The sequence below is a fragment of the Cebidichthys violaceus genome, unplaced genomic scaffold (genome assembly GCF_023349555.1).
Source record: "Cebidichthys violaceus isolate CVI_PGR_0920_01 unplaced genomic scaffold, fCebVio1.0.p SCAF_5, whole genome shotgun sequence".
In the NCBI taxonomy this organism is placed as follows: Eukaryota; Metazoa; Chordata; class Actinopteri; order Perciformes; family Stichaeidae; genus Cebidichthys; species Cebidichthys violaceus.
In genome coordinates this window covers 2,392,572-2,514,467 of record NW_027176705.1, presented here as the reverse complement: position 1 = coordinate 2,514,467, position 121,896 = coordinate 2,392,572, and the positions used below count along the sequence as shown (strand labels likewise).

General features: G+C 39.8%; 6 protein-coding genes across 8 annotated transcripts; 2 read left to right on the top strand and 4 right to left on the bottom strand.

Annotated features, from left to right (window-relative positions):
- The first annotated feature begins 633 nt into the window (after positions 1-633).
- Positions 634-3,312, top strand: LOC137887585 (uncharacterized). Its single transcript, XM_068730677.1, has one exon. It carries the CDS (start codon positions 1,415-1,417, stop codon positions 2,255-2,257), a length of 843 nt encoding a protein of 280 aa, XP_068586778.1. The 5' UTR covers positions 634-1,414; the 3' UTR covers positions 2,258-3,312.
- An 8,000-nt stretch (positions 3,313-11,312) lies between these two features.
- On the top strand, positions 11,313-17,538 carry dpep2 (dipeptidase 2). The gene is made up of 11 exons (XM_068730182.1): positions 11,313-11,370; positions 11,559-11,719; positions 11,849-11,975; positions 12,169-12,298; positions 12,638-12,788; positions 13,191-13,260; positions 13,719-13,895; positions 15,767-15,851; positions 15,955-16,030; positions 16,570-16,705; positions 16,934-17,538. Exons 2-11 carry the CDS (start codon positions 11,562-11,564, stop codon positions 17,138-17,140), a joined length of 1,317 nt encoding a protein of 438 aa, XP_068586283.1. The 5' UTR covers positions 11,313-11,370; positions 11,559-11,561; the 3' UTR covers positions 17,141-17,538.
- Positions 17,539-17,621: 83 nt separating this feature from the next.
- Positions 17,622-38,204, bottom strand: slc12a4 (solute carrier family 12 member 4). Its single transcript, XM_068730180.1, has 24 exons — positions 37,978-38,204; positions 28,596-28,693; positions 28,371-28,502; positions 27,830-27,976; positions 27,285-27,339; positions 26,861-26,991; positions 26,451-26,692; positions 25,964-26,178; positions 25,492-25,656; positions 25,058-25,156; positions 24,899-24,956; positions 24,578-24,752; positions 24,170-24,288; positions 23,873-23,971; positions 23,635-23,754; positions 23,367-23,471; positions 22,223-22,391; positions 21,443-21,638; positions 20,930-21,099; positions 20,584-20,715; positions 20,246-20,353; positions 19,799-19,986; positions 19,428-19,561; positions 17,622-19,297 (listed from the first exon to the last, which is right to left on the bottom strand). The coding sequence occupies exons 1-24, from the start codon at positions 38,111-38,113 to the stop codon at positions 19,206-19,208; spliced, it is 3,285 nt and encodes a 1,094-aa protein (XP_068586281.1). The 5' UTR covers positions 38,114-38,204; the 3' UTR covers positions 17,622-19,205.
- Positions 38,205-54,988: 16,784 nt separating this feature from the next.
- slc6a2 (solute carrier family 6 member 2) lies at positions 54,989-83,289 on the bottom strand. 3 transcript variants are annotated; one of them, XM_068730439.1, is made up of 15 exons: positions 83,214-83,289; positions 79,395-79,848; positions 77,451-77,582; positions 74,443-74,680; positions 67,330-67,468; positions 66,814-66,948; positions 65,453-65,556; positions 63,844-63,968; positions 63,514-63,626; positions 62,176-62,304; positions 61,192-61,291; positions 61,001-61,101; positions 59,602-59,769; positions 57,362-57,433; positions 54,989-57,044 (listed from the first exon to the last, which is right to left on the bottom strand). In XM_068730439.1, the coding sequence occupies exons 2-15, from the start codon at positions 79,687-79,689 to the stop codon at positions 57,021-57,023; spliced, it is 1,875 nt and encodes a 624-aa protein (XP_068586540.1). In that variant the 5' UTR covers positions 79,690-79,848; positions 83,214-83,289; the 3' UTR covers positions 54,989-57,020. The 3 variants fall into 3 exon arrangements, with proteins under 3 accessions (XP_068586540.1, XP_068586538.1, XP_068586541.1); XM_068730437.1 differs by lacking the exon at positions 83,214-83,289 and adding an exon at positions 80,240-80,310; XM_068730440.1 differs by lacking the exon at positions 83,214-83,289 and adding an exon at positions 80,132-80,179.
- Positions 83,290-86,783: 3,494 nt separating this feature from the next.
- lpcat2 (lysophosphatidylcholine acyltransferase 2) lies at positions 86,784-97,482 on the bottom strand. Its single transcript, XM_068730612.1, has 14 exons — positions 97,227-97,482; positions 96,680-96,822; positions 94,678-94,895; positions 94,172-94,284; positions 93,867-93,927; positions 93,498-93,556; positions 93,031-93,065; positions 92,777-92,831; positions 91,993-92,075; positions 91,497-91,622; positions 91,152-91,305; positions 90,162-90,260; positions 89,341-89,482; positions 86,784-89,166 (listed from the first exon to the last, which is right to left on the bottom strand). The coding sequence occupies exons 1-14, from the start codon at positions 97,335-97,337 to the stop codon at positions 88,988-88,990; spliced, it is 1,578 nt and encodes a 525-aa protein (XP_068586713.1). The 5' UTR covers positions 97,338-97,482; the 3' UTR covers positions 86,784-88,987.
- A 980-nt stretch (positions 97,483-98,462) lies between these two features.
- Positions 98,463-113,679, bottom strand: mmp2 (matrix metallopeptidase 2). Its single transcript, XM_068730493.1, has 13 exons — positions 113,362-113,679; positions 112,941-113,167; positions 111,775-111,923; positions 110,731-110,859; positions 109,777-109,950; positions 108,991-109,164; positions 107,482-107,655; positions 107,025-107,180; positions 106,738-106,864; positions 102,806-102,942; positions 102,021-102,180; positions 101,581-101,690; positions 98,463-99,621 (listed from the first exon to the last, which is right to left on the bottom strand). Exons 1-13 carry the CDS (start codon positions 113,515-113,517, stop codon positions 99,518-99,520), a joined length of 1,977 nt encoding a protein of 658 aa, XP_068586594.1. The 5' UTR covers positions 113,518-113,679; the 3' UTR covers positions 98,463-99,517.
- Positions 113,680-121,896: the final 8,217 nt, after the last annotated feature.

The window sequence follows — 121,896 nt, the reverse complement described above, 5'->3', positions numbered from 1 at the left end:
AAGTCATGCCTCTATGCTTTTTGTGATCCTTGTGTCCTTGATCACAAGGGCTCTCCGGCTTTGTAACAATATAGCAGTTCAAGCGTTAAAAGACAGGCATTCTTACCGTGCCACTTGATTGCCTCAACAATGAAGCTATTAATGCTGCATTATGTAAATGGTAATGGTCACAAACATCTAATAGGATAAAGGCAAAGTACAGTGCAATTTAATGCTGCTGACTTTCAGTGGCTCTTTGAAGGATGTTTTCAATTATAACTGAGCTAATTTAATTCATTGTTTCGTAGCTGAAAATGCATTTTTAAAGGTTGACTGAGTCTCTATTTCAGAACTCAAGTTTAATCAGTCATGTACATTGCACACTGGAACGTCCTCTAAAGAGATTGACAAAGTTGCCGGGGATCTGCGTTCTAGGTTTTAAAGGGACAAAGTAGCCCAGCCCTTCTCCTTTTCCTCAGATGGCAGGCTTCAGTTGTGGAGGGGAGGGTGTTCATCTAAAAGATGAAAAGACCTGCGCCTTTAAGAGGGCTGTCTCCCCTTTCCCTCATGCTCCCCCTCAACCACACAGACACTCCTCCTGTGAGCATTTGTGAGGCAGCTCCTGTCCCTTATGTCTCTTTGTGGGGAACAGAACAGACTTCCCAGAGCACCACTGGAGACAAGACAGAGCTCTAGGGAGGACACCCCAGGTGCAGACCTCCATGCAACCCTGGCCTCACCTACTGTGGATGCTAAGATGAGCACAGGGAGAGGAGACACAGACCTACTCAAGCTGGAGTAAAACACCAAGAGGTCCAAAACAGGAGGTGGAAGTTATCAGCTGGACAAGCCAAGAGGTCAATTTTGAGTTGAAGGAGACATTTTCAGCAGATCAAAATCAACAGCGCTGGACTGGATCGCGAAGGAAAAGGTGGAGTCTTAATTTGAGCTTTTAGATTTTCTTTCGAAAAGTTTTGTTGAAGAAGAATCAACGAAGAACTCTGTATCTTTGACAGCTATTAAGGATAAAAGTACTATATGAAATAGATACAAACGGCAGAAAGAGGAAAATTTATCTTAAATGTTTTCATTATTTTTATCCATCACCAGAGCACTTTCAAAATAGTCATTTGTGGAATTGAGATGCTCTTTAAAGAACATCTTGAATAGTCCCGACAGTGCTCTTAATTCACCAGTCAGGCATTTATCTTATTTCTCCAGCTCTTTCTGAGAGAGAGAGAGCATTAAAGACTTCATTGATAGTGCTCTTGGGGAACGGGTAATATTTCTTATGTGAAGTCTCGAAACTTTACAGCTGTTGACTGGAGGGAGAGAAAAGTGCCACGTTCATAAGAAAATGATGTTGAGCTGTGTTCCATGTGGGAAAAGTGTGCGTCTGGACTAACATTGCGGTGGAGCATTGAAGACGGAAGAAATGTTCCCAGGGTGTGGAGTGCTGAGTGGCCAGAACCAGTACCTGACCAGAGACGCTGTCAGGCCCCATCCCGGACTAGAGGTGAATAGACCGATCCAAATGGAAAATGGGGTAACCCCGGGGACCTGCCCTGTCTACCACGATCAAACTTACAGCAATGCTGGCCAGCAAGCAGTGGTTAACAATGTTTCCAGCCCGCTGAAGCCAACACCACTGCCAGTCCCTCCTCCTGCACTTAAACTAGGGCAGGAAGGGTTTAAGAAAGTCTGCCGAACTGAGGAGGATAGCCCCTGTCCCTTTCCAGGACTGGCCTCTGGGGTGCTGGAGATGCGCGTGAAGGAGGGAAGTAAGATCCGCAACTTAATGGGATTTGCCATGGCACGGATGCAGGGAGAGAAGGGCGTTAGTGGGGGAGGGGTGAGTGGTGGTGGTGGTGGGCTTAGGCAGGTGGTCTTCACAGGGTCGGGCCGCGCGGTCACAAAGACCATCACTTGTGCTGAGATCATGAAACGGAAAGTGGGCTCTCTGCACCAGCTGACCAAACTGCGGTACAAGGTGGTGAAAGAGGTGTGGGAGAGTAGTGAGGGGGGGACATCTGAGATGACGGTGCACAGGACTGTGCCCTCCATCAGCGTTCTTCTCTCCAAAGACCCACTGGATCCCCAGGAACCGGGCTATCAGCCTCCAGAGACTCTCAGCGCATTGTGGGACGAGAGAGAGGAGATCAATTCTGCCACGCAAACGGCATGCAAGAGACCTCTTGGACCTTTGCCATACAGCGGTTTCCCTCACTGTAAGAGAGTGTGTTTCGGGGAAGGAGTATCAGTCCACCCTCCTCACTGACTGGCTGAACCGGTGTCGAACAGTGGAGAGGATTGAATCAGGAGGGTTCATTTGGCGCTGCCCTCCACTCAAGCACAATGCTGAGACAATCAGAACACTCACTCAGACAGAACAGTGCTTTCTCAGAAGAACTGAGTACCAATTCCAGCCTCCAGAGGTCAGTTTGACTGGGACCTGAAAGCTTGCCTCTGTACATACAGCATTTAAGGGATGTGTTTCTGGGCACGTCCAACATGGTCTTTCACATCCACATAACTGTGATGTGTGCTATAAAATTTTTAAGCGATTCACATCCCATTTCACACAGACAAAAGAAAAGCCATGAATTGCACAGGTTCCAGATTCCTGCTTGCAGTAAACTATCTACAGCCTGTGGACAAAATCATTTATTAGCATCATGTTGCAATCATTACTATTCCTCTACTCTTTAAGTGTAGCCTCTAAAAATGCACAAGGTAGACCCAAGAGTATAAAATAAAAAAAGTTGAAAGCCATTGATGTATGACAAATGCAAAACATACCTGTTTTATTTGTCTGATTATTAACTTTCATGAACACAAAATTAAATAAATTGGGGTTTATTTCCAATGGAAATTTTGTTTCATCTTTCTTACTCACACATCATTGAATTTGCAAAGCTCTGATTGAACAGAAAATCACAGTGTGCTGATCTGTTGATAAGAATAACGGCAGTGAAATTTCTCTGTAGAAAAAGCTGATTTAATGACAAAGCTGTTGATAAGGCACAGCTCCTAAACCAACCCAGCCTGACAGAAATGCCGAGGGCAGAAATACAGGCACCGATTATCATTAAGATAACAACATAACATCACACAACACAGTGGAGAAAGGGATTAAAACTAGGCTTGACAGAGCTTCACACTACACTGTTTGTGTAAAATATGAAACCAAGGCAACAAGCTATACTCAGCTTCAGCTGATAGGCCTACCCACCCACCATATCTATTGTATTGTATTGTATAGCACAGCGTACCTCTTCCACAAGGCTATATTCAAGCTTTTCTCAAGAAAAATTGTATGCTGAACAATGTGGTCTAAAAAGAGCTATGTTTTAACAGTAACAATATGCAATTGAAGTTGCCTGACATTAATGAAATGGCTGCTGACATTTTTCATGCATTGCCTCTGTGTTTCCACACCATTTAGATATAATTTTAGTTGCAAAAATGGTACCGCTGATTGATTGCTGAAGCTTAACTGGATGCTGCAGACAACTATGGCAATCGGGTCAAAAATGAACTCCGAGCAGAATGCCCGGTGGTAGAAGGAAAAAAAAAAAAAAAAGCTGGCAGAGTATGTATTGAATTGTATGGATTAAAGATTTCTATACATAAAAACTTCTTCTATACCTTTTAAAGAGTTGTCCTCAACAAGACAAACAAAATAATCCTTTCTGGGAATTATTCAAATACTTAAGAGCTATTTCCACTTAATCAACCATGTCTTCTGGGGATAATAACTTAAGATAAGTGGAACCTTGTCTGAAGCTTTTATGTTGATCTTAATGAAAATCTGCAAACGCAGATGTCGGCCTCCTAAAGTAAATTAATCAAAGTGAATCCTAACTGGGGAGACAATTCAGTTACAGCTTAAAAAAGGAGAAAAAAGTCGAGTTCACTTCAACAGAATTAGCGTTCAAATTCATCTTTTAAAGGAATACAAATCGTAATATTTCATAATGGTCAGCCAGCATTTTAAACAGTCTATGGTGGACATAGTGATTAACCTCCCTCTCGATCCCATTAAGTGAATCAGAGCACAGCAGAGCACCCAAGGTTGAATAAGAAATGCTGCGACTGCAATACAGCACATATGTAGCAAACTGTGTCCTCGAGACTGCTGGAAGGTTATCACTTCAGGTCGCTGTTATCACAGAGTTAACAGCTTTCACCCAAGAGCCTTTGGGACAGTCAGTCTGCAATGCGGGTCAAAAAGATAATGCCGCTATAAGTAAATTTCAAATCGACCTGCATCTGTTATCAAGCATTAAGAATTCTGGGCCAAGTGTAAAATGCGGTGGGGGTAATTAGGGATAACAGCATAGCGTACCTGAGTGAGAGAACAGATAAAACATACTGACAAAAGCATTATCCCAAAGCTAAATCCGATGTGGCTGGCACGAAATAGCATGGTGGAGGAGTCAACAAAGTGCATTATAAGGATGTGGACAAGGTTATTCACAAGCTGAGGATCCATTTTGCAAATATTGTGTGTTTTCAAAGATGTTGTCAAGGTGGATTTGAAGAAGATACAGGCCTGGGCCTAAAATGCACCATTTGAGTTTGGTTTACTTTGAACTATATATATATATATTCAGTATATTTAAACTGAGCGCATCAAATGTTCCATACGGATCATTTGGGGTGGATGCGACTCTAGAGACTACTAGTGATGCCTATTTCTCCCCACCAAGTATGTATGTTGGACAATTTCAGTGAAAGAATGCCGTTATTTTTCTCGCAGTAACTGTTAGTGGAGCTCGAATGGATTGATTGAATGGATCACATTGTTTCAGAACAAATACAACATTTTTTAATGATTACATCAAAATGGTAATGCAGAGAAATATCTTAAATATATCTTAAATAGTTTAAGTTATTAAATCATTACAGCATTATGTTAAGACTGACCATTACATTGTTATCTATTATAGCGGGCACAGCAGTAACGTTCTGTTTACCAAAGCCAATAACTACATGCACTGAATGTGAATAAATTCATTTTGAAGTTAACATAATGAAAGTGTTGGCACTCTATTTTTCCTTCTCTGCCGCTGCAGCAGATGAGAGTGAGGTCTCTGGGATGGTGTGGGAGTTCGCTATCTCCCAGCCTCCAGATGGCTCCGTCTTCTCTTATCTAGAAGAATGGGTGCTGCCTCAATTTTTCAACTCGCCTTATCTGGGAATCCTTTAAATTGAATATTTACTGGGCCTATGTTTTCTGCCTGTGTTAGCCCTCTGAAGTCGACATTCCTCTTGCTTGTCGAGACAGGCCAAAAGGTTTTTCTCACTCATACACTCTCTTTGTCTGCCTTGTCAAGTAATGGGACAGTGATTGATTATGTGATTGTCAGGAGAGAATGGGAAGGTTAAGCAGTTAAGCAGAGAGCAGTGGAGACATATTAACGAATGGCCATAGAGGGAATATGTTCAACAAAAGAGAACCGTACATTACCCAAACATGACATCAGGCAGACCTCCATTTTATGTCAGGAGAAAAATAGGCTGAATTAATCACTTTCCCAACAGTCTGTTGTTTCCTACCCACTATACACTAGAGGTTAAGAGAACACTTAAGCAGCTATTGAAAACATCTTATTGCAATATGACTGGCTGTGGTCTATCTGCATAAACAAGCCGTGCCATAGCTACTCCCTGGTAAGTGTCTGGAAATGCCTTTTCAAAACCATTTTGTGAAATGCCTCCATGTTGGATTAATCAGCGCAGCTGAGGATGTAATTGCTGTGCTGAAGTCAAAGCTGTAAGAGCAGATAATGAACACTGACTACAGGGCTGCCAGAATCCAGGGCAAAAGAAATGAGAAGTTCAGGGACCAAAATGTCTATAGCATTCTTTCAAAAGTCCCGATTGAAAATGAGGGAAAACTATATTTACAGTAAGTAAAGACCATCCCCTTAAAACACAACTTAGTGGTTACTAACATGGAATTTGGATAGCTTTTGACAGATTGCAAATTGAGGTAAAATTACATTTGCTCCAAGGATTTTCCCCTGCTCTTTAAATTGTTTGTGCACAGTTGTATGTATTTAGTAACATGCATGCATCTGTTAGTTACTATATAGGTAATTTTCGAACAGTAGGGATGAGCTAAGAAAAGTGAAGAAAATCAACAAGGGTTTATTCTGACTGTTGCTGCCCTCTGGTGGGGGAATAAGTTCAAAGTCAAACATAAAAAAAGATACACCTCTTTACTCAAGGATGCCATTATTGATATATCTGACAGACATCTATTGTCCTGAGCACTAAAGGGTTTGCACAACAAAACTAAATGGTCACAGAATAAATTATATCTGTAATCATAAGTCATTATAAGACGGCATTTAATAAAAGCAAATGGGAGCTGTGGGCAGTGTTTTTCTTGTTATCGTTTAATGGCAATCTTGCCAGCCCACTAAAATGTTGCTTTTTCTCCGTCTTTAATTTCAACAAGTGTAAAGACTACATTCTACCCTTTTATTATCATTGCCTCCCCATTGCAATAATGAGAGGACTTCAGATTTAATTAGCTTAACAAATTTAAAGTATAAAGGACGTCTTCTATATTATGGAAAGCACTCATAATAATATACTCTGTAGAGCTACTTCTAAAAGGCACTGATGAGAAACAGGAGAGGCTACACTTATTATTAACCGATATTTGTGAAATAAAAGTAAGAATGGAAAGACACCCACACACACACACACACACACTGCTTTACAATGTGGGGGAAATGCAATTATGCTGTGATTAATATGGTGACTGAACTGTTCTAATATACTGGCTGTGTTCAGAGGTGAAAACCATCCAAGCATAAGGTGCAGTGCACTTGGGTTGCATATTAACATTCTTTAGTCTTCTACTCAGTACTGATAGAGTGATGAACAGCTGCTGCCTCTCGGTCTTATCTGTGTAATTGGAAAGTGCGATCAATATAATCATCGAATAGAAAGCACAGTAGTTTTCTTAAGCAGCTTACTTTTGGGACAGAAATGGGATAACACCTCTCTACATACTTCTCTCTAACTAAGTATTTTAGGTTTGGGTTTTATACAACAGTTATTAAAAATTACACAGCCTGAATAGTTTCTCAACAGAGGAATTCATAACTACAAATTCACCACGATGAGTAAGCCACATCCCCCCCCCCACCGCTATTCTGCCAAGTTGTCAGAGCTACCATGAAGCCAACACTGTTACTAACTACACTCACTTAATAATATTATCTAATCTTTGGAAAAAAAAAAAAAAAATTGATTTCAGAGAGAAGCAGATAAAAGGGTCGAAAATGTGTGTTTGAGGGATATCAAACTGATTCAGCGGCGAAAACAGTTTAAAAAGCTGAAGATAAAAGCTAAGGCCTACAGATCACAGTGTCACATGGTGATCAGGACAGAAAACCAGGAAAATAAGGAACAACTCTGTTCCTTATTTTCAAGGTATGTATTCACCGTTACGATCATTGAAAAAGCAAAAGCAGCATGTGTTTCTTCAGTTTACCTTCGGTAACTCGTGTAGGATAAAAGTGCAAATGCTAGTTAATGATATGCTAACACACATACTGCTAATGTTAGCTCCACACATTTTTACGTAGAAACATTTTAGAAAATGATATCTCCTTCCAACCTCTTCAGATGATGAGTATCACTACATCACAACGTTAAACCATAACTAGCTCAAAATCCACAAAACCAGCCTGAAAATAAATCTCAGATGATTTCATGAGTCTATTGGACAAAGCTGGTTAATTGTGAGACCTTCGTCAGAGCTGGATGAAACTACGCTATGATTGGCCGGTCTGCGTTCGAGGGTGGGACTTATCGAAGGGTCAATTGTGGGTTGTGCTCATTCAAACAAACATTACAAAGGTGGTTGTTGCAGACCCACTTGGCAGAGACTCTAGTTTGTTTTTGTGATTTACATGAAGTATCTGCTGTAACACAACAATTTCCCTTTGGGATTATTAGAGTACTCTATCTAGCTGCAGCCATCAAGACAGACAGAGAGAAAGATAGCATTAAGGATCACAGAATTCCAAACAGTGTGTACAGCATTCACAAGAATTGGCCTTCAGTGTTAATCACAAGCAGTATTTAAAAAAAAAAAAGGTGATAGCAGCAGCAACATCAAATTCTCCACAGCCCCATTTTCATTTTCAATACCATGCTCCAGACCTTTTAATCATCTCAGCATTTTGATTAAAACAGTGATAAACTTTTGACATGACTTTCTGAATCTCATTTCTAATGTCATTTTGCAGTCATCAACAATGTACTTTTTTACAAACTATTATTAAAAGTAGCACAATTATAGTTCCACAATTTATTTTACTGGTAAAATACACACAAGGCCAGTGGCATTTCCTATTTTTTTCCTCATGGTGATTCAAAGTGCTTCTCTGTTATGCTATCTCTGCACAGTTTCATTAGGGATGTTAAAGAAAGCGTCATATATAGAAAACACTTTCTTTATAAAGGTGAACTGACAGTGACCTAACCCTGACACCCATACTGTACTTTCAACCACATTATTTAAAAAAAAAAAACACCAACACTTATGACAAGAATGTGGCTTAAGCTCCCTCACCAAACAATGAAAACGTAATGAATTTGTATTTGTTAGTGCTACCATTCACATTCCACAGCTAGGTCGACAATATGACTAAATGATTTCGTTAATTTGAATTCAAACAGTGTCTGCTGGGGGTCCACTCCGCGCCGTGGGAGGATTGGTGGCGTAATATCAACACAGTTGTGATTACTCCATTGAAGCAGTAGGGCGCTCCAATCAGAGCCGAATCACTCTCCTCATTACAGACTACAAGGCCAGATCTCAGTGGGTGGACCACAGAATCAGGATTCGCATCTTCCCGCTGAAATTAATTGAAATTCATTTGTGGCACCCCAATGCTCCCCATCAACACGGACTCATTCAAATTTGCACAATCCACCCCGGATTCATTAAACACAAGAGCATTTCAAGTTTGAAAGCATGTAAAAGCAGAGGTTGTTTTGCTGTGGTCTGGACCTCTGCATTCAGGCCTGACTGAAAGCTGCAGTTGACAGTATCAGATGTATCTTTCTGGGAACGATTCTTGTTAAGGCAGAGCAATGTAATCTGACCGGGTACATGTATTGCTCCAGTGGAGTGGTGCCTGGATGTATTTACGCTTACTTAAGGCTTCTGGCAGCACAAAGTGAAAACCTACCACATATCAAAAAAAATAATAATCATTCCAGATACACCTCATGCATTTGGACTGGTGGTTCTGAATTAGACAACAGATATTTATTAAATTAGTCAAAATAGAATATCCTGCAAACAGAATGCTCCCCATCTTAGTTCCTTTACAGCAGCAAGGATGCACTATGTGGCCATTGTGATCATACTGAATCCCCCACAGACCAGGAATGGTAACTATGATGGGAATTAATGTATGAAGATGGTTGATTTTGAATGCTACAATGGCAACAAGAATCCTTTACATGAGAAAATAAAATACCACATGCCAAATTGTTGCCATCCTTGTTTCACACAACATGTGGTCCTAAACAGTTTGTTATTATGCACTCACAGAGCATGCACTATTTACACACCACAGGCAAAAGCTTTCCTCTCTCCAAAGCAAACCAAAGTACCACTCAAGCAAAAAAAACAATTATCACAAACACATTAACAGCTAATTCGATCACCATTTCCATCACTACTCTTATAAACCATTAAGACCTCCACTACCACTAAATGCTAAAGAACCAAACTTGTGCAAATACTGTGCCATCTGTGCACAACTCTTAGTTGGTGGATTTGAAGCACTGTAGCTGTTTATCAGTCTAAATGGGCGATGTATAAAACACACCTAATAGCATTAGAGGGATGTCAAAACCATCAATATTTAACAACCTTCACAGATAAATGCACTCTTACCTCGGAATGTTGTTCTCGCCCGGTTTTGTCGTGTGCTCCAAATGCCAAACTCTTGACTTGTGTCTGCTGTGGAATCCTTCTGGTTTCTGCGATCCACCATCTCTCCCAGGACCTAAGGTGGGCACCCAACATAGACACAGTCAGAAAAGAGGCCCAGCAGAATATGCACCTCCTGCACCAGCTCAGGAAGTTCAACCCGCCTCAGGAGCTGCTGGTTCAACCTTCTAACAAAACCATGACTTTATGGGTTGAAGAAGTAGGTTGTCTTGATATCAAAGTATTGTGCTATATTACCACGTGAAGTGACCCAAAGGCCAACAAACTCCCTAATGCTTTAGACAAAATACAACATTCAGAAGCCTTACACAAATCCTCAACCTCCTTATTAAACATTACAATAACCAACTGAATGTCCTCTCAACACAGCAGCATGACCGCTCACGTGTGCATTTTCTTTACCTTCATGCCTACTTGTCTGCTGTGAGATGGGTCTACTTAGGTTAGCTGTAGCAAAACAGAAAGAGTTGAATAGTCCTAACTTGTTTCCAAACGTGTAAGCTTGAGCCAATTAAGGACGATGGCAGGATATTATATAACTGCCAGCTTGTGGGTGTCAGCAAAATTGGCCAAATGCAAGATGGACTTTTTTTCCAAATAAGTTTATTAATTTACATCAATCTTTATTCCGTTAGAAGTATTTATACCTGTGTGTTTAATATCTTTCGACTTACTTGTGTCCCTTTCCGAGGCCATGCTTCCATTAGGTGTCACACCTGAGTGCCATGTTTTTGTGCATTGTTAAGCATTTTCTGTGACGACACGCGGTCTGGAAATCTGGACAGTATTTGAACGTTTGAAGAGTGAATGACGGCTCGGTGTCGTCAAACACGTGGAGTTTGTTTTTTTAACGAATAAATACCTTTACAAAATACAAACATGGTAGCTCCAAAGTAATCATCATTGCAGACGTGACGAATGTAAAAACGCTGAGCGCATGGTGGGTAAGTAGGTAACTGGACCTGTAGCCTGCTGAGAGTATTTTAATGGTAGCGATTTCATTATTTGGCCAACAGATGGCAACATTAAATCCACAGGTCTCTACGGTGCTTTCAGGTGCTCCTCGTAAATTCTACAGTCTTGTTTATCTGATATGTAACCATCGTTAACTCGTTCACCGCAATGCTTGTATAGCCTTTAAAAGTGAAGAAGGTACAATAAGAAGGAAGTAGTAGAAGTTAAAGTCCATCTGCCATTCTATTGACAGCATATGTGCCTATATGCTTAACACGTAGAATATCGGAAACTGTAAATTGTTGTTTTTTCCGCCATGTCCTGAATGCATCAGTCAGCACAACTGTCAGTGTTGTACAGGTTTGTTCTACACTTTGCTGAGGCGGAGAGCTGGAAAGTTCGCACTGTTGATGCAGTAGTTTCTATTAACGACCTAGCAAGTAAGTACATCGCGGTGTAAACTGAATTGTTTCCCGCTGTTGTGTATATATATGTATAAACTCTTATTGGAACTCACGTGCAGTGAGTTTCACTCCTGAATTAATTATATATCCAAAATAGGAAATGCTATGCATGACTTACGCACTGTAATATACAGGTCGGTCACTGATGTGTTTTCTCTTCTCAGAATATGCTTTCCAGGAAAAGTGCACACAGTGCTTCAAGCGGAATCTGGATGAAGTCCCTTGGACATCTTGTGGTTCTCTCCTCCCTGTGTTGTTTGATATCTGGATACTCTGAGAGAGACAGAGTGCATGACTTAATGTCCAAATACCCCCTTATTGATGGGTAAATCATGTGTATTGTCTCTTCTGCACATCATTTTCAATCATGGAAACGAATCAATGCATTTAAGATTGAAATGCCTCTTCGTGACTTCCATTTTCCTTACGCCCTCTCTCTCTCTCCACCGGTCAGTCATAATGACCTGCCTCTCCAGCTGAGGATACTGCACAACAATCGGCTGAGCCAAGTTGACCTTTACAACGTTAGCAAAGTGGCCACCGACATCACCCGACTCCAAGCAGGCCATGTACAGGCACAGGTATTGCAATTTAATCAATCAGTCTTTCACTCCTGACCAGTTCTATAGTGTAGGTTGTCCCAGAGAGTAGTCTTTGAATAACAGCATCTGCTATAAATGTATGTTGTGGAAAGATCAAACCAATTACAGGCACTTCAGTAACTTAGATATTCCCCTCTGGCTCTCTTGTGTCATGTACCCGTCCCTTTGTCAGATGTTTGCGGTCTATGTGATGTGTGGGGCCCAGGAGAAGGATGCTGTGAGGCTGACTCTGGAACAAATAGATGTGGTCAGACGCATGTGCACTGAGTACCAGGACTTTGAACTGGCCACATCTACCCAGGGTATAGTACACCTCAGCACGGCATCCAAGCAATTTACCCACAAAACCACTATGGAGATGAAAGAGGGAGTTGATTATCTACAATTATAAATGAGTGGGCTATTTTTGTTTCAAGTGTGAATGTACATCCATAATCCTGTGATTTGTGAATACATAATTTACAGTCCATATTTGCAAAGAGAGACATGAAAGTAATATCTTTGCGTCATTACTGAAGAATGGAATCTTACACACTCGCTAACACAAAAGAATAATTGTGTCTTGCTCTTTTCCCCTGAGGCGTTCATTTTTGGATATTGTGCGTACAGTATGTGAAATAAATGTGTGTCTGTCACTGCAGAGCTGAGGAATTCTGAGATGAGGCATAAGATTGCCTGTCTAATAAGTGTTGAGGGGGGCCACTCCATTGACAGCAGCCTGCCAGCCCTGCGGATGTTTTACCAGCTCGGGGTGCGCTCCATGGCCCTGACACATTCCTGCAACACACCGTGGTAAATAAGAGATCTATAGGATGTCACATATGATTTATATAATGCAGAAAGTCAATGATGGCTACATGACTCAACAGAGAATCAATACTAGGGATACATAGGATGATTTTGCCTGAACCAGAACTACGGCTTTACCTTTAGCTTTCGTTTGTCGTATGAGGGTTTGTTTACAGGGTTGACTGAATGGAAAGGTCGACTGTGTTTTACATTTTATTTCTTTCCTTTTATTCAAATAAACCTATATTTAGGCTCCCTTTGTAACTTGACTTTGCATGTAGGTTAAGGTCCCCTGGTCAGATGCCCTAAATGGAGCAGTATTTGGATATATTTTATGGTAGTGGGGGATTCACAAGACAACACTGTCATGATTTGTAGTTTTGAAAATATTATTTTTCAATGCAGGGCAGAATCATCCTCAAAACTTTATGATGTCTACCAAAGACAGAACAACAGCCTGACACACTTTGGGAAGGTAAGCTTATTGTTTAGTATCAGTAATATCAACGACTGTACAAAACTTGTTTCTTTTATCACATTGAACAAAGCATGTTGGCTGGATTCGGCTGGCCTTTTTTGAGGTGATGATGAAGATTCAATTTGATTTAAAGTGAGAAACCCAACATTTGATAGCTATGACAGTTAATAATGATAAATGAATGCTGACATAGAATTAAAATGTTGTGATTCTTTTTTCTTCTTAAAATTCTGTAAATAGTGACTATTGCCTTTTCAAATAACATTTTAGAGTTTTAGAATAGAAATAGCGTAGAATCATCTGTATTATATATATATAGAAGAAAACTGTATTTTTCAACCTTGAGACATTCCAGTAAAAGATTGTGTCAAAAAAAGTGGATCTTGTTATTGTTATGATTTGACTTCCTTCCTTGCCATGATACTGTAAATGCCTTTTGAATGTGTTTTCTGCAGGCCGTGGTGGAGGAGATGAACAGACTGGGAATGATAGTGGACCTTTCCCACACTTCTTGGGACACTGCCTGGGCCGCGCTGAAGCATTCTAAGGCGCCAGTTATTTTTAGCCATTCATCTTCCTTCTCCATCTGCAGCCATGACCGCAACGTACCAGACTGGCTGCTGCTTGATCTGGTGAGAAAATGAATTCGCTGCGTGATTACATTACATTACAGTCATTTAGCAGACGCTTTTATCCAAAGCGACTTACAATAAGTGCATTCAACATTGGTAATCAAAAGAACTACTAGTCACCAGAAGTCATAAGTGCATTTCCTTTTCCAAACAAGCATCTAAGAGCATGAAGCACAGCATAACTCAGAGCCAAAGTACAGTGCAGAAACAAGAAAAACAGTTAGTGCTATAAGTAATACGAATACAATAAGTGCAACAAGCTAGTATGAATACAATAAGTGCTAAGTGGAAGGCTCAGGGTAGCACTTCCTGATTAATTGCTTGTTTACTTACTTGATTGAATCAATCCAGTCACTGATTAAGTTATATTAATTATAATTCTCATTTATACCTCTGACGAAGAACATGCAATTTGTTTCCATAGTTAGATTTTTTTTGTGTAGAAACCGAATAAATACATTCTGAACGGATTTTCACAAATAAACAGTGAGTCCAGACCACTAACAGTCAGTATAATTGGTAATGGTATATTTGCAGGATCAAGAAATCAAGTTAACATCTCTCTGCTGTATTTGTACTGTTCCATTTTTACAACCATTTGCTTCCTGCCAATGTCTGCTCTCATCTCACCATACCCTGCACAACCATGTAAAGCCTGATAATGACACGCTGGGTGAGATTTAAGATCTACAGTGGCTCAAGGGCATTTTGTATATTTTAGAGTGATTGCAAGTCAGCTGACTGTTTGGTACAGTTTCCAACATAAAGCAATGCTTCACAGTGAGTGTTTTTCCTCCAACATATTTTAAGCAGTGAGAACAAGGCACTACAAGAATTTTACGAGCCTAAGCTCCACAGTGTTTATCCAACAGCTCTTTTGTTGATTTCTAGTATACTTTCAGCAGAGTGCTATGGATGAGACTCTTATCTTGATTGTTTTGAAATTGATGATCAAAGAATCAAACCTGAATGTACTGTTTGTCTATTTGAAGTTAAGTATCAACTAAATACCAGTAGTATTAATATAATGTTTGCACTCTGTACTTCTGTCTCTTTCCCCCAACCCTTCTTTGAATTTCTCTTTCAGCCACCATTAGTCCATGTCCTCATTCAGCTTCAGTTTAACCAACTCATTAACTTCTTCACTACTCCCACTCGGGTCCAGATCATTTGTTTATTATATACAGCAGGCTGTACTTTGCTTACAACTGAAGATCAATCTCCTTCACCACTAGCACTTTTTCTCATTTATCCAACACTATGAGAAATGTAGTCCCATGCCAGGATGAGTTAAGTTAATCAATTTCTCTCGGTTTCTGCTGAACAACTACCAACAATATATGTAATCACACATTTTCTAACTCTTCTTAATATTTATATTATAGGTTGTTATGTGTAATATATTACCGTAAGTGTTTTCTATACCATGGAAACGGTAAGAAACATCCATCCAAAAAACAACAGGAAATCCATTGCATTTTCTGATTTGCTTCTAAACATAAACTTGGCATGTAAAATATATGAACCTGTTGTTGCCGTAGATGAAGACTAAATATCAATAAAATGTAGTAACATGGATTTATTTCTCTTACTTTACCTCAACCCAACTCTGGCCCCCTCAGATCCCTCTTGAGCAAGCATGTTTTTCATTTTGGCAGATGTCTGTTACATACCGCAGCACAGGGTTACAGGGTGTTTGAGATAAGACGAGCATAAACCTGATGTTTACCACATCTACCACTACAACTAGTGAATGTAAATGAGACAGAAATAAAGGTTATTTGTGTCTGGAAAATGTATTTGTACATTATATCTCTGTATTTCTTCTCATTCTCTAGACTTGGCAGTGACACTTGTGTGTTGTGTTTCAGAAAAAGAAACATGGGTTGATCATGGTGAATCTCCACAGCAAATTCATATCCTGCAGCGACGAAGCAAACATCTCTCGTGTCGCTGGTGAGGCTTCCGTGTTGAGTCTTTTTTTTTTTGTTGGGAGGTGAATCTGTAGTTTGTATTTCTTATATCGCAGCTGATTTACTGTTCCACCTGGGTTTTGCAGACCATTTTGATCACATTAAGAAGGTGATTGGAGCTGAGTCGATAGGAATTGGAGGGGACTTTGAAGGTGCTACGAGGTAAGAAATATAACACAACGTATGCTAACACAACATACAGATAGCTAGAAGCACTAAGTTAAGGGACAGTAAATCTACATATCTTCCATCCCATGACTAGGATGAGTTGGGATCCTCAGATACACAACTTGCAGAGAAAACAAAATAAAACAAAGCTCATACCAGTTAGGTACACACTTGTCTCTGGCACTCTCCAGATCAATGCTGTGCTTTTGTTAGCCTGTCATGATATCAGCAATTTGGCTGTCTGAGCTGTCAGCAGGCTGAAAAATGGTAAAAATCAATAACTTTTTACTTCTAACAGGCATAAAGAGAGAGCTGGTGCAGTAGATTTGCTCCAGAATTTTTTCCCCCTGCATACAGACACAATCTAGTCCAAACAGGAATGTCACAAAACAAACTATATTTACATGTGTCAAATATTATTATTTCCTCTTCATAATTTATAATTAATGTACTTCGTCACACGAAAACCCTCAGAATGAGTGATTTATTTTACACAACAAAAATCTGTCTTGAAATGTGTTTTTCGTTGACAGCTTTCCTCAGGGGTTAGATGATGTGTCCAAGTATCCCGCCCTAATCCAGGAACTCCTGCAAAGGAACTGGACTGAGAATGAGTTGGCTGATGTCCTTCGAAATAACTTTCTGCGAGTGTTTGAGGCGGTGGAGAGGGTGAGCTATAAGATTAATATATTTTATGTCAAAGAACAACCTTCTCTGGTAAATGAAAGGTAGGTAACTAATTTAAAGGCACGCTTTCACTCCATTTCTTGGCCACAGGGGTGATTTGGATATAATGAAGGATAAAAGGCTTCATGTTTGGTGGGAAATTTCCACAGTGTGTATTATTACATTAGTGTGCATCATCTCCCTCTCTTGTCTCGCTGTATTTCCCCCCAGGTCCGTGATCAGCTGAGTTTGAGCCAGCCCAGTGAGGTCCAGATCACCTTAGAGGAGGTGCAGAACCCATGCAGGCTGGTCCTTAGACGTCCTGTCCCAAGAAGGTCCTCTCATCAGAGTCCCTTCTCCAGAGCCCCGCATGAACTAAAAGGTCTGCTAATCCTGACCATAGTTCTGCTGCTTTCCAGCCTACTTGTGATTGAATGAATATTTAGAAACTCTGTTGAGCTACACCTAACCATGCATCATTTTTACTAAAAATAAGGAGAGCTTAATGAGATTGCTGTATGAATTTGAGGGCCACCCAAGCACTCCACAGGTCAGTAAAGATAAGGAGAGAATGACTTTCTTACCATCAATACAAAAAAGCATTCAATGTGTAGCCCCATTAGGTAGGTAATTTAAAAGTCGCCTCTGTATATACAGTACATATATATTTAAATGTACAGAACATTAATCCCAAGGCACTTTACTATTCATTTTGAAATATATTTATTACACATTTAGTGTGTTGTACCTGTGCTAACATAATATCTATGAAAACCTATGACATGAAGGCGAATGACACTGATCAATAAAACTGCTGAGCTGGCACATTTAAGTTATTTTATTTTTTGTTTGTGAAGGTTTTTTTTTAATTCTTGACCAGTGAGCAGGAAATAGGACGAGGCAGCAGTTTACAAACAGATGGGTTTTCTTTTTTTATTTGATCTTACAGAATAACAAGATATCATGGAGGTTTAAAAAACAAAGAGTGTATTTTAATGTGAACTATTCTGCCCTTTGGCCAAACAGGAAAATGCTGCACATAGAAATAACTCAAACTAAATCTTTAACTTGGAACAGCACACAGCAACACTGTGAAGATTTCACTTGTTAAGATAAAGATTCATGTCTGGCCAACAAAGACGATAGGAATTTGCTTTAGTGCACTCATTTTGATGTTTCCACACAATGTGCAGGGTTTTCACAATAAAAAAATGACCTCATCGCTCTTCAAAATGAATACTAATGGATTCACTAAAACACTGCCAACATAAAGTTTTCATGTAAAAATTGGATTGTGCCAAAACCTATTTTGATTTAAGTGAAGGGAAGGCCACACTCTTGGCTACAGATCGTAGAACAGTTGTTCTCGACACAGTATAATATCCTAAAATACTTGAAAAGACACAAAACAGAGTCTGGAAGTCTCATGTAGCTGAGTTCAGAATTGCTTAAAGCTGAAATTCCTTAAGATTTCAGCCATGGTTGATTTGGCCTCAACGACGGTGCAGTGTAATACTGCAGCAAACACTGCTTGAGCAGCTACTTTGTCAGAATTACAACACAATACCAACTGGTGTATTTGTTTACAGCACAAACAAAGAAACTAATGTTGTAGGAATGTGACGTAAGCCAATTTATATCCTGTGCGGGAATGGCAGACGCCGCCACTAACCATATAGAATGGTATTTACAATTGCCATTAAGTTTAAAAATATCAAATGTCTATTGCAGAAGAAATGCAGACCATAAATAGTATCTAAAGTGGGGTTTGATTTTATTGAAATCTTAAGGACTATAACTTTAAATGAAGCCATCTTTTTTGTGTGCAGATAAGCTTTTCAGGTCTGTAGAAAAAGTACAAATGTAACGGTTCAAAAGTCATTCATATACACTTTTCTCTCATAACAAAAATATCTGTCCAAAAAAAAATCATAAATTATAACTCTTTTTAAAAACTTGCATCATGATCTCTGGCATGCCACCTTTACGGCACAACCAACGTCAACCACTGTGTTCTTTATCATCAGTAATATTTTCTTTACCTCAGTGGGGAAATGTTGAAAGAAATAAATAAATAAATAAAGATGTGCTTCCAGAATAATCAAAGAGCTGTTTCAGAATAAAAATCTGGCATACTATCAAAACTGTTCTCCCAACATGTGTACTAGTCTGCCATAGTCTGTCAAATATAGGTTTATTATCACATATAAGAGGTATTTGTGACCTATAAATAAATCTAAAGTTTTGTAAAGTATTGATTTTTGAGGGAGAAAAATGACAGATTTCATTTGTAAAGGATGGCAGAGTTGCAAACATAGAGGTGGATATGTACACTAGTGTGTGCCAATATTCTACAAGAATAGAAAAAAACTTTTGTACTGAAAAATACATACTTCACAATCAAAGTGACATCCATGCGTCTAACCAGCGGGTTCTGCCTCCTTTCTAGAGGTGGAATGTATTCTGATGAGGCAGACGCTCCTGTGTAGCAGCTAATAATTGATCATGAGTAGATGGTGATAACCTCCCGACCTCCGCCTCGGACCAGCAGCACTCTTTCCAAACCTTCAGTCAACACCTCCAGAAACTCCATATCTGGAATAAACGTTAAGTAAAAACAGCCAAACAATAGCCTACACACTTGGTACGTATGCGTACTTCAGCCCAAAATCGTCTCTACAATTATATAAGACACCTTTTCTTTGATCATATTGGTAAAGGATACAGTTTTCATCTCCATCCGTGTTTCGAGGTGGCCCTGGCATGTTGAGCAGCACTAATCGAGCATCATGGGACCTATTGACTATTACCTCGTTCAGCTTCACAGCCGTATGCATTCTCCGCACATTGGACTGATCCCTAGAATGCAGCAAGGAGGAGAAACAGAGGGAAAAAACGATTTGTGCTCATAAACGTATTTTACCTTTTACAATTTAAAGCAAGCACTCACTGTGAGAGAAACCAAAAGGGAACAATAAGGTGAAAAATGGAGAGAGAAAAAAGAAGGTAAAATGGTTTAGCATTAAATGCTACAGGTTTTATTGGTTAAATTAGAGGCGGTAAAGATGATGCTGAGGTTAACTGAATGCAACTCACGGTTTGAGGCTCATGAGTTCTCTGAAGTTCTCGGGTGCATTGTTTCTGTTCCTCCTCTCAGCCTCACACTTCTCTCTTGTCCAAGTCATCTGAACCTTCTCTGGGGGAGCCTCCACCACTTCCTCCTCCTCATCTGAGTATAGACTTCCCATACGCACCAACGAGTGTCTGTCCTTAACCAGCTGGGCCTGCAAGTGCCATTGGGAATATCATGAGGCTTTGATGTCAATATACTGTATGTAACTAAAACCTTTACTCATAGCAATAAACAGAGTTAAGTTAGAGCAGGTTAAATTCCCAAATTGTACCGGACCACCAGTAGTGAAGAATCTAAAACAACAAAACATGAAAACACAGCAGTCTCTCAATGATTTATAATATGTTATGAATTTTTTTTATTTGTAAAATATTTTAAGAATAACTATTACACCTACAAAGAAAACATACCTCTCTTTGTCTTTCTGCACTGGACAGCCTCATTTGCCTCAACATCTGGGACCGCTGCTCCATCATTAACGTTCTCTCATAGGTGTATGCTGAGATGTCACTGTCATGCTAAAGTAGCATTTGAAAAAATATGTTTTAGTGGTTAATCCAATTTAAACATACTGTATGTCTCTGTTGAACATGGACAGACTGACAATGAAATTAGAGTAAATAAGCCAAGCAATTTTCTCTGAAACAATCTTGTCTGCAGCATCTTGTCATAACAGGCATTTGGTTTTATTACTGAGTTCAATGTTCACTTTAGCTCAGATTAGTAGTAGTGTGTGAGTGATCCTCACCATCTCCACCACCTCCACCTCAGCCTCTATTCTCAGCTGGTACAGGAACATGGCCAGATCTTTCTTCATCTGGATGCTGTTGTCATCCATCTGGGCTACAGTGAAGATACGCATTTTGCATTTCCTCCAAACCTATGCAAATAGACAAATATAACTATAGTGTAATAACATGTGCTATACACAACACATGTGACTATAATTGATTTCAGAAAACACGTCAAGTCCCAAATAACATCAAACTAAACTAACAGACAAGGAAGTAAGTTTGGAAAGATTACAGTGACACCGTTTTTGAACATGTAAAGTAGCATATAGGAATGAAACTCAAAGATATCTGCTGTCTCACTTTATGAAGTTTGAGCAGGAAAGGCAGCAGCATTAGCATCCCCCCATCATGGACAATCCACCAAACGTCAATGTTGCCATCTGTGAAGCGTTCATGGTTGCTCGGGTAGAAGGACACATTTTTGGGCACCATTAGGGCCAGGTGGGCAGCTGTGGTGCAGCGAACTGTGTCTGAGTAGAGATGAAAACATGGAGGCACGGATATTAAACTGTACTGTATAAATTAATTTTGCAACAGCTTACATTCTGTACAAGCCAAACGGAAACTAACACAAAATGTATTCCAAATAGTATATTCAAATGAGCTTTTTCAAGCCCACGATTGCTCTATCTTCAAATTCATAATAGAGAGCTGATTGTTAAGTGCATTTAAGTGTGACAACTAAATACTTATGCTTGAAAACATTATGCAATTTGGGTTGGCAGTCAATTAATTGGGGTGCTATACTGCAGATGCTGATTGTCCCTTTTTAAGTGTCCTATTATATCAACAGTATTTCAGTGAGATTCTTACTGATAAAAGTCTTCCAGGCACGAGGGTCCTCGCTCTGTCTCCAGCCATACGGCCAGCCCATCACCACAGTGTTGTGCTTCATGCCCCCCAGACCACAGGACTGGATCAGGTGGACAATACCCTCCCGCACCTTAGACGCCACCACGATCTGGCAGAAACCTTTGACTCGCTCAATCTCCATCATATGCTTAATGGCCTGGTAGAAAAAAAACGGAGCTTCAGGCTATGATCACAATAAGGAGTAAGCAGATGAACCATGTTCAAACAATACTGAATGCTTAAAAGAAAAGATTTATACAGCAAAACCACCAAATAAGGTTTTACCTTCACTACCTCCCTGTATAGCTCTAATGATAATTATTGATACATAATGCATAAGTATTTTCTTAGCACTAAGTGAATCGAGAATGAGAGATTCATTTCTCCGGTTGTCACATAAAAAAGGGCATTTCTCTACCAAACACATCACTTTATGAAAAATGTTCCTGCAACAGTCCCTTATTTTATCCGAAATGGCTCATTGGCCCCATATTGTAGTGACAACAACAAGCTGTTTCCAGCCATGCCCTTTGATTAAAGTGACAAATGCTTCAAAAACAGTTGCTGAGGAAGAAACGTCACAAAAATTGAAAATTCACAATGAAGCATGTTTTCGCTTCATTGTGCTTTTCACATCACAAAAGGTGGTCATTTGTAACAATTAGTTGCGACGCAGTCAGCAACAGAGTACAATAGAGAATTGTATAGAGCATGTTCAGCACACCCCTTTCTAGTATTTACCTGCTCAGCTGCCTGCATTTCCCCATAGCTGTCCAGGAAGTTGCCCTGGATGACAGAGCCCACAATGGTCAGACCCTTCCCTGCCTTCAGCTGCGAGGCAAAGGTGAGCAGACGAGGATATTTTACGTGGAGGTCCTCATCGAGCTTCAACAGCACGAGCAGCTGAGGTCTGTAGTGGACAGATTCAAAGACAGTCAATAGGAGCCAAAGGTCCGGATCAAAGGTGTGTCTTTGCACCCCCTGTTAAAAGACTGTTATCAATGTATTTAGAAAAATTAATATTGTTTTGCTGTATATAAAGCACAGACATAAGATGATGAAAGTGTTCATCTATCAAAACAAGATTTACTGAATGATCATTGGCAGTAGGTTGATGAAATTGGAATTTTCAAGTGCCAGTGTCAAGCAGCTAGTCTGTGATTTGCATGTCAAAACACATCGACATGTATAGCTTAAAACAGGGATGTTAAGCCATTTGCTGCTGTGATCCTGTAAATTTCCCCACTGCGGGACTAATAAAGATTATCTTATCGTATCGAACTGTTAAATGACAGTATTTCCCTGTGAATAAGGTAAATGCTGGAGAGACAACATTTATAAATGTGACCTAAACATATAAAATAACTATTGTCTCTTCTCTGCCAAATTTATCTCAGTTATAACCTAGACTTTTTACCTCTGAATCACCCAGTCAGTGCTTACTGGACTACCTTCTTTACATTTTATTGACATACTGCCTCCATTCCATTCTTTGTTCCACATTCAAAACTTTCACTGTCATCGCATTTAGAATGAGTGGCAAACGAGGAAGTGCCGCATCAGAGTGGTTATACATTACATCAGAAGATGTCATGCTAACTTAATGGAAATGCCCAGCAAGCAAGCTAGAAACATTAAAAATGAAACCCTTCCTATGGCCACAACTTCCCAAAACTGTACATAAATACATGGCATTTACTCATTGTGTGTCAGTATGGATTACAGCTGCTAGTAAATCTATCATATGTTGATTCATTTGTGTGTCATTATCATCATTCTCCAGGGATATTTTTATAGAGGGTAGATGACCTATTTTTTATATTCCACTATGGATTGTGGCTTTTTGTGGATACATTCAGAGAGTTTCTTGCAGGTGTAGCTGTACCTCCAGTTCTTGGTGTGTGGGGGTCCAACCTCTAGCCTTAACAGGGAGTAACGTGCAGCACTAAGGGACAGTCCTCGTATTCCGTCTCCCCACTCCTTCTCTGCTCTGTTGTTGTTTGTGAGTGGGAGAGACAAAACACAAATATAAGGGATGACAAACAATGTAAGTGGGCTGCTGTCCGCCAGCTTCCATTACAGATATGTCAGACAGAAACACAGAGACACAACCAAAGACAAATATACAAATGCTAATTAGACAGGAGACATACCCTTGGTACTCAATGTATTTGTAGATCATCCCAGCAATTACCATGGCCACAATAGCGTAGTACCAGGAGGAGATGAACATCAGAGCCAGACACATACTCATGCCAAGGAAGGACAGAGCCCTGTGGGTGTGACACAGATGTTTTGGCATTACAAGAACAGCATTATTATTTACAAGTATGACTGTCCTGACTGGTGAAAAGGAAGTGTGCTCCCACCCCTTGTAAGAAATGTACTCACCAGTGGTAATATTTAAACCTCGGCCTCCAATTCGGTGTGCGTAAAAGAGTCTGAACTGCGCAGGCTAGGTTCACAAAGAGATAGCACATCAAGAAAAACCTGTTGAATAAACACAAGGAGAATTGCCAACATATTTGAAGTAGATAATACATCTTTAGTGGTGTAGTTGGCCTCAACCAAACTCAGAAATGATGAAATGCATGTACACAATATTTGAGTCAAATACATTTATGGGGTGTGTGTATTTTATACTTGGCACATGTCATATTGTTGCCATGTGTATGTATGTGAGCTTACATGGAAAGGATGGGAGCCACCATATCTAGTGAGGCAATAAGGATGCCCAGCTCAGCTATGAGACCAGTCAGTAGTAGGGCCCATGTAGGCTCTCCATTGGTCTTTCCATGACCAAACACCTGAAACAAAAAAATGAAAAACCCTTCATAAGAAGCAATGCAAATCACTTTCATGCATCATATTCAAATAAGCCTGCAAGTCAAATATTAGCAAATATTTCCAACTCAACATTGAATGTGATTCAGAGGTTATCCTGAATATTCAACTTATCGCATGTTTTGGAAGTAATAACAAACAGACTATGGAGTAACTGTTGTCTCTGACTGTATGTCAGTTAAGTCTTTGTTAGCCATTTCTGTCTTGCAACAACAATGAAAAGTTTATCATCAACAGTGTGTACTGTCTCACCCTGAGAAAAGGAATGATGTTGTCCTTGGCAATAGCCTGAAGAAGTCGGGGAGCCCCAGTGAGGGACTGAAGGCCCGCCCCAACAGTAGAGAAGAAGGAGCCAATGACAATAACCCACGGAGACGGCCAGGAGAGCGTCCCCACCACCAGGTTTTTTCTAACTGCATCTCCAAACCTACAAGTACATAAATACTGAATATGAAAAAGAATACGTCTTGACTTTTATGATGAAGTTATCTTTATTTTGTATTGCTTATTTTTACTTAACCAGAAGTGTTTTGATAAAAGTGCAAACATGCAGTAGGACACAGGTGAACTTACTTGTCCCTAAGGACTACTCCTTCAATACAAGACCCAAACAGGACCACAGAACTGAAATCTGAATACAAGAAGTCAAGGAGCTCAAGGTGACACAACGATGTACATTAAATCTGCAAAGATTATTAGTTTTATTCTGGGTAGTCACCAAAATAAGGATACAAACAAGTGATGTAGTAGTAATAGCTAAGATAGTTCCCACAGGGATGGACTTTTGAGCGTCACGGAGATCCCCAGACCTGTTGGAGCCTGCCATGATCCCTTCAAGGCAAAATAGACAATTGATAAAAATAGAACACATGTAAAACCTGTTTAACTATGCCCCCTGCTGGTTGGATTAGGGGAAGGTTTAAATCTTTGCTTTTTCACTGAGTGCAAGTTATTTTTGTAAAAAATGTATCTAATATAACATAGCAGGTGGCTTAAGATCCAATTTGCAATTGATGGCTTGATACTGTATCAAAAATCATGTCTACATTATAGATTTACATTTGTTTGTCACAATCATAATTTGATACATGACTTAAGATTTAGGGTAAACAAGTTTGGAAAGAATCATTTTGAACTTCCATGCAGACAATAGATGTGTTGTTTACCTGTGGCAGATGGGAAGAAGATCCCCACAAGGAGTGTGAATGAAGTAGCGATGTCGGCTGACACATACATGCCAAAGTTCTCCATGGCACCATGGGCATCCACTGACTGTAGCCCCGCTTTCTCTAAGATCTCCCCTTTTTGTTGGTAGTCGCCCCACATGTTCTCTAACAACAGAGAGCTGACATTGAAAACATTGCCAACAAATGTATTAGAAGAGACTATAATTCTAACAGGCCTGTGTGTTATTCACTGATGCAAGAAATTTCTAAATTTAGGGATATCATTTTGACAAAACATCATACATTTTCAAGATAATGATTGTTGATTCTTAAAATTCCTAAAAATGATAGCATAATGTGAAAAATGCTAATTGTTTTTACATACTTGGAACATTATGAGTTGTTAACTTTATCACATAACAAAATCTCATAGTGTGTATTTTAATCCCTCTGCAATTTACGATAAATTTACCTCTAATAATCCCACTGCTCAGTCCAGGGATGCCCGGTATCTCTGTCACATTGTTCTGAATGAAGTAGTCATCACACTGAGCGCTGCTCAAGTTCCCCAGCAGACAGAACCTTTCCCACAGCTGACTGGGTACTGTGATGTTGCCCTTTATCACAGTCTTAGCACATACATCGAAGCGATCTCTCACCAACGTCCTGTTTCCCAGCATGCAGATCCTACAGCAATTACATGGAGACAATTAAAATCATGACTATGTTAACCATCATTATTTCCACCACTAACATAATGGTGGCCAGAGTCATAACAACACAGGAAAAAACTATGATGAAACAAAATAATAATAATAATAAGAGAAAAAACAGCATTATTTCTCCATTTAGAATTAACAAAATTAGCACTCTCTCCCCAATAAGAACTAAATCAGTATTATTGTCCCCATAATTCACACTACTTTCTGTTAAGGCACATGTTTATTCTTCAGACTTACGGGAATTCTGGGGGATGAGTCATGGATTTGAATGCCCCCGCATAGATGGAGACAATTGAGATAATGACGCAGGCCAGGAAAAGAGAGGCCAGCTTGTTGACATATTTGACTCCTACAAAAACTACCACAGCCATTAGGCTGAGGCAGATAGAGCCGTAGACTCGCATATTATTCAGCATGGCACTGTCACTCCCAAGAGTGTCTGTGGCGTGAAATATGGCCGCCTGGGGGACCAGATATTTCTGAGGAGAGAATCATTTTACAACAGGACCATTACTGACATATACAGTGCAGTTAAACGTCATGTATTAGCTAACATATTTTAATAAAGAACAGCATTTTGGAAGCATATCTAGTCATACAAATGTGAGCTGGAATAAAACCTCAGAATAATATTTTAGCAAACTGACCAAGAAGATTTCGATGGCCCCCAGTATATACATGGCAGAAGCAAAGGTAGTGCCCAAATAGAAGCACAGCCCCACAGCTCCTCCAAACTCAGGGCCAAGGGAGCGGGAGATCATGAAGTATGCCCCTCCAGCTACAACAGTAAAACAAAGTGTTACACACAGAAAGCCACTGAAAAGCCCACAGTCTGTACTATATGCAGTGGGACACAACAGTACATTTCTGCTGCCCTCAAGTGGAAGAAAATGTAAAGGCAAATTTAACTTCTGCATCTATTCAGTGAGATTCAGAGCAGTCTGGATATATCATATATCAATATATCATCATTTCACAAAATCTTGTAAAAAAAAAAATAAAATATATATATATATATATATATATATATATATATAGTGAATATATAGTGTGAGGGATTTAAAGTATTACCTGGAACAACACCATTAGTTGCAATGGCACTCATTGATATGGCTGTGAGCATTGTCTGTAAAGGAAAGGAGAAAATATGGTTAAGATGGAAAAGGACACACATATGTGGGTGTTACGTTAATTAACATGGATTATCTTGAGTAACATGATTTCTAGAAAGAGACATTGCTGTTGACTTTTTTCAAATACATTGTTTTGGTGCTTTGAGCACCACAAGCCAAGTTCCACATCTCCAAAACCAGGCAACTGAGACTAAAACAATCTAGATTGATAATTAGCACGGCAGGTAAGAAAAAACATATGCAATATTTTAGATTTTCTGATGACTGGTTCCTTTAAATAATTTCTGCTGCTAATACAACTGTGTGGATTTTATTGATTGGTTTAGCAACAAAAGCTGGCTCTCATTGTTGGCAGAATCAACACAGCAAAGTAGTGTGTGTCTGTGTGCAGTACAGTACAGTACAGTTTGTGTGCGTGTGTGTGTGTGTGTGGGGGGGGGGTTACAGTACAGCAGTATGGTACGTGTCTGTGCTCATACTAACACAGGAGCAGCACATGAGGACAATCAGGAGGGACTGCATGATGCCAGCCATCCCAACAATCCACGTCAGTCGGAGGAAGAGAATGACACCAAAGATGTTCTGCAGACACGGCAAGTAGACTCCCATCAGAGTGCCCATGTTGGGAGACTGATAGAGAGAAGGAAGGAGAGAAGGAGAGGGGCATTAGAGAAAAAGAGAGAGAGAGAGAGAGAGGAGAATATTGACCATGACATTGCAGGAAACACATGTATTGATCATTTGTATTGATTTGTGTTCTTTCTTTTTTTAAAGGTCATTCCATCATGTTATCAGCTCTTTGCACGTATCCAGGTCTTACACAGCCACAGTCGCACGGCAGAGCTCGCAAAGGCATTAGCAATCAATCAACAGCTCTTAATACAGAACTAGAACTTGGATAGTGAGGCAAGGAGAGAGCCAGAGATGGAGGATAATGTTTCTAAACTTCCAAAGACTGACTGTACAAGTAATTAAAAATAAACAGCGAGGCATAGTGTTCCTCTGCTGTTCCCCGTCTCCTGACCTTGGGGGTCTTCCTACGTGACGCCTCAGTGCTCTCTGCCTCCTCATGCTCCTTGGCTCCCTGGGTGATGTTGGTGTAGCTGACCAAGCGGCTGAGCAGAGAGGAAACCTTCGGCCGGATGTCCAGCTCTTCCTGGAGGAAGAAAGTGGGGGGAAGAAGTTCAATTAATGAGTTTGGTACAAGTCTATCGTCTGACAGAAATATTGGGAAATAAAAATAACGGACCTCAAACAAAGCCAAGTTCCTGTCATAGAAGTCATTCTTCTTGTAAGCAGCATCAGCACTGTTGAGAAATGGACTGTCTTCTTTATGATTCCCATGTCCTATTAGAGAGAGGATAAATAACTTAAGGTTAACAATAAAAACAACTTGCTTTTTGGCCAAGCAACAATTTGAGCTATAGGGTCAATCAAATATTCTCCTGTCAATGAATCAGGCAAACATTGTTCTTAAAGATATATTGGAGGCATGCTGGTAACATAAACTGCAACATCAAGTCAATGTGCTTTACTGACGGAGACATGATTTATATGAAAGTTTGTAAAACCTGCAATAATTCACCACCCTGTCTTAAGACGATGCTTATTTACTGTAAAAACCAGAGGCTTCTCTAATGTAACAAGACAAGTAAATTGGTGAAATCAATGCCTACTTACATTAACAGTCATTGATGGATAAAAAATGAAATAGCCTAATTAATGTCACCAATTTGTGTTAAAAAATATAAATAGCAGCTCAATGCCATTGCCTGTGCAGTAATTAGTATAGACATATACCAATTTCAAAAATGTTCCATGGCAATTTGTTTTCAATATTCAGTCAGCTTTTAACTGTCACTATAAATTATAATTAGAACATCTTAATAATCCTCATGTAGCAGTAAACTTCAGGGATACAACTCCTGCAGTGAAGCTGCAGTGAAGGGCCAAAAGCAGCACAGACCGACAAGGAAAAGTCCAAGTGATAAACAGGCATATAATTAGATTTTACTCTCATTAACTTTTGAAGAAAAGAATCAAGCAGAGATGAGCACAGTGCCTGGGGCAATTATTGCACGCAAAGTAGCACACACACACACACACACACACACACACACACACACACGCGCATACACACACATTCACACACCTCATTACCTAGAAATGACTTAACCTTGGGTTATTAGAGCATGTAAACTTTAACGACGGCATCTCAAAGCCAAAATTAATCCTGCAACAAAAAGTCTGTCAATTTACCAAGAGTCCATGAAATAGAAACATATTCTCAACAGCGTTGAAAATACACCAGCTTTGTTGTAAGTGAGTTGGTTGAGCTTCAGTGCTGGTCTTCACTCACCTGTGTTCTGTGTCCCACTGCCTTCACTCTGGGTAAGCATAGTTATGAGCTGTGTGCAGACTGCCACAGAGTACTCTGTGCTCTGGCTTGGGGAATCGTCGATTACTATCCAGGGCACTCGGTTGCCCGGGGTGAATACTCATTCAGGGGCCTGATTTAACACATGGTGCACAGTGAGGGGGGTGAGAGGTGGGGAGTGGAAGATACGGTGGTAACTCTCTGACTAACAAGCTCAAGCACACACACATGCACGGCACATGTTTGCTCAAAGGGATATAAGAGCCTTGGGCTGGGTTGAAGGTATCCCAAAAAAAGTGCAGTATTACAGTATTTGTATTCCTAAATTGTACTGATGTTCAGTGTGGAAAAATCATGGGGTATCATCAGACCAAGCCATTATTCCAAGAATATAGCAATAACCAAAACATTAACTTGAATGTGATGTTGAGAGACAAGACATGATGTAAATTTGCTCAATTAAAGCAAGGTTTGTCTAAGGTTTTTTACAATAAACACACACAAATGACAAGGTAGGACAAAATGTAAACCATACTTGCAAAAAAAAAAAAAGAGATCATTTGAGGCATGAAAGCCAAATTCCCATGGGTCTGTCTTTACAGATCCCTAACAACACAGAAGGATGGGAGTTATGCCTGGGAAGAGATAGAAATAAAAACAATGCTAACACTGTCCTCTAGTGTCATCTCGCTGTCAGTGGTATGGTATAAAAACATAGTGTGTTTGAAGCAGCAATGAAGGGAGACTACTGTAGATGAGATAGAGGCGCAGATTGATGTTGCTTCATAGAATTACATCCGTTCAAAAGTTTCCTGGCAGGAGCTGTACTCAGTCGGTGTCGCTCCAAAGACTATATCCTAATGTTAAAACCAAAAATAGTTCAGCTTCCGGCTCATTACGTTTATCGGACCAGCAAAATAAAAGACACTTTAACAATGAGGAAACAGTGGGGGTCTCTTGTTAATAACCTCACATTAAATGTCTAATTAAAAGGATTAAAGATTAACTGGCTTGTTATGAAGGCACATAAGAGTCTTGCTGTGTGCCCAGAACAGCACAGAGGCTTTGCAGCAGCATGTACCGACAGGTCACCTGTGACCCCACCAAAACAGCTCCACCGCCAGAAGATCAAAGACTGTTACATTCACAGAAGGCTATCAGTTAAGCAAGGGCGTACATGACTTTTACTTTCCACTGACTAACTACCTAGAGACACGCTACTGTATAATTTTCCTCTTCGGTTATTGAAAGGATGGTTTCTTATCTAAGAAGTATAAAGTGTTGGTGTTGGGGTAAACTTACAACCTTGTCAGAAATAAGTAAGACACATATTTAAAAACACACACTATCATAAGCCATGATTATAAGTAATATTTGAGCTTTTGTATTGCACCAAAATTCCAAAGTAAATGTTTAGACAGACTGCCTATGTTTCAAGGAATGCTGGGTATGATTTGCTGTGTGTTTACAACTAGATCAATTCCCTGAGTAGATATTACGTTGTCAAGTGTTTTCAAAGTGCAAAGTACATGACTTGAGGCAACTCTACATCGACAACATCAATATTACATCAAAAAAGCAACTTGCAAAACTTCTTCAAGACATTTTTTAGCAAGCAGGGCATTAGTTTACTTTGTCAAGACTGCACAGTGTACTTGGGTGGGATATTTGGAGTATTCAAGAGGTTTCACTTTTAAATTTCAAAAGGACTTTTCAAAAGCCAGTAATGTTACAGGCAGAAGGAAACTTAACAGCAATGTGTGCCCTTTTTTAAAGCCGATTAGTCATGGAAAACAATATCCCTGTCCATTAGCTTCTTAGGATTTGAAAAAGCTTCTTTGCTAAACTTCCCCTTTAATAAACACTTAACACCAAGAGGCATAGAAGTAGTAAAGCTTAGCTAACTCTGCTTTGTGCAGTTAGTTGGCAATAATGTTCTCCTGATTATGTGTTTGGATGTGGAGTGTGTGTGTTTGGCTCAGTGTGTGTGTTTGTAAAATAGAGAGAGACAGTAAAGGAGACATGTGCATATCCTTTGCTCCTTTCTTCATTTAATTTGCTTCCTCTGCTTTTGTAAGCTGCATGCCATCAAAGCATAGCTAGATGTGATCATGCCACTGGATTAGGCAAACATAACACAACTGTTGCGTGGCAGCAGGTCAAATGGTTAAAGAGTGAACTTATTCCCTATTGGCCGCTATATCCTGCTCATTGTTTATGTTTCTGGGCCTGTAAAATGATCCTCCAAACACTCTGAGCCACTCTGACCCTTTTACTGTCTGAACTCTACCAGCTTTGCTTTTACCAACCAGCTGCGTGAGGCAAAATAATGAATTAGCAACCAATCATCAGACTGAACTAAAACTTTGACATTACTTTTTTAGTAGTTCTTTGTGGAAAGTAGCCCAGCTCTACCTGAATGACTTGAATGACTTTGGTGCAAGGGCAAGTCAATAGAAATTACATATTTGAGTAAGTGCAGATGTTCATGAAAATGTTTGGCTCAAACCAATGGCTACTTAATTAATGAACCGCCCAGGGGGGACGCAGACGTGGCGATCCTAAAATCATTCCAGTGCACTGATTGACAGCTCCCTTACTCTCCCACAATGCATTGTAAAATCCAATCGAAATCCAATAAAATTAAGTAAGTCACTCACAAATGTAGTTATTTACATGTTTTGGTACATAAATATAGTTGCCCTAGCCACTTTAAATTGTATAGGTCTACACCGTATATTTCAGCGTATATTGTCATGTTGGATATGAAAAATCAACATGGTTGGTAGGCATATTTTCCAAAATGCCGGGTAAAAAGTTTAAAAAAATTGATAAATAAAAAAAACTTTGATTATTTCCCTTTTGAAAAAGTTTTTTTTTCATTGTGCTTTTTTCTCCTCGAGCCCATGGCAAGAAACAAAGTAATTTGGCTTTAGCAATAGGCCAATGTTAGCTGTAGTAGCTGTGCTCCATGTGGAGCAGCATCTGAACAGAGCATTGGAATGCTAACCTGCTGAGCCGTACAGCAAAACATATCAGCTTTGATGTGTGCTAATGATGAGAAAAGGACAGCAGCTCAGCCTAATTACCTCAGGGGGTAAAGGTGGGCGGGAAGAGGCGCATCGTACAACAGACTTTCAAAAAGACACAAATTAACTAAATGGGTACGTCAATGGGTGTAGAACTAATGACTAAACAAACCCAAAGCGTGGTCTGTACGGGAGAATTGTCTATCCGCGGTGTCTTCGCAAAATGGCTTCACCTAAGGATGCTTAAGCTGCACATTTGCTGCACACACAACCCACACTCATACATGTTTGCTTTGTGTGAATGTTACATGTACAGATTATAGTCTGTAGAGTTGATGGTACGGATGAACACTCACTGCCGTGTTTATCTACACACAATCCCCCGTTAATATCATTAACGGCACACTACCGTGGAGGTAGGAAACACAATGTTTCTTTTTTGAAAGGGGCTCAGACCCGCACTGGGCCAGCCCCCTCCTCAAACGGTCTGGGGGCGACCCAGAGCTGGACTGATCAGTCTTTTAAAAAAGATAGAAAGTAAATAAATAAATGAAGGAAACAAATACAAAAATGGGAATAAGGTAAAAGAAAAGAAAAGAATAATAAGTAAAAAAAAGAAAAAAGGAAATAGAGTAAATAACTAAATAATATTTAACTCGGTTGACCCGGCCTGTCTGATCCTGCTGTCCCGTTCTGGAGCTCCCTGACGGTGCCCTGGTCATGGTTTGCTGCCAGTGGACGAGACGATACTGCCCCTGACTTTGTTTACTTTAAAAGCTTTGTTTATTTATGTATTATAACATATATATATATAGATATCTATAGATATCTATATATATATATATATATAGATATATATATATCTATATATATATAGATATATATATATCTATAAATATATAGATATATATATTCTTATTATTTTTTTATGTAATTTGCCCTCATTTATGTACTTTCTTTAGTTTTTTCTTTAATTTCAAATGGCTCAGACACACACACACACACACACACACACACACACACACACACACACACAGTTCTTCCATACACTGACTATATGATGTTTGCTGGCGTGTATCTCACTATTCTTGTCGTCCTCTTGTTGTTATGTCTATGTATTGTCTCTTGTCTTGCAATAAATAAATAAAAAAAGAAAAAAGAAAACACAATGTTTACTGTTCATTCTTAAGTAACTTCAGTAATTGATCAAGTTGTACCCTGTCATGTCCACAGAGGAGGTTGAACGTAGTAGTGAATTTACTCCTCCTATACACCAATGTATTGCAGTCTGACTGACAGCTCTTTCCTTGTAAACAAAAGAAGGGAAAGTGAACAAGAAGATACCTTCAGCAATAGCCTAATTAAGAGGTCAAGAAGTATATGCAGGTGTTATTATACATTTTCAGAAATCACACTCCATAATCAAGTATGAGTGCCTTTAAGGCACTTTCAATTATCAGGTTTTGGGAGCCACTGGTTCCATTGTAGCCAATGAAAACATAGTTTCTGTATTACAATGTCCAAAAAAGACTTTTGCAACTTTCATATTTTATTGTATTTTTACATTTATGTCTAACAATAATTCTCAGGAAGGACAGAACATCATACATTTAATGTACAGGCTTTTGGAAAGGCAATAAAGTAGCACCCTGTTGCTGCTTTGCTGGAAGTTACTTCTCCTATTGGGATTTCCTGATCAGTGATGCTAACAACCCTGTTTCTGCCTGAAGAATTTGGACAAACACACAAGCAAAGCAAATTTGAATTTTCTAGAATATGTCTGCAATCACGAGGGCAATATTTCCTTGTTTCATGCTCTTATCTTGTAAGCAGTTCCATCCAAACACTTCTAATGTATTACAATCTGAGCATGCTACAGCAGTGATAATTCCCAAGTTTCACATTCATCACATACCAGTGAAAATCCTTTATGTATGACTCTAAACTATTTATGTTTTCATGAGCAGTATAGTATGTATTTTTGCACTGATCTCTGTTCAGTGTCAAAAGGAAGGCAGTGAAGGAGAGCTTGGTAAATCCAGGAAAAACTGAATGCATTTAAATGCTAGGGGATCCTCAAGAATACCTGGAGGTACACACTGGAATAAACAACATCTGAGCTGCCCTGCTTGCCCCGGCTGTCACTTTGATGTGAATGAGCAGATAAAGCAAAGACGGCAGATAATTGGATGGCAAGACAGTTGCGTCATAGGAAATGATGTGTCACAACTAATTTAGTCAAAGCATGATCTTCTTTGTCATCTATTAGGGTATCACAGTATCACAAATAAGCAAACTTACTGTAGAGTTGTTGAGGGTTGTTAAGTGTTTGTGTGCCCGTCTGAATTTGTTCTAACTCTGTCATCAATTTTACAATGAATCAAATGATAAATTGTAGTTATATAAATTTGAATTTCATTGATGGGTCATTTATTACATCAACAGTAATATTTCCTGCACATTGGCTTTATTAGCTTTATTGGCTCTATTATAGTCCATGAAATATTATGTGTTGTCTTGCTTCACTCTGATACACATGGGATCTTCGTTTGCTGCGCCAAAGGACACTAAGGTAGTAGTTAAGAAGCCCACTTTTCCTCCTAGATGTCGGAGGCTATCAATTGTTTGGAACCATGGCATAAAGGTTGTGATGTTGCAATAAACAAATCATGCCTCAAAAATCTCATTTAAAAACTGAGAAATGCAGGCTCAGAGACAGAAGATGAACAAGAAAACAGTCTACGGGACTTGCCACATATTTCCACAAATGTCCCTTTCTTTCAATTGTTACAGTATGTTCTAAACCGAAAACTGGAAGCACTCATTGCAACAGAAAGTTTATACTTAAAGTATGAAATAGTTTGTTCCCATCTGACTTTTCCAAACTAGAAATTGAGCAAACAAGATTATAACCAGCTATTGGTTGCATAATAGGACGCCATCTTTCTTTGAGGACAAATTATGTTCCAAACAAACAACAAGCAATTATGTAGCAGTAAAAAAGTCTCAGCAAACCAACTTTCCTCCCTGAAATGTGACTACATTAGGGTAGCTTCTCTTGCTCAGGAGTACAGCACAGTTACAATGACCACAGTGTTGATCCTGTTCTGGGCTGAACAGAGCAGAGTTCATAGGCTGAAACAGACTGTGCACTGTGTCACTTCCTCCATGCTGCAGACGTCACGCTGTATAGTTGAGACATCCAACATGAACCATAGACCCAAGCCCACCACTCCCATGATGAAATCATCCATTACACGTAACCACTTTTGGATGGTTTTACAAGTGGGAACGTTTTACAAATACGTTCCCACCCACATGTTTACTGCTTGAATATGTTATAATGCTGCATGTAAAACTCAAGTTGGAAAAGTATTGAATATGTATATGCCTAAAATTAAAAAAGTATATCAAAAGTATGCCGTACATGTTCCAAACTTATTTCTACACTTGTCACTCTCTCCTAAACAAAACTTACTTTTCTTTGAATTTATGCTTAATAATAATTATGATACGATACTTAAATAACTACAGCAATGCAGTCAACTCCACATTGACTTGAGGAGCGGCTACAGTTGAGTTCCAACATGTGTTTGAAACTTAATGGTAACGTACTGCATGCCCTTTGCTCTGTCTCATAATTCATCACAGTCACACTTCCCTCTTCTTCTTCTCCTGCTTCTCACCCTTTCCAGCATAAAGTCATCCATGCAGCTATTAATGCCGGTTGTTGTTCTCAGGCATCAGGAAGCTCTCTTTGGGTGGGTAATAGAGAATTATGACAGCAGGAAAGCAAGGGAGGGAGCAACAAGCTTGTGTGAAACTCTGAGGGTTATATCAGGACATCTGCGTTCCCTCTATCATCAAAATCTAGAAGAGAGTTCTACTTAGACAGCATTCAAGCCACTACTTTTTAACACTTAAATCACTGTTTTGTACAGTATCTTATTAACTTGCATATCTGGTGTTTGAAAATTGTCATTTGGCTCTAAAGGGTAACTTCCATGCATTCCAGAAGTATACAAGCAGAGTGCTAGGTCAACATGTGCTTTGATTCCTTCTTACTGTGCTTCAAATATCAGTCTACTTGAGCCCTGTGTCTCACTGAAACATAGATCATCTCATCTGTGTGGCCAGTTTGCCTGCAAATGTATACATACGCACTCACACATTGATGAAAACACAGAAATGCATTCCATGACACACTGGTTGTTCACTCACTAGAGGCTCATTAACACTAGTGAGATGAGTCTTTAGTCGTGAACTCTGATCCTTTCTGATGTTTTTCAGTTGTAGGGAGCTCACAGTCAGCATGACAGTAAGGTACTATAAGTGGGTGGCCAGTCATTGGGTGGGTTGTGCCCAGCCCGGACTGCTGGGCGCTTGGTGAAGCGTGGGTGCTTCATTGCAAAGCCGCGCCCATGTGTCTTTTATTAAAAACTCTGTTCCCCTGATTGGTTCACTCTGTCAGCCCACACAAATGAACATTGCTCTAACATAATCCTACCCAGCAACTACAAACTCCTCGCTGCTCTCCTTGTATTCCCTCTGTCCTCCCTTTCTCTTCGGTCTGGGACTGTCCCCCCTCTCTCTTTTCATACTGATGCAGTGGAGAAACAAGTGAGTGACAGTGAGAGACAATTTGTGACGGAGAAGTGAGGAGGGAGAAATTTGCTCCTGTGTTGTGGAGCAGCCAATCCCTGTGAAAAGAAATCCCCCCTTGGCACAAAGAGGGCTCCATCTTTTGTGTAAGGAAGCACTTGAGGTCTTTTCTTGTCACGGTGGTACACCCCCCTCCCCCCCTCCCCCCACTTCACACACAGTCTCACCCCACGTTGTGTTTTCCACCACCGTTCTCACCCCCTTTCATTGTTTCCCCGTTGTTACTCATTTGTCCCTGAATTTATTTTAAAAGGCTTCCACGGGCAAAAAAAATAAATACTCCAACATGATAAAAGTAATGTTTTTTGTTTAACTCTACCCAAAGTGAGCTGTAAAAAACAGACCTGCCTGATGTAGGAAAACTGTTTTCTGGCCCTGGAGAATTGCCATGGTAACCATACAACCAGCTGTTTCAGAGAGCTCTCAGGACAAAGCACGCCTTCCCCATGTTGTCCTGGGTGCAACTCATGAAGAATCATTTTTAGGACACATTTATCAAGTTCAAAACTTCATGTAGTGTCCGAGATTAAGAGCTGAGTAAAAGTTAGTTAGGTGAGACCTACCATCAGAGCTGACAGTATCTTGATGATCAGGGCAGTCCTGTCCAGTGTCCCTGTAATCCACCCAGTTAATCCCCTCTAGACTGTCGTAGCTGGACGGAGCTTGATCCTTCACCGGTACCACTGTGAAGTGAGGCATGTTTTCATCACTATCCTCTGCGTCTCCAGCTCAGCAACTCAACATAGCAGGCTAGCTGTTAGCCAGCCTCAGCTCAACTCCCACTAATGGCAACTACATTCCACTACACTGTGCTCACTTCCTCTAGAGGCTATTATCATACTCCCCGCCCACAGGCCAGCCCCTCGTGTGTTTTTTTTTTTGTGTGAACAGAAGGCTATGGAGGTCTCACGGACCCCCCCTCACCCCTCAAGTAGGAGTGACCCGTGGGACACAACTCTGATTGAGGAGTTGGCATTTTCATCCCTGAGTCATGTAAAGTGAGAGGGTGAGAGAGTAGGGTGACCCCTTTTTTCTGGCTGTGTCATAATGACAGCTAACAGCGTGAACCTTGTCTGTTCAAGGTTCAGACAGACCGGCCTCTGTGTATACGGGCCATTCCCAAATCACACAGACAGCTACGTGGCAGTTTGGAAAATAATCAAACTAAATTGGTGAACTGGAAGCACGGAGTGGAAAAGAGAGGAAAAAAAAAACAGTTTGTCAAAAAGAGAGGAAACTAAACGATCCCAGATCCCATTCCAACAGCTTAACAGTTATTTTAACCTTTGGACAATCAGAATTTCAAACATTTTTTTTTTTTCCCCAATATTTGCTAAATCTTTCAACATGTTACAATACATGACTGTTTAGTGTAATATGTCTTCTCCAGCTGTTGGAGCTGTGAGGACAGGCTCAGCAGTGTTTATAGTGACATCACTGACAGAGGGTAAAGTTTACCCTCCTCTCTCCAAGAATAGTAGCTACTTAAACCATAAAAGCAGCACATCAAAGACTAAGTCGAGAAAGGCTGTTATTAGAGGTCCTGTTTAAGGCCGTTTTAGATCTTGCTACTGCTCCATTTGGATTGGGGAGGGTTTTTAAACTGTTCAAGTGTCTGGGGTGTTTTTCAGTTTGATTTAGAAACAGCTATCCTCCATTTAAAAAAAAATTTAAAAAAAAATACTTTGGGAAATAGTCTGTGAAAGAGTTAAAGAGCAATTCCTTCACTTGGCTGAGGTGCTGAAGGGACAATCACATGTCCCTATGTATGAAAAAAAAAAGAACTACTGCATATTGGGATCTGCACACACTATTAAATTACAAACATGCTTACGGTTGTAGACCTTTTCCAGGCATACAAGGCAAACCAAGAGAATCCAGACCTTACAGTCACAGCATGTCTTATAGGACATATGGATTACAAAAACTAAATAGAAACATAATAATATACTGAAATACATGCTTGATCATCTGTTAGAGGATGTTGGCTCATAGAGATAACTGACCAGGTTGTATGTGATGTTCTCAAAGACCAATATGCCATGTCTTTAGAGACATTGTCTTGTAGGAATTTGTTTTGCATGAGAAATGTTGGTTGTGTGGGCACACACACATACACACTGTTTAGTTTTGCATAGAAACTCTCACATTAACACATTGTATAATCTAACAGGAAATTGTGTTCTTTAGTAATGGGTACCTTTAATTGTAGTTTTTAGAGCCCTGTCCCACAATAAAACGTATTGCTATTTTCTTCTCGCTCCTCTACAACCAGACTAAGGCTTTGACGTAAAAAAAAAGATTCCATTTCCTGACTGATTTGCTGGCTTGGCAAAGTAATACACATGAGATGCCATCAACCATATAAGGTTATTTCCTAGAATGACTAACCCGTGCAGTGCTGTGTAGAAGTGAGGGTCAGTGAGCAGCAGGCAGACAGGACCTTACGCCCTCTATTCTTCCACCACAATTACTCAGCCTTCTGGGAAGACATAAGCAGGAGGGACTGGTCCCTGAAAACATGAGGCCCACAAGGGTCAGCTTGTTTACAGCAAGGGAAGAGATTGAAGGATCTGGTGAAGGTACTGAGGGGAGAAACTAAAACAGTGGGAGCTGCCCACATTTGCTCTGAGCTGGTCCTGTATCACTTCTGAGTTAAGTTTAGGCGATGCCTCTCGGTCCACAACAAATGGCTGAAGGAGCAAAGCTGTACTTTACTGAAAGAGCTAAATGACAAATGATTAGCTGAGGATAAAGATGACATGTAACTTGTTTCCCACCTGATTTAAAGGACATTCAAAAAGGGTTATCAATGTTTTCTGCTTTGCCTTTCAGGCTTGTGAATACAATAAACTACCATCGGCTACTCCTGGTCTCATGCACTTTCTTCTAATGTGTCAATGTGGCTCTTGAACAGATGTGATACCACAAGATAAGAGGATTCTGTTTTGACTTAAGATTGTGTTATCACTTGGTGCTACTAAACTGCAGTACGTGCTTCTCTGACTTGCAATTATTGCTATCACCCACTAGATGGCAGCCTTACATTGCCTCAAACATACTGCAAACGCATTTGGTATTTTCATCCTCTAGATACAAATATAAGTGATCTCCTTCCAGATGTCAGGCTTTTAACACCTAATAAATACAGCAGAGTTACATATGTTTCAACATAACCTCCCAATATTCAATTTGACAAACATCAATGGTCAATCTCACAACAGAACATGAGTGATGTAAAAGAACCTCTATAATCAAAATGTTAACGTAGATTCAACCACTTACCAGTGTTAGTACATGTATCTCTAAAGAGGAGTTGGTTTTAAGTCTTATTGTAGTCCTTACTAGCATGCTGAAAGGCTTACAATACAAAAGTTATTCTCTGTATTGTAGAGAGAGATTTATGTAATGTCATTTTCTAACTGAATTGTTAAACAATATATTTTTGAATGTCTGTGCAACCAGTTATTTCATTGACAAAGATTTTGGGAAATTGTGATGTAAAATAATCACCTTTCACCCTGTCTAGTTCCTGCAATTTCACCAGATAAAGAACAACTTTAAAGACTTTTGTCTGAAAAAGGGGATTTCTCTGTGTTTTAAATGAATGGTATTTAGGTGCATGGCTTAATCTGATTGGTTGGGAAAGTTAAGGACTCCTTGTCTTTCCACATTGATTAGGATTTTCTAATACTGCGCCCAAGGGGACTTAAGTCGATCCAATTACCTTTGGCTGATATCATTAGCTTGACGTGGCCATAGGGGTCCTTCCACTTTGTCTGTTGCACTGAAGATCTGCATCTGTGGACAATGAATGCCATTCAGCCTGGCAGCAATGGCAAAAATAGCAAAATTGTCTCGAAAGCAGCTTTACCAGTCTTTACGGTTTGACTGAGAGAAACTTTTGGTAGTTTCTGTCTTCGGGTCTGGGTCTTGTTCTTGCCACATAGTCTCTGTATTACATAAAGAGCTATCTAGTCAGCCAAAAGGGCATAACTCACCTCTCGAATGTTTCATTGACAAACGGCCTTCACACTAAGTATCACCCTTATTTTATATTGACTTGCACTTCGTTTTGTTTAATTTGCTTATCCTCAGGCATGTCTCCTATTCCCACATCTGCTGTACATCCTCTTGGTAAATTTATGGGCCTTGAACATGTTTGCTGAGGTCACTTGGGCGTATTTCATAGCAACAGCAGTTTCCAATAATGTAGATAGATTTTTCTATCCTCAAAACAGCACAGATGATTGCCTTCATTTGTTGGGAAAAGAGCAGTTGTAGAAGTAGTGTCACATACATGCTACAGCATAAAACACACCTCTCTTACCTCAAGGTATTGTTTTACCTTGTTTTTTTAAGTAGAACACTGAACGCTCCAGGTTCACTAGGTTTTCTAGGACCTTTGCTTTCATAGAACATGAAGCCTATCAAATGTTCTGCATGGTACTTTTTAGTAAATTGAAATGCACTGACATACTATGAAGGAATCTATGTCTCTCTGTATGTATGTCAATTACATGTCTCGAAAAACGTTCATCATATCTACGTTTAATATTCATAAACTTGGAATAAATAAGCGACACGCGCTCTGTGCTGCGGCGGGGGTGAGGCTTCAAGGCAGACTCTAGAATGTCTTCTGCAGCGGGCCTTTACGTGATGCTGGATAAATAACGTTAAATAGACGCTGGCTACTCGCTGAGCTCTCCTCCGCTTCCCAGGAGTCAGCGAGCACGAGCGAATAGCCTAAAGTAACAGCGCCACTCTGCGAAATTGTGTACGTTTTTGCCATACTAATTTAACGTTGCAGCTGGTAATATACCGCCATAAATCAAATCCATGCTCTATTTAACAACCGCTATGTCAGAACAAGCATGACATAAACACGTGTGCCTATTTAACGCGATCCTCCGGTCCAATATAAATATATAAGTATGCAAATGAGGTGATGTTTTGCAAAAACGCGAAAACTCAGCCGACTGTGGCTTCAAATCATCAAACAAGTAGCCTACTACTACTAATATGAGTTACAGTGTCATACCCTCACTCCAAATCTGTGTTTTCTTTGTTTCTTATCATATTCTTAGTTTCCTGTTATAATGTGTTACCCATATCTCCTGTCATTCTGGATCACTTCACTTCCTGCCTTTATGTGTTTTCCTGCCAGTTTTGATTGTTTGCTCCGCCCTGATTAGTCTCACCTGTCCCTCATTAGTCCTGCTCACCTGCTCTCACTTCCCCAATCAGTATTCACTATTTAGCATGGCACCTGTGAACTGAATTAAAAAAAAAAAAAAAAAAAAAAAATCGGTATTACTTAATCAGCTAGGTAATCCTGCTGCACGCCTCTACTCTCTGCATTTGGGACCAACCCTGTTTGAGTATTTCCTACACCGTGACAGCTAGTAGAACTGCAATACTTATCAGCAAAGGAGAGTGAATGTCTGGGGTACTTGAACTGTTCAAAATGATTGACTAAGAAGAAACTGATTGTTGGCTACTTTCTTAAGCTGGATGTGCACCACAGTGAAAACAAAGGAGTTGGAAAACCTGTGGACAGGAGACAGGTGGCCAAAACATCAATGGACTAGGCGCTGTGGGAGAACTCAAGTCCAATGGGAAATTATGTGGTTATTGAAGATTCTTCCACCATGAAGGATGGTGATCTTCTCCCAGTAAGTGACACCCTCCTTTTCTCTGTCCACTCTTTCTCTTTACTGAAATAAAATGGCCGCTGTGCCTGTCTTTGAGCAGAATTGTAGCCTGTGATATAGACTTTGTCATGGAAGACATTTTGACATGTCACTGTGTAAAGCACAGCTGTAAATAATGGCTGAATTGTGTTTTAGCTGCTTTGGTCTTAGGGTCCTATATGTGCATGCTGGCTCACTGTCACATGTCCTTGCTTACTGAGACTTTTCAGTAGCACAGAGCCATAGCTAATATTTTTCAGAACCACTGTGACATTCCTGTAATGATGGCTCAACATGTCTGCAGTGAAAAAGGCCCATTGTTGATGGGGTGGTTATACCACTTGCCTTTGCCTCTGGTGAAGCTGTGAGTGTGTTAGGGCTGCGTGTTGTGCAGCGGTCTTGTGGTTGCTTTTTGGAACCTTTCATGGTAGTTTTGGTTTTAAACTGCAGCACATTTATTAATATTTGATAAGTAAATTGAAGAAATTGAAAAATTAAAGAAATACTGTATAGTCTTAATTTTGTATCACTAGATTGGAGGGGTGTGTAAGTCATGTATTTGATACATGCATTTATGTTTCAGTGTGAGTCATAATCGGCACAAGTCATATAGCCAAATGTAGCACATTTTAGTCATATATATATATATATATATATATATATATATATATATATATATATATATATATATATATATATATATATATTCCACCATTACTGTGTACTTTAATCAACCAAATCTATTTGCAAACGATCTGCAAAAATGTGGTTTGTGTGTAGGACAGGACTGGGAAAGACCCTGCATCGGGATGAAGAGGCACTAAAACGATGAACCTTTTTTGGACAACACCCCCCTAATCCATTATCCAGGTCCCTTACCGCCCCTCCATTAATTAAAATGTAGGCTAAGTGTCACCTCAGAATATTAATGTTGATCATTCTCCATTGTTGTATCATTGAGGAGGTTGTCATTAAATGCCAAATAACAGATTTGATTCAACTGACATTTGGAATATCATTAGTTTCCCAGGGAGCAAAAAAGCCATGTGAATAGATTTATTATGAGTGTTGGATGAATGCATCTTTTGTAAGACAAAGAGGGAAAGTGTTTGAAGCTTTGTTTCACTTTTGAAGGATTTCTTTCTTTCTTTATTCATTTATTATTGTAGAGTTTGAACCTGTGACTGATTACGGGACTCTAAACATGTTTGGCCACCTCACCGCAGCAGCATGTGGTGTGTCCCATTTATAAAAAATGAAATGTCCTCTCTGTAAATGCTATATAACAAAGGCTGCTAAAACCACAATCCAGATGACTCTGAACCAAATGGTAAGACTGCAGACTAAACCTGAGGGACTGGGGATTAGGACCTGATGTGAAGGCTGAATAAAAAGTTTCGTCAAGACTTTAGACAATGTTTTGTAGCTCTTATTTAACCTGGCAAACTGACCACAGCAACAGTTTGAGAAAGTGCGCATTATTCCCTTTTCAAATGCATACATCTCCACATAACTAGAAGAATGTTGTACTCGAGTAATTCCGACTATAAAACTATATAACTTTTTTTAACGGCCATATGAATTTTTACCTCTATGCAATCCTTCTTTTTTTTATTGGCATTCTGTCATGCTTCAAGTGGCATATTGACTAAAACGGTCCATCATTATACAAAGTCTTACAATTACATTTTAGACATCTGAGATTCAAAACAATAGTGTGTATAATAATGTGTATATACTGCCATATTTACAAACTTGCATACATTGTTCAATAAATGTAATGGATTTCAAAATATTCATCTGGTCAAAGCCAAAGGTCTTTCAGCATCCGGGTCAACTTGCAGACTTTGAGCAGCAACGACTTGAAGTACTCTCATATTTTCTCCAGAAAATGAATTTTCAAATGCTATCAGATCAGTGTTCATCTGGTGGATTTCAGTACAACATTGATCAAATGTGATTAAGAGTTAACATGACTTGACAAATAAACCCAGTCTAGATAAGACACAGGGGCAACATAGTGCTTTGCCGTACCAAAGCAGCCAGTGAAAAGGGCCAAGGATATTAACCAGCAAACTCCCCCTCCCAAATCATGTGTAATTTCAACTTTATTGTAAACCATCTTGTTGAAAACCTGCTTTATATCTTCCAGGTGTTCTGTATTTCCCTCTGTATGCCACTCAATTCCTCTATAACGTATTGGACCTCAGCTCCTACAACAGATGCCCTGGCTGAGACTAAATTAGTCTGACAAGAAAACTGCTTGGATAACTTCCCACGATGTCTCTTTTCACAAACGCCTAATGCACGTCTTATCACAGACATATGGTGGCAGAGCAGGATAACTGCCGCATGTTAAATCATTTAAAATCTGTTCAGTCACAATAATAGTTAATGTGCTTATTGCCATTTTTGGAAGAGTTTATTCTACTTATTTTGGAGTTCACGTGATAAATTACATGCTTTATTAAAGTAGTGCCATTCAAAATCTGCTAAAACAACTTTCTATCTTCTGTGCGTCACACAAAAGCTTTGCTCAGTATTGCATAGCTATTTTTTTTCTCCCTCAAGGACAAACAAACACATGCAATCCTCTCAGGAAATCTACTGCTGATGGACTTGATAACATCAGGACCATACTCCATCTGTGACAGATTGCAGACTAGGAACCAGCTCAAACTGGATCACAAATGGGAGAGAAAAAGAGAGGGAGGAAGGTAAAAACAGAGAATATGAGAGTGCGGAAGAGAGTTGAAGAAAGCTGAGAGAAAACATCAGAAGGGGTAGAGATATTAATCCAGGGTTACGTGAAAATAAACATTCCCCCTTCACTCACCACAGGAGATGTTTGTTTTCCCTATCCTGCTCTGCTTTATCTTTGTAGATGGCCATTGCACATCATCGAACCACTGTACTTTTTAGCATTGCGTAACTGTAAACAAAAACGTTGGCCAACAATATGTAGTTAGAAACGCAAAACTTCTCCAGGAGCGAGAAGGTTCGACATTTTTATTTGAAATTATAGCAACTAACTGGTCTTGATCTCAGTTCCGTTTGACTGCAAAGTGAAAATATGTTAAGCTGCCTGAATTCATTGAAAATGTTAGCTGACCAACGATTTGGGTAGTCATTCATTATATGATAGAGGAACAGATAGCATATAAAGTATAGGTGTTCATTTACACCTAAATATATGGATTATACTCCACATGTAGATTCGGATGTTGGTATGTCCAATCAGCTTTAGGAAGGCAGCGATACTTTTCTAGAACCCCTATGCGAAGAGTTTAGTACCATTAATGGATAGACATTCATGAGTAAAGTTCTCCTTTTCTGAGTATTTCTAACGGACAATACCTGTGGTCCATCTGAACTAGGCCTGCTTAGACTAATTTTTATTTATCACAGAAACAAAAGTGTATTGTAAAAGAGAAGTCTGTCTAACTTCACTTTTCAAAACTCTCCCAATGTGAAGGGATGGAAAGTGTAACACAAATTTAGGAATACAGTGACTTGGGACTTCTACAGTGCTTCCGTCATCTGCTTATCTCTTTCATTCACTTCCCTTTCTTCCCACCACATCCGCTTTTCTATAAAGGAACAAACTATAATGCACTTTTCTAGTTAAGAGTCCACCACTCTACTTCATGAGAGGATCCCCCCCCCCCCCCCCCCCCAAGTTTTCCATAAAGATGAATTAAACATTTTTTGGGTGCTTTTTGCTTAAACTTAAAAACAAATACTGCCACAATATACCACTGGTTAATCAAGTGCCTATTGCCTACACTTGCACATCCAGCTGACACAGAATAACGTTAGCGTCTCATGAGAGGTGCTTTTAGCCATGCACCTGACCTACATAATTCCAATATTAAATTGTCTTCATACTCTGGTTTCTAATCCTGTTCTTTAGTTTGCGAGATGCTTGACTTTGTTTGCTAACCACTGCTGTTTGGTTCTGGGCAGGTAACCTAGATTCAGCTTGTCTAAGCGGAAGGTGGCCAACAATTGTATACAGGATAGTTTATATGGGCTCTGTGAGGGCAAAGAAATACTAAAAACTGTACAGAGTCGGAAGTTAGTTTGGAGTTTTCTATAAACAAACAAGTTATATTTACATTCAGTGGCACTCATCGTGTGTGTGTGTGTGTGTGTGTGTGTGTGTGTGTGTGTGTGTGTGTGTGTGTGTGTGTGTGTGTGTGTGTGTGTGTCTTTGTGTGTGTGTGTCTTTGTGTGTGTGTGTCTTTGTGTGTCTTTGTGTGTGTGTATTTGAGGTCTAACAAATGAAATGAATGCAATTCCTTCCTCAAAGCTGACTTTTTTTTTTTTTTTTTTTTTTTTTTTCTCCTCTTTGAACCCAGCATTGTTTACAGTTGTGATTACTAGCAACCAGTCTTCTCTCCTGCCTCTGCCAGTGCATTTCTGTATTTCTTGGAGCATTACCATAGGAATGTGTATTACCCACAAGGCAAACTAAATGTTGCTCGGATAAACAAAAAATCTGCATACCCCTAGTAAAGAGAACCTCCACATGTTATCCTATCTTTTCTTTTATAGTTGTAATAATAATCATCAACTCCCATGAAAAGATCAAAACCAACAATTCCTTTTATCTTATTGACCCAAAGTCCCATCCAGCTTCTACTTCATTCTCTAGATGCTCAATGGCTTCCTTGATGCGTAAACTTCACACATTGATTAAATTGAAATGTGCTGTTATATTGCTTGGGGTTGTATAGTGTAACCTGAATATTGGCAAAGTATAGGCTTCAGTACTCCAGGATGCCTCCAGGCACAGCGCCGCTGTGTAGGTCAATGTTTTGGCAGTTCTCAGAGTCCAATACTCAATCGCTAGTCACGCCTGTAAAATGGAGGAAAATAGACTTGAAACATAAAAAGGAGGTTGTGATTATTCACTTGAGTTAAAAGCGTGCGTGTGTGTGTGTACGCGTGTATGTCACACTTCATTACTTATTTTTAAGGAATTTCACCCATTCCACTTGGCTTCCTCACTATTTTTTTATCATCCCAAGCTGCTGCTGTAATGAACACTCCGTTCATCATTTGGTTTCGGGGTTTATTTAACTGGCCCCTCTAAAAGAACAATTGGACCTAGTCTGGCACCTTAAATATAAATGGGCCAGCACTGTCACTGATTATTTCTGGTGTAAGAGCCCTTAAAAAGACCTACCAAATGTCAACCATGTGATAGATAGATGTATACTTTATTTATCCCCAGGGGGAAATTTGTTTGTTGCAGCAGCAAACAAAGTTACACAGTAAAATAAAAATAAGTACGGAAAATGCACAATATATACAATAAAGTAACGGAGCAGAACCTATTCAATTTAAAGTAATAAACAAATGCTCAGTATATACAATAAAATGGAATTAAATTAACTAAGTAGGAAAACTAAACGGTAGTGCAGAGGGCAGGAATGTTCTCCTGTACCTGTCCTTGTGACAGCGGAGCTGGATCAGTCCGTTAGAGAAAGTGCTCCGCTGTCCCTGCAGTAGGTGGTGGAGAGGGTGGTCCTGGTTATCCAATATGGATAATAGTTTCTTCAGTGTCCTCCTCTCCACCACCTGTTCCAGATGGTCTTTGCAGCCAATGATGGAGCCGGCCTTCTTAACCAGTTTAAGTCTGTTGGTGTCTCCGGCTCCAATGCTGCTCCCCCAGCAGACTACAGCGAAGTACAGTGCACTGGCCACAACAGACTGGTAGAACATCTCCAACATCTTGCTGCACACGTTGAAGGATCGAAGTTTCCTCAAGAAAAAGAGTCGACTCATCCCCTTCTTGTACACAGCGTTGATGTTGGTCTTCCAGTTCAGTCTGTTGTCGATGGAGACACCCAGATACTTGTACTCCTCCACCATGTCCACAACCTCTCCCAGAACTCTCAGCGGTTGTGGAGCCGTCGTCTTCCTCCTGAAGTCGACCACCATCTCTCTGGTCTTGGACACCAACTCCAAATAAAGAGGTAATTATTGTTTGGCAAACAACTATACAGCCACATGCTTAAATGAATAAAAGTGTGTCCATCCCTGGTGCACAAATATTAAACATAGATGCACATACACAACTAACAGTTCCTACGTGCACAGGAAGTAATGCAGCTGCACTGCATATGAGATCCCTTATACCAAAGGAGACAAAATAAAGAATTATATTTCCACATCAATGCTTATTCATAAAAATGGAAAGTCACTCCATTTTATTTTTCAAATATGCTTCCTCTCTGCACTTTGTAAGTCCCAGTGGATCTGGTTCTGATTTTAAATATTTTTCATTTCTCTGTCGAGGCAAGGCAGATTCTGGATCCAGATCTCTTCCTGTTGATACTGATGTTTCAGAGGTGAGCATGAATGTGATTTGAATGTATTGTCAGCATAACTCAATCTTGCAGATCTGTTCTTGTTTTTAATGATTGAATGAATACATCATTCTTACAAGTGCAGACTGCGCATAGAACCCCAGACCTCTGGAAATGTCATTAAATACAGTGTTCCATAAACATTTACAAATATCTATAGTGTGATAATGAACAGACAGAATTTCTTTCCATCTGTGTATGCAGACTGGTATTTCAACATGTGACATTAATAGAGAATTTGTATCTATTTTTAAACGTCAACCTCACAGTAACCCCCTTCAGAACAGACTTTTGTGGTCTGCAATGCCAGTATCTGGCATGCATGTAAGAATGTGTGTTCTTACTCACGCTATGGGCTTTCCACAGAGAAATTTGCCAGCTTTAAGAGTAAGACTTTAATATGAAGTGACAGATTTATTCAGGTGTGGCTATAGAAAAAAGTATTGTATTTTGGTGGGAAGACTCAAATCTTAAATAAGACAACATTTTGAATGTTTAAGTTTTGTGGAGGGGGCACAGATTATGGTTAACAACTCCTACAGCATATGCCTCTCTAAAATAATATGGTTTCATCTTAAAAGGGTAGAAGCTGTGGCCACATCCAACCATATTTTATGTGGGAATTAAAATTAGACCTTTTTATTTGATTCTTTCCTTTGCCACGAAGGACAAATAATGATGGAATGAAACTACAACTGTGGAGGAAAGTGTCACATAGCCATGTGGTTATTGACAGAATGCGACTTATTGATAAATCCCTCACCTTTTAACTGTAGGACACAGAAGTGTGACGTAGAACAAAACAAGTAGTTGAATCAAAATCAGTTAATGATTCAATTTGGCATTCAGAAATGGAAAACACCTATTGGGGCATAACGTTCATCAAATCAGACACGTGCTTAAGGACCAGCAAATATTTTTGAAAGCTCAAGCATTCAAATATTATTGTTGTCACAGATAGACATCATTGTGGAAAAGATCATCGCTCACTGAGTTTTCTTCACATTTCCAAGAAAAGCAAGGAACTATTTAAGGCACTGATGTCTCACATTCTCTGTTAAACCAACTTTATATTTAGAGCAACGATTCAACAAGGATATGTGAACAAGCAGAGTGCTTATATTCCAGTACTGTATTTACAGAAGACGGATCTCATGGGGCACAATCAGATCATTGATATTAACATCTGATCCATATAAATAAGAGTATATTAAATCTGACACTGCTGCTACTATCAATAGTATAAATCAGTTTTCACTATAGTTACAGGAAGCAAAACTTCTGTAGGCTATAATCTTCACCTTGCCACAGAGGATCTTACAATTAACCTTTCCACAACATCATCTTCACAGATCTTTGTGTCAGGATTGTCTCCATGCACTGCTCCTGCCAACCACAGAGGGGTTTTACTTCTCAGTCACATGGATTATTATCTGGAAATTGGATTATGAGTATAGAGCAAGTCCTCAGTCTAAAGAGGCACATTTAAAAATGACTCTCCTTTGCCCCAATCACATTAGTGCGGCACAGAGCTGCCAATTACGAACCAGTTTGTGGTGACCAGGCTTGACTTTTATTGGCTAAACAAATTTGATAAGTTTGTGGTTTTGACCTTTTTGCTGCTTTGAAGTAGAACTGGAGGCCTTGAGAAGCAGGGCTGAGACGAGATAGAAAAAGCAGATGATTTAAAGTTAAACTTTAAAACATCAGATCTATTAGCGGCTATGGAAGTGTTCATTGTTGAACTAGGTGGGTTTAAGGGAGACGACATAATAAGATTATTTCCAGTAAGAAAATATATTGTCCCAATAATCTCTCCTGGTCACTTTATATTTATCATACCAGAAATGATGCAGTTTTTACTTTAGGTTTTGCATTTTATTAAACCTCATGTACTGTACTGCGCTTTTTGTGGTCCTGTGAAATTTGGTGTTTAGTGTCAAAGTCATCAACCACATGTCTAATATCGTCTAATTTTTACACACCTTGCAAAAAATGCTGCAACAGAGACAATGTGAATACCAATGTGAGCCCAAGTGTGTCATGTAAACCTAATAATCACACCAATAGCTGTTGGTGAATTTGTGTTCCAGAAGTATGCCGTTTCAACATTAGATAAATTCAAGATGCCTCACTATATTGTCAGTTTTACTAAACGGCTTGAATTGCAACGGTGTACTCCAGGTTGTGTCACTACTCTGTGACTAAACCTTTGAGCTTGGTGAAACGGACTTAAACATTCAGGAGACCAGTGAAACACTGCTTTTCAGCTTGGTCTTAAGTTATTCTTAACATATTTGAGTCTGTCACTGTTCCAATTTAGTTTTTGTGTTTTTTGCCTTTCTCTGACTCTCTAACAACTCTCTTGTAGAATTTTTGTATATTTTTTTTTTTTTTCCCTTGCTTTTGTTGTGGTGTTACGCCCATTCTAGGTCTCCTCTGGGCTTGCTTTTTCTGATAACATAACTAAAAAAACAAACGTTTTGTGGAACCTCTCCAGCCGTTGGCTATTACTACTCTTTAATCCATTACCATTTGTTACAGTTAACAGAGACAGCCCATCTGCTGTTACTCGGGTCAGTTCGCTGTTTTCTTTTCCTTTTTACACATATGTCATTCTTTCTGTCTTGGCTATTTACCAAGTGTTTTGTTTTTTTAGCCCAGCCTGCCCTTTGCTCCTGTATGCGTGTGCTTTGAAGGCAGCTTACAAGATGGAGTAAATGGCTTTAACAGATAAAGCTTTCAGATAAAAAGTTTCATGCATTGTGATTTACAATGTGTACATGCCAGAATAATTCAAGACCTCTGCATTTGCAGATATCTTTGCATGGAGCCTATAGAGGTGGGGTACAATCTGGATAGGTGACCAGTCACAGAGCAACTGTAATGGGCAACCATTTACACCTATTGGCAATTTAGAGTTAACCTGAGTCAGAATCCCTGGTTCAAACCCAGGACTTTCTATACACAGTGTATATGTCAAGGGATATTATTGTGAAAGGTAAGAATGGAATAAGTGGATCTGGTATGCACTTCCTTTTGTCAAGGTTTAAGGGAATGGTAAAGTTTGGTATCTTGGTTTGGACTACAAAGCCTCCATGTTGTTGTACTATATTGTTCATTTTGAATACATTCCACACAAGGTGATTGGGTGATTCCTTTTTTGTGATGCAAAATCTCCTTTTGGAGTGCTTGTTGGGTGGTGAAATGGTTTGAGTGGCATCTACAAAGAATTCCACTAGCTTAACATAGTTTTGGGTTATTGCTGGCTTTTCCCTTAAGTTTTGTGTTGGGTAGGATCCAGGTTATTTTACTGCCCTTAGTGTCTCAACTCGACACAGAGGCCAAAGCCAGATCATGTCCCCAATAACTTGATATAAATGCTCTGACTTCAGACGGCTTGAAAGCATTCATCGTCAATATGCCGTTTGTGCCAACAATATCGCTTTGAAATCCTTTTTGAGTATTGCATAAAGATAGTTTGTGTGTCCCAGTTGCCCTTACTTATGATACTAAGTGTACTTTTTGATTCTTTAGTTTTCTTTCTGGATAAGTGTAATCAAAACTCACAATTGCAAATATGTCATATTTTCGTAAATCCTCAGTGTCTTCTTTTTCAGTGTTCATAGTTGCTTATCTGCCGTTAACATTATTTTAAAATGAGTTTTATTTAACATTCTAAACATTGTGCAGAAAACAAAAATTTGCTGTGTAAAGATATAGTGTAGTAACGTCTACATGCACATACACAAACAACCCTCCTACACTCAAAGTAGGCCTAAGCAGCCAATTCCCTCCCTAATGAAACCCTTGCTGGAGTCTCAAGAGGTGGGACACTCAAAAGAGAATAGTGGAGGGTAATGAGTAAGTAAAGTATGTCGCCTTTTTTTTTCCTTCCTATTCATGGTTTAATGAAGATGTAAGGAACTTAAAGAGACGATGCAGGAACTCAGTTACTCCCTTGCCTCTCTAAAACATTTAAAGTTGACCTATCAGCACACAATTAAAGAAGCAAGGAACACATTTTTCCGATATGATCACTAAACAGGGTCACAATCCTAGAATTACTTTTTAAAACCATAAATTCTGTAATCTGGCCCCCGCCTAGCCAACCAGTTGATTCAACTGAAGTTGAGAGATGTGAGGAGTTTCTTAATTACTTTTATAATAAAATACTGGAGATTCTGGAAACTTGTTGAGCCTGATGTTGACTCCCACCCTTCTTCAACATTAACCAACTTTAGTGATATCTCTCTGCCAACCTTGGAATGCACTATTGAACTTTAAAAATCATCCACTTGCCGGTCGGACTGCATTCCCACTTGTATTTTTTTATAGCTGTATTTCAGATGGTTGGTCCAGACATTCCTTGCTGCACTTCACTGGTTACCTGTTGTTAGTTTGAGAAATGGTTCTAAGATTTTACTGCTGTGTGACCCGACCTCTGCTGTCTGGGCCACTAAGCTGTGGAATTCCCTTCCTAGAGATCTAAGGCAGGCAAATTCAGTATCCTCCTCTCAAACCTTCTCTGAAGACTCACTTTTACCGATTTGAATTGTAAAATCTGTAAGATGTAAAAATAAGCCAAACTCTTGCTCCATCTTGTTTTACGTCTTTGTTTCTGGATGTTATTTGATGTTATGGTATTATTGTGAAGCACTTTGTAACTTTGTTTTGAAAGGTGCTATATAAATAAAGTTATTATTACATGAGCAGAGAATGTAGTCGCTATCCCTCTGTGTTTTTGTTATCCAAGCTTCTTTGTTCACATACCCGAGCTGGCTGCGTGTCCTTTTTGTGCATGTTGGTGCACATGAGCATGCCCCAGTGGTAAGCTCACAGCTGCCACTCTGCACTGCTCTCATACATGGCGTCTCAACTGACAGCGTTGTTGCTGAAACGTAGCGCCCACCCTCCAGTTACCCCTTCACCCCCAACACTGTTGGCTCTGTCAGAACATTTATTTTTAAGCACAATATAGTGTGTTCACAGTGGAAAAGTGACAAAATATTAAGTATGACTACCAATATGATTTAAATTGTTGTTCATACTATATGTTGTTGGTATAAAATTTAGATTTAGGACACAGTTGGACACATTGGAATCATTGTGAAGGCTACAGTAGATTTTTAACGGTTCAGATCTACCTTATGTCAAAACAGAAATGTGTTGCAGATTATGACTAGAATAATGTACGGTATCTGCAGTATAGCTTTTAGGAAGTTGTTTCTTCAACAGTACTGGAACTGATGAGCATGGAAACCTGGCGTTTGCACAGCAAAGGATTATGAACAATAGTAGCTTAGCCAACAACGGTGCAGAGAATGGACATTGAAGGCACATATGCCAGTGGTACAGCAGGCTAACAAAGGGAGAGAGTGGAAAGGCACAGTCAGCCACTATGAGAAGCCCACGGTCAGCAGTAAAACCAGAATTAGACAAGAGGGACCAATACTTGAATGTTTCTGAAAAATGAAAATAAATCAGAGTCCATGGTCTTCAAGTGTGTGTAGATGAAATTCTTTATTATCATATTGTGAATACTTCAGACTTCTTCATAGATAGTTGTCACTCACGTTCAACAGGACATTGGTATTGGACACATTATTTTTGTAAACATAGTTCAGGAAAGCCAGGGTGGATTTGTTCCCATTCATGTAACAAAGTAGCCCAGGGTCACACTGAAGAATATTTTTTCTACATAGTTCATCTTAGCTATACATCAAACACCATTTTATTACAGTGGACAGTTACGCTTAAAATACTTTACATTCACGTTTTGTTATAAACAATTTGATGAATACAAGATTATACATAACAAAAGAATATATTTTTATATTGTCTTATATATTCCACATATGTTTGTTTTTTCTTTGTGGCTTTATTTCTTGCAGAAAGGGGTCTGTTATAATTTACGTTTAAATTTCAACTGAATTCCAATAAATATACTAGAAGTGCACTTGGAGGGCACAGACCTCGGCCAAGGGCAATCTGCGTCAAAATTGAATGAGTTCTTCCATGGCCCATGTTTCACCTTTTTCCACCAGTTTCATGAATATTGTGCCAGTAGTTTTCCGTTATCCTGCTGACAAATCAACAAACCCAACTGAAAACATAACCTCTTCAGCTAAGGTATAAAGAGAAACTGAATAAGGTAATCAAAAACATTCCTAAAGTAACATATTGGCACTTCTAAGGCGATGAAAAAGTAGAACATCACAAGATATGTTTCAAATAAATATATAAGATCAGTTATCATGCACTTAAGATAATATACAGTGCAGTGAAAGAGGCATTTGACGGTGGTCACCCCTCCATGTACTGTACACTAACGGCATACTGTATGGTTGGCAACAAAATCCCAATACACACACACACACACACACACACACACACACACACACACACACACACACACACACACACACACACACACACACACACACACACTAACTATGTCTCTATCTCTCTCTTTCGGTCTCTTTGGAGGAAAAGCCTCTTGTATTCCTCAGAAGCACTGAACAGACATACATTTGTAAAGTAAAAGCCACGCAACAATAATAAAAAACTAACAGTAATGCCATTTTTTATTTTTTTTCACCTTCAGTAAGCAGCCAGGCACTGACCAGGTTCAGCCTCAGTCTGTCTTTGAGATTAAGGCATTGTTGGGGGGTCTGGCCTTTCAAAGCATAAGAGGTGAATGAAGCCTGCCTCAGTTCTTTTAAAGCTTTGGAGTGACTCATGCATTATTCCCTTTTTTGTAACAGAATGTGACATGAATGCATTATATAAGACCTACATATAATATAATCCTTGCTAAGGAGCTTGACCTTGATGCACTGTTGACCTCCAGCTGTTTGACTTAAGTATCAAAGGACTAAGTAAAATTGAGAGATTGCCATCAACAAACTGTGGCTTGATTTGGTGGGTTCCTGAGTCAACACAGTTTATTTAATTTCTTCCTGTACGGAGTGTAATAAACATTAAGTGTCTCACTTTATAAGGCACTGACAACAGAACAGCAAGAACAGAGACTTTCTTCCAATATTAATGTATTGCTAAATAATAAGCTTAAAAAAAGGTTAAAAATGGAATTATTTTGGTTCCCCGTATAATAGTACACGGTATAATGGGATTGTTTTGGTGTTCATTTCAGTTTCTGGTTCTTCCAGGAGGTAATAGTCACTCCTCAAACTATATAAAATCACAACTACAGTTATGATTAATTAAAATAGTGTATTTAAAAAAAAAAAACACTGCCCATGGGCAAATAACAGTATGCACATGGTCCCCATGAGGTGTCCCTCCCTTATGAGCTGAAGCTGTTGAATGATTCGTAGTTATGCCTGTTATTATTTTGAAACGGAAGTGCTTAAAGCTACTGTTAACAAAGGCCTTGGGAAGTAAAAGTCCAGGGAGAGACTGCTGAACGAGGTTGGAGCCTGTTGTTCTACTTGTCTGTTTTGACCACTGGTGGCACACAGGAACTCCAAACACCAGATGTGAGGATGGACGAGGGAATTGTGGGTGATGTCATCAAATGGCCAACCAATGCTTGAGCTGTAAAACAAGAGTCTGTTTTGTAGCTTAATGTCCAATGTATTTTATTCCATTTCAACCACTTCAACTGGTTGCAATTCTGTTCTTTTACAGTAGTTGTTCTATCCTAATTTAAAAGGCCACTCTTTTAAAGGCATATGACCAAATGTCTTATCTTTGACTTTTACCATTCAAATGGTTAATTTTCTTGCATGTGCAATGCTCAGAGCAGAAGTCAATTCACAAACAACTAAATGTGTTCAATTCCATATTTATTGCAGCCATTTAGCTAGTTCGAATTAACACTGTCAACAAAAAGCACACAAAATTGCCCTTACTGTGAACTGCCGTATATTTCCCTCTGCCACCAGATGATGTTCATGTTCTGGAGTGATGCAATAGGCTATCCTCTGTAAAAAAGACAAAAACAGTTAAATTTTTCACAAAGCAAATGGCATACATAAAATACACTTGCCCTTTAATCTTTATTCTCTCTGACAGAAGAATCATGCAATGGTCACATCTGCGTATGCGTCAGTGTGCGCTTCTGTGTCTATCCACGCCTAATTTTGCATTCTGCTGCAGCAAACTCATACTATTTTGGGTGGCCAGTTATGGCTGCATGTTCAAGGTCCTCTTGTGGTTTTTGGAGACTCGCACTTTGTCAAAAAACTTTTATGGCCCATATTATACTGCCATTTACTGCCTGCTGACTCCTTACTCACTACTATTAACTCAGGGCATCAGCAAAGAGCCTTTGGGCCCCATGTGGAGGTGTAGCCCCCAGCCAATGTAGGTGACCAAATTACTTTTCACATCTGCATATCCTTATGGAGCCAAAGCATCCACGCAATGGAGTGGGAAGTTAACATCAGACATGCGTAACAGTCATTATGGATTTCATCTCTAACAAAATATGCCGCTTCTTTTTGGAACCTGGGAGGGATCCTTACCAAGAACTTCTGGGATTGTGGTTGCTATGAGGAGGAGACAGACCGAACTTGATAGGCGTTCAAAGGAGTTATAGGAAAGAACGTGCGTCTTGAGAAGAATCTTAAACCCTGAGTACCAACAGGAAATGCCATTGGGAAGGGATAATTATTACAGTAGAATGAAGCTGACACTGGTTGACTGCTGAGGGATGGAAATAGCTCTCTGGTGCTTTGATGATTGCAATCAGTTCATCTGAAAGTGTTCTCACGGTGCCAGTGTCATCAAGTTGAGAGAAGACGGTTCTCTCTTCAATCAGATTGTTTTGCTTGAAAGAACATACTGGATGTTCTTTAGTAACAATTTTGCTGTTTACCAGTACACTGTGTTTGAGATTCTGTTTGTACCATATATAGAAGTACAATTTTAAGTATTTCTTACCATATTCTCTATTCTTCAGGCAGTAACTTAAGTTGGTTTATGACAATTTAATATCTACTAAACCATATCTAGCTTACAATGTCTTTTTTTTTCCTCCTGTGTAAAACACGTTTGAATAATAATGCATTTAATTTATAGGCACCTTTCAAAACACAACAAGCAACAGCCTTGATTATCGACTGCCAGTGGTTAATTGAACATGGATAACTGATTACAGGCGTTGCTGAAGCAGGTGTTATCGGAGAAATTAACAAGCGCCGTGTCCAGCGGCGTTATCAGACCTACGGAGCCGAAGTTTGAAGTTCCAGTTTTCGCCTTTGAGGAGGATGACTGAAACAAAACGGAGGACTTTTATTCTGCACAACTATTGTGAAGTCCACACGTAAACTGTAAAGGCACAAAAGCATAAATGCTCTCCAGTACAACAGAGACTTCAGCCACCCGGCAGAGCTACGAGTGTGATAACGGATAACAACGAAACCGGGAGGAAATGAGTGAGAGATGTGTTGACATTTATTGACCCATAATCTAGTAAACTTTGTTCTGTAAGTGTTCATTTTGAAGTAAATTTGATGTGTGAGAGAGAGATAGTTACAAGGCTGCAGGCAGGTCTTGCTCGATCTAAGATAGAAAAAAAAAAAAACTTTCCACGAAATGTGTGAGTTTATAGAGGAAGATTTTAGAGGAAGATCTTTAGTATCAAGCACTACCTTTCATTTTTAAAGACTACTATAATATTCTGTTGTATTTCCTGTAACTGAGCAACCGATCTACTTCCTGTTTACACCGGCACCCTTATGCCCCGTGTATGTGAATAGTCATGTGATATCCGTTTTCAGGCTTGCTAGTATGGACGGAAATCATTTCGCAGACAATGCTGAAACACCTGTGTGGACGGAGATCGTTTTTGTTTTAAATGAAAACGTATTGGTGTGGATGTAGCCTTAGGGTACGGAAGGTGTGTGCATATTAAAAAGTTCAGAGAGATTCAAAGGAGCAGAATTGTGAAGGGCCTTAAAAGTGAGAAGCAGAATCTTAAAATGTATACAGTATTTAACAGGGGAGCCAATGAAGTTGCTGAAGAACAGAGGCAAGTCATGTGATCTCTAGAGGTAGTTCTGGTAGCTGAATTCCGGACCAATTGAAGTTTATGAAGACGAGTAAGACCAGCAAGGATAGAATTGTCAATACATGCATACATACTGACCTGTTTGAATGTTCCTTTTACACTGCAGAATTTATATATGGCATAGCAGGGGACAAACAGCATGGAGGACATGGCCACACCCCAGCCAACTACGTTAGCCCAGTTAGGGAAGACGTAGTCATCATACTTGAGGCCTGACGATGTCACTGCACTGGCTATTACGACAAACTGTGAAGAGAGAGGGAAGGGAAAATAAGAGACACACAAGGAATGTTACATTTGTTTTAGCGCAACTTAAAGTCACTTCATTAATATAATTGCAGCGCACATCCACGGATGCTAAAAGAAAAGGATTAGATGAAGTGGAATATAATTGGTAGGGTGTGGCGTTATGTGTCATTATTGTCTCACTCCCATTACTTGTCACATACCCAGGAGGTTATGTGTCAGATTTGTTGGGTTGTTTGTTAGCAGGATTACAAGAAACATACCCCAATTTTCATGAAACTAAGTGGAAGGTTGTAGCATGGGCTAAGAAAGAAGAAAAAATAATTGCATTTTGGAGCTGATTGGCTTTAGCTGACATCTGCACACAAATCAGGTTGCATTTGCGTGTGAAGTATTGACTCTTTTCACCGTCTCTACCTCCACACAGATCCACAAATGCATGCAGAGTGCTGGTGTAAAACTGGGACGTCTGGGCAGTGTGAGATGTGCACGTTTAACTGAATTTAAATGTACAATAACCTCCTTTTTATAGTGGGTTATGATGTTAGCAATAGTAAATTAGTTTGACAGGTGTTCGAAATGCTTGGTGTTTATTTGTAGATTGGACCACGCGTGTGAATACCACAAATTACCCACACATCTAGATCATGTAATATACATTTGTGACCATTTTGAGATTCATTTCACTCACTATTGGAGCCCTTGTTACTACAAACTTCCACTGTTGTCCAGGGATGGAGCCATTTGTATTAGAAGAAGCACATGACTGTCTACACCTTCCCATCTAATCTAGGGCATCTAGCGTCGGAGAATAAGTTCCCCTCAAAGAACTTGCCACGAGGCACATTGAGATTCAAACTGTCCTCATGATCTCACCTTTCCTCCGGGTACAAACAAGGAGCACCACTGCTGCACCCTGTGGTGGTGGGTGAATGTTTTTTCCTGTGTGCCACCCAAGTTATTACATTACTTTAATTCGCTTTAGCTATTGATTCTTATAGGGATATAGTTCAGATTATATTATAAATAAATGCATCACTGACATGCAAACTAACATATTTACTGTTTGTTAGAATGAATGATACCTCCATACAGCCAGTAGGCTTTTGTGAATGACATTTAATGGAAGATGTCAACCGTTAAACAACTTTTACTGTCTAGGACAGACATATCCCTGTTTAGGAAAACCAGCCAAATGCATTTACTTCAATGTTTTTTTCATTCCTCTTACCAGCAGAAAAGCTGGGCTGACAAATTTCCAGCACAGTCTCCAGTAGAGTCCGGGCTTGAAGCCCATCATTCGCTCGATATCTTCGCTGAAACGGTCCACACCTGGAATGACCATGAAAAGTTACGATTGTGAAATGAAGTTGGACTACACAATATAAATGGAGTAATTGGGGAAAAGGTAGAATTTCATACCATAAAACCATGAGACTCCAATGGCCTCGATCAACACAGCAAATAGAATAGAAGTCCCTGCTGCATACTTATCTAACAGGGTCAGCACATAGATCCCTCCCTACAGAGAGGAAGAGATTAGTTTGAGTGTGGTATATAAATCTTCACCTTTTGAAGAGAAGTGGACCCTTGTGTGCAGTCAAAGCAATGGCCTCTCAGACTTAATACTACTGTATGCTTGTTTGCCGTTTTGAGGCGACTTAAGTGCACTTTGAAGAGTTGGCGTGTCAGCATAAACAAGCCTCACATGGACGAAGAGCTGATTTTTGTGGGCATTAGAGATTTTATACAACAGACCTTTGATTTGTATCCAGAGTGGTACAATCTGTATTTGTGCCACATAACTAGCATGGGCAAGGCATCATTCACTTCACAATAATTCCGTTGATTTGATAAAGGGAAGGGCATTTGAATCACTACCCTTTCTGTCCCCAAAGTCTGTATATCTGTAATCGGTAAGTGTTTCTCCTTGGTGCTGATGCCATGTGAATGAATAAGGACTACAGAGTAACAGTACAGAGTTGTTCCTGGATACAACTTTAATTACATTCTAATTTGTCATCTGAGTGTCATGCAATAGCATTTTTTGATAATTTCTTTGAAATAGTCATGTGTTATTTTTCTGAAACTTTCCTGTGACGACAGTATATACTGAGACTTGAATACTTCCTTTCAGGCAGCAGCCACATGCAGTTCAAAGCTCCCATTTACCATATTTTGACACTATGCCATCCCTACTTGGTTATTATACCACCAAATTGAAAATATTTCAAAACAATATATGCTGTGTCCAAGACAATTTTGTAGTAACTGTTATTTGTGCAAAACAATACAAAGCTTAATTTTGTGAGAAAACAAGAAAAATTATATCAGCAGGTATTAAAAAGAAATACTTTACGCAAGTATTAGGTTTAAGTGTATGGCACTTTGAAACTTGATACTGACATTAGTAACGCTGAAGAGGGCAATCAGGAAGGTACCAAAGGCTGTGGCGAAGGTAAAGAGCTTCCTGTTTCTCTTGAGGATCTTAAAGTCATCTGACAGGCCTGTGATGACTGCCTCCATGCCACCCATCTGGTAGACACCAACGGAGAGAGACATGAGACTCAAATGTCCACCCACAGCATAGCAATAAAGTACAGGCATAAACATTGAATAGAACACAATAAAATAAACATGCCTATTACGGTATGCAATACTAACATGTTCTTAATTTGATCTACTTAATAAATGATTGAGAGGATAACTTAAGTACTTGGGGACATTTGCTGAGCGATAAGAGGGTATTAAACTGTCCTCTGTTTTAGTGCCCGAGTGACTCATTGGCCAGATATTTGTTAAACTACTGCTGGCTTTTAAAACGTCAAAGAAATATGTTTTTGTTGCGGCAGAACATTTAGTCACTTTAACGCTGACCACACTGAAACATAGTTTACTACTTTTCCTTTTACTTAAATTTTACAACATGTCGTTAAGTCATATTGGTTTCCAGTTTAACACACCACAGAGGAGCGGGACACCCAACTCACTGAACAGATGGTAGTAGACATCCAAAATACTAACGCCATTGATGTTAGCATATTGAATAACTCTTAAGTAATAGTCAACCTGGCTGGTTTTATCATTCAACAGTACTTATTTGTTAAGCATATTTTAATACTCTGTAATTATAAAGGTTGCTACCAGGGAAAGTACAAAAAAAAACATATTACACTTGACATTTATTTCGTCCACTTCAGTTAGAAGACATGCTAAAGTGTTATTTCCAGGTCATAGTTTAATAGCTAATAGTTTACTTGATATGTCCTTAAAATCAAATTTGTGCTTTGTTGTTTCTCAGAGATGAACTTGCACACTGAGTATGCAATGACTATTATGTTGCAATAAATGTCAGGTTTAATGGGCGACTCAGTGAAGAGAGTCTTCCAATATGATATGTGGCTATCATTACTATCCTATAGGGGTTTTAATGTGCACTGTGTCTGTTCTGTACATGCACAGTAAGCTCCCTTCACTGCCTTTCTTGGCACAGGGAAAACTACGACTTGGTTAAGGTAAAGAACCTTTTTCAATTTCTTCTTGTAAATTGCTGGATATAAGTTTACATACTCCTTCAACCTGTACAAAAAGGTACTGTATGTATGAATATATTTCATCACTTAAAATAAGTCTTATTGTTGTATTTATGCTTTTAGAAATGTTCTACCTACTAAGTTTTGAAACTGCAAAAAATGACTTTACTTCTGATGATTGAGTTCTATGGAGTGATCGTTTGGGACTCACCGCGCTGTCAATGCCCAGAGTCAGCAACATGATGAAGAACACGATAGCCCAAAATGTTGAGCCAGGCAGTGTAGAAATTGCCTCAGGGTAGATGATGAACACCAATCCTGCCCCTGTTCGTTCGCACGCACGCACACGCAGAAACACAAAAGTTATGGCTTTCATAAACACGATTTACAAAGTACAAATGTTAGCAGAATCAAACGGTGGATAACTAAATGTCATATCAAGTGAGAAAAAAGATTAAAACTGGTAGTGATAGTGAAGTGCCGGAGTGTTACTAATGTTTTTTTGTTTTTGTTTTTTTGTGTCTCAGACACCAGGACTTACCCTCTGTTGCCACATCTTCTATTTTTACCCCATGTTTGTAAGCCATGTACCCAAGCACAGAGAAGATGGCAAACCCTGAGAAGAAACTGGTGATGCAGTTCACAGTGCTTGTCAAGAGAGCATCCCTAGAGAAAGAAAACATAACGGCAAAAACAAGTTCAAAAGAAAGCTGGGTTTCTTTATCTGTACATCTTCAGTTTCTCAAGTCCACAACTGTCCAAGCTTGAAAGTCCACGTTACCAATCTTCTACATTTGTGTTTTCAGTTGTAGTTTGGCTTAGGAGTCGCCAATTTTATTTTTTAAACTATCTCTTGCTGGGGGACATTGAGCCAGTATCCATTAATTAGTCCTGTTTTTGACATGGTGCCACATGTTACTTGATATCTTTCACGTTTTCCATGGGTCTATCGTTGGCCAAACACTGTTTTAGAGGGAATATTCAGGTTAAAGTGAAGCTTTTGTCCTCTGCTTTTGTTGGTGATTTAATCAGTAATTATTGTGCTGTTCTGTGGCCACTAACGTGCTGTTGTCTGACAGAGTTATTTCATTTCAATGATTTATTGTGACATTTACTATGACTTATTTCAATTAGTTTTAAATTAAATTAACACATTTTTGTAAAAATAAATTGAGCTCTATTTTCTAAATACAGACAGGGCATATTGACTCCGTCAGGCCACAAGACCTGGTTTAAATTGGTTCCTTGGGTTGTTTTATTTTACAGGTAGGTGTGATGGAGGACGCACTGCTGCACACTCACTGCACTATACCTTATGCAGATTTCCTCCATCTGTGTGGGTATTCAAACAAAAGTTTGTTCAGTGCTTATTTTTCTAATGGCACCAGTTCTTCCTGGCTGCTGCCTTTCGCCTAGTTCAGATTTTCTCATGTGCTACATAATGCGAATCCCACCTGCCGGCAGTCCACACCTACCTCCTAAATAGGGCATGAAAGGGCAGGATGGCGGGAGGCCCTGTTTGGGGTTGAAGAAGGTAGAGGAAATGAGAGAGGAGAGGAGGGGTCCATAATGCTTACAACTTCCAGTAACGCAGTGATTTAGTTTGGAAGCCTTTGTGATGACACTTTGTATTACATTTCACCTGCTGGGAGATAATGTTTTTGATAAGAACCTTTTAATTTTTTAGAGAGCTGTTCTGCAGCAGCAAGATGTCAGCATTTGCAGTTTTTGTGTAGTTTCAGCAAGATATGTTTTGTCTAGAGGGTGTTGTAAATTTACAAAACTGAAACTGCTGCTCTGCCAACAGCGTGTGCCTCAAACAGCACCACTGCAAACTATTAATGTGGAAAAAGATAAGGCAAGCTCACAACCTCATGCCTGCTTCTTCTGAAGAAAAGGGGCATATGACAAACCAACAACATACAGCCTTTGGCTATTATCTGACAACCCTTCCTGGCCTGTACTTTATCTTTCCTGTTAATACCTGGCCATTGGGGTCAGCTGAACAGATTAGCATCACCTCTGCTGCTGCTGCTTCATGATCCAGTTACATGCTGGAAAAGGCCGGCTGCTTAAAGACAGCAGGATGTTGTGTTGCTGGGGGCTTGTTTTGGACTATCATAAAACACAAATAAAGTGCCAGCTCTTACCTGTAGCAGTTGTTGTCAAATTTGTTATAACTGGCAAAAGCAATGAGCACCCCAAATCCTGCTCCCAGGGAGTAGAATATCTGGGTGGCAGCGTCAATCCATACCTGTGGCAAAACATAAAGAAAGGAAGCTTGTGAATTCCTAAAAAATAGTTTAATGTAAATGCTAATATATATTTTTAGGCCATTGTTTTCCATTAGTCTGACTTTAGCTGTGTGGATTTCATTGGAAAAAACGTGGCTCTGGTTTGCAAAACACGCAAATTAAGTCTACACATAAGTGACACAAATGTTCGGCTCTTTAAAAATATGTACACTCCTTCCTATACATACATACATTAAGTATGGGTAACACCAGCTGGAATCTCAGAGTTTGAGATACTCCACCCAATTACAGTGACCCAGAAAGAAGGCTCTCGAAATCCACAGACTTTGTCGCAAGAGTTGCTTGTACAGTCTACCCTAAATGGACAGATCTGAAAGTCCCACGGGTTAACGTAAAACCGGAGGTTAAAGGATAGTACAAAAATATGAAGGTCTGTTACATAGTCTGTATAAGAAGTAGACGTAGTCATTGTGACGTCACCCATTGGTTCGTGGACTGTTTTGAAACCTCGGGTTCAGCATTTTGGCCATCACCATCTTAGTTTTGGGCCATCTTCATCTTGGCTTTTTGCAACCAGAAGTGACACAAGAGAGTGGAGCTAATTTAAAACTAAACATGGAGTATGATATTTTTAGGTGACACAAATGTTCCAATTAACTTTCATGAACTGAAAATGCACTGAAATGGTTTAAGTTGTATGACGAAAACACAAACGACTCAGCATACCCTGCTTTGTTGTTTTTTTACTCTAAATGGGACCATAATTTACGAAATGAACATCATGCTGTATTGAAGACTTAAAACTAGCAATTTAGATCATAAACTTATGTTATCAATGTTTACTGAGGTATTGAATCAAGTGAGAAGTAGGGTAATTGTACCATAGACCTTTATACAATCTGACGTCTTTTTGCAACCAGACAAGTTGCTGCTGGCTGTTACAAAGAATGCAAAGAATGCAAGTTTGGGACAATTCGGCATAGTCTTTACTTTTCCGACCCGGAGCCTGATGTGTCCCCCAGATTTCATACTGAAAGCAAGAATTGTTCCCTGTTTTTCTTTAGTAGTCCCGTGAAAACCCATTAAATTCAAACTTTGAGTGTTTTGTGTTTTTATGTTGCAAAATGAGACTGCAATCTGCATTTCACTGAGCAACCCTGTTGTACTATGACAATAAAATAACCTTGAGATTTTTCAAGGATACAAGGTACAAACACCCATGGATGGTTTGTGAGCAACAAAGTGCTGTCTCTAACCTCCAGATTGTTGAGCCGCTTGAAGTCGATGTGGAGGTAGGCCCTGATGCCGTCCATGGACCCTGGTAGAGTTATGCCTCGGATCAGTAAAACAAAAAGGACTACATAGGGCATGGTTGCTGTGATGTACACCACCTGAATGAACACAGACACAGATAAAAGGGGGACATATGTCAAGTAGTCCCTTATTTCATCATCATCATTAAGCAGAATGTGGGTGGCAGTATATATTATAAAAAGTGAAAAAATCCCACCCTCCTTCTCTTACTGTCTGACTCTAATAGTTAGAAGGTTATGTAGTATGTTGTTGGGCTATGTGCTACACTAATACAGTACCCAGTACCAGCAGTTCATACTGAGCTGCCGTCTGTGAAAGATTTGTTCCATCAGAACCACAGCTACAAATTTGTTTGTACATATTGTAGTTGGCCAGACAGTTGAAATGTATTTCTTTTTTAAAATCAAAAGAAGAAAGCAACAAGGTTTTTTTTCTTGTTGAGTGGTCTAGGCCTGTACCTTCCCTGAGGACTTGACACCTTTCCACAGGCTGAAGTAGAGGATGAAGACCACCACGAGGAGACACAAGGTCAGCTCCCAGCGAGGCAGGCCCAGGTCCTGAATACCTGTACTCTGATGGAGATGCAGCACGCCTCGTCTGCAGAAAGAGATATGGATATGATATCCAAAAGACATTTCTGCAATTCTAATATACTGTCATTGGTGAGAAATCAATAATTGCTCTGTATTATTTGTATGATTCACAGCACTATGATGAGCACTAGTAATGAACGTAACTATGTCAGCGATGCATTTTCAAGCAAAACGGCTTTCAAACACTCCTCGGCACAAATAAGATATCATTGTTCTACGGTATGGTATGCTATTTCTTTTGGCTACATCTTAAAAGTTAGTTGTTTTTGTCAAATGTGCCCACCCAGGTTCTTAGCAGCCCACACTGTAGGTGTCTGAAGATGGGAGATGAAGTATTGGACAGAGGCTGTAATCAGAGAGTTGCTGCTAGTGGCGAAGAAAATTCTTAAAATTGACTTGGTTAAGACGAGATCTGCGTAAAAATAAAAGTTTTTCACAAAGCCTCCCTGTCTCCTAAGGTGTTGGGAGTAGGGTGGAAGACTTTTAAGCAGAGGAGAAAATGGTGGAAAGACAAGAAGGTAGGAGAAATATTCTCCAAACGCTGAGTGACCGTGAGTTAGACGCTACAGATTACATTGTGCATGTTTATGGTCAATTTCATTGGAGATGCGCTCAAATCTCCAGCCGAAACAAAATTATGCTATGGATTTACTTTCCGACAAATGCCGCAGCTTGTATAGACTGGCCAATAATGGCAGAAACTGATAAAGGCGCCGTTATTTTCCAATAGATTATTTACTGTGCTAGTAAGTTAATACTTAAACGTACGCAAATAGATATAACAACTTTGAATAACATGTGAATAGGCTAAAGTAGGCCTATGTTTTTAAACATTTTGTAGACTACTTTACAAAATAGGTCTGTGGCTCAGAATTGTTTTAACAGAAATGCTCATTAAATAAAATTGTTCATAATTACATGTGAGATGGATGTATGTTTAATTTGTTTTAAGAATACAAATTCATCCAAATCTAGGCTGAACACTGTTGTATACTCATTGTTTTTCTTTAGTTTTCACGAGTAACTCATTTTATACTTTAACGTGTGTAATATTGAAAACGGCCAGTGTACTTCACCATCTCACCGCTAAGCGGGTTGTGCATTGTATTCACGCTTCCTTGTTGAGTTTCACAGAAAAAGAACGGTAAGAGAGTGTAACGCAGAGAACAGGCACCCTCATTAAAATGTTTGTTTGAACTATAAGGTGTCTGCTGCCGTTATTTGGTGCGCCCCGCCATATTACACTGACGGGAGGGCAACATGCACCACGTCTGAATAGAGATCAAATTCTATTAGGCCAATTTCACTGAATTTCTCTGAAAAGTTTCCTAACTCACTCCTCAGCAAGGACTCGAAATGTTCGGGTAAGTTAGAAGCTCTCTGAGAGTATTCTCAGAATGTTTGTGAATACGACCCAAGGTACATAGCTGGAGTTGTGTTGAGCTTAGCTTTGCATTGAACTCAAGGCGGGGGGCTAACCTTGCTCAGTCCAGAGAGAAGGTTGAAAGCTGATGAACAATGGCTGAATCCCCCTCCCCCGACACCTTTCCAAAATCTGAATTTGGGGGTCTGTATCTGACAATTTGCACAACTTTCCGAAACCAACAATCCCACACACGCACCCACTTCACAGAGCAATTGTGTGTACAACCAAGTGCAACACTATAAAAGCCTTCTAGGAGAAAAATGACCCACAAAAGTGTGTGTCATTATTCCCATATACTAACAATGAATTGCTTCTCTGCCAACGGGCTTTTCAGGCTGCCTCAGAGTGTGACTTTTCAGAACATCAATAAAGACTTTACTTTAAATACGGCCGAATTATACGGTGTACAAACTGCTTCTTTTCTGGCATATCCCTGCCTTAACTGTTGGCAGGCTTACTGTCTGCTTGAAGCTACTGGGTGTGGTACCATATGACCAGCCATTATTAGTTGTGGTCAGTAGCTTATGGTTCCCTTTTCAGAGCTCAGCCCAAACCTAGGGGGATCCGGGGGATATGGGTTTTTCCCCATTTACGGCAGCTTTATGAACTATTTTCAAGCCATTTGAGATATTAAAATGCTTAAAATCTGTACATCATTTGGGGAAAACAGTTTTGTTTTTTTTATCTTCATCATTCTGAAACCACAACACTATAAATGTTGAGGGTGGCTAATTTTCACTCCTGTCAACTAAAAAGAAGCAAACATTGGCTGCTGTTAATATGTTTAAGTTTAACAAACATACATGGGTAAGGGATTTGGTGTAAACAGCATTATTAATCTTGAAACCTATTTCTGTGATACTATGCTGGAGAAGAGTTCACAGAATGCCATTTTATAATCTGGGCTGCTGTCCAGCCAGAGAGCCTGAGGGCAGATGACACAAAGTTGAAGGTATTTAAAAACAAAAGATTGAGAACTTGAGAAAACAACAGGGAGGGTGCCGCTACAGTTTGGAAAATGTGTTCTTCGGACTGTCTGAAGGTAATTTCTTCATCATAGTCGGTCATCTGCCCATTCTAACAGAGAACATGAAAAACAAGCTGCAGCACACCAGTTATTGCATACAGTGTCCCTTACAACCATGAACGCTTTTATTTGTATCTGTAAACCATTGAAAAGCACCTTTGTTCACCTCACATTTGTCCTGAAACTTTCTTCAAAAATTAAATTAAGTCGGCATGTGTTGTTATGGTTTGATAAACAGCAGAACTGGATTTTTTGAATGACCCGAGACAAAACACCCTCAGGAACACACAAACTGAAGAATGTTCAGATGTACAATCCGAAGGGACCGAGGGATCTGTGAAACCGCTCTTCAGCATTTATTTATCTTTGGCTGATAATAAATCCAAAGCTATAAGGTCTTCGGGGACGCAGATAGCGGCGTGAAGACATCAGTTATTTGGGGAGGGAAATTTAGAGTCTATGCTCTGACGTAGAGGCCTCACGTTGGTGTTCTGTTGTAATGCCTCAAGGCCTCCTTGTTCATCTGATAGCATTGATAGTGCACTGCCAGTAAATGCTCGCTATAACATCAATCCAGGTCCCTTTGGCCCAGTTACTCTAAACACATTGACTCTTATCGTCACTCAGCAAGCTGGTTATGCTGCTATCCTAACACTCAATGTTGCCATTAGTTGGTCTCTGTATAATTTAGGCTGGCACGCCGGCATGCAGGTCGGTCTTAATGTTGGTTACAGAATGAGAAACAGGGCATTCAAAAAGTATATAAATAAAAAGGACTACAGACTTGAGTATCAAAGCGCAACTCAGCAGTTCAATCTCATTTCAATCTAATTTATTTAGTTAATATCAAATGTATTCTACTTGTTGTTTTAAAAGTAATTCTTCCAACAAATGTGTCAAATTGCATGTGAGATTGAAGTGAAAGCAATCTTCTCAAGTGTCTATGTAATTGGATCTTTTTTTGTTTAAATGAGGGCCATCTATCAAGTCTAATAATCCTTGACATGAAGTCAGATGTTGTCGCTTAAGGCTCGATCCAAATGGAAAGGATAAGGGTGTATCCTAATGAGTTGGTGTTGGCGTTGTTGTCATTTTAACAATAGTTTTTTTTTTTTTCTTTTTTTCCTATTCCTGAAAACTTGACTGAGTATGCCTGCCAACAGGGAGACTTTCACAAAAATCCCAGTGTTTATCCATCTATATGTAATACTTTATTTTGCATTGCGGGACAATCGCATCCACTTAAAACCCAGTTAGTATGTATCATGGAATTGAGTTTGCAAGCTCAGTCTTCCTCAAAGACTGGGTCGAGACTCACAGATGGGTCACGGAAGATTTAATTACGGTAGCCAATTCAATTTACAGAATTTATTTCGTAGTCTCTATCTGCAGTACACATTTGAGCTTCTGATACTTGTAGCCTACTTGTAGCCATACTTGTAAGCTGTTCGACCAATCCGACAAGCACTTCTGATGAAGCACCGTGGCCGCTTAAGAGAGCCCATCCCTACTGCTTCATGATTTGTATGCCTTTAAGCAATGAGACAGCATTGCTTAATTCTGTAGAGGTCATAGACATGATGCTGGGATTTGGGAATTACATTTCTGCAGGTTTCTTTGATCTCTGGAGGCTGCACAATGAAATTAATCACAGACAAATGCCCAGAACTCTTGTTTTCAGGTCAGTCTTTTGGCAGAAGCCATGTTTTCGGCTGTCTTCACATAGCCCCTTCCACTCCACATCCTCCGAAACAAGCCAAGTCACATGATATCACACCAGTTTGTTCTGCAATGATTTTGACTCTATTAATTTTTTAGTGTGCCATAAAGCAGCATGTTGTGAACATAAACTTGTATTGGAAAACTTGGAGGGTTAGTTGTTCCTCATATATTTGTTGATGAAGTAGCATCTTTTTAAATACTAAATACTTTGAAATACTAGTGAGTGCCTTAAGATTTTGTGATAAGGTGGTGGGGATACATTCTGGATTACTATTTAGCTGTTAGCTCATATTCTAGTTGACGGAATATGATGATCATGAGTTATAGTATTATATATTACTGTTGATGGTAGTTACAAAAGACTTGGGTTTGAATGATCATGTGTTTTGGTGTTTTCAGGTTTAAGATATGTACATTTTAAAGATATAAAATATGCAAACATGTGTAGGATCCTACTAAATCCAAGAAAAACTAGTAATAATGCATAGTTGGGTTCATTGTTTTCTAAAACAAGGCAGCTACGATCAATATTATTTATGGATCAAATGACAACATGAATGTGAAAGGTGTCAATGTAGTGACATATCCACAGAGAGCTATTACCCGACTCCCTTCAGCCTCCAGGTGGCCAAACAATTTATTAAAACCAGTTAAAGGATATCTGAGTCACCAAGTAGTCTCATCTTTCTCAAATGCAATTTTCCTGCACAATGCTATTATCTGTAGTCTCAGTAAATCAATAGAATCACATGCCCTTTGAAATGAACCTTGTGATCGTGCGCTGATCGAATGTGTGTGATCATGAATAACCTACTGTACTGAAAATATTGGGCAATCAATCAGCTATACGACCTTAGTAGTAGTGAGCCTAAACAGCTGTGGTGCAAACTAAGAACTGAAGAGTTTTCTATTTTAAATTTGTTTTGCTTTAGAATTTGAATGCAAACTATATACTCATGATAGCTGAGAACTGTAGGCTCAAGATGATTTGTGGATGTATAATCGTCTAAGAGGTGAAGCAAGAGACTGTTTACTCAGTTGGCCTCACACTCTCATGCTGTGTCTTGGCATTGCTCCTGTGGTCAAAGCTAGCCGGACACAGGAGGATTTATTGTCCCCGACGGAGCTTAAGCCCATGCAAGATCTGTCTTGAAGCATCCTATTGTTTGTCGATACATGTCTCCTGATTTTTTTTTTATTTTCTTTTTTTCCCCCCATGAGTAAAGTGTAATCGTCCACCTGGAACATATAGTCTGCCTTCTGATTTTATGCACCATGTCTGCTCTTTGAGCAATATTGGATCACTTTTTGGAAAGTATGCCGTCATTCACAAGTTTGGAGCTTTGACGCAAATGCTGACCTCTTCACGTTGAGTAAAAGTATTTACTTATTTGTTAAATTTGCGGGAGGGTTCCTGGAGGTTTTTAAAAGATATCCAGGGATCCTGATTAAATAAACCGTACAAGATAGTGCTGCCCACTAAAATGGGAGTGAAACTTTAACAAGCCGGGTTGCATGCTCAGTGTATTCTGTGCGTCACGCTTGGCACGTGTACCGTGTACTGTCCAAGTCACTTCACAGACTTCCTCTGGGGCTGCACAGTCAGTCTTTATAGAAGCTGGGGAAGAACTGGCTGTCTTTGAAGTAAAAACAGATGGAGCGTTTTCCTGCTCTTCAAAGAGTGCATTTGAACTTTTGATGTATACTCCTTTTATAGTGCAAACATTAGTAACACTTGCTATGACGCCCATGTCTATACTGCCTTACAAACATGCTTATAACGCATTACAATCTGCTCATAGCATTGTATAATTATAGTTATAAGCACTCATTAATATTAATAATGCTTAATAGCAGTAATCATAAAAACATTATAAAGCACTTTATAATGACTTATAAGGTCAAGTATTATAATACTTGATAATGGCTGGTCACTCATTTGTTTTGTACAAGATCAAAAAAGTATAATAATTCCTACTATTGAAACGCATCATAATCACTGTTATAATGTGATTTAAGAGTTCCTCTGTTGTGTTTGTGTTTAGTCATTGTTTGCTTTAAGTAAAGTGAAACAAATATCATTAAATCTATGCGCGATCGGCACAGTTATCAAGTATCACGATACCTGACCTTATAAGTCTATTTATTATGCTTTATAAGGCGTTGTGGTTATTTAATTATGACTGGATAATTGAATGACTATAACTATCACAATACAGTGCCATAAGCAGTGCCATGCTATTTAAGTATTTTTATAATGCATTATGGAAATGAACATCATAGAAAGTGTTACCCAAACATTTATGGCTGGTTGATTTAAGTTTAAGTGCCTGTAACTCCATGTGGACACCGGTGCGCTTGTTTCATGGAAATGTCCATAATGTCCGAGTGTTATACAGAAATCACTCCTAATAAACATGAAAGCACCATTTCCATGTGACACTGTTTGTTGTTGGGTGGACTGTATTCAATGTACCGTCTCAGCCAAATTATATGAGTATTAGCGTCCAAATGAAACAACCTTTCACGAATAGACAATGAAAAACAACCTGCACACAAACTGTAGATCGTCTCATGAAGACTGGCTGTATTTACATGCAGGTCAAAGCTTTGAGCAACCGTGAATGTTCCGTTATCAAAATAGTGACATCTGTCCATTTAACAGAGATTAAGATAACTGCATTTTGACATTTACCAAAATAGTAATTAATTAATTGGGTCTGATGCTTGAATAGGTCATGCCACGGCTTACATAGGTAACGATCTGATAAATGAATTACTCTGAATTTCAGAAATCACTCACTCATAGTACTCTGCTGCCGGGGTGATCTTGTACTTGGCGTAAGACGTTCCATTGCCGATGATGGATCCGTTGAGGGCTTTGGGGTAGGTGCAGTTCTGACTGTTCCAAACGTTGCCACATTTGAGCCATGGCAGCTCATTGGTCATGGAAGAGAACAGGTAGTAGAGGGACCAGGCAATGATGACATTGTAGTAGAAGCCGACATACAGGGCTATGATGATCACAGTGTAGCCCACACCTGAGGAACAGAGTTATTATTAGTAAGAACCAAATGATGGTTTACGTTTATAATGTGCAACCCAGTGCAAATTCACTTCATGCATACTCTCTTTAGAGACGACCATATTTGATATATTTTCTGCTGTTAACATAGGTTTCATACTGTGAACTGGTTCCAAATAATGCGTATAGATACATGTTGCATCACAATATTGATGAAAAGAGTGTCCATCGAATGCCTCTATTTTGGTCTTCAGTTGTTTGTCTCATTACCGAGTCAATAGTAATATTGAAGAGCGAAGCTGACATCACACATTCTTGTCTCACACCTGCCTTCACTTGGAATATTTGGAGACTGTTTCTAACCCTGCATGTGAAGTTGGAATAAAAACTTTGGATCACAAGAACCATATCTTCAGGGATCCCATACTGCCGCAATATACGCCAAAGGCTTTCACGATGAATGGAGTCAAACGCTTTTTCAAAGTCAACAAAGTTTTATATACAGTTCCCTCTGCCACTCTGTGCACTGTTCTATGATGTTATTTAACGTGAACATGTGATCATTGCAACCTCTACCCTTTCTGAAACCTGCCTGTTCTTTTTGGAGATGTTGGTCTACAGCATCTGTTATTCCTTAATAATGATGTATGCCAAGATCTTACTTGGTATTGACAGAAGTGTAATTCCACGCCAGTTGTTACAATTTCTTAGAGAACCTTTGGTACTTTGATGATGATCCCCTCTGACCAGTCATCATGTATTTTCTTATTCTTTCTTATCTCACTCTTTTCATCACTTGAAGATCTAGACTATGAAGATGATCTCGCTCTTCTTTCACATACTCATCGGCACATGCAGGAGAAAATATCAAAAGATTGGCCTGAAGATCAGCAAAAAGAAAACAGAAGTGATGACTCCATTCCAAATCCCTCACCAATTCAGGTTTACGGAGAAGATCTCCCCAAAACTGACGAGTTCACATATTTGGGCAGCACTGTCAGACACAATGGGAGCACAGATAAAGACATCAAGAATCGTCTTAATAAGGCAAGGAACGCTTTCAAAGTACTGAATAACACATGGAGGTCATAGCAGTACACCATCAAGACCAAACTCAAATTGTATCAGAGCTGTGTTTTATCCACCCTATTGTATGGTTCTGAATGCTGAAGAATGACACAAGAATATCTCAACAGACTATCAACCTTCCACACCAAGAGTTTAAGGCGAATACTTTATATTTTCTGGCCAAACATCATTTCAAATGAAGAACTATGACAAATGAGAACAAGAATGCATGGAGACCATCCTAATAAGAAGAAGATGGAGATAGATAGGACATGTGTTGAGAAAAGACCCTGCTGATATTGGACGCCAGAAGGGAAAAGAAAAAGAGGCCGACCAAGAAACACATGGAGAAGAACTGTGGAGAAGGAGATGCAGAGTCTAAACCACTCGTGGAGCACCATCCAGCGACTCGCCCAGGAAAGATGGGAGTGGAAGACTTTTGTTGCTTCACAATATTGAGAGAGCATCACAATATTGCTGATACGTCAAAACACTGAGATGTGGTGTCTGTCGATGTGATTTATATAATTAATGCTTCGACTTTGAAATCTAAGAGTTTCTCCCCCCATTAGTTGTGTTGTATACATAAAAAGTATGTAAAGTTTGCTGATACACATTTGTAATTTTTGCCTCATATCTGAGGTGTTGTTCACCTGTCAGCATATTTACAGTCCCCTTCACCATCGTATCACCACCATGACATGCACATATCTCCCTCTCAGCAGTGTACATTCGTGTCCTCACTTTATCAAACTTTTCCTTCTTGTTAATCCTGGGTTGAGTTGTTTTGTCCCCACTGGAATGTGAAATCCTTGCGCGAAAACAGACTAACCATCACCATAAATCTATCACATCATTCTCGGCAGGAAAACAAACAAACCCTCCTCTGCACTGAAGCCAACAAAAGCAGTGACTGTTGCTGGTTCAATACTGCAGACTGGAGTATTTATCTGACATCTTATAAAACATGCTGCTTCAAATAATAATTTGTGGTATAAAGACCACAATGTGAGAAGAGGTCAGGCCTTTGTGTAGCTGTGACTTTCCAGATACATGATCTTAGATTTCCTTTTCTCAATTTAATGCTAATCATGAGAGGTTAACAGCTTTTTGCAGGATTGGCTTTACAGTGAAGTCCATATCACAGGCAAATAAAGATCATATTGTTTGTGCCCAGTTGCTATAATTAAATCTATGCAAGTTTCAGTTTAAAGTTTACACAGCATAAATATGTTAGTCCGTTTTTATTTAATGTGCTCAAAGCCTTCTCTATAACAACAGTACATGATAGAACCCTTTTGATTTTTGATTGTTGGTTGTGTCTCTGATTGGTTTAATTGATTGACTTGTAATTACATTGACCCCAACTGTGTTCCTCAACAGGCCAAGGACAGTAGCCTGGTTTGCTTTGGCTTCACTCATTTAAAATTGGCATTTGAAGAAACATAGACAGGGGTATAAGGTTGGAAGCCCAAGCGGAGAAAGAAATACAGAAAGGTGAAACAGAGAAATATAGTTCCAAGTGACACTTCTGAACCTATTAAAAGGACAAGAACGAAGGGATGAAATGAAAGGGCAAGACATTGAAGAGAAGCAAAGAAGAGCATGACTGAGCTGTATGTAGCCCAGTTTAAGAGGTTAGAGAAAGGCTGAAGTAAAAAGACATGCCAGTTCACGTGTGTGTGTTTGTACTTTTGCGTGTGTGTGTTAAAGCTCACCTTTAAACATGGGGCAAATTTTCCAAACTGTAGCTGCCCCTTCCCTGTTGTACTGGCCCAAGGCAAGCTCCATGTAGAACAATGGCATCCCCGCAATGACCAAGAAAAGAATGTACGGGATCAAAAAGGCACCTGGAAAGAGAAATAATTACATATCATGCTTTACATATTCCTTTCTGTGCGACTTATATTTTAGCTGATAGTAGAAATAGGTTCAACGTGCTCAATGTGGACATAAGTGCTAGACAAAACAAACACAGCATAACATGCAAGCAGGAAGGCTCACAGCTATTTTCATGCTGGGCCTCAGTAGCACATCCACCAAACAAGGAAATGACCTCCCATAATTGAATTGTTCTTGACATTGTCCATCACAAATGACACATTATCTACAGTAATGAATACATTTTGCTGAGGGCCAATATGATTGACAGGCCAGCGGTGGAGTTGACCCTTTGGGGCACTGAGCACAACATGTTGATTTTCGCCACGTGAATGGACACGCAGGCAAACAAGCCCTCTGTTGATGAGTGTTGGGGGAGGAACGACACTGTTTAAAACAATCCTTTGTTTATCAAACTACACACACTGTACTTTCTTTTCTCTCATACAGGGCAGCTTCAGCGTTGACCAGCTTTGAAAACAGTGGAATTGGTTCCTCTTGTGTTCAGACATACTGAGTAAACCTGAGCTCAGACACTTGTTTTTGAATGTTCAATTGGACCAGGCAAATAAACCTGACAGTATATTTTAAACTAGATGAATCCTATATTTATATAATTTACAAGTAGATACTAAAACATCACTTCATGACTCATTTGGTAATACAGGTTGAATTTAGAGTTACAATGGCTTTACACATGTACACTGGGCTGTCCCGATATCACATTTTCGCTACATGATTATCATGGCCAAAAGAATTCACGATTGCAATATTATTATTTGACTTTGTTTATGTGCGTTTTGTCCCTGAATTACACTCAAAATAGAAGTGGAGGGAGAATTTGAAACCATAGCTATATACAAAATAATTTAAGAGGTGCTGGATAATTTAGACAATATCATCTATGTGTATTATGAACATTGTATCAATATTTCATTTTTGAATATGACAGTTATCATCACCCTACATATACATGTCTTTATGAAATGGGACATTTTCTTTATTATGTAAGATAAAACAGTTTCTCATGAACAATTAATGGATTTAAAGAACTGAAAGTGGCACAACATTTAAGCCATCTTAAAATCCATGCATCTTTTATCTGTAATCACTGGGGGGCTGGAGCTGATCGCAGCTAACATGGGGCAATGTTAAAATAGCAATAAAGTTAGTTTATTAAGACAGAGTTTGTAGAAAAGAAAAAGTAGAACCAAACATTGAAGATAAAGCTGTCTAAAACCACCTGTTGGTGATTCAACTACATACGCTTCTTCCCACTCTCTCTGCTCACTACAGTGCACCTTCAATTTTCAATAGTTTTAAGTGTGGTTATGTAAAAGGTATTTCCTTCATGTCAGCTACAGTAAATGCACTCTGGGACACCACACCTGGGACCATTAATACATCTGGGACCATTAACACGTTCATTAAAGGAGATTAAAGGAACTATTAGAAAAACATAGCAACAGTTACTGTAAATCTAAACTGTAATCTAAATATAATCTGACTGTAGTATTTTCTATGACAACACATTCGTATTTTTGAATGACTTGGAAATAAAAATAGGGATGCTTTGGTACCTAACCCATAAATGAAAGAACACCGATGAAGAACAAACTACTATCATTACAATGTACAGTGCACTCGCCGACCCAGTCACGCCTTATATATTATTATGTTACTACAGGAATTTAGTACCCGAACCTGAGACCATGATAACTTTGTGACCTCTTCTAAATGTGTAAGCATCTGTGATCGCTCTGTATCTAAAGTCAACTCACCTCCTCCATTTTTGTAGCACAAGTAAGGGAATCTCCAAACATTGGCCAGGTCTACTGCGAAGCCAATAACCGACAGGAGAAAGTCTATTTTCTTTCCCCAAGTTTCACGATCGTCCTCGATGCATCCGGGAGGACCTGCGAGGTGGCCAGGGGTGGGAATGATGGAGGAGCTGGTGTACTGGACGCCATTCTGGTCCTTCACCAGTATCAGTTCTACCTCCTTTTTCTCCACATTGCACTGCTTCAGCGGGGCCACCGACGAGAGCTTGTGTTCTGGCAGAACCTGGATATTCATTTTCTCTGCGGTGCTTGCGAAGCCCACGCTGACCCGGTGCTCTCACGGCCCCCTGCGGGTTCTGGCGGAGCTGATGGTCCGGGTCGGTGCTCCCGAGGACGGCAATTCCAAGCGAGTGTTCTCCGCCGAAACTGCAGCTTCTACCTCCGCGTACATGAGCTGAAGAGAAGGGAAGAAAAAAACAGAGTTTGGAGAGGTTTGGTATTTGTGCGTAAAGTTTTCCGCACAGGTTAGGACAGGGTGGGATAGGTGACATTATTCTTCCTATAATAGCAAGACCTAACAATACTACCTGTGTACAGTATTAGGATAAAACATTCTATCTGTAGGCTGATGCCCAGCAACAGCAGGTGAAAGACCCTAAAGAGCGAATTCCTCTCCACGTAACGGTGCGCGCATGAGCCTATTTTGCGCTAAACAGTCAACCCAATAAAACAATCACCTAAAAACACCCCCCGTGGGGATAACGAGAAAGATACATGCTTATTCGAATATGTCCCCGTTACTAAAGCAGTTTAAAGGTGTGCAGCTCAAAGTGTTCCCTCCGTACTTTGTGCAGCTAGGTACGCATCTCCATGACCCGATGCTGCTGCTGTCCAGACGCATCTGAGGGAAGACTGCCCATTCTGAAGGAACTATAAGACTCGCCTTCTCCTGCAGAGACCATATAAAATGCGAGCTTTTAAATCGGTTTCCTCTCTCTCTTCCACGTGATATTTTATAATTGAACACTTTCTCTCCATGTTTGATGTGGACTTGGCATATCGCTTTTTTCGTTTGAGCTCAAGTTCCCATAAACTTCTGACTCGTCGGTGCAACAATCAGTCGGGATGAGAACATAATAGGTCAATGACTTCTTACTTTTTAGTGTATAGTGTATACAAATATTTTGTTTTTAAACCTTGGTTTGAACTTTATAAGCTATGGGTTTGTGTATTTATTCGGTGGAGACTTTTTCCATGTCAAGAGCAGAATATAAAGTCAGATCATGTCTTTGCTTTTCGGATTGGCACTTGAATTCAACATTGTTCAAGAGACATAAGACCACTTTACCTTCAGCTTCACATTAGTCCTTTAAATTTCACATGCAGAAAAACTTTTCTAAATGTTTTAATTTGGACTTTATCTGTTTTTTCTCTGTACTAAACAGATTGAATTACAGTTTTCTAAGAAGCCATGAAAGCATTGTGTTCCATGTGTAATTCAATTCTACAGCAGTTTTAGCCAGGGGCAATGATTTTTATTAGATATGGTTGATCAGTTCATCCCATTAGAGTCAATTAATGTCCTCTTTGCTCCCCAGTGCTTGTTTTATAAAACCCTAATAGGGCTGGTTTTGGGCGTTTTGTTTGTGAAGATTGAATAACTGCAAGGATGGTAAAGCAAAGGACCAGGTAACATGGAAGAATAATGTGTTATTACTGTTGTTTTCTCCTGAATTAGTTCTATTCTTTTGCACTTGGTTTTGTATTGTCAGGTACCTCAAGCAAAGAATTACCAAATGTTTTGCGTTATCATGATGGGGAGTGTATTTCTGAATATGAACTAGTGTGATGCTGTACATTCAAACACTGGCTATCTTGAAATGTCAAGGCACACATAATGTGCAGTAGATTGATAGACAATGTCCCTCAGAGGTGACTTACAGATGTAAAGCAGGTGCATATTGAGAATGGACAATAACGAGCTGCACCCGTAGAGGTGTACAGGACTGCTGAAGGGAAAATTATGTCATCCTTCACCTCGATCATCCTGGATTCCACCTTCTGGCTGTGTACAATTCTTGAGACCTTCCTTCGCTTTCTTAAGGTTCAGGCTCTCCCATGGTGACCTGAAGATGGGAAGCTAATGAAACAAGACGCAGCCTCTCAGCAGTCACAGTATGACTGACTGGATTTAACCTGTGCATTTGGATATGGGTCACCACAAAGATCTCTACTTCTGTTCTCACACACACTCACATGCCATTACAACATTTCACCCATCTCCTCAGTTGTGCCTGTCTCCGCATTAAAGAGTCAGCTCTACACCATAAAAAGCACATTAACTCCATGGTACAAATAACAGTGACCAAAGATATTTCGTTTTCCAGATAGGCCTGCAAGACATTTTTACTTGCCACAGTAGGGAAAGCACAGGCGTAAATAATTAAACTGTTGATGGCTGGATTCCATTTAGCTGCTTTAATGTCAGGTTCCTGGTACTGTGCATGCTTGCTCACTGTCACTCTCACTGGGACTGTTGAATAGAACAGAGCCATCGTTAGGGTTATTAGTAACAACTGTGCTGTTCCTACTATGACAAGTCAAACATGTCTGCTGTGAACAAGGCCCATTGTGCTGTATGAGCCAGGATTCTAAAATTATCTTCATAAAAAAATGTTTCTTGTTTTTTTCGTTCCATAGACTTAAAGTAGCAGGTCATTACCACATGGTAATCAGGTCATGGTATTCACAATGAGTGGGGTTTGTTTTGTTTTGCACCCCATTAAAACTCTCTGGTTTAAATCTCTCCCGGCCTCACAAAAGGAGTGTCTTTAAGCTTCTCTCTCTCTGGGCTTTGCTAGTGTCTACAAAGTTTTGAGCACCTCAGCAATGTTAAGTCTCATTCCCTACATGCTGTATACATTCAGTTGGAAGAAAGAGCAGTGTGAGTCAGATGTCCACTCACAGAGAGTAACATCTCTGAGCAGCACGAAGCACACATCTGGGAAATGTGGTGTATATAAAAGGTGCAGGCCAGTAAAGAGTGTTCCTCAGCAGCAGCCCCATCTTGTGCTTCAGCCAACACCTACACTCCAAAATAAGTCTATGAGAATGTGGTGCCATTGTCCTCAAAAAGCTTATCACAATAACCAGTCTCCTTCATCTATATATCAAAGAGTTTTATCTTTCACAAAGTCCCACCCCTTCAATCTCCAAGCAACTAGTGAATGAAGAATATAATAGGGGGCACACACAAGTTGAGTTTGAATAGCGGGTAGTAATTAGGGGGCACAAAAAGGGAGGCTTGACAGCAGGAGGGTTGGCATTACTGCTGTTTGAACTGTGAGAGTGTTTGAAAAAAGAAAAAGAAAAGTGTGTGTGATTGATTGGCAAGTCTCACGATTCCGACTCAATGTACATCTCCCATAAGAGAGGCATATTCAAATTCCATACAGACATTTCTAATTTTCTCTTATGGAATTGTTGCATAAGACATATTGTTGTCAGAAACACTGTAACACATTACACTTACTGTCATTTGGCTCCTAGAAATAACAAGAAACATTGTGAGACGAGGAAAAAACGCATTCGATCACTGTTACGAGTGTGAGTTTGAGTTTGTTTGGAACTTATAAACACTTACACACCTTATTTGGCAAGTCTTACTGACAAGTAAAAGACAAATGCCTTTTCCACAACCTTGCTCTGACCCATCTTCGAATATTACGCAGGAAAAGTTGTTGCCCATCGTCCAAACATTTGGAAAAGAATCAAACGCAGAGATGTGAAAAACCCCAAACATTGAACAAGAAAACAAACCTGGGCTGCAGATACCGACATTGGACAGCCGATGTTTCATACGGTTCCCCAAACCTTGCCCTCACCAGGACCTTCACTGTTTCTATAAACCATCACACAGGAAATGAGGAACAATCCCTTTCCTGAGAGAATAATAGGAGAGAGAAAGTCAACAAGGTGTCATATGGTGTGATAAGGAAACGTAACAATGAGGTTTGGAGGAACTCCCCGAAGGGCTGAAGGAGACAGCTTGCCAGGCTCAAAACTGCAGGAGTCAATGTTGTGTGTGTGTGTGTGTGTGTGTGTGTGTGTGTGTGTGTGTGTGTGTGTGTGTGTGTGTGTGTGTGTGTGTGTGTGTGTGTGTGTGTGTGTGTGTGTTTTATGTGGGCTGGGCGTGTGTGTGTGTGTGTGTGTTGTGTGGGTGTGTGTTTGTAAGCTCATGACTGACATCAATAAATGTGTAGATATCCACACCAAGGCAGCGTCTATAGAAGCAAACACTCATCAGAGTTTAATGAACTCTTTGCACCGAGTAGCTGGACAGAAGCCGGCATTAGAGGACAGAGCAGTGGGACCATAATTACAAAGGTATCTCATGTTGCCAAGCATTGTTCAAATTCAGAGAAATCTATGATACTGGACATCCCAAAGTTTGAAAGTTTGCCAAAATACCCAATGTGTAATGCTGGATTAAAGAAAATGTTCTATAAAATGATGTACTAGACTTCTAGAATATTTCCATTGGAGGATTGATACTGCCATGACAAACCAGGCCTCTTGGGTTTAAATATTTCACTCAACTAAGCATTGAATATATTACTTAACAAAGGCATTGTTTCAGTCGTGTGACGAATAGGAGAGAACCGTTTGACTGTACTTGACATTTCCTCTCCTTATCTACTGTTTACAGTATTTGTTTTCACTCAGTAGTCCTAGCCAGCAACTAACCTTTATCCTGTAATGTTGATGCACACTGTGTTAAATGTTTGAAGACATACATCCTTGTTCGTCATGCAGGACAAAGGAGGGCTCACAGGACTGTATATACACAGCCAGGTATCCTGTTGTTATAAGCAGGAAGGTCTATTCTATAGGAACATAAAGCAAAAATAATTTATTCCTTTTATGTAACGCTCCTAAAATGTCTTTGCGCTAGCGTGGCCCAATTGCTTTTCACTTAAAAAAATAAATAATTGTCTCTTGAACTATTATACTGCCAATGACTCAGTCTGTTATATCATAGTCATGCAGGTAAAACTTGCATCTGAAGCAAAGTCTGTATGTTCTGTATAGTTAGAGATATGTGTTCATACTCACAGTGGACGGGAGCATTAGCTTAAGTTAATGTATTACCTTGTTACAATACATTACAGTATATACCCTCTTTTATATGAAGCCATTAACTCCATACAATAAGTGAAATACCCTAAAAAGAAATTAGGAATAAATAGCTGACTTGGTCTGAACTTGTGCAGTAGCCACTGAGACTCATTTGGCCTGAGGAAGCATGGCTACCTGGTTCAATTGAGACACACAGTACTGTCACATCTGTTAAACTGCGAGGTCTGTCTGTTCTGACCTTTCCTTCCAGCCTGGACCAGTGAGTCCCCCCCCCCCCCCTCCCCATCCGTATGAGGCCCGTGTCCAGCAACAAATAGGCTGTTCACTCACTCCGGTCCTGAGGAGACCAAATTGCATTACCAACACATATCTCTCACAATCTACTGCGACAGGATCACCCCCCCAGGCAGGGCTGAAGTAGATACAGCAATATACAACAGCCATGCAGAGGAAAGAGGGAGGCGGGGGGGGCCATAGAAGAGAGTGGGAGCTGTGGGTAGGGAAGGAGTCGCACTGTTGTCAGCGCGGCAACAATGTCACTTAATTGATTCCATGCCATCTCATCAATTTTGATTAAAATGAAATGAGCCTCTGTACGTTTGAAAAGGTTAAAACAAATTGAAGTTGGAAATCACAGCTGGTAATCACAGTTTGTCTAACAGCGGGCTTTTAATGAAGCGACCCGCTCTCCATCATTCCTTTCAGCCTCCTCTGTGCATATGGAGCAAGACAACTTTTTATTTTTTTGTGTGTGCGTGTGAACACATTCAAATTTGCCATGTGTTTGTATTAGCATCCTAAATAATCCTGTGCTCCACCAATAACGAAAGGAAAAAAAAGAAGGGAAGGGAAGATCAAAAACAATTAAAAAAAGAACGTAAGCAGAGAGTAGGAGAACGGAATGGCATCTTATAAATCTGATATATTAAAGAAAGAAGGAAAAAAAGAACTCCCAGGGACAAACTTTATTACAGCCTAAATAAGACAACACCGTTTTTAATACAAAGGCTAAAACATAACTACTTTGAACACAATGACAACACAATCAGGAGAATATCTGGCAAATCAACAATTCAAACTTTCTATAGCAACCAAATTGCCAAACTCCTACAATAAACACATTCTTTGACAATATAGATCTCCCCAAGATAACAGAACCTCAAGAAGATATCTTGGACTGACCCATTAGGCTAGAAGACTGAGAGAAAGCACTTCAAGCCATATCGAATAACAAAACACCTGCATCAGATGGTTTCCCCACTGAATTTTACAAGCACTTTTGGACCACGCCATTATTCATTAAGACAATAACAGAAAGTTACAAAGCCCAACATCCCGCCACATGAATTCGGCAGTTCTCCTCAAACCTGACAATGATCCTACTCTGTCCTCAAGCTACCACCCTTCATCACTCATCAACAAAGACATCAGAATTATTAAGACCGTACTATGTGTGAGATTAGAAAAAGTTATCCATATTTTAAATATAAATTATATAAATCTGCTCATATCACTGTATGATTTTAGTTATATGCACTCATAAATATCCATAATGTTCTATAACAATAATCATAACACATTACAAAGCATCTTATATTGACATAAGGTCAAGCATCGTAATACTTGATAATTGCTGGTCAATCAATGACAGTGTATTTAAATTGTCCTTGTTGTAATACATTGTTGTAATACATTATAATCTTTTTACGATGCATTATCACTTTTATAACACATCAAACTGTGGTTTTAAGTTACTCTTAGTTCTTTGCTTTAAGTAAAGTGAAAAAATATAATTACATCTTTGCATAATCAACACACAAAACGTAAAATATATTTTCTTTACTTTTTAGTATAACATCTATGAAACAACTGTTAAAATTTGACCATCTTATCTAATTAACCAATGCCTCCACCATAACCGTCCCCACCTCCGACTGGGAAAAATATTTATTGATTAATACTGATGCAACCCCTTTTTTGAATCATTATTATTTAGTTATATACACTTGGTCTTTGTTCTGGAGTGCAAATGCACAAATTTAATAATAAGTAAGTAAAACTCCAGGCATCGGTATTGATGAGATCACAGTTTCCAGGCTGAAATGTAGATCAAAGAAGGAAGTTGTTCATAACGTTTGGAACCCTGGCTCAGATATAAAATAGTCAGAAACCATCACACACATGTTATAGAAATAACTAGAACACTTATGGGGGGAAAATGACCTTCAAATTGAAAAAAATCACATATAGTATATGGAAACTTTTATGGTAAAGAATTAATACATATATTACATTGCTCTCCAAGTTTCACATTCCCATTTTATATTGTTTCTAGTCTTCTTCCACCCTCACAATGAAAACTGGTTGGGTCACAAAAAAGTCAAATGAAGAAATGCAATGCAGATAAATTGAGCAATTATAGCACATAAGTCGTAGAAACACAATTAAGAAATTGCTCTGGTTTTTGTACATTGAAATGTGTATATTCAAGATCAAAGATCAACTTAATTTGTCTGCTGGTATTAAAGTATAAAGGTGATGACAGTCATTCATATCGTGCCTTATCTTCAGTTTCAGTGCCTTATGATTAATTGCAACATTTGCACACTCATGGATTATTTTACCCTCACCAATACCGTAAATCTGATTTGAATTTAAACATCATTGTTGTCTAGCACTACCGTTAATTTAAAATACAGTCTCAAATGATACAATGAGTAAAATTCAAACTGATACTTGAAAGTATAAGAACAGCAAACACACACATAATGGAATTATTGTAGGTAACTACTGGCACCTGGTGGTGGTTTAGAGAATCAGAAGTACTTCCATAGCCCCTTTATTGCACCTCGCTTCATTAAAGACAAAATCTACAGAAGTCATTAGTTCTCTCAGTGGTGAATATAAAAATGCCGGCAATATTAAAATTGTACTCTTTGTTTTATTTTAAAAAGCAAACTTTGCAGTGTTAACAAAAAAAAAAGAATCACATAATTGCAATGCGCCTTGCTAAATAAATAACAGTGCCGCTAGTTAATCTGAAAGCATACCCCACTGGGATATGATGTTGTGAAGAAGCACTGTTGCCTTTTTGCTCACAAATTGCCCTATTTTTCAGTGGTTGATTTGCTTTAGTAAACTTAAAGCTACATAGATGTGCTGCTGTCTCAGCAACAACAGTCTTCAGTAGAAATGCAAATAGATACACATGCAAAGCAAACCTCTGGCTAATTATACAGCCGTCTTACAAGGTCCGTGTCCCTGAGCACTGAAAAAAAGTGTAATGCACAGCATGTATGCTCTTCGTAGACATAGTTTTAATACAGAACATCTGTGGGTTTGCCAAATTGGAGAGATCTTAATAAAGCTTACTGTACATTAATTATACTGCAACACAGAAGCACATGGACTCTTTGCTTAAATTTAAAAAGGTGTTGGTTTGGCAATTTTTCTTTACTCATTTACAGAAGACTACAGAGACAAAGGAGAAGGTACACAAAGCTACGTTCATCTAAGTCCAAGCTAGGGTAAGCTCAGGATACACCGAATGATGTATCGAAGTGAAAAACATGGTGAGTCAGATTAAGTATATCATGAAACGCTGTCACTAACTTTACACTTCTAAAGATTGCAGGGCGTCTAAAGTTAAAGGCGCTAAATTCAAAATCCAGAGCATATCTGTGATGGATTGCCTCCACAGGGCTCTCAACATGGCAACGTCTGTTGCTAACAACGCTAACGGTGCAAACAACGGCAACAGTGCTTACAGAGTTAAGAGTGTTAGCCCGGAGGGAAACCGGAGGATAGGCGTTTTGCTTCCGCAACAAGGCCGCGGGTCAGGACGCTGTTATCAGCTGTAACCGCTGTATGAGCGCACTGGGACTAACATGCACGGGCATGTCCGCCACCAGACCGGCTACGTAAACGAAGCACAGAGAAGCTTGGATTACAACATCTACAGAAGTGTGTCTTCATTCTTTGCTCAGGACGCCATTACTCCACTATATCTTTACATAGCGAATGGTTGTTTGCTGCTATGTTAATGCTCTGAATTTTTAATTTAGCACCTTATAACAGTGAGGGCCCATGTGACTTTTCTGACATATTTCCATCCTAGGATTACATTTTAATTTATTTTATTGTTTACACATAACCATAACACACCCACACACAAAACCTTAGGGATTTAAAAGTCTGCAATATGACATTTCTTGTGCAGTGACTTGAGGGAGTGGTTCTTGGAAATCTCTATAAGGCACTAAAATTGAAAATAGAAGCACTCTAAAAACTATATATAAAAAGGCAAGCACACAAACTATAATGTGGATCTGCTGTGGCAAATGACTTGAATCTGCTTAAAGTCAGAAGGCAGATGACACTTGTGTTTTTTCCTTTTCAGTGCAGTGGCTACAGTGTTCTGTCTCTCAGAGCAGTCAAGGAGAGTTCAGTCATCCTCAGTCATCTTTTTTGTCAGAGGTGCTGTCTTCCTGTTTTTCAGCTGAACTGGTCTGACCGGATAATTCCAGATCACCTGGACTCGCCTCCTGGATAGCTTGGTATCTCTGTAGCTCCAGGTAGGTGGAGAAGAGCTTGGCGTACTCCGGGTGGGTCATGGCAAAGTCTTGAAATTCAGCTGAAGAAACACAGGCACAGAGAAAAAACCTCAGGATACATTGTAGCTCAGGATAAGAGAGGTACAAACAATAATGCTGTTGATATTTATTGTACATATTCCCATTCCATAATATGCCGTTGGAAATACAAAAGGAGCTTAGAAGAACAAAATGTAGCGTCCGTGTCTACTCACTGAAGGAGATGAAACCAGAGCCGTCAGCATCAATCTCCTTAAAGAGTTTGGCCATGTTAAGATTGGACACACCCAGAGCTGAGCGCAGCAGAGAAGTAAACTCCTCTCGGGTGATTTTCTCATCCTCATCTATATCAAACAGCTGCATGAGAGAGGACAGAAATGGAAAACAATATATTTCACTTTCAAATTGTGGCATGTTCAAGAAAAATACTGGTTATTGAGGGTGTGGAAATAGGTAGGCGGGTAAGAAAAAACAAAAAAACTAAATTCAGAAGTCAGAAAAAACAACATTTCACTTCACATTACATAAACACCAGCAGTTTGTCCAAAACCACATCTGACCTTATGGCCAGCAAAATGACTCCATGCTCTCCACAAAAGACAGACATTGTTAACTTGACATTATCCAAGCCTCTCTGAATGCTGCTTCTGTGCTTCCTACAGTACTGTCTGCTGTGCTCGAATGTCAGCTAAAGGCAGGGCTGGCTGTTTCAGCTTAGTCTTAGTACTTTTGCATTCTGTTATTTTATTGTTATCTTAATATTTTCTTTTTATAGTTATATAAAGCGTTATAACTTCAATTTACCAAGGATTGTGTCATAAAATCCAAGAAATATCTGCAGGAATCCAATCAGCATGATCAATATGGAACATTTGTGATACAGTGGCGATTATTCGCACGCACAAAGCAGTCTTAAGGAGCACTCGCTTGGGTGACCTGATTAAAGATGGATGCTACCATACACATTTCTGTATATTTGTATTCAGTGTGCATTAAAATACAACAGTGCAATGTCAGAAAGAATATTACTGTGTACCTGGAAAGCCATTCGAAGCACATCTTCTGTATTAGCTGGTCGACACAAGATGGTCACGCCGATAACATACTCTCTGAAGTCTATGGTGCCATCTCCGTTCTAGACGGGGAAAAAGAGACAGCGATAAAAAATACTTGAGTCTGTAAATGTACAGATATTATTGTGATGGATGGTATTTAATCCTTTATGGTCTAGAAAAAGAGTTTAGTCTGGCATCAACAGTTTTGAATGTTAAAAGGAGGATGGGGAATTTCAAGGGTAATATATGTTTAATAGCATAAGTGATTTCTATAACTCGCTATTCTCTGTTACTGGAAAACGATGAGTCATAGTATTTCAGAGGAAAAAGGATACTCATTGAACTGGATGTAAAAGGGCTGTTTTTATGCTTTACACTCAAACCTCTGGTCGACATACCAGTGACAGAGGCCAAACTACTTTGATATTAGTTTCCTCTCAGGCTGTATAAATCCTGAACCCACACCATGATGTCCTCCCAATGTTACTTTAATCGGTACACCTGAAATGCCGTGATGTAATATGTATGCAATTCTGTAAATTGAATATTAAGATTGTTGTGCATTATGTTGTCAACCATAATATTTAAAGGGCATAATAGCTTCGTGCAGTATGTGTTAGGGCCAGTTTGACTGTACTAAGATTTATTCCAATCTGTGTGTCAACCAAAGGAAATTCAGTATTTAAGTGTTATTATCTCAGCCAGGCGTAAACCTGGGGAGAGGTTATGTATTCGGTCGTGTGTGTGTGTGTGTGTGTGTGTGTGTGTGTGTGTGTGTGTGTGTGTGTGTGTGTGTGTGTGTGTGTGTGTGTGTGTGTGTGTCCTCGACTGAGTGACTGTGAACCTGTGTTTGTCCTGCTACGCTGTGGCCAGAGACACAGTTGGGCGAAAACAGTTTGCACACGGTTATCGTTTTGGACGGTGTGTTTGGCTAACAGCTAACGGAACTATTTGATATGCATGTCTCTCACCCTGTCAAACAATGCAAACAGCTCCTCAAGGGCTGGGTTGACAGGCAGCTTCAGGAATCTGGCAAACTCCTCGATGGTGATCCGTCCCCCTTTACAAGAGCTGGCAATTGCTGCAAAGCCCTCCAGCTCCTTCTTCACATTGTCCCACTTCAGACTGAGAGAGCAGTGCACAATGAGGAGGTTGTGGTGTACGTCATACTCTGTCATACTTTGCATTTTGCATAATTTCTTTTGAGCTACATTGGTTGTCACGACATAAAAACAACAACTCTCAAGCCACATTTTGTAATTGTTGATGTCCCTGCCTGGCGATGCCTACAGTGTACTTAAGTGAAATGTTCTTACTTGAGTTTACGGCTAATTTTGGTGAACTCAACCAGGCCGGCCTCCATGGGCAGCGTTAGCTCACCAGCTGAGATCATCAGGCGGCAGTCTTCGTATGTGTGGTCTGTCACTGGAACTCCCAAAGTCCTGAAAGCAGACAGTTTGCACATACAGGGGTCAGCTCAAAGGCCCGTGATGCTCTTAAAGAGCCGGATGCAACAGGCCAGGAAGACATGCAACAGTCAGACAGATCAGAGGAATGCAATAACCAGACTCATTGTACATTATAGTAGTTCTAATATCAGTCAGAAAGCAGAATTATTGGTTCAATATAAACCATGGCCATTGTATTAAACAGCATACTCTCCACCACGAACCACTTATTTAATTGGCTCATCAACTTACATGTACTCCATATGTGTTTTACATTGTATGCATTAACTGTATAAGCATATCAACTTGTGTGTGCTTGAGCAATACACAGTGGAATGTGCATTTCAGACCAATTAACACTTACTGGGCCATAGTTTCTCGCACTCTGCTAGCAAACAGAGGAGGGCTTTTCTTCTCCTCCTCTGTGGGGATATGCGTTGGCAGGAACTGCAAAAACAGAGAAAACGGGCAAAAAATGTCACATGGAAGGTCAAGCAGAAAGTAAACTCCTAAATCTTTGCATGGAAACCAAATCCCTGAATGCAGGAAACGTGTGTTGTGCTTAGTTTGATATAGTATCTTGGAGAATGCGCTGTAAATTAAGGCTACACACTCTACACACTGGCAGAGGATGTCACTGATACTACCAATAAAGCTGAACGCGGTTGAATGCCTCCACCAACCAGTCAAAATGCAGTTTACATCCATGTCTTTCCAAAATGTCATCACGTCATCGTATTAGACATTTGTGCAAAATTATCACAACTAACATAATAATACATTTTATAGTTATTGCAAAAACTGCGTTTTGTGAGGTCCCAGTGACTTTTGACCACCAAATTATAATCAGGTCCCCGTTTGAGTTCAAGTGGATGTTTGTACGAAATGTAATGAAATTCCTTTCAGTCGTTCCGGAGATATCACATTCACAAGAATGGGACAGACGTGAGGTCACAGTGACAATGACTTTTGACTCTTTCAAAATCTAATCAGTTCCTCCTTGAGACAAAGTTGTGTCATATTTGAAGAAATTCCCTCTTTTTGCTTTTTAATCTACAAAAAATAATTCAGTATTTATATCCAAAGAAAAACAGTTTGTAGAATCTTTGCCATAATAGTAAGATGAACATATTGGGAATCCCTGTTACCTCTATCTCTACTGTGGTGTACAGCTGGCACAGAGTTAGAAGCAGCAGCGTCCTCCTGCACATAAAACAAGAAGGACAGTCGGCCACATATATCGATCCCGCAGTACAATAGTTGTTGCAGTACAAGGCAGTAATGTTGCTGTTATCGTGTTATAATCACGTTTATTGTCTAAGAAAAAGTAGCAGCAGACACCACCTTCAGAAAACGTGCATACTATAAGTGAAACATAAGAACATGTAGCAAGCATACTTACGAGCTGAAACCCTGCCAAGTCCAAGACACGGTATCCTGGAAGACATGCATAAAGCTTCATAAAACATTAACACTGAGATACAACGGTATACACGGTGTTGTGTGATACAGCCGTTTGTATACTGTTGCTATCAGACTCTTATTGGGACTTTGCAGTTGGACAGTTCAGCCAGCCAAATTCATAAAAACCGAAATGGCGAACAACTTGAGAGGATGCCAACAATGTCACCGAAAAGATGTGCAGATTCAGCTATCTGAGAAATCCATGTGCTTCTGCTTGGATGGATAAACTAATTATCAATACTGTAATTCACTGTGTGTACAGTAACAGGATGCATTTCATCTCTGACTCTGCCTCAATGTAATTATCTTCTGTGCAAACTGGTCCAATGTGGCCCCTTTATGAATTTGTCTCTCGATATGTGGGGAGAAACATATTAACGCTTTATTACAATCACAATCGCTCACCAGTTTGTTGGGATATCTCATAATCACAGGCTGCACAGGGACCCCGGGAATAAAAGCACCTAGAGGAGGGGAAGAGAGTGTGAAAGACATAAACAACATGTCAATGCACAAACCACATCATGTAATGAATGAATGGAGCAGTGTAGTATCGAGTGTTCTTCCTATTGTTAAACCATTCCGCTTAGTTGATTCGATTTAAGTTAAGGGGGACATGTTATGAACTATTCACTTTTTTTCCTTTAGTATATTAACTGAAATACTTCATGTGGTATAAGCAGCAGAAGGAATTATATTTTTTCTGTTATAAATTTCCTTGTTGCACATATACATTTACTGTACATTACATAATTTTTTTATTTAATTTCTTACCTTGTTTGAAGGTGATGAGACATGAGCGATTTGTGCACGTTCCCTCTGGAAATATCAAAACCTGAGGAAACAAAGCATCATTACTAAATGTTAAAATGACAAGTATTATCAAGAAGACTTGCAACCTGCAAAGTCTGCTTTTGAAATAATGGTTCTTGTTGTTGAGTAAACACTGTATGTGCTTTGGCTAATTGCATGATAAGTGTTAAAAAAAATGTTGTCTCTACAGCTATAATAAGTGTGAATACAAGGTAAATATTAGGGGAACTTTTGCTGGGGGGGGGGGTTTGTGTGTTGGGACAGACCTGTGGCCAGCGGCCTCCTGACTTGGCTCTGCTTTCAATCTCCTGGATTGTATTCTTCCTGGAGTCTGGGTCCTTTCTGGACACCAGCACTGGCTGAAGACAGCGCACAAGCCCTAGAGAGGGGGCAAAACACAAACATTACCGTATACTCCTAGAAGAGGAAAATACTAATGTTTTGTCTTGTTTACTGTCACTTTAATGGGCGGGCCTTGGTTAATTGTACATCTTTATTGTCATATTGGGATTTTATCCAATAGGCAGTATAAGATAAGAACTTTGCATTTCATAGGCCTACATAACAAGCTTCCTGTAATTAAGATCAATGTACCTAAAAGGTGTTTGCAGTCAATACAAAACATGAGCGAACACACACACACACACACACACACACACACACACACGCAGACACGCACACACACGAGGTTGAGAGAATCAGAAAGCCCCCACAAACACACATTCCTTTCCTGTTAATGATAGCACAGGAAAGCAAATGATAAGTATCTCACTGCCAAAGATGGGTGTAGCCAGATTCTCAACACGTGAGACGGTGGAGGGCAGGCCTGCAACAATACACACAATCCCATCAAAAAAGGTGGAGTGTGGGGCCACAGCCAGGATGGGGGCCTCACTGCTGTTGACTTGCTTGCCCTTGACCACCACTCTGAAGCCCATGCAGAAGTAGTAAGTCCTCCCCAAAGCCGCCATCACTCTCCGACACATGAACCTGGAAAAGACCACCACGTTTTAGATTACTGAGTTTAGGAGATTGAGAAAAATGTTGATGTGTAGCTCAAATTGCACTACTTTGTTTCACACTGTTATCAGCCATGTTAAAATGTCTCTTGGTTAATTATTATCACCTTAAGGGTCATGCGGCAGTGTTTTTTTTTAACAAATGGACTGAGCAGAAGTGTTTCAGTAACAGGAAGAATTACACCATTTTGTACTTTTCTTGAATTTTACAATCAGCAGTCACTTCCTCATAAACTAGAGGAAGGGAAGGATGTCATCGTATAGATTCAGACAGAATTATGAATAATAATGTGGAACTTTTTAAATATTTGTCAAGAGTATGCAAACATCTGTTATAAGCTGCATTCATCTTTCTGCTCAATGGAGCAGGAAGATGAATGTGACGCAACAGTTTGGAGAGTCTAGAGCTTCCCCCGAAAACACAAAGCATCAACAACACCGGGATACACTGTCAGCTGATCACATTGTTATGGCTCACATATCGACTGCTTAAATAAGCAGAAGGCCCAGAGCAAAAAAGAGCAACGCAGGCTGCCATTTGGAGTTTTGTTCAGATTCAATGGTAACATCACAAACACTATTACTTGAAGCACCATGTTCTCAATTTAATAAATACTACAAGATTGTGAAATTTGACTATTTAATAATCTTGTCCTTTCATTGTAAAACCAAAGCTTCAGTTATTTAACCCCTCCCCAGAGAATATCTGAGCCTGTTCACAGCAAAGCAATAAGTAGGGGAGAAAGATAAGCTTCTCTCTCGTTTCCGTCGCCTTCACCATCTTTGGTCATAATCGTTTAAAAAGCTGGGGCCTAAGGTCACAAGAATGTTCCTGTTAGCTGTAGCGCTTCTCCCTGTGCATACAGCATCTGCTATCTGCACAGTTGAACAGTTGAAAAGGCTGCACCCCGTTTTATAATCGGAAGTAAAACACAGCAATTCAATCACTACTAGACATTTCATTTCGTCAATCTATGAATTCTTTTATTTAGCCCTCAAACATCACTAACTCTTTCTTTTCTCAGAACTGAGGGGAGCTGAGCTTAAGTAATGCTTGTGGTGCAGATATGATCTAAAGCAACATTATTCGGTAGTAATGCCAGCTGCTGCACATTCTTCAAGCCACGTCAGGAGCTATTATTTTGAGAATATGCTGCTGCCACTGTGTTTTCCTGTCCAGTTTATGAACCCAGGAAATACATTGCTTCTGCTTACTTTCTTCTTCTTTGCTTTAAGTAACATGTAAGAGTTTAGTGCAGTTTTTTGAGCTATGTTTTGCCATGCACTGAATAGTTTGGCTCACCTACAAAAAAAAAAGAATATTAGAGGCCAACTCCCTCTTTGTAGGCGTAGCAGTCAAAATACATATTGTCACAGTGTTTGTAAATGCAGCTGCTTTGCATACATAAAACTTTTGCATGCCGCTGCACTGGTAGAAGGAAGTGAAAAACAATGTGTAAGTGTGTTTCTAACACCATAGCCTGGGTAACTTTGCATGCATTCGGCCACGCTCAATTTACTTTAGCAACCAAGTGGAAAAGAAATAATATTATGTATGTAAACAAAAGTGATTTAAGTAAGGCAGCTGTACTGTGCAAACGTTATTAAGCTGTGTTGTGATTAAGTGAGTCTGGTATTCACAAGGACATGAAACATGATGCGAGTCTGAAGGATCTGGTGGGTGTGAGGTGTGTGTGAGGTGTGTGTGAGGTGTGTGTGGTAGCTCCTTGGGAAGGCTGTTTGCATCCTAGTTACCGTCTCCAGCCTGTCATTGGTTCCACAGCTCCTTTCAGTGGGTGGTTGAGGGTTGTTATGACAGCTACTGGCCATGTCACCATCAGAACCAGGGACAGAAGGATGGCCCGAATAGGGACCAGGAAGATTCCCAGGAGGACACACTGCATGGAGAGGGGCACACACACACACACATCATAAATTGCAGGCCTATACCATTTAAGGGAAGACTGCTGTCAGGGTTAACTGCGGGCTGGCTGTTGAAATTTTTCAGAGCAAACATATGCACGAGTCTGGAAATCCTCACCACTGGACAGCTTTTCTAGAAAGCACACAACGGCTCTCATTGTTTGTGCTTTACAAGCAGATTGTCAAAGCCTCGTTGGAGAAGATTATCGGCCCTGGTTACACTGCAGCCTGTGTGTATGTGTGTGTGTGTGTGTGTGTGTGTGTGTGTGTGTAATCTCACACATCAGATGTGTGTGTGTGTGTGTGAGCTGTATAGCGATGATAATATTCTGCAAAAGCAAGCCTTTACATGACCATAGATCCAGAATGCCATACTCACTTTTATTATAGCAGCTTTGGTCAGTGTGGTGTCTTGAATAAACGGGTTGATGACCGCAGGCAGCAGCAGAGATTGTTGCCTCGGCAGGGCGAATACTCGCTGTGGCGGCATTGCAGTCCAGTGAACGAAGACAACGGGCAAACGTTTAAGTCGAGACGCCGTTATGTTATCATTTCACTTCCTCAACGGTGACCCTGCTCTCTCATTTCTCCCCTGTATCGGACGATCATCCGGCGCTATCGCGACCACAGTGAGGCGAGTGCGGAACCAGACAAACGCTTTCAAGCTCCACCTCCAACGTGGTTGCAGCGGGTCTCTGTGTGATTTTTTTAAAGCCTTTTTTTCAAGCCTGCAGACGGATTTTCATCCATTTCTACAATCTGTGAACCCTCATTATAAGTGTTTGCAGGATGATATTATTCCTTCAACGTATTTCTAATACATATTGGAATTTATATGTAAGCAAGACGCCAAAGAGGTGCTGTCAGTGACCATGCATGCATTTGCTTTGTGCAAATACTGATTATAGGAAACCGATATTTTATCATTCTGTGCATATGTGTCCAACGACACTAGAAATATTAAGCAAGATGCGAATAAGCAGCCATTTCAAGGGAGAAATGGGACGTGTTCATATAATTGTTTACAAGCTTTCATAAATGTCCACATGATGGCGCAGTTTCATAAACAATTCTCATTTGGTGCTTCCCTAAAAAGAAAGTCATAACTTCTGTATCACTGAGCAATGGTGGAGGGTAAGTAGGTTATTTACTCAAGTAGTCCTGCTGTACTGAGTGCCATTTTAAGGTACTTTACTTTTACTTCACTTTGCTTAGTACTTTTATTGAACACTACTGTTTCATACTTGTACTTCACTATATTTTACCTATAGGAATATTGTAGCCTACATTCCATATAAACACATGATAGCATAATGATATCATCACATACCATGCATTGGTAGTCTTATATTATCACTTGAAAAAAATATAATTAATATATATATATATATATATATATATATATATATATATATATATATATATATATATATATATATATATTAATTATATTTTTTTCACCATGGTACTGCTACTTCTGCTCAAATAAATTATCTGAATTAATTGATGGTTTGTTTCTGAATTCACAAGCTTAATGGTGAAGGCCCATAATTGCATCAATCACCCACTATTTTTAAGTGCATGGAGTCATTCCGTTGTTTATCACTGATCCACATTATATTGACCATCTTTATTGATGACAGTAACAAAGTGCACAAGTATTAAAAACAACACAAAACACAATGACTGTATTGTTAAAAACCCAAGAGAGAAAAGAGAATATATAAAAAAAAAGATAATTAAACAATACTACTGCGGTACTCTTGACATGATTCCATCATGCAGCAAATCAATAAAGCCTCTGGAGGCAACCTGTGCCTTTAATCTCACTGTACCATTAGTCCCCTTATATAGTCCTAATCAAATGAAGAATAGTGTGTGCCTGCGAAAACTACTTTCTAACATTCAGACGATACTAAGTAGTCAGACATAGATACACAGAATATAAAATGTGTGTATATATCTCCCTATATATATATATATACCTATCTCTCTATATATAGAGATAGATAGATATATACTGTATGTAGATAGGACTATAAGCAAAAAGCAATCTCTAAAGCACCAATTTTCGGTCAAACACATTGTGCAAATTAATTTTGTCAAATGTATTGCACAACAATGAGAAATTAAGTGATACATTTATAAAACTGCACATACACTGGACATAGAAGTAATTCCTAGCCAACATGAATACCTCATATGGTGTGAGACAGCTTTTCAGAATTAAATTTGCATAAAACGGCAATATCTCACAGCACAGTATACCACTGCGTTCAATGCAGTGTTGACATACCTGATGTCTGAGTTCAAAAAAATAAAATAAACCAAAAAAATTAAAAAAGTAAACCGGGGGGTACATGTTGAAATAAATCTGCATCAGCACAACAAATAAAATGTCAACATCACATAGTAATATAGCAAATATCCAGTTGCCTATGTTCAGCCTGGATTGGAGGTCCACGAGGTGCCTCGCTACAAAGCTGGAGGCTGGTTATACAGGCTGGAAGGGTCATGTCTCCCACAGAAGCGTGCAGAGTTGCCAGGACAAAAACTTACAACAGTGTGTGCTGCGGTGACCTCAAGTTGTGTGCAATATTATGGCAACGTCCTTGTGAGGTCAGATATCATTATGGGAATTAGCCAGTTGCGAGACGTTTTGGAAAATGCTCAACAACCGAGCCAGTCCTTAGTGATTTCCCCCAACTTGACAATCTTCAAGCTGCTGTCTTCCAGTTTGAAATAGTGGTTTCCTTTGAAGAAGTAGCTGTAATCTGTTAAAGACGGGAACAATGCACACTTAGTTAATTACTGAAGGTATATATTTCCATTTTAATAATAAGAGTACAATAATCAACCTTCAATAAAAGCAAACAGACTAATCAGTTTCAATCAAAGTGACAAGTATTTGAACATGAAATCAGGCTCTGCTAAAGCTAATGTTAGCCTCTCTCGCTCTGAATCATGCTAATCAGGAAGCATACAGGCACCTCTGTAGAGGGGCACAGGCTTTCGTTATATAAACATGTTTGTCCACTGTGTGAGGCAGGGGCTTGATGCTTACAGTAATGTGTGTATGTTAGGAGAGCAGTGATGGAAAAATCCCTAGCTGCTTGCCAAAGACAAAAATCTGCCACCTCTAACCTCAAGGATACATGGCTGACAGTGACGGTCTCAGGGGAAGTTTACCGGCGGTGTCATAACAAAAATCCACCTCTATATATTTCTTGCACTCTAGTTGCAGTGACCTAAAGCTAACATAACTCATCATGAGGTATTTACTCGCAGCAGATAAAAGCAAGAGAAACATAAAGCAACTGCTCCTCCTCTGACTGTTTTCTATCAACATCAGGCCACAGATTACTCCCTAACTTCAGAGCTACTCCCTTTGGCCTGTTGCACTTTCTCATTTTCAGTCAGTTCCTCGAAACTGTTCATTTCTGGCTAGATGGCGTCATTGCTTGCTGGGTTGTGGTATATGACAGGTTTTATTGAGAGAGGCACAGCAAGACTCGCTGATAGAGCTGACTGGATATGCCTGCAATTTAGCCACAAGGAATGTAGCCCGAACACTGTAAACATGCACACAAAGCAGCAGCTCTAATCCAGCTATAATCGAAGCACCACAACATCACCAAATCCCTTTTTTCCTTAGGTCTTTTTAAAAAGTCAAAGAAAGGATATCTTTGGCTATTTTGTTTCTATTCTTTCATTTCCAACTAATACATAAACGTTATTTGAATTTGCATATACATTCAGTTACATACATACAATTTGACTTCTGCATTTAACTCGTCATAAGCATTTTAGGAGCATTGGGCTGCTGTAAAGCAACCTGTGGTTAGAGGCGGCCTGCTCTACCCACTGAGCTACAGGCGCAGCTGAGGACAGTGAGCATTGCTGGTTTACTTCTTTACAATTTTTTCATAGCCCTTCCAAGAGCGATTGGTATGTTAGTGTGGCATTTATTTAATGTTGTAAAAAATGTGCTTATGTTTGTAGTATTCATGTAGGGATCACTGGTTAGTTTTTAACCACGCTAGCGATATGTCTAGAGATGGTAAAGTCTTTCTATGCGTTGGTCCACAATTTGGTCCTGACGGTAATATCTCACTATTACTAACTATTGGATGGATTTCCATGATGTGTTGTACAAACATTCATGGCCCCCAGAGGATTAAGACTAATGACTTTGATCATCAACCGACTTTCCTCGAGCACCATTGTGGGGCTGACATTTTAGTTTTTTAGTGGAATGCCTCATCAACTATTGGATGGGTTGCCATGAAACTCAGTACAGACATTCATTGTCCCCATGGGATGAATCCTACTGACTTAAGTTATCCTCTGACTTTTCCCCATGAGGTTGACATTTGTGGTTTTGAATGAAATATCTCAACAGTATTGGATTGATTGCCTTGAAATTTAGAACAGACATTCATGTCCTGCTCAGGATGAACGAGATTAACCTAATGACTTTGATGTTCCTCTTACATTTATTCTAACGTCTTTAATTAACTAAAATTGAAAATTAGGAATGATAAAATGCTAAACTAAGATGGTGACAATGGTTACTACCTGCTATCAGCATGTTCGCATTATAATTGTTATAATTGTGAGTATGTTAGCATGTAGCTTAAAGCACCACTGTAGAGCCTGGTCAAATGTCCCTTCTTGAAAATATACAGAACCTCTAAATTGACAAATTATGTGAAAAGAAAGATTTTTTTTACCAATGCCATGGAGACTGAAGGAAGAGTCTATGCCGTCTGGGATGCCATTCCAGGAATCTGCAATAAGTTTGGGGAAGCCAGGGTCCATTTTCTTCATATCTTCATCGTATCTGTACACATAATGAAAGTGCATTAAACAGTATAATCCTTTAACGAGTGCTTCACAATTCCATCACATACACACACAAACACAAACACAAACCCCTCATAGTTTTCCATAAAACAGTTAGTCGTCAACACTGTGAACTTCCATGTTGTGCAAGGGCTAACATAGCTGTTGTGGTTTACAGTGCAGCTTGGGTCACACCAAACACTAAGTAGATCCAGATGTAGCACAGCATTGCAAACAAGACGTGATGACGCCAACAGCACTAGCTACGGTGTGTCAGACAAGGGCTTTAGGTTCACAAATGGTAGCATAAGCTTTGCTCCCCCCTCACCTCCAGAATTTGTCCCCAGCAAAAAAGTAAGTCTTCTTGTTCTTCCTAAAGTTGAAGGCAGCGTCGATTCGCTCCAAGTCAGTGGGGAGTTCAAGGCTGGAGAGCCTCTTGGGATAGCCTTTCTCCAACTCATCAGCTTTGTAGACCCACAGCTCGTTGCCTGGAAGGGAAGACTTGGTAAGTAACAAAATAAAACCAGGGATGAAATTACACTGAAGACATGTTTTATTGGTGGAAGGTAATTATCTTTACACAGAACTGTCTGATGAAGGTATTATCTCATATTCCTACACATCTATTAACCAAATATATTATATCGTCAGAATGAGATCATCGGTTAACTGTTCAGGGTAAGTCTCCCCCATAGCCAAACCAGCCCTGCTTTAAATGTCTTTGGAAGCTGACAGATACATTATGTAACTTTCATCAGTATTCAGATAGGTTGTCATATTAATAAAATGCAAAGAATGTATAATAAACCACTAATAACTATGGTGGAATATCTGAAGTGTCCACATAGTGCACACCGCACATAAGAGCGCCCAGCCAACATTCCTGCTTTTCTTAATGTTTCAGTTCGTAGAAACGCCACCCTTAAGTGAATCCAAATGGTAAAAGAATGAAGACACCTCTTCATTACTCATGGAAGTGGAACTGTCTGTTTCTCTAATCACCATGGAGGGACAGGGAGGATATGGACAGGGTGACCGGTTCATGCAATACTACATTAATATTCAGAAAGGTCTAAATCCACTGTTTCTCCACAGTTGTTTTCTGCAACATACCTGAGAAGAAGACAGATTTTTCCTCCACTGGGTTTTCATAGGCAGCGTCTATCTTGGCAGGTAGGTCGGGCCAGTAGGTGGCCACCAGCATAGGGCCATTGGGCTTGCTTCTGAAATTGACTGACCTGAACAGGAACCTGGCAGAAAGAGAATGAGTGGGTGAGCGGCTGCAAGGTAGATGAGCTGACGGTCGAAATGAGAGTGAACGAAGGGCAGACGGGGATGATGAGGAGGTGGGGGAAGTGTGTGTGTGTGTGTGTGTGTCTGTCTGTCTGTCTGTCTGTCTGTCTGTCTGTCTGTCTGTCTGTCTGTCTGTCTGTCTGTCTGTCTGTGCACGCGCTCACTCGCGTAAGAGGAGGTTTTAGTGCAAGTGCTTCACTGGCCGAGCCAGCCACAATGGCCTGATTCATGAGCATCTGGTTCTCGTTAGAACTGAGGCTGCAGACGCCAGCGGAACAAGACCTATCTTGCCCGGATTTCCAATACACAGCTGCACAACAAGGCAGCTTCCCAAACTCTTTTCCACTGACCTATTTTTTAAAAAGAAAAAGATCCGCCAATTGCAAAACTGAGTTGCAATAATGATAAAATGTGGAAAGAGTAAAACTTAACTAACATACAGACACATCTAAAGTTTTATATACATTTGTCAGGAGGAAAGAGGAGACATATTCAATCTGAACTAACCATCTAATTGCATTATTTTAGCAATGTTCTTGTGGATCAATTTGTCAAGTTCATGCAGTGTACCAGCAATATCCAGAGGGCTTTTCTGTCTTTTCTTCCTGTCTCTATTTAATTAAAAAAAAAAAAAAGAAAGATCTGCCTGGTGGCTGTTTGAGGGGACAGATCAACAGGACATCATATAGCATATATAGTGCTGTGCTTCACAAAACTGCAAAAGATCTTTCCAAACCATTGCTTCAAGCAGTTTGAAGTTATCAAAGCACTGTTATAACTGTGTGGTAATGAAGTTGATTACTTGTATTACGGTGTAACCATAAAATAACTGTCAGCCATGATGGTCCATTTAATGGATTTTGTTTCTCACACCAGTTTTAAGTTCATAAAGTTTAAGTAACCTTAAGTATGTGATTTCCTGTAAATGGTCTAAAACATGCAAACACACTGTAGACTAAAAGTCCCAGTGACAAATCCTGTATGTACAGTATATCACTCTTGCTGCTTTCAAGAGTAAACCTGTTTGGGTAATCAGTGGATCAAGAGCTGCAGGCTGCACACCATCAACTCCTCAGCAAGGTAACCAACTACAGTACTGTACATTGCAAATAGCTTCTGTTGGCGACATGCTAGCATACAGGCACATGAGCATGAATTACTTGCAACAGAGTCAGTAGGCTGGCAAAACTGTTTCTATGAGACAGACTTTATAATTGCCTTCTCCTTAAGCCTCCAGACAGACACTATGCTGAGCTCAGGGAACGCTATAAGTATTACTCACTGCATCATGTCAAGATGTGTCCTACATCATAAATATGCTGAGCCAGGAGAAAAAGGGGGATCATACTTTTACAATGGGAGAATCTAATGAGCATTAGCCCCGGAACCCAGAGGGCAACGCTTTTTCTCTGAAGCTATAAAACTTGGCTTGTACCAGAGCTCTACAGCTCACAAACCTGACACGGCCTTCAGGCAACTAATTAAGTCTCTGTGAAGGTCAGAACAACAGGCCTTACTGAAACTTCACTTATCAGACTTCAGAAAGATATATTGTACCGACGTTCCTTTCCGTGCCTTGGGATCACTCTGTTCTGAAATTCTACCCTTCCTGTCAGTTCTCAGTCTTTGGGGGTTAGCAACTGAAATTCAAATATCAAATCAAGAATTGCTTGAAAATATCACACAAAGCCTTGTATGGTTACACAAGAGAGCAACCAAACACAATGAGCTGCTGAACATGGCCAACCATGAAGCTAATTGGCCTTTCAATGTCGAAATGGTCTTAAATAAGTCAGCTAAATTTAAGTAAATGCAATATATCTGCATGCAACATTGTAATTCTTGACATATTTCAGCTACTGACAGACCAATGGGCTTTCGTCACTGTCTGAAACCCATTGCTTTGGATTATGATAGTTTATATATCTCTTGAAATTGGCCCATGTGCAAATAACCAAAGAGTGGTATAGTACCTTGACTCAATCAGATTACAGAAATGAATATCATAGCTTTCAATACCTTTCGTGCAACTAAATGGCATTTTGACAGTTGTGTTTTACAATTAATGATCAGGGGAAATACATTTATTTTCCTTATCCCCCTCCAGAGATGTTACATACTTGAATCAGATTGCAGTAGATTCACCCTACTGTGCCAAGAATCATGTTTCAGAGAGAATGAATGAAAACGAACAGAGGGTCAGGGGAAATTAAAAATCCCCAAAAATGTATATATATTTGTATACATAGTTAACTTTGTCTGTTCTGCTCTGACAATCTCTGCATATGTCTGGAAGGGAGGCATGGCAAGGTGAAAAGTCATTCTGTATTAAAGCAGGAATTGTGAGCAGGAAATATGGCCTGTTTCTCCCAGTTTCCAGCTCAAGGTTCTCAGAGAGGAAAACCAGGCTAACTGAAAGACTCTTTGGTACGGAGGTATGCTGGCCTGTTTGCTTTGGACACATTTATGGCCATGACAGGTATACAGCTCTGTTACCCATAAAATTGCAAGTAGTCAATGTCATAGCACAGCTAGAAGCATGAAGATATCATAACTAACAAAGACGCTGTTTGTGTTTTCCATCGGGTCCTTTTCTACCACATTATTGCTTTTGTTTTAAGTTACTCCCAGGACAATTTGTCTGCAACAAACTTCAGCTGTTGTAATGAAAATGTTCACCTTCCCATGGGAATATACACTGACTCACAAAGACTTTGGATGAAACCAAAGCACTTTATGAAACTCACTTCTACACAGGAGGGTCAGCCAGTAGACACAGTAAGCTTACAAGACTTTGCATCCACTGGCGCCAGTGGAGAGGGAGGACTGTAGACTGTGTTTAGGACTGATGAGTACTTTGGTTGTCACTGTATGAGGAGGGGAATAGTGTATTTTTCCCTCTCACTAATTGTCCCATCATGAAACAAGCATGTTAACCACACTCTTTAAGTGTCACAAGATTGCAATAAGAGGAACAATAATTAACAAGAAACCTCATTTGAAATTGCTCATGAAGCCAGAAGTAGGCTATTGAGTTTGGTTTGTCGTTTTTTTTCTTCTTTTTTTTTTCTCATACTATATTTATCCCGTTAAGGGGGAAATCTGTTTCTGCATTTGACCCATCCCTGTATCAGGGAGCAGTGGGCTTCCCATGACAGGCGCCCGGGGAGCTGCTAGGGGGTCAGTGTCTTACTCAAGGACACTTCGACTCAGAACACGTCCCAGCCAAGGATCGAACCGTCAACCCTCTTAGCCCAGTGAGCTAGTCGCACCCCAATTCTTCCCATAGATCACAGGACAGGAAATTTAACCAGACTTTGGTAGTGGTTGCCAGTTTCAAGAGAGTCAAACACATACTTCATATTGCATGTATGACTCAGAGAGCTAATGAAAACATATCGGCTAACATATTCAAACAATGTGGTCAGGAACTTGATTTGGATGGATATTGGATGATTACTTGACCCTTCGTTTACCCATGACTAGCTTGAAATCCACAAAACCAGCCTGGAAATGAAGAAAACCATTGCATGAGACTCTATGGAGCAGAGCCTGTTAGCTGTCGGACCCTGATCAGAGCAGGTCAGAGCTAAACGATGATTGACTAGTCTGCGTTCAAGGGCGAGACTTAGCGAAGGGTTAATTGTCAGTGCTCTTACCTCATTTGGTGTGGATGTAGCATACACACACTTGTTGAAGACATGTTCAGGTCAAACAATATCGTGACTTCTTGTCTGTTTTGATTTAATTACCTGTCCTTAAAGAAGAAGGTCTCTCCTCTGATCTGGGCTACAGCATCAAACACAACTGGCTCTTTACAGATGTCCATTGGAGTAACTGGACCCTGGGTTGGAGGCAAAGGTTTGTCTGTTGGCACACCTGTTTATAAAAGATTTACCAGAATATTTAATCTTTGAGAAAGTGATTACACACTCACAGTACATTAATCTTTCCTGGTTTCAAATAATAAAAGATGCTTGTTCTAGGATTAGGCTTGATCCCTGTTAGGAATCTAGCCACACATGACAATTAATCACACCGTAGAGCTCCTGAATGCCTTTAATGTCATCATCAGGAAGTCTGAAGTCTTTGGTGAAAGTGTAAATGGGGGCCATCAATGCTCCGGGGTCCTGAGAGTGCTCCAAGCCAAGGGCATGACCAAACTCATGGGCTGCCACCAGGAACAAACTGTAACCTGGAAACACGCAGCGCAATGAAGAAACTTCACTGTAAACTCTGCATACAAAAAATACGTTACAGTTACAGCTGTACAGTGAAAATGGGAATTTGATAATATGAATAGGTCTTTCAATTGATAGCTACTGTATACCAGTTGTGGTCCTTCATGGAATACGATGGTGGGAGACATGAATGAGACATAGTGATCGAATAACGACCGACCTGACCTTTACCTTTATTTTCCTGTTTATTGTGAATGTGCCAGTAACAAAATTACTAATGCATACACAAGAACTGTCCACAAAAAGTATTCATACCTTGGTCTGGACAGAAACCCCATTTGCGGTCGTCATCATAGCTCTTGGTGCTAGCGCACCACATCTTGCCATCGCTACGACCAGATGAGGTACAGGACTCGTAGGTGTCACCCAAGAAGGTGAAGGGGAAGACACAGGGGCTTCCCTCTGCGTTTCCTCCCACTGTCGACATGGCTAGAGGGAGCAACAAAAGTGTACTGTAGAAGTGAAATGTGTAATGAGCTTTGTTCATTCATGTGCCAGAATGTTTCTTCAGAACAGATTGTATTGTATTGTGAAGTAAGCGCAGATGATGTTGAAAACAGCATCATGAAAGCACTGGCACAACACACATGACATCAATAACTAATCCACGGGGCACAAAACCAAAAAGCACCCGCCCAAATTGATTTTCTTTCAAAGAGAGATCCTTTTCTATCTGGCAGACTTGTTTAGCACTGTTTTTGTTTAAAAAAAAATTATAATTTCTAGCACAAACTACTTTCCTAATCAATTAGAACCAGATGAAAGCTCCAGTGGTCTATCTCCCTCCCTGCAACACTACCTCAACCCTAAAACCAGTCCCACTGACAGAATGGAAAATAAGCCTTGCCACTGCACATTAAAATACTTTCACAGCCATTCAGCAGACCGCGAGCAAGACCGAAAACCCCAGCTGGAGCATTCCTGTAGACCAATACACGGCAGGGCACCCAACACTGCACATCAAAATAAACACAGCCAGTAAAATGCACTGTAGGCATCTAAGCAAGCTCATAACCCTACAACAGGACAAATGTTGCAACAATTTTGGAATTAACAGGAATTAACAGCAAATAACAGGAATAAAATGGAAATGTATGGGTTATCTGCTTAGGCTGTATTTACCATGCAGATAGAATCAAACATTTTAATACATCATAGGCAGACACAATCCATTAATTTGCTAAATAAATTAATTAATGTATCATATACAAACAATGTCAAATGTGCCATGTGGTGAGTTAACTAATGGGGAAAGGTAGCCTACTTCAAAATCCAAGCCAAAATGTTGGCTGAGTGCAATTTATGTTTTAAAGTGAACAATTACTTAAGTTTTACAATAAAGAAGGAATGGAAATAGATTCATTAAAACTCCTCAATTAGGGCTCAATCGAGCTACATGGTAACAGCTAGCTAGCATTGCATGCAGATGGTTGATGCCTATTTAATGGGATACTGCAAATTATGATAAAAGAGTTGTTGCTGAATGTATGTTGTATTGTTACAATTTCAGAAAATGGGCATTACAAAACATGCCATAAGACCTGGAATGGTAAATCATTTCTCTATTAGAGGGTACAATTTATATATTGAAATTGTGCAAAATTCCCACAAGTCACAAGTGTAACTTCTTTGCAACCCTAAACAGGACGCACAAACAGAGGATAATGTATGCACACATTTTAGGGTGTCTGCGCAGAAAGGGGATTACTTAAGCACTACTCTAATATGTGATCAGCATAACAGGCAGTAGATGACACCACCTACCAGTTTCAGGGCAGAACCCAAAGGTTTTGTCCTGGTCATAGTCCTCAGTGGTGGCACACCAGCGGTAACCATCATCCCTGCCTTGAGTGGTGCATCCGTCATACTTCTCTCCCAGAAAGGTGAAGGGGAATTTACATGCAGCGCCCTCTGCGTTTCCACCAATGGTGAATAGTACTGTAAAAAAAATTATAGGGAAACTTATACTAACATGACATTGCGCACAGTGCATTTTTCCATTTTTCTAATGCTTATGAAAAGCAATCTACAATTCCTACATGATCACTGCAAGCAACTAAGGTCATTTGACCGATGAGTGACGAAGTAAGACAAAGGTGTTCAGAGAGGAGAAATCTGAATCAAGAAAAAAGTTTTTTTTTACATTAATACAAATGCTTAACAACAAATACTTCTCCGGTACAAACAGGCCTCTCTCATGTTCTTATATAAAACAACTTAGTAAATGTGTACTTTGGCACTTAGATGTAATGGGCATGTGATCATGTTAGTACCATGGACAGCAATACAACACAGATAAACAAAATGTTTAACAAAGCCCAGTGTTCTAAAGTGGGGCAGTGACTTGGAAAAGAAATATTCCATAATCCACTCCAAACACTTTCCTGGCATGCTGTTTAACCTACTTTCTTTCTGTCAAGAATCAGCAAAACAGCTTTGAATATAGCAAAAATATGATATGAAGTATTACTTTGCCAGTATAGAAGACACTGCTTCAATTCCAGATGCGGAAATGTGTTCTGAGAAAAAAGAACCACAGGCCGAACTTACATTCATGAGGGCAGAAGCCATATTTGCCTTCTTCATCGAAGTTGTAGCTGGTCGAGCACCACAGGAAGCCGTCGTCACGGCCCTGAGCTGTACAGGTGTTGTACTCAGTGCCCATGAACAGGAAGGGGAATTTACAGAACTCCCCATCAGCATTGCCATACTTCACCTTCACCACTGTTGAAAAGATTAAGGAGACACGTGTCCACGTTGTAACGCTTTGTCATCCATTTTCCCAAACCAAGTTAAAGGTGCCATGATGTTCAATAGGATAGAGTGGGTATCTCAAGCTAGTAAAATGCAATATTGTTTATAGAAACAAGAGGATACTTAGACTATGGGATACCATTTAAAAGTAGGCTCTCAAAAATGGCAAGGAGCTCAGAAAATGATTATACATGCATTGTAGTAAATGGGTTAAAACTTGCAGAGGCACTGATATAATAATAATAATTTTAAAAAAAACAGCTCATTCTAAGTGTTGTTAGACTTCTTTGTGTCATGAGACAGGGAAAATAGGTTTATAGATTACTTCTGCGCAAATGATGAATTCACACAAGACAATTCTGAATAATGGGAAATACATTAAACTATCTGGGTCACTGCGTGCAAATGCAAATGCCTGCAATAGAGATTTATTTTTCTTCTATTGAGCTTCCAGATGGCTGAGATTTGTCATATCCAGTGCCAGAAAGTTCAGACAAAGTTAAAACAAAGTAGTGGAAAGTCATTTTTTGTATCGGTCACCCTGTCATCTCACCAATATGGTACCTATACTTTGTTTTGAATAATTGACTGGATATGGCTATGCAAAATGCACCTATTTGGCACTTAGTGCATCTTTTAACAAATCAACAAAAATGTTATAAGATTACAGCACAAATCACAAACAGTTGTAGTGGAGCTATTGCAACACGCTTCAGTTTGTTTTTTGTATAAACAGTGTTTCCCCATTACCTTGGCCATCTCCCAGCGTCCACTGCTCATCATCATCAAAGTGGGAGTCTCCCCCAATTCCTGGCCCTGGAGCAAAGGCATGAGCCAAAAGGCCATCTTTGCCGTCGAAGGGGTAACCGTCTCCGTGCTCTGCCGATGGCATCATTCAACATTAACACTTCAAGACAAATATCAGAACCAATTTTCTTCTTTTTAAACAACTGGCCCATAGGTGCAGCAATTAGCTAGCCAGTAAGTGGCAACACATTTGTTTGAAGAGGAAATTCTAAAAGTAACCGTCAGGAAAATATTTGACATTTGTGTGATTTTTAAAAGCTCAAAATATTCCTTAGTTTCACATACACTGAAGTTTTTGTTCCACTATTATCATTAGATTCCTTCTAGATAGGGTCAGCTATGGCTAGACAGAAGATATCGTGACACTGTGTGTAAATATCAAATGGCTGTTTTAGTTGGAATGACCTGTGTGAAGAAGTGTTCCTAAAATATAGGTTGGCGGTGCTCAGAGTTACTGTAATAGCATGTCAACAAGGCAGTGAACTTGTGTTCAACTGTTTCCTAACTTGAGTTATGACCTAACATGGGCTGTATTTTTCCTCTTGGAGGTGGAAGGCAACTTCAGGTAATCATAACTTAGTTATTGGAGTGCTTAAATCTTTGAATTTTAACCTGCAATACCATTCCTGTGACACATTACGACAAGTCTGTTCATAAGCATGCACTAATGTTTCCCATATCCCGAGACAAGAGATTAAGACAAAGATGACAAATGGTACATTTGCAGTCAGCAGGGGGGTTTTTTTGAGGTCACATGGGGACATGTACTATAAAACAAACCTATTTTTATTGAATTGATTTGAATTGAATGAATTTGAGTTGCAGACACATTAAATATGAATTCCACTGAGTGGTGTCACTGACTGTACTGCCCTACAATCTGAAGATAACCTGATGATAGTTCAACTGACTCAAGTTGTCTTTTAAGTACAGCATTTTATAAATACAGTGTCTATATACTGTCTGTTCCCTAAATAAATGCCATACCATTGCGGCCAAAATTAATCATGATGTCAGCCTCTCCGTCCATGATGCGGGTGATTGTGAGTGGGGTGACATCACTCCATACTTTGAAGGCTCTGAAGAAAGCATCATTTATGACTTCCTCATCCAGGTCGGGAGTGTATCCAAGGATTCTACGGAGTTAACAGAGTCAGTGTCATTCTAAAACAAGACAAAGAAGGACAATTAAGACAACAAAATATCATAAAAACAAAAGATGTGTGTTTGGAAAAGCGTGCAGAAATATCATAAGATCTATTCTCTCAATTTCAGATCATGGACTAACAGCTAAACAGTCTATGAATAATATGATGATAATGTTTTCCTGAAACAGTGTTCAGCTACAAACCCTGTCACATGCCTGTCTACACAGTCCTTTCTTAAAAACAGTCTAAGATCTCTTAGTTGCTGTTGTCTTTGGCTCGCAGTCTTCCTTGCAAACACACAGGCAGACGGACTGGAACGATCAGGCCACACAAAAACCGCTGATATAAATAAACCGATTCCACATTGTTGTAAACCTCAAACAGAAGAAAAACAAAAGACCTGACTCATACTGTGTAGGAATGCTGGTGTAAGCGAGACGCAAGATGCACGCGCACAACGACTGTGTGGATGGGGGTGGGGTGGACTGGAGGTTGAGGGGAGGGTGTGGTGGGAGGGGGGTCAGCGGGGCCAAGCTGTGGTCCATCTCGCAAAGCAAACACACTCTGGCTTTGTGTTTATACTTTTGTGTACTCATCAAAAACTCCTTTGTGAATCACATGTAAACTTTAGTGTTATGGAGGGACTCCGATATATTCTAATAAGTATTTCTCGCTGTATTTACGGGCAGCGGCTGGGTGGGGTCAAGTCATTTTACCTTTCTGTGCTTGGCAAACATCATGTATGACGTCCTGGTGTAATGCATGCAAAGCATCTCAAATAACTTAAGCATTAGGCTCAGTTGTAATGTGTTTACCTTTTCTTACAGACCATACCGCTTAAAACTTCCATGATGTCATTACTTGAGTATTACTGATTCAGGTTCAGAATGAATCGGGACCTACTCCTATTGTAAAATACCCCATGAAGAATACAATTTAGCACTTAAAGTGCAGGATAATCCAATGCTTGTTCAGTAAATGTGTAGGTAAAGTTAATTCCCTGACCTGTAAGTGATGTCTTTCTTCTGCCACATGGGTTTCCTGTGGAAGAAGTTGTAATTGGCTACATCTGGGACGCCACAGCGGGGCTTTTTCATGATATCCACAGTTTTGGCATCAATCTCTCCAGTTTCTTGCAGAGAGAAGAACTTTTGCATTTTCTTCAGGGTGTCCTTGAGCACCATAAGGTTACATCTGTCTTGTGGGCATCCATAAAACTTATTCAGATAGTGCTTAAGGAGAAAAATAGACATACAAATGGTTGATTAAGTACTTATGAAGTGATTGCAATAAATATATAAATAAATGAACAGTGTACAAACTATTCCCCAACAGTTTAGTTATTATACTTCAGGAGTAAACACTGTTAATGCACAGCTGGCTGACCCACTTAGACATAGTTTTAGAAAAACACCAATAAACTTACCAGAGCAACTTCTTTGTCTGTTTTTGGAGTAGTATCGTCTCCAGGAAACCTGATAATAGGCGAAGGGGCAGCATATGTTGCTTGAAAGGCGATGAACTGAACCACAAACACTTTGAGAACAATCCGACGACAGCTAAATATCGTCGTAAAGGCCATTTTCCACAGTTTGGCAATATCTATGGTATGATAAATGCCGTTCGCTCTGAGCTGCACTTCTTTTCCCCGTCAGCGTGTGTTGCTTCTGCTCCTCTACAGGATTTTTTCTCCTCAACGGGACATCCTGCACCTCGGCTCTATGAACTTTCTCAGTTCTGCTTGCACACGCACTTTTTTCCCCGACAGCTTTCTGCGCAGTCTCCAGGTTGAGAAATAGGAGCGGGGGAGTCCACAGTCTAACACGGGATGGTTTCGTGACTCATATTGACTTCTCCATCGGCCTTGATTTTACAAACCAATAATGTCTAAGAGGGTAGTTCGGGATTAAAAAGTGGTCTATAATGTCCAGAAATGACGACTGATTCAGTCAATTTAATGGCAATTATCTATTTCCATATCGGACCCCCTTCAGTTCGGGCTGTAGATGTACACTAAATGCCCCCCAATCATGCTGAATGCTGATCAGCTCCAATCGTCATCCCACATGTATTAATATCAACACACAGACCGCTTAAACTAGCATTTAGGTTAGAATGTCATTTCAGTAGCTAGATTACTTCATCAAAGTCATTCAATTTCAACCTCCCACTGGTTACATTACCTGTGTGGTAAATAATGGGATTATGTGCAGGTAGAGAGGGGGGACTGTTTTTGTCGAAAAGGCATGCTGCACAGTGATTATTTTATATTTATAAATAAATATAATAAGCATGGTTTCAAAAAATGTTGTCTTGTGTAAACTAATAGACCCTGCAAATTAAGAAGTGGGTGTTGCCTGTGTCGTGCACATCTATATTGTAATGAGCCCGCTTTACTCTTTCGTTCGGCCCCCCCCGGGAAACAGAGACACCAAGCTGTAGACAGGCCAGACATCATTTAAAGTGTTATGTTGACATCTGGTGGCGGGATGTGAAAACTCACCTCGGCATCAGTCTGAAAGAGGTCCAGTGAACCTTTATGTAGCTAACACACAAACCTGCTCGTGCTGAGTTATCCTTTTCTATTTTATTTTTTTTGCAGCATATACTTATATGCTATATTCATTTCCAACCTAATTTATTAAATTAAAGAGAGATTTCTGTCACTTAAAGGTGCTATTTATAGGTGAGAATTTCTGTTGCTTAACAACGGGTCTCAACATGGCGGCAGGCCTGGGTGGCGGGGCCAACACGGCTGTCAACAAAGCAAGGAGCCACTCAGATTACAACACGACTTCATGCTCTGCTCAGGTTGACATTATAGGGAAACAATTTTTGTAGAATAAATATTTGCATGTAAAATATTTACAGATGGTACTACAATCCAGTGCACTGGAAGTCTGACCTCCAGGATAATTTCCAGAATGCAGCTGCCATCTTTGCTCATTAGCTTACCTAGAGCTTCCTTACCTTGTGTTTTACCTATTTTCTGACATTTATTTCATTAGCTTTTTTTTTAGTATGTTTTCTATGCTGTGACATGTTTGAAGATGATCTAAATGTAAGTTCTGTTACAACCACTCATAATAATTTATTTTTTGTTTATTTTTATCCATTTTTGATGGCTTTTTTCCACTGTAACATACCTGACTCTGAGGGGGTCATTATCATGTGCTGCATGAAACCATGTTGCAGACCACTGACTCATCACAGTCTGAATGTTCCGTGAAATAAGATCTCAATCACTGCCAGAAATTCAGATGAAAATGCAGTGACTCACACACAATCCCTGCACAGAGAAGGTCGGTTGAGGTTGCTGCAAAGAGCCGTCAGTATCACTGCCCTCTGGTGGCTGACATACGTCCAGCATCTCTTTCAGCTCTGAAGCCCTTGGAGCCAGTCTTCTTTACTGACTTGTTGTCTTCGGCATAGATTAAGGATTTACTCTAACTCTCTTTGACATCTCTTTGTTTCCGTTCTCATACTGGATTACTCTGAACATCATAAGAGAGCGGACTCTTTAATAGGCTACAGAAAGCTGAAAGACTTTTCTCTTTTTTTTTTTGCAAAGAGATCTGACAGATGGATAGCTCACAAACAGGATTTTGTGGTATATCTAGCAAAGCAATTTCCCTTCCCTTTAGCCAGAGTACAGTTAATTTTTCATAGCCGGGGCTGCTGTTGGTGGTTGCAGAGTGAATTTAACATCCATTTTCCAACAATATCCAGGGCCTGTCACTTTGGAGCATGAGCTTTATTTCATGCACTGATACATGCTGCCATCTCCTCTAACTGACACACTCACAGTGATCTCTGGCAGAGCCGGGGAACAGAATGGCTACCTATTAAATGTACATGGGCCTGCCTCTCCAAATAGAAAACGCTGAGATGTGAAAAGTTGAGCCACAGCTACAGTAATTGAATGCCTTTGTGCATATGAATGCAATTCTGCATGCGAAAGTGGAATAAAGAGATTGAGATGATAAGGTTTGATTTGCATGTAAATTGTTTTCTATTTTTTATTTTTTTTTGCCCTCGTTGAATGCTTAAGCTCCTTCTAGATTGAAGCACCACACAATGTGTGTGTGTATGTGTGTTTTGATGAAATACTGTTGGCTTTTTAAAGAAAGTGTCTTGTTGCTGTTGATTGCAAGTGCATCTCTCCCATTTGTATTTGTTTGTTGCTGAGATGGCTGATTGAAACACAATCATGGTTGTATGCGATGCTTTACACCAGTAGAGCTGATTCGTACTTCAACACTTACACCACAACATATAAATCACACATGTCACCTTCATTACGGACAATTTATTTTTAGTTTGAATGACTTTCAGGGATTTCTACATGTGATGCACATGCAATTTAATGCAATGCTGCAATTTGCTAACTCTGGTCCTACACCACACAAACTCATGTCATTAATTATGAGGATGAGTGGCTTCTTCCAGCGTGCCAGCATGGCCTCCTCTTGCGACTGGGATTGGGACATTCTGGACATGAAGGCCAGGCGTATCATGGCTCTCCAGCTGGCTGTGGATCTTCAGGCCCACTGATTGACCCCGGTCCAGCTGAACAGACCGTAGCCCTGGATGTCACCCTCTTCCCTCACCCCGGTCCACTGGCTCCTGCAAGGACCCAGACAGATTCTCTGATGGGTCATCAAACCAAACTGCCTGTATGGTTGGCTAGCACCAAGGTCATGAATGACAAAAATCACGGTCCCACTGCTACTCCACCCGCTCCTCTCCTCACTCCAACTCAGAAAGTGTGTAATGTTCAGTGCTGTTCAGCCCTGGCTTGAATACATAGTTAGCCTGGGTGTGTAGTTAATACTGACACTGAGTGGTTTAGAATCAGTATATTGGCATTGTTTGTTTTATGTGCTTTGCAGGAGTAATTAAGCAATGGTTGCTGAGTAAATGAATGCAGCAACAGCCCTGTCAATAAATCTGTTTCAAGATAACTTAATTTGGCTAAGCACTGTGTTACAGAATACTGTGACACATATTATATCACTCGGCTGGAAACATTCTGATGATGAATTATTGAACATAAATCCATTATCTTGAACATATTTTATTTATGAATGCACCAAGACACTGGAGGACTTTAACACTGCAGGGTAATTATTGTTCCACATTGTGTCACCACTCTTCTCTCAGATGCAACTGCCAGAGCAAACTGCAATGAATCAAAGAATTGCAAGTTTTGATTGACATTTTGTGTGTGCACAAGGCCCAAAGCGACATTAGCCCAATTGCTGTATTTAATGCTTTCTCCCACATTCTGTTTCTCTTTTAGCACGCCTTGTAAACACTGATGCAATAATGCATTCCATTATACAGAGGAGAGGAGATGAGTGTCTCTCGTGGCTCCTCTCCATCTCAATAATAGGTCAACAGCTGTATTTAAAAAATTAATCACATTCTTGGCAGTTGCAAAGGTTAGCCGCACCGCTCTGAGATGCAATATTGGAAGCTCAGATCAGCAGCAAATCTCGGCGGAGATGAGGAAGAGTTGCCTTTGATGAGTACAGCATGTAAATGATTTGTGTGTGTTTATAGGACACGGGGCTGGCCCTGCCTCACTCCAAGACAGCGGTGTCGGCACCACTCTGTGGCAGAGGCTGGCAACAGCAGATGGAAATAAGCAAGAGAGGGGAGGGCTGACCCCGCTTACAGCTCTTCACAGTTTGTACTCTCTTTCTTTTTCCTCTCCCAGTCTGTCTCTGTTTCATTTTGAGACTTGTTTGATTCTTTTTTTTAATGGTGTTAATTTCTTAATGTCCCTGCCTTGTTTGTTGTATGTTGACAAGTTCACTTCTATTTAAGTATCTCAGGGAGTTTGAAGAAGGTATCTGTAACAATATCAGAGATCCTTCACCCATGAAACATGCTAATGTGGTGGTTTCACGACTTCTGCACAACATACTCACATTTCTCGAATGTCCTCTCAGGTATATTGTGAGCTGTGACATCACAACTCAGGACAACTAAACAGCTTCTTTGCTATGTTTCCCGATGGAGACATTATCAGCCTGTTAGTGTGATCTTTTAAGAAATTAAAATATTGATGCCTTTCTCACATCAAAAACAAATTACTCTCAAAGATATCTTGAGGTACGCGGACACACTGATGAAATATGAATGTCTACCATGGATTGCTTTTAGTAATTCTGAAATATTCACAGTGGTAATGTTGGAGTGCAGTGGCTCTTGCTTGGTGTTCGCATGCTGACACTTGGAGATTAATTTTTCAGCAGTGATTTGATTTGGCCGTCACAGTAAATGGATAGCTTTGATAAGTCAGAAACACTGGTACCTGGATTGTTGGATGAAAATGAAATACTGCATGACGCAAGTGAATGAAAGGAGTGTTGAAATGCTGCCGTTTGTCTGAAGCTCTTGACAGTTCAGAGAGCTGTGCCGCCGATGAGCTATTCTGTTGTTTGCGCATGTCGGCTTCAGAAGCTTCTGTCTGTCTACTAGTAACTTTTAGCATATGAATTAGAAAACTCTACAATAATTATTATTTCACCCCAAGGTTCACCCTTCACTGGGAAAATGTATCTGAAAAGAATTTGTCTTATAATCAGAGGGTCCCACCTCAGCCAGAGTTCATACATTAACACCAGCTTGTTATGCTAATACTGATTTTTCTCCCTTGGAGTGTAATTAGGAGTGAGAAAACAATCAGAAGATAAATAATCGTCTATTAAAAGAGAATGAGAATAGTGTTGAGACCCTTCGGGAAATCAGATTCACTATCATTTCCTTCCACTTATTAAAAGAAGAAGACGACCAGGCCTGGCAACTCCTTTCCATCTCCTTCAGCTTGAGAACTGCCTAGCCTAGTTTTATACATCCGTTTTGGGAAGATGCTGCACAGTCTGGCGAGGTCTAGAGCAACTTGTCCCTCGGGGTGCGCAGCCTTTCGTTCAGGGAAAGTGAAATACACCCAGGTAAACAGCTTTAACCTGATTTGAGCATGCAAACAGACTAACTTGATTTGATGTGTATCTTTCTGCATTCCTATAACAACAGCAAATTTCAACAGCTGGATTCAATAATGTTTTGCTTTTACTTTTTTCCTTCTAATTTCAAACATCAGTCACTTTTGAAGTGGCTCAAACAAATCCCCACAGTCACCTTACCGAACCTGCTTCCTGGAAGATAATACAGTAATGCTTTGAAAGCTCAATAGGCCATTCATTATTATGGTTTGGGCCCACCGTCACAAATTCCAGACAAAAGTGAATTTCCTATTCCCTGTCAATAACAAGCTCGATGTCACCTCTGAAGGTGAGGGAGCATGATTCAATAAAGCTTTCTCTTTTTTTCCCTTTGACCCCGAGTCACCTTGTTAGTAAAAGAGAGTTGAATTACGGCACTCTACAGGCTTTTCTAGAACACACCCGACTATCTTGTATAAACCTCTGACACAGCTCAACTAGGATGTAGCTTTTTCCACTGTTGAAAGATATATTTTAGGTTCATGCACCTCTTAAAGGGACAACAAATACAGATCTTACATCCACATAGCAAACAATAACCGCAACAAATTCGCTGCTGTTGATTCCATACAATTTTACGCTTCTATATGGCTTATTTAACCATGAGTCCAGTGTCTAGACGATATGCATGAAAACAGCTTTGTTGCATGATGTAGCAGCAGAGGTGAGCTGATGTATGAGCCAGTGTTCTGGCCCTGGAAGCTGTGCCTCCTCCTATTGCCGCTACCTGTGATCTGAGTCTTGTAGGGCCGTGTCTGCAGCCCATAGGCCCCCTGTGTTTTAAGTACCGGATAGCATGCACGTCTCCCCGGCCCATGTTTGCAGGATATTGAAAAAGACCTTTGTCAGGAAGCTGAGGCCCACTGGCCATTGGGGAGCAGTGAGCGTGCTGCTCCAAATTACCATATCACCTTTCTCTATTCATCCTAGTAAACAACAAAGTCAGATGTCTGATGGGTGGCACTCATGCAACGGGCTCTTTTGCTTTAACACGTTAAAAGATTTTCCACCAGAGTGTATTTATTGTTGTATAAAATATTATGGCAGGGGGTAACATATCTTCCTGAGTGCATTGTGTTTGCAGCATTGAAATGTGACTAGAAATGAATCAATGCACAAGGTTGCGCTGTTGCTATTGCTATGCAAGCAAGATAGATGGCTTACATTTAATTTATATAATATTCCCCGTAGAATCATTTTTATTACCAGGGATCTGGGTAGGAATATTTGGCCTATAAAGAAATTAACTTTGTCTCTTTGCTAAGTACACCAATGCATCAAGCCATTATCTCTGTGATAGATGAATCATATTTGATATTATGCAAGACAAATGTATTCATATTGCATATTTTTCTAATTTTTCCTGTCCGACCATCTGTGAGTGTTACGTCTTACCAAGATTAATCCGCTGATCCTATTGGGAAAGAGGGCAGGTATTTTCCCCTGACACACAGTAGTAAGTAAGAGCTGATATCAAAGCGTAATCCACCACATTATATTTTAGATCTTTGTAATGTATCAGGGACAGTGATTTCCTCAACCGGGCCATATTGAGACCTGATTTATTCTGTATTATTATTTCATGTGTGTGTGTGTGTGTGTGTGTGTGTGTGTGTGTGTGTGTGTGTGTGTGTGTGTGTGTGTTAAGACTACGCAAATGGGGGCAGACTGCAGCTAGAGAAGTCACATGTGGAGCACTGTGAATATCATTGACATATGAAATATGACTTTATGTCCTTGGATCAGTGTGCTAAATCATTTAAGCAGAATGACCCTTGACTGGATTTGAAAGAGGAGGGTAAACCGGGGGGAGAGACACAGGGCAAAGGTTGCCCTCCAACATGGTCACTGTTGACCTATATTCCATCTATCCTCAGCTACAAAGATCCGTTGATTATTTTCCCAGGAAATTGCAGCATTTGATCTCACCTACACCTCTTTCTTTACTTAAGTAGCCCTGGGTTAGGTGTGATTGAAGTCAGACGATGATTTACAGAGACAACACTCACCTAGCACGCTGTTCGGCCTGTTACAACCACTGTCTTACATGTGCCCCCCTAAATTCACTTATGTAGAACACTTGTGTTTCCCAAGGCGTTAGACAGGACATGTGGATGCACAGGCAGATTGCAAACTAGTGTTAATGATCGACCTGTCAGGCTGAATCTGTATTACTTAATCTCCCGGTCCTGCTGTACATGATCAAAGCAATGCAAATGCTGTGGGGTATTGATTTCTACAGCATCTCCGCTCTTGCACTTAAATTACAGCTACCCACATTTTCCATCCACCTATCTTACCCCAGAACTACTGTCATTTGAACTGCATGGAACAACAAAGCTGGTCTTTGCTATGTTTTAGTTCATGCTAAAAGATGTTTTTGAATGGTGTTTAGCAAAATGCAAGTGATGATATCTTATTTGATGTTATTCTGTAAGTGCAGTCAGCTAAAAATGTCTTTAGTATGCTTTGCAAAATCAAGTATTTAAATCTGTGTATCCCATTGCAGATATGAAACAATTGAAGATCAGGGGATTAAAGAGGATACAGAGCTGAAACAGATGGTTTACTATGATGTGTCCTAAATGCTAATCCTGTCAACCTTTTACACTATGACATATTGTGAAAGGTATAGTCTGCGTGATGTTGATTGTCACCTCTGTACTCTCTGAAACCATATCCTCACAAATGATAGGCTGTCCCCAAAAAACAGGACATTATAGAGAGTGAACAGTAATTGATGCTGTTTTGATCAAAAAGTCTGTCCGAATTTGGTTAAAACTCTTGTTGCTACTCATGAGGAATGTGACTGGACAGCGGTGAAACCAATTTAACGTCCCATTCTTGAAATGTGAGTAGCCACAGTGAACTCTCTGTCACAATGAAACATGGTGATTAAGACAGCCAGTGGGAGATGAAAATGAATTCCCTCAGCTCTGAAGAGGTGT

Bases quoted from the DNA above. Each gene is read 5' to 3' on its own strand.
- slc12a4 (XM_068730180.1), bottom strand. From the start codon at position 38,113: ATGCCTCACTTCACAGTGGTACCGGTGAAGGATCAAGCTCCGTCCAGC. The intron at 21,100-21,442 runs GTAAGAATCTCA...ATCTCTACTCAG, and splicing joins TGCCTGGAAGACTTTTATCA to ACACAGTTCGCTGCACCACA. The intron at 19,987-20,245 runs GTATGTTTTCTT...TGGCACTTGCAG, and splicing joins GTGCAGAAAGACAAAGAGAG to GCCCAGCTGGTTAAGGACAG.
- LOC137887585 (XM_068730677.1), top strand. From the start codon at position 1,415: ATGTTCCCAGGGTGTGGAGTGCTGAGTGGCCAGAACCAGTACCTGACC.
- dpep2 (XM_068730182.1), top strand. From the start codon at position 11,562: ATGCTTTCCAGGAAAAGTGCACACAGTGCTTCAAGCGGAATCTGGATG. The intron at 11,720-11,848 runs GTAAATCATGTG...TCCACCGGTCAG, and splicing joins AAATACCCCCTTATTGATGG to TCATAATGACCTGCCTCTCC. The intron at 11,976-12,168 runs GTATTGCAATTT...TCCCTTTGTCAG, and splicing joins CAGGCCATGTACAGGCACAG to ATGTTTGCGGTCTATGTGAT.
- lpcat2 (XM_068730612.1), bottom strand. From the start codon at position 97,337: ATGCCGCCACAGCGAGTATTCGCCCTGCCGAGGCAACAATCTCTGCTG. The intron at 94,896-96,679 runs GTAACTAGGATG...GGTCTTTTCCAG, and splicing joins CCAATGACAGGCTGGAGACG to GTTCATGTGTCGGAGAGTGA. The intron at 90,261-91,151 runs GTGAGAGACATG...TTCCCCGTCTAG, and splicing joins TGTTTGCATTGTTTGACAGG to AACGGAGATGGCACCATAGA.
- slc6a2 (XM_068730439.1), bottom strand. From the start codon at position 79,689: ATGAATATCCAGGTTCTGCCAGAACACAAGCTCTCGTCGGTGGCCCCG. The intron at 77,583-79,394 runs GTGAGTTGACTT...TTCTCTTTCCAG, and splicing joins GTGCTACAAAAATGGAGGAG to GTGCCTTTTTGATCCCGTAC. The intron at 61,292-62,175 runs GTCAGTATCAAG...TCCTCTCTGTAG, and splicing joins CCCTCTTCAGCGTTACTAAT to GGAGGGATCTATGTGCTGAC.
- mmp2 (XM_068730493.1), bottom strand. From the start codon at position 113,517: ATGGCCTTTACGACGATATTTAGCTGTCGTCGGATTGTTCTCAAAGTG. The intron at 107,181-107,481 runs GTATGAATACTT...GCGTGTTTCCAG, and splicing joins GGGTTTCTGTCCAGACCAAG to GTTACAGTTTGTTCCTGGTG. The intron at 102,181-102,805 runs GTATGTTGCAGA...CTTCCCTTCCAG, and splicing joins AAAATCTGTCTTCTTCTCAG to GCAACGAGCTGTGGGTCTAC.